The sequence below is a fragment of the Equus quagga genome, chromosome 10 (genome assembly GCF_021613505.1).
Source record: "Equus quagga isolate Etosha38 chromosome 10, UCLA_HA_Equagga_1.0, whole genome shotgun sequence".
Taxonomy (NCBI): domain Eukaryota; kingdom Metazoa; phylum Chordata; class Mammalia; order Perissodactyla; family Equidae; genus Equus; species Equus quagga.
This window is the reverse complement of record NC_060276.1, coordinates 37,475,792-37,619,192: the sequence shown is the minus strand read 5'-3', so window position 1 is coordinate 37,619,192 and position 143,401 is coordinate 37,475,792. Positions and strand designations below refer to the sequence as shown.

At 46.5% G+C, this 143,401-nt stretch overlaps 2 protein-coding genes and 1 long non-coding RNA gene across 7 annotated transcripts; 2 read left to right on the top strand and 1 right to left on the bottom strand.

Annotated features, from left to right (window-relative positions):
• Positions 1–7,508: 7,508 nt before the first annotated feature.
• LOC124245589 (uncharacterized) lies at positions 7,509–30,302 on the top strand. Of its 4 annotated transcripts, none has more exons than XR_006890283.1 (6): positions 7,509–7,783; positions 23,277–23,360; positions 25,584–25,643; positions 26,422–26,486; positions 28,823–28,904; positions 30,234–30,302. It is a non-coding gene; the product is annotated as an uncharacterized LOC124245589 (long non-coding RNA). The 4 variants fall into 4 exon arrangements; XR_006890282.1 differs by having other exon boundaries at positions 29,664–30,273; XR_006890281.1 differs by having other exon boundaries at positions 25,584–25,627; positions 28,823–30,273.
• Positions 30,303–39,309: 9,007 nt separating this feature from the next.
• On the bottom strand, positions 39,310–98,993 carry TSC22D3 (TSC22 domain family member 3). 2 transcript variants are annotated; one of them, XM_046673038.1, is made up of 4 exons: positions 98,829–98,993; positions 97,783–98,208; positions 41,950–42,001; positions 39,310–40,843 (listed from the first exon to the last, which is right to left on the bottom strand). In XM_046673038.1, exons 1-4 carry the CDS (start codon positions 98,918–98,920, stop codon positions 40,613–40,615), a joined length of 801 nt encoding a protein of 266 aa, XP_046528994.1. In that variant the 5' UTR covers positions 98,921–98,993; the 3' UTR covers positions 39,310–40,612. The 2 variants fall into 2 exon arrangements, with proteins under 2 accessions (XP_046528994.1, XP_046528995.1); XM_046673039.1 differs by lacking the exon at positions 98,829–98,993 and adding an exon at positions 98,464–98,707.
• Positions 98,994–101,766: 2,773 nt separating this feature from the next.
• On the top strand, positions 101,767–116,209 carry NCBP2L (nuclear cap binding protein subunit 2 like). Its single transcript, XM_046672846.1, has 3 exons — positions 101,767–101,868; positions 109,441–109,599; positions 115,635–116,209. Exons 1-3 carry the CDS (start codon positions 101,767–101,769, stop codon positions 116,196–116,198), a joined length of 825 nt encoding a protein of 274 aa, XP_046528802.1. The 3' UTR covers positions 116,199–116,209.
• The last annotated feature ends 27,192 nt before the right edge of the window (positions 116,210–143,401 follow it).

Genomic DNA, 143,401 nt, shown 5'->3' with positions numbered 1-143,401 from the left:
ACCTCCGATTCAACTAGGCTCAAATTGAACTTATTTCCACCCTGCTTTCTAAAATAAAACACAACTCTTGAAAGAATTGTCCACATACACGGTTTCAATGTCTCACTTCCCATTCACTCTTCAACTCATTCCCATCTAGCTTCCATCCCCACCACTTCACCAAAACTGTTCTTGTCAAGGTCCCTGGTTCCCTCCAAGTTACTAACTCCGATGGTCAATTGTCTGTCCTCAACTTACGAGGCCTCTCAGCACCAGCTGGCCCAGTATCACTCACTCCTTCTTAAAACTCTTCACTTCGTTTTTGGGACTCCTGCACACTTTTCTGGTTTTCCTACCTGCTGGGTTGCTGCTTCTCAGTCTGCTTTGCAAGGCCCTTCTCATCTTTGTGATCTCTAAACATTGGAGTGCTCAGGGCTTAGTCCTCAGAGCCCTCCTCTTCCCTACCTACACTCCGTGTGTAGGAGATCTCGTTCAGTCTCCTTGCTGATGAGTCCTGAAACTGCAGCCCCACTCCACAGCTCCTCTCTGAACTCCAGGCTCATATATCCAACCACTTCCACGCCATTTCCACTCGGATGTCTCACAGACAGCCCAGCCAATGTGGCCAAACTTGGGCTCAATCGTTGCCCACATCAGACTTCCCCACCTCAGGAAATGGCCCTAAGCAGAATCCTCGAAGTCATCCTTGACATCTTCTCCCCAATCTCCCACACTCTATCCATCGCCAAGTCCCGGCAATTCTACTTCCTAAATCTGGCCCTATTCCCACCCTGTCTCACTACCTCCACAGCTTTCAGCCAAGTTGAAGCCACCATATTCTCTTTCCTGGACTTCTAATTGGTTTCTCTGCTTCCACTCTTGCCCTTCTGCAATCCATTCTCCATACATATGGCAGATGTGTGTGTGCTTGTGTGTGTATACACACACACACACACATACAAATTTGCTATTTAAAAACTATTGCTGTGGACAATGGGTAGATATCAAGGGATTTGAAAAAGGGGAGGTGATAGATTTGATTTATCATATATACACATATATACACGTATATATGATAAATCAAACATATATGATATATCAAATCTGTCAACTCCTCAACTCCAGATCCTCTTATATCTGCCCATTGTCCACAGCAGTAGTTTTCAAACTTGTGTGTAGGTGGTGTTTTTTCTAAAAACAGAGAAACTTAAAAATAAAAGGTTTTCTGAAAGCAAAACAAACAAAACTTTTAAACACAGCTGGAAGTGGAGCTATTCCAGTGGGGGAGGGGCGGAGATCCTAAAGCTCCATCCGCGCCCACTGCCCTCCTTGCCCCTTCCTCCCCTCTCAGCCCCAGCAGGCACTGGGGGAGCTCCACGGAGGCTGCTCTGTGGAACTGTAGTACTCCAGGAAACGCAGTTGGAAAACCTGCAGGATGAAGTCCAAACTCTCACAAAACAGAGACAACACCAATAAGAAAGTGTTTCTCCATGCTCCGGCCCTGGCTCCCCTTCCCACCTCGTGTCTTGCCACCCTACTGCACTCCTTATGCTTCAGCCACAGCCAACCACTGGCGTGTTCCGGGGCACCCCCAGCAGTTTCAGCCCTCAGGGCACAAATGTCCCGTCCCCTGGGAGAACGCCCTGTCCTCCCTGCCATACCTCCATCCAACAAACTTCTCTTTCAAGAGTCAACACAAAAGTCAGCAGTGCCTCCACAGAGTCTCGCCCACCTCCTCGAGGAGGATTTAGGGGGCCTTCCTTCTTCAAACTGTCTCTGATGGCTCCGAGCATTGCGTTTTCTCGGCCTGGCCGCCTCGAGGGCAGGGACTTTATCTCCCTATGCCACATCTCCTGGTTTGTAGCAGGTGCCCAACCAACGTTTGGAGAAAGGCCGAGTAGACTGAAGCGATGGTTTTGACCCTATTAATAGACCCTATTAATACGTCACTTTAACTAACAGGACTAAGCAGATAGGGCTATCTTTACTGATAAGCATGAAATACACTGAGCCTGTTTTCTTCTCTCCCAGACTGGAGGCCGTAATCAATGTCTCCCCTCTGTTGCAAGTTTCTGAGAGGGGAGACAGGTTTCTTCAAGCCAGCTGCTGTTGGCAACTTTCCTGAGTGGGAGCCCCACAGGACCTCCAGGTTATGGAGCACATAATGGCTACAATGTGCTGGGCCGCAGGAGGGAAAAGAACAATCTCTATAGTCTCTGTACTGTTTACACTAACTTAACAAAAGCGTTTCACGTAAGTGGATGGGCGCCAGCCTGAGACGACTATCAACACAGGGAAAGGGATGGGGGATGGTGGAGAGGGAAGTCTATAAATTCGCCGCCAACCCTCGCCGGAAGTCACGCTGAGCTGGCTCCCACTATCTCCCTGATGTTTCTTTTTGTTGTTGTTGTTGTTGTTGTTGATGAGGCAGTGAAGAGGAAGAGGGGAACTTCAAATAACAGCTCCCATTTATTTAGCATCTACTACACACCAGGCATTGTACTGATGGCTTTGTGTATATTATATAGTTTAGTTCCTCATAACCCCTTGAGATCGATACTATTATTGTTCCAATTTTACAGATGGAGAAACTGAGGCACAGGGAGGCCAAGTAGCTTGCCTGAGGTTACACAAGGAGCAAGCCAGAATTTAAATTCTGACAGTCTGACTGCAGAGCCCATGCCCTTAACCAGTGCACCACACTGTCTCCCACTGGTGGTACAAAGGCCATTTCTACTGTGGTCCTAGTCCTTGGGGAGCTGACAAAGAGAGCAACCGGAGACCGACACGGGCCTCAAAGGGAGAGAATATGACCATAAGTACACAGGGGAGGAAGAGAAAATGAAGCCCCGAGAAGCTCCCTAGAGCTGGTGCTGGAGATCATTGGCAACGGGGTGGGGGTAGGATGGGCGGAAGCAGGAGCTTTTCCCACGGGTGCTGACAGGTGCACTGAGACAAAGCAGAGTCAGGGCAGAAAGCTGTGAAGGCAGTTTCCTCCGAGGAGAGCCAGGCCACCAGGCTGCCACAGGGAATGGGCAAACAGCCCCAACATCCACTCTTAGGTAGACACCCCAAAATAATGAAAGCAGAGACTCCAACAGATCCTTATACACCCATGCTCACGGCGTTATTCATAACAGCCAAAGGTGGAAACCCTAATGTCTATCAACAGATGAGTGGGTAGACAAAATGTGGTACATACCTACAGTGGGCTATTACCAAGCCTTAAAAAAGAATGAACTTCTGACGCATGCTACAGCATGGATGAACTCTGACGATATTATGCTAAGTGAAAGAAGACAGATACAAAAGGACAAATACTGCACAATTCCACTTATATGGGGCACCTAGAGTAGGCAAATTCATAGAGACAGAAAGTAGCATAGTAGTCACCAGGAGCAGGGGAAGGAGTGGGGAGTCAGTGTTTAATGGGTGTGGAGTTTCAGTTTGGGAAGATAACAAAGTTCTGGAGATGGTTGGTGGTGATGGTTGTACAACATTGTGAATGTACTTAATACCATTGAACTGTACACTTAAAAATAGTTAAAATGGTAAAAAAAAAAATAGAATAAAATCAAATAAAAACAGGCCCAGCAGCAGCCTGGGTCACTGAGCTTGCGGCCCACACGGAACGGTGGTGGGTTTTGAGGTCTTAGGGACGGAAATGGTCACCCAGAGAGAGGAGCGGCAGTGGGTGTGCATTGCCTGAAGAGGGTGCCAGAGAGCTCCGGATGGCGCGATTCCTCAGCCGCCCCACCGCCGCCCCCCCCCCCCCCCCCCCCCCCCGCGGCTGTACACACACACACACACACACACACACACACACACACGCACACACGCGCTCACTTACCCCACTCCAGAGCAGACACAGCCCGGCAGCCCAAGCAGAAGGAGCAGCAGGGTGTGGCCCGACTCCAGGGAGTCCTGGGGAATCCCTATAACCGAGCAAAGGTCGTGCCTGCCTCTCCCAGTGTCTCTAGGGAGCACCTCCTCCCCTCCGAGGCCCAAACCAGTTGATTCTCCAGTGAACAGATTGCTAAGAGGTGCTACCCGTCCAGTCCTCAGGACTGTCCTGGGTGGAAAGGAGGCAGTGCATTCCAAGTGGAAAGATCGTGCACGCTCCAGTGCAACAGACTTGGGTTCGAATCCTGATTTCTACTACTTGGGAACGTATGACCTCGGGCACAGCATTTAACCTCTCTGTGCCTCAGTTTCCTTGTCTGTAAAATGCAGTTGATAATAGCACAGGGACTTATCTTACAATTGTGGTGTGGATTAAAAGATATGTCAAGTGCTCACAACAGTGCCTGCACAGAGTGAGCGTGAAATAAGTACCCCGCAGCATTCCCTCACAAAGTGGCTGCGAGGACCAAATGGGACTGGCTAAAAGCAGCCGGTCCCATATGGACCCTCGAGCGGTGGTAGCTAATACTACTAATAATGTTAACACCACAGACCGGGGACCCTGAGCAGTCAGAGTAATGGCCAGAAGAACGTGGAGACGCCGAGTGCTGCTGGAAAAAGGAAAGACATGGTTCAGGGTCTGTGGGGAGGACAGTGATAGCAAGTCTCCAAAGAGCACTGCCTTGCTTCGCCCTAGGTGGTTGGGTGCTGGGTGGCTCTGGCGGCCGCTCCAGAAGGCTTGGGGAGGGAAGCGAAGCAGCAGCAGTGAAGAGCCAGAGACACTGTTGGCCTTCCCCGCGTGGGATGCCTTCAGGGAAGGGGAAGGGGGCGGAGCCACCCCAGAGTCTCCAGGGACCAGCTGTACAGTAACAGCCTCTGTTTCTATTCCTCCCCTCTTGGTGTCGAAGCTTGTTTTTGTGGCTGGAGAGGAAAGGCATGGGCGGGGCTCTACCGCACAGCACCAGGAACCACAAACCCGCCCCCAGACTGAGGGTACAGAATGTACCCAGACTACAAACCACACCCTTGTGGCTTGGGGAGGCCCTGGGGCGGGCTGGGGAGCTGTCACACTACATTGTTTGAGAGCCCTGTGCCTAGCAACCTGCCTGGGATTCCACAGCACTCAGACAATGGGATGCCCCAAGGGGGCAGGACTGAGTTGGAGGACCTCTTGCCAGAGGTCTGCCAGTGCCCAGGATCCCTCTGATCTAAAGAGAGGTCCATGGACCCTCCCGGGGCCAGATTAGGTCTGGAGCTGGTTTAGGAGAGCTTCCAGCTTAAGGCCACCATGAGGGGACACTCCCAACCACAGCCAGACCCTCCTCCAGCCCCAACCAATTTAGGGGGCAGATTCTGCCTCCCTCCACCTGTCTGCACCATCCCCCAGGAGGCCTCACTAGGGTTCTCAGAGCAGTGAAAGGAGGGAGCCAGATGGGCCATTTGGGGAGGGTGGTGACAGTTTCCTGAACCCTGAAGTGACTTGAAAATGAAAGAAGATTGGAAGGGGGCCAAACCTACAGGAGACAAGGGAAGGACTTCCAGTCGGAAGGGCTGGAGGAAAAAGGTCTTGTGAAACCGGGATGAAATCGAGCAGGGACAAGTGCAAGGAGTTGTTAGTGACAAAACCTAACAACATAATTTGGCTCAACACAAATAAACAAGAAAAACACGGAGTGAAGGAGGGAGTTGACCACAAGTCGAAGATGAATCAGCCTCAAAATAGAGCATAGCTCACTTCTGTTGGCCACATTTTCTAGACCAAAGATCAGGACACACATTTAACAGGGATGAATGCACTTATGGGGTAACAAGCCTGAGTGTGTGGGATTGAAATTCTCCCCAGCAAACCTCACTCCTAGGCTCGCTGAGACCACGCTCTGTGCCAGCCTATTCTTCATCAGAGAGCTAGGTCCAGCATCTGGGGAAAATGGAGAAGATTCTGAAGAGGAAGAAAGAGATGAAAATTGGGCTGTCTGGGCAAAGATTGGTAAAGTAGAGGCAGTGTGATGAGGTGGAAAGAGCTCAGGCACCAATGTCCAGCAGCTGGACACTTAGTGACTGTGCACCATCAGGAAAGTTGCTTAACCTCTCTGAGCTCTAATTTCCTTGTCTTTAAAACTGGGATAATAATATCTGCCATAAGGATTGTTGTGAAGATTTAATTGATTCAAAATATGTAAAGCACCAAACACACAGCAGGTTGTCAATAAATGCATAGCTGCCGGGTTCGGAGAAGGGAAGAATTAGATGTGAGAGGATTTTCTGAGGAGGCTACAAAGTAGTTGCTCCCCCACATCCGTGGAAACTGGACCAAGGAGAAATGAACTCTGGCTGAAGCAGGGAGGATTCCGGTGGGCGTGGACAAGAACCTGGTGACCATCAGAAGTTGCAAATTGGCAGCTGACAGGCTAATTCCAGTGCTCAGGCATGTTTTGTTTGGCCCAAAGAGTGTTTTCCATAAATTTGAATTAGTTGCCAACTTTTTAAAAAGTGGAAGATTTCACATAAAAATCCAGATTTCTGGTTTCTCATTTTTTAAAAATGGTAATATATATATTATATATATATATATATACTTTTGGTGATAGAGTTGCTTTATTTTTATATGCCGGGGGTCCCTAATTAGCAGAGACACTTGAAATATGTGCCTTTTTTTTTTTTGGTGAGGAAGATTGGCCTTGAGCTAACATCTGTTGCCCATCTTCCCTCTTTTTATTTGAGGAAGATTGTCGCTGAGCTAACATCTGTGCCAATTTACTCTATTTTGTACGTGGGTGGCCACCACAGCATGGCTTGATGAGCAATGTGTAGGTCTGTGCCCAGAATCCGGGCCATGAACCCAGGGCAGCCAAAGCGGAGCACGAACTTGACCACTATGCTACGAGGGTGGCCCCTGGCCTCTCTTGAAAAAGTAAAAAATCTAGCAACTCTGGACCCACATGTCCGCATCACAACGGTTGGGGGAGGGGAGCGAGGGCTGCTTCTTTTAGAAGGTCTCTCACACCAGTGCGTTTCCAACAGCAATGCACGGAGGAAACCTGGGAATTCTGTTAAAAAGTAGATGCTAATATCCAGAAGGGGCAAATCCATAGAGGCAGAAAATATAGTAGTGGATGCCCATGGCTGGAGGGAGGAAGGAATGGGGGCTGAGATTGCTAATGGGTCTGAGGTTTCTTTTTCGGGGTTATGAAAATGGAACCAGGTAGGGGTGACGGTTGCACGAAATTGTGAATATACTAAAAACCACTGAACTGTACACTTTAAAAGGGTGAATTTTATGGTATGTGAATTATATCAATAAAGTCGTTACTATAACAAGGCAGACGCCGATTTGGTAGGGCTGAGGTGGGGCTGAGGATTCCGCCTTTCTGACGAGCTCCCCGGTGCGCTAATCCCCAGGCCAGCTCTACGTAGCTCTTTCATCGCTAGTTTTCAACCTCTGCTGCTCACTGGAACCACCTGGGGAGTGTAAAAAGCTACTACTCACGCCCCGGCCCCACCCCCAGAGATTCTGATGACACTGGTGTGGGGTGACGCCCGGCCATCAGGATTTTTAAAGCTCCCCAGGTGATTTTACTTTGCAGCCAAATTTTGGAACCACTGTCTTACACCCTGGCCACTTTCCCCTTTCCCGTTGCCTCCCTTGGCGCGCCCTGAGCCATTTGACTCCTGCTCTTCTCCAGATCCCAAAGTTTGGCTTCCCAGGCTGTGCCAGGCCGGCTTGGCCCTGCCCACTGCTTTAATCCCACCCTAGTTCTGGGATTGTGAAGCCAAACATTTCCTCCTTCACTCCTCCCCAAGTCCCTTCTTAGTGTAGGTGGTTTTACTTTTTGGGGGCGTTTCGGGTGAGGACCTTTGTCCGAGACTTCTGAAAAAACGAAAGAACTCCGATCCTCCTCTGGTAAGTAACCCGGGACCCGCAGGGCCTGGCTCCGCCTCCGCCCGCCGCCCTCCCCGCCACGCCCCCGCCGGGCGGCCGCATGGCGGCCCACATGCCCTCCGCTTCCCCGGGCGGCGCTGCATGGCAAGACATGTGCTCACAGGGGAGGGTGAGCGAGACGCAAGTGATGCCGATCTTCCTGGGCTTGGAAGCCGCCTAAGAACCAACCACAGTGACCCTTCAAGTGGGACGAGGAGGCCGAGGGAGGGGAAGACAGTGGGCGGGGCCGGGGGCGGGGCCCTCCGCTAGGCGTACCCGGTAATTCCTCACTGCGTGAGAGCCGCGTAGAGAGGCAGCCTGAGCAAGGTCCAGACACGGGCAAGCCCTTCCAAGTGAAAAGAGGTTATAACCACAAAAAGACAGAACGTTTCGTTCTAACTGAGTGGGAGCAAGACAGCTGGGCAAGGCCAATGGAAAGGGCTCTCCCGCGGCCAGCCCTGCTTTTACAGGACTGATACCATTTTCCAGATGGTTTTAACATAACATCTCCATTTTTCCCCCCACTATTTATTTTCTCTGCAGTCGGCTTGAAGGCAGCTATTCGTGTCCTCTTCTTCTCAAGTCCTTGCGTGTCTCTTTTCCTAGAGATTAGAAAGGATTTAATAAGATTCTACCTAGAAGGTGCAGTAAAAGCTGGGAAAGAGCTGGTGTTAAAGTGAGGGCTTGATTGCTAAGGCGATCCTAATTGATTTAGCACCAGGGACATTTTGCACTTGATAACTCCTCTGAGGCGTGCGTGAGTGCCTTTGAGGGCCTGGTGTTCAGTTTGGAGGGCAGACAAATGCCTCCGGTGGCAAATCAAATCACTGCCTGGCCCTCCTGGATCCCCTTTCTTTTCAAAACTAGCTTTGCCCCTGGGGTTTTCCGTGTGGTGTGAATCGGGGCACTTGGCAAGAGAGCAATGGAGAATGACAGCGCCAGGCTGGGCTCAGGGGCCACTGGGAGAGATCTTTTGAGCTCTTTAATTTTCTTGTTCCTTCCTTCCACCCAAGAGATCAGAGAGCCTGCTGCAGATAGGACTGAGGTCCCGGGGCTGGCTGGCTTTGGACAGGAGCAGGGTTGGCTCTTCTCAGAAAGCCCAGTCTCTCAGTGGCGGCTGGCTCCCCACACTGAAAAAGCGCTGACAGGACAGACTCCCAGCATCTCCTCCGCCTCACTGGCCTAGCCAGCTTGATCCCTGCCATTGCGCTTTGCCCTCCATCTCTGGCTCCTTCTCCAACAATGGCACCAGCGATAAATGCAAAAAGGCTGAGTTGTAGAGGGCAAGTGGCTCTGAATTAGGATGAGAGGCCCCAGGAGAACCACCATCTGTGGAGCAAGGACTGAATTCCTCAGAGAAGCATCCTCGGGGAAGGCTCTGTGGCCAGGCAATGGTAGCCTGAAGGGGACGGTTCTGAGCCGTGACCCTGGGAAAAAGAATTTCATGAGGCGTGAGGGAGAACAGAGAGGGAATGGGCATAAAATCAAAGAGGGATAATTATACTAGCTAACATTTATTGAATGCTTACTAAGTGCCAGACCCAGGGTTAAATGCTTTACATGGATAATCTCATTTAATCCTCTCAACTACCCTAATTACCACCATTTTACACATTGGTAGTAGAAATCCAGGCTCAGAGAGGTTGAGTAACTTTGTGCAAGGTCCACAGTAAGGGGAGAGTGAGGCCTAGAACTCAGCTCCATCTGAGTTTAGAGCCACTGCTCTTAACTAGGCAGCCTCCCCACTGATGGTTTAACGGCCTCAGAGGTTACCGAGGAAGGTGCTGGCAATTCCATTCCAGGCCCTGTGGGACCACTGCCTCCCACAGATCCTGGGGAAAGACAGCAGGGATCGTGAGAAAATTCTCACCCCATTCTCGGTGCCCACATTTTCGGCCCATGAAGAGCCCTTTTCTGCTGTCATCCTTCAGTCCCTGCCCGAGCTATGTGCACATCCGTGTGCAGCCATGAGGATCATGGGATCCAGGGGGGGCTGGAGCAGAAAAAATCAACACAAAGAAGCAGGCTCTGCCCTCTTGGCTGTTGCATCCCCAAGGAGTGCTAGGCTTGAGCTAGGAGAGTGTTCTAAATGTTTCTGGCCAACAGGGCTAAGATGGGGCATCTCTTTCATCAGCTGTGCTAAAAATTGCCCCAGAAAAGGCCAGCATTGTTTAGACACCTGTTGTTTTCCCCTGTGTGAACCTTTCTGTAAGGGTTTGCACAGGGGGCCCTTTGGAATGTTTTGGGGGTTGCCTGGTCCTTGCCCCAGCAGGCAGGCCCTCCTGGCCAGGGACAGTGAATCACCCAGAGCAGAATGCGTGCATCTGCTTGGGAGAACACTGTGTGCTCTGGACTGGCGCCGGAGCCCAAGGGGAAAGGGAAATGTGCAGGACTGACCAGCCAGGGGAAAGCTGGGAGGGGTTCTGCGATGGCAGCTGCTCAGGCTCCTCCACCTAAGCTTCCCCAGTGCGTGCCCACCTCCTTCCCCTTGGGGGCAGGAGATAATGGGAGAAAGCACCTGATGATCAGCCCAGCCCCCACTTGAACGCTGCTCCCCCGCGGGCCCTGGGTGTCAAATTGGAACCTCCATGCCTTACTCCCCCGGCGTGTGGTTAGCATTAATGTAGCATCATCTGACTTGAGCTGGATTGCTCCTGGACTCCCCTCTCTTCTCTATGCCCACCACCTCTGCCATGACTCAGGCCTTGATCCTCTGTCCCCTGAATTACTGTCACAACCTCCTGTCACCACCACCAGCCTCAAATCATTTTCCTCGCCACTACCTGGGCCATTCTAAATGGCATATCTGATCATGTCAGTCCTATAGTTAACCCCTTTCAGTGGCTCCTCATTACCCTCAGGGCACAGGGTAAACATTTTGGCATGGCATTCAAGGCTTTCACAGTTTGACCCAATCTTGCTCTCCACCAGTGCAAGGATGCTCAGTTAAATGTGAATTTTGGATACACAACAAATAATTTTTTAGCTTAAGCATATCCGTTGCATTGTGTCCTGTATTTTTATTTGCTAAATCTGGAAACCCTACTCCAGCCGCATAACCATTCCTACAGATCGAGCTGCACTTCAGGCCCTTGCTGTCATTCTCTTAGATGAAGTTGCCGGCATCCGAACTGATTGCTTTGTCCCTGGGCTCTCCCTCTTCCAAACCGTCTTCCTCTCTGCCCCAAGCTGTTGTTCAGGCCATTCTCTCACCGCTATCAAAGAATGCTCATGACATTTCCCACTCCTGTCCAAATCTTTCCACACCCTCCAGTTCCTCCACCGTGACATTCTAAGAGTCCTGACAACAGTCACTCCCCTTTCTTATAGGCTCTTGACACACTGTCTCACCTAACATTTGGTTATGTCATATTTAGCATTGCAACCTGCTGTTCTGTGGAGAGTGTATCTTCTTGACTAGATTGTAAGCTCCACGAGGGCAGGCATCATGCCTCATCGTTTTATTCTCTCCATCCTCCCATCACCGCCTAGTGGGGCCTCAGATAATGTAGGTTGGTTGATCAGTGGTTTATTTGTCCTCTTGCAAGACTGTGAGCTCCTCGAGGGCCGTTTCTGGACTACGTCTCATACAGTTCTGCTTGGTTTCACAAACATTGATTGAGCACCCATTGTGAGTCAGGATCTGTCTCGATGTGAGGATACAGAGATGACTAGCAGAGTGCCCCTGCCCTCAAGGAACTCACAGGCTAGCTAGGGAGTTCCGATGTGTGTGGCTACTTACAAGGCAAGTGAGCTGTGCAATGAATAAAGCATATACAAGGTGCAAAGTGCTTACAGAGGTGGAAGTGATGGACAGAATTTGGGAAATGCGATGTTGCAGACATTATAGCAGAGGTTATGCCTCCTTAGGGGGAGGGTAAGGGCAGTCCAGGCAAGGGAACTGCAGGCACAAAGGCATGGAGACAGGAACAGGCCTGGTGTGTGTTAGGGAGCCATAGGAATACAAGAGCAGGGTCAGGCATGAAGGACCTTGAACAGTAACGTGAGCTGTTTGGTGGATGATGGGGAGCTGTTCAAGGTTTTTTTTTCTAGCTTAATTGACATATAATTGACATATAACATTGTGTCGATTTAAGGTGTACAAAGTGATGGTTTGGTACACAATATATTGTGAAATGATTTCCGCAATAAGGTTAGTTAACGCATCCATCACCTAGTTACTATTTTGTTCAAGGATTTTAACTGAGCAGACTTCTGTATTAAGAGAGGCAATCAAAGCCAAACATAAAAGACCACATATGGTACGATTCCATTTATATGAAATGCCCAGAAAAGGCAAATCCATAGAGACAGAAAGCAGATTAGTAGCTGTCTGAGGCTGGAGCTGGGAACAGAAAGTGACTGCTAATGGGTACAATGGGGCTTTTCGGGGTGATGGAAGAGTTCTAAAATTGGATTGTGGTGATGGTTACACAACTCTGAATATACAAAAATCATTGAAATGTACATGAAAAACAGGTGAATCTTATGGTATGTAAACTATACCTTGATAAAGCTGTTTAAAAATAAGAGACCATCAGTCTGGCCGCAGTGTGGGAAATAGATTGGATGAGGCAAGCCTGGGTGTGGCAAGGGCAGTGAAGAAACTTCCGCAGAGGTCCAGGCAACAGTTATTGAGCTCTGGTGCTAAGACAGCGGCAGAGGAGCTGGGGAAGAGGGTTGGAGTCAACAGACATTTAGGAGGTCATCAATGAGGTTTGGTAAACAGATTGCCTTGAGGGGATAAGTAAGAAAGACAGAAGAGTCTAGGATGACACTCTGGCTTCTGGCTTTGACAGGTGGGCAGATGGTGGCACCACCAAACTTCACAGCACTTAGTACGGTGCTTGCTGCTCAGCACACGTTTGTAGAATGAATAAATGATTGATTGAATGAATGAAATGCATTCACGTCCTCTATCCCGCTCTATTGCTCCGTCTCACCCGTAGGCTACGCCTTTGGATCCCAGTGTACTTCTTTCTAGCACTGCCCATTTGGAGGCATGGAGTGACCTGGAGAATCTGCTGTTCCCGGGTTCACCTCTAGGAAACCCTCATCTTTCTTCCCTTCTGGCCCAGAAACTACCTGGGCAGGCAAGAGATCCCTGGTCGGGGAGCATTCAGGAATGGATGGCCACGAAAGCCTTGAGGACTCTTGTCATGGACTCAGGAGTCCTCTCTTACACCATTAAACCTCACCCTCACCCGGACTCAGCCACTCACCCACAAACCCACTCCCTCCCCCCATCAATCAGTGATGCATCTCAAGTCCTCAGGACACACTGCAGTCCTAGGCTTCCACTTAAGTTCCACCGTCCATCAGTCACCTGCCAGTCCATGGGACCAGTGTTCCTCTGAATTTTCTCTTTAGACCACCTGCCTCAGAACAATGTGGGCATGTTTATGAAACCTGCAGATGCCCGGAGCCCATGCCTGACCCCCTCAATCATAATCTCCAGGGATGAATAGCAGGAAGGAGTTGGTTCTCCAGGTTTTAGAAGTTCCCTGGGTGTTTCCGAGACCCAATAATGTGAGAGCTGCTGTGGTGGAGAGTGTGAGCATGGATTAGGGGTGCTTGTGGGCCTGCCACCCCAGCATGCCAACCCTGGGGGCCGCTAGATGGACGGAGAGCCCTCCCCAAAATGCTCCCCCAACATGGGCGTCCTTCCCTGATGCTCATCTTTCTGTCAGGAAACGCACTCCTGCCCTGCTGCTAATCGGATTACTCTCTTGCACAATCTCCTGCCCCTCTCCTTCCCTGCTAAATTTCCACAGGACAATCAGTGCTCAATTGCTCTTTCCTCTGCCTTCCCAGGCACTTAGCACAAGCTGACTGCATGAGAATTGGTTGTTTACATGTGAGCTTTTGAAGAGCCCAGACCAAGTTTGGGAAGATGAATGCCTTTCGACCAGCAGCCTCTAGGACAGGGCCAGGCATCCAGCAGGTGCCCAATAGATACTTGGAGGATTGAGTCACCCATGAAAGGAGCAAGAGGCATGAATAACATAAACCAAAGTCTTTTGCGTTTGGCTTTAGGAGTGATCTCATTTGGAGTCTTCCAAGGACAGATTTGCCTCCCTGCCCCGCCCGACAGTGAGGTCAGTAGGACACCACTGCTGCGTTAGAGACCCAGAGAGGGTGGGAACGTAGTGTCCAGGCTGGCAGGGAGCTTCATTCATTTATTCATTAATTCAACCAATTTTTAGTGAGTTCCTCCTGTGTGCCAGGCGCTGTACAAGGTACCAAAGATACAATGGTGAACAGGACCTGACAAGGTTCCTGCCCTCACAGAGCTTACGGTTTAGTGGGGCAGACAGACCTTAAATAATTATAGAAAGAATGATAGTTTTAAGAGGTGCTATGAAGGAAAGAACAGTGTGCAGTGAAAATGTATATAACAGCAAGACCTGAATTAGCCTGGTGGGAGTGGCGGGGGACACTGTTCAAGGAGGGTTTACCCAAGGAATTGACCTTGAGCTGAGGCCATAAGCATGACCAGGAGTTAAACAGGCAAAGCAATGACGGAGAGCACCTCAGGCAGAGAGTACAGCCATGTGAGGACCTGAGGCAGATACGATCTGGGCACGTTCGTGGAACATGCCAAAAGCCTGGTGTGGCTGGAAGGGACGGATTGAAGGGGTGGCAGGCAGGCGATGAAACGAGGCAACCAGGGAGGGGCCTTGTGGATCACAGTAAGGAGTTTGCATTTTATTTAAAGTAGGATGAGAGGGTTTTAAGCCGGGGAGTAGTACGATCTAATGTGTGTTTTAAAGAGTCCACTGGCTGCTACATTCTTAATGGATTGGAGAGGGACAGGAGTGGAAGCAAAGGGACAAATTGGGGGGTTATGATGGTGACACGGCCTAGGGTGGTGGCTGTGGAGACCTCAGTGAAGGAGTTCAGCCCACATATTTTACAGAGGAGGAAACTGAGGCTTGGAGAAGTGGCATGACTTACCCCAGGTCACCCTGCCTCCTAGTCCTATTATTTCACAAGAGGGAAGTTAACAGAGAACCAAGCAGAGAAGGCTAAGTGGATTCTGGTAGGATAAATTCCTTGATGCCTCGTGGCACATCTGGGCTTCTGGAAATCGATGCAGATGCTCAGAGTGGGAAGGAAATGAAACCACACTGTTATCCATTATTTGGGGCGCTCTGTAGTTCCACTGCCTGGGGGTGCAGTGAAGCCAGCATCGGCCCTCAGTTGCATATCCCAGCCTTGTTTAGTCTGGCCCTTGCTCAGCCAGGAGCTAAGTACTTATTGGCCAGTTCCTTCCTGCTTCCATAGTATAACGAAGTGCTGAGCTGGGCAGAACTCCCAGTGCTCCCTGGTCTCAGAGCAAGCAAGCAAGCAGCAACCTCATGCGGGGCCACGTGAGGTCAGCGGGGAGGGGCCGCATGCCTGAGCTTGCATGGAATTGGCTGCTCTTTGACACACCACTTCTGTGGCCAGCCAATCACAAGAGCCACAGCATCCTTGCTCCTTTTTTTCCCCCCTCTGCACTTGTCCTTGTGAAAGCCACAGAACTTCCCACCACAAAATGAGCTGGGGAGAGAAATTCCTTCCCTTCCCTGCCCCACACCCAGCCCAAAAGGCCTTGGGGAGAGGCGCCTTGCTCACAGCTCGAGGAAGATGAATGCTCTGCTTCCCAAAGAGAAACGTCTGCTCTTTGGGGAGAGCTTAGTTAAGGACCAATTAGGGAGAAATGACACCGAGTGGATGGTCAACCAAGGCTTGGCTGCAATAGCCTTGCTTGTAGATAATCATGAAAATAATCCTAGACGGGAAAATTCTCACAAGGCCTCACTTGCTGGTCAGCACTGGTGCCCACTTCCATTGCACCAGCCAAAGTGGCATTTGCTGTCACTCCCATCTGAGCTCCAGCGGGTCAGGCCATGCTTCACTGCCTGCCTGCCTGCTTTGGGAGTGACTTTCGTTAGGCAAGAGGCGCCATGGTGGATTGAAAAGGGTCAGGAGAACTTTTCTAATCCTGGTTCTTTCATTAATGAGTTGGGTAACCTCCCTGTACGTCCATTTCCCCATCTAGAAAATGGAGGGGTCTGAGTAAATGCTCTCCAAGGTCACTTCTAGCTATGACATGCTTGGAGCCTCATAGCTGCTATGCACCAGATATCAGGCTAAGCATTTTATAGTCCTCATCACGTTTAATCCTCACAACAACTCCTGAGAGAGATATACTATTATGCCCCTCCACCCGCACTTTACAGATGAGGAAAATGAGGCTCAGAGAGGTTAAGTGACTTACCCAAAAACACACAGCAAAGGGCAGAGCCAGGATCTGAATTTAGATCTTTCTGATCCCACACCCCACCCTTGTAATTGTTTCCCTAAGCAGCGACTTCACAGGCTTTACACCATCCAAACTGCCCTCGAAGCCCTGACAAGCTGGCAATGCCCGAGAGAGAGAAAATGAACGTGCCTCCCCATTTTACACTTTGAGCGCCGGCCTGACAAGTTGGTAGACGCAGGTGGACACTTTGCTGCTGTAAGCCGAGTGGTCAAGCGAAGGCCTCTTTCAATTAGCTCCTGGTAATGGTGCCCTCGGGGCGGGGGGGGGGGGGGGGGAACCCTGGGCCTCTGGGGGGGGGACGGGGGGGCCGGCCCGCGGGGAAAGTTGGCAGGAGGAATGCCTGATGAAGGCATCGCCTGCTTTATAGCGTCAGATCCCTCCCTTGGGTTCTGGGATGTCTGACAAATGCTGGACAGGTTCTCAGGTCTGTACTCTAATGATATTAATGAGGGCAGGGGAGCCTAGTGAAAATTTAATAGACGAGTATAAAAAGTCTCACAGACTCCGTCTGCAGAAATTCTTTTGAAGGTCTGCACAAAGCCACAAGGGCTGCTTGGAACTCTCCATCCAAGGAAATTATTAACCTTCCTCATTTCTGCAGAATGATGCAATCTGTTTATTAAATGCCTAAATTAAAGGGAGAAGATACGGTGCAGTTGGGGGTTTTCCACCATAATTCATCTGAGGCTCTCAGTGAGGGAAATTCGAGCCTGGGGCTGACTCGGCTTCCTGACCACTTCCTGCTCCCAGGCTTCCTCCAACCTTGTGCCTCTAATAAGTTCAGGTTGTTCCCAGTTCAGCTCTCGTTAACCCTTTGAAGTCTGGGTGGATAAATCACAGAGAGAGTCCACGAGCCACTTAATGTACATCAAAGATTGGCCCAGGAAGCAGCTGTTCCAGGTATGCTTCTAGGTAAGGACCAAGTGAGATAACGTGTGCGTGAAAGCACTTCGTGATCCTTGAAGCACAGTCAATTACATTTATTATTATTTTTCTCAATAGGATGGTTTATTTATTTACAAAATGGATGTCTGTCCTCATTAGCGGCCTCTGAACACACCAAATTGGTACTTGTTGAGCCTGGAAGAGTACTAAACTTTCCTTGTCTTTCCTCCTGTGTTCCTCAAGCTAACTGACACTAGATTACCAACCTCCTGATAGGCCTGTAGCCTTGTGCACTTGAGCCAGTATAATTTGCTTATTTCTCCTCAGCAAAGAATGTGAAAGGCAGAAGGTGCAGGAGCATTTCCAGCAATGTAGGCTTGGGTTTGTCCATTGCTCTCCCCAGGGTGGGAATTCTCAAGGGGCAAGGTTGTGTGCTGAGCGGCCAAGGGGCCTTCGTGTGCATCAGGATGGATCAGTCACCGACAAGGACAAGTCAGTCAGGAAATGGAGCTAGTTAATGTCCCGAGAAAACCGTATTCTGAGAATGCCTCAGGTGACTCTCACACATTACTGCTGGAAAAGAAAGTTGATACAACACTTTGGAGAGGAATTTGACAATCTCTCACAAAATTATATACGCATTTACATTTTGACTCACCGATCCCATTTGTAGGGATTTACCTGATGATACACCTTATCTCCAACAATATGGAAATACACATGTACAAGGTTATTCATGACAGCATTGTTTGTAATTGCAAAATACTTGAAACTACCTAAATGTCCATACATAGGAGAGTGACTGAACAGACTTTGGTACAGCCACAGAATGCAGTACTATGCTGCTATAAAAAAGAATGAAGATGCTCTCTATGAACTGATAGGGAGCGATTTCCAGGATATGTAGGTAAGTAAAAAAAAACCGAAGTGCAAAAAGAAGTATTTGTAGTATGCTTCTTTCTGTGTAAAAAGAAGGGGAAGTCAAAAAATATAGATCCATCTGCTCCTTTGGACAGAAAGAAACACAAGAAGAATAAACCACAAACTAATAGAATTCATTACCTGCTTGACTGGGTGGGAATAGTGCATAATAGGTACTTAATCAGCATTTCCTGACAATGATTACAGGTGCTATAAAGCACACAGTAGAGGGAATGGTAGATTCAGCCTGGGCGTATCAGGGAAAGTTTCTGTTGTTATCTTGAAAGATGGCTTGGTGGTCGCCAAGTTGGCTGGCCACATGGGGAGATTATTTCAGGCAGAGGGAAGAGTTATGAGCAAAGATCCAGAAGGGGAAGATAGCCTGGTATAGAAAGTAGCTGGGGCATTAGGTGGGAGAGAAGGCTGGGTAGAGCGGGCAGGAACCAGAATGTGGACTTCCTTTTATGCAGTGGTTGGGTGCTTGACTTTTATTCTAAGTGAGATGAGAAGCTATTGGAATATTACGAGCAGAGGAGTGATATGGGCCAGTTTATGCTGCATCAGCCCCCCTGGCTGTAATGTGGGCTGTGGACCGAAGGGGGACAGAGTGGAGGCAGGGAGGCCAATTAGGAGGCTTGCAGCTATCGAAGGGAGAGGGGATGCTGGCTTAGGCAAGGAGGGTAATAGTAGAAGTGGAAAGGAGTGGTCATGTTCTGGATGTATTTTGAAGGTGCAGCTGGTGGGACAAATTGATGGATTGGATATGGGGGAGGGTGAAGGAGAAAGAGGAGTCTGGGATAATTCCCAGATCTCTGGCTCAAATGATTGGCTGTCTGATGGAGCCGTTCAGCAAGATGGGGAACACAGTAGAAAGAACAAAATTTATGGGGAAAAGTGATGAGTCATCTTGGATGTGTCCAGTGTGAAGCGTCAGTGGGACACTCAGCAGTTGGATGTATGGGTCTGGGTCTCAGGGGAGAGGTCTGGGATGGGGCCATAGATGTGGGACCATATAGATGGAGGTTGAAAAGATGAGGACGAAATGGGAGAGTGTATTTTTACAGTGAGAAGAGAAGAGGTCCAGGAACAGAGTCCTGGGGAACGCTAACATGAAAGAGGGGCAGAAGATGAAGACCACGTAAAGGTGGCTAAAAGGGAGTGGTAATAGGCACAGGAGGAGGACTAGGAGAGAATAGGGCCATGGAGGCCCAGGGGAAGAGAGTTGCAAGGGGAGTGTGCTCAGCAGTGCCCAGGGCTGCGGAGGGGGTGCCCTAAGATAGGAGCTGCAAAGTGTCCATTGGGTCTGGCGTTGGCTTGATCTTTGAGCAGATCCAAAGATGGGGATGAGGGAGAAGCCACACTCAAGGACTGAGGAGTGAGTAGGAAGCGAGGAAGTGCGTTCAGTGAGGGGGGCTCTTCTTCAAGGACCTTTGACTGTGAAGGGAAGGCATGAGGTGGGATGATAGCTGGGGGAGGGGAGGGTGAAGGATCAGGAGGACAGTCATTATTATAAGGATAAGAGACAATTTTAGCTCAATTTTGAACCCATTTTAGCTCCAGGGAGAGAGTCAGTAGACATGCAAGGTTGAAAACCCAGAAGAGAAAGGAATTAACCAGTGGAGTCAAGTCGGGGTGGGGGCCTAGACGGCGTGGAGAGCCCAGGGAGAGGGGTTAGGGTTGAGTAGGAGAGGCGAGACTTCTCTCTCTGAAGGGTTACTTCTCATGAAATGATTTTCAATGTGAAGGAGCCACAAAGATCAAATTATCCACGCATGAACTGGGCCTCTTTGCAGACTTGGAGAGTGCAGGCTTAATCATGTGTTAGTTCAAATAGAGCCCTGGGCCGTGGTCAGAGGCATCTGGAGAGGACCGTGCTGACAGAGGCACTGGTTGCTGGCCACGAACTGCAAACAGTGAGCACTTCAGATGTGTTTGTACAGACTCAAACACGGTTGAATGTACACATGGGAGCTTGTGATATTAATCAAGGTAAAAAGTCTCCCTTAAAAGAAATGATGTGACTTTACAGTGAATAAATAGGACATAATTAATGGGTTTGCCAATTGTTCTTTCCTGCTCTGGACTCTGGCCAGAAGCTGGAGGGCTGAGAACAGGACAGGGAGAAAGGCCCCAGACTTCTTCATGGTTCTCACCTCTGAGGCTGCCCCTAGCCCTGAAGGTTCAGCAGAATTTGGGGCCTGGGTGTGGCAACAGCACTGATCTTTTACAAAGCAGAGAGGCCCACCTGTCATGGAGTTTGTGCACCAAGGGCGAAGGACTTAGTGCTAAGACATTCTGTCCCTTTGCAGACAATGGAGCCTATAAGCTGTTACAGAAAAGCTCGTGCAAGTCATTGTCTAACTGAAAAAACAATGTGCTGACCCATGCTACATGGCGTGATATAGATTGTACAGAGAAGCAAAGTATTTGGTTTGGGCCCAGGCTCTGTTACAAGCTTGCTGTGTGACTTTAGGCAAGTATTTTCCTCTTGCTGGTCCTTAGCTGCTCCATCTGCCAAATAAGTAGAGTGGACAAATGATCTCTAAGGGAACTGCCACCCCAACATTCTATGCATTTTTTAAATTAATAGACGATTTTTTAGTGCAGTTTTAGGTTCACAGCAAAATTGAGCAGAAAGTACAGAGAGTTCCCATATACCCCCTGTCCACACACATGCACAGCCTCCCCCACTGTGGAATTGTAACTGAACTCAGTGCAGCCGTCTCTTGGTGAGTGCAGAGCCGAAAAGCACAATCAAGCTGAAGTGGGTGAAGAGAAAGTTTTATTGCTTGCTCAAACAATGGAGAACACTCGGGACAGCCCCCAAAGCAGTGCTTCCCCCACCCTCCAGCTTAGTGCAGGTGGAGGTCTTATGCACCAGAGTGCAGAGGCTATGTTACGACTGTGTAACAACAGGGCTTGGCCAGGGCGCATGTGCAGACCATTATATAACGAGCTCAATGCCATTACGTAACAGGTTCAATGCAACATGCCATTTAGAGCTGGAGCAATTTGCAGGGGTCCTGCTGCAACCATGTCAGTTTCACTGGAGGTTGGCAACATCTGCAAAAAACGAGGACATCATATTCTGAAAAACAGCACATTTAGTTTTCTCCTTGTCTGGAAAACATTTGACAGACTATGTTTAGTTACGGATCAGATTTTCAGTAACCCTTTCCTTGCCTGGCTTCTAATCACAGCGTCCTCCACCACAGTGGTACATTGGTTACAACTGATAAACCTACATTGAGGTATCGTTATCACCCAAAGTCCATAGTGGTGGTGGACATTTTATGAATTTTAACAAATATATAATGACATGTATCCACCATTGTAGTATCATATAGAATAGTTTCACTGCCCTAAAAAACCCCCTATACTCCTCTGATTCATCCGTCCCTCCCCTCAACCCCTGGCAACCACTGATCTTTTACTGTCTCCATGGTTTTGCCTTTTCCAGAATATCATATAGTTAGAATCATACAGTAGGTAGCCTTTTCAGATTGGTTTCTTTCGCTTAGTAATAGGTGTTTAAGTTTCCTCCATGTCTTTTCATAGCTTGATAGCTCATTTCCTTTTAGCACTGAATACTATTCCATTGTCTGGATGTACCACAGTTTATCCATTCACCTACTGAAGGACATCTTGGTTGCTTCCAAGTTTTGGCAATTCTGCATAAAGCTGTTATGAACATCAATGTGCAGGTTTTTGCATGGACATAAGTTTTCAACTCATTTGGGTAAATACCAATGAGCAAGATTGCTGGATCATAGGGTAAAAGTATGTTTAGATTTATAAGAAAGTGCCAAACTGTTCTCCACAGGGGCTGTACCATTTTGCATTCCCAACATCAATGAATGAGAGTTCCTGTTGCTCCACATCCTCTCCAGCATTTGGTGGTGTCAGTGTTTTGGATTTTGGCCATTCTAATAGGTGCATAGTGATATGTCATTGTTTTAATTTGCATTTTCCTAATGACATATGATGTTGAACATGTTTTCATATGCTTACTTGCCATCTATATGGTGTCTGTTCAAGTGAGATGTCTGTTAGGTCATTTGCCCATTTTTCAATTGGGTTTTTGATTTTCTGTTTGTTAAATTTTAAGATTTCTTTGTGTATTTTGGATAACAGTCCTTTATCAAGTGTGTCTTTTGCAGATATTTTCCCCCAGTATGGGGCTTGTCTTCTCATTCTCTTGATAGCGTCTTTCACAGAGCAGAAGTTTTTTAAGATTTTATTTTTTCCTTTTTCTGCCCAAAGCCCCCCAGTACATAGTTGTATATTCTTCGTTGTGGGTCCTTCTAGTTGTGGCATGTGGGACGCTGCCTCAGCGTGGTTTGATGAGCAGTCCCATGTCCGCGCCCAGGATTCGAACCAACGAAACACTGGGCCGCCTGCAGCGGAGCGCGCGAACTTAACCACTCGGCCACGGGGCCAGCCCCAGAAGTTTTTAATTTTAATGAAGTCCAGCACATCAATTATTTCTTTCATGGCTTGTGCCTTTGGTGTTGTATCTAAAAAGTCATTGCTACACCCAAGGTTATCTAGGTTCTCTCCTATGTTACCTTCTAGAACTCAACATTGTCATAGTATTACATTTAGATCTATGATCCATTTAGAGGAAAGGGTCTGTGGTCTGTGTCTAGATTTATTTTCTTTTGTACGTAGATGTCCAGTTGTTCCAGTACCATTTGTTGAAAAGACTATCTTTGCTCCATTGTATTGCCTTTGCTCCTTTGTCACGGATCAGTTGACTATATTTATGTGGGCCTATTTATGGGCTCTCTATTCTGCTCCATTGATCTCTTTTATTTTGTTCAGTATTTCATTTTTGGGGTGCTAATATAAATGATAATATGTTTTTAATTTCAAATACCACTTGTTCATTGCTGATATATTGGAAAGTGATTGACTTTTCTATATTAATGGTGTATCCTGTAACTTTCCTATAATGACGACTTAGTTCCAGGAGGCTTTTTTGTTAATTTCAGATTTTTGACATGGACAATCCTGTCATGTGTGAACAAAGACAGTTTTATTTCTTCCTTCCAAATCTGTATACCTTTTCTTGTCTTATCTTGTCTTATTACATTAGCTAGGACCTCCAACATGAGGTTAAAAAGGATTGGTGAGAGAGGATATCCTGGCCTTGTTCCTGATCTAATGGTAAAGCTTCTAGTTTCTCACCATTAAGTAGGCTATCAGCTGTAGGTTTTTTTGTAGATGTTCTTTATCAAGGTGAGGAAATCCCCTCTATTCCTAGTTTTCTGAGAGTTTTTAACATAAATGGGTATTGAATTTGTCACATACTTTTTCTTTGTCTATTGATATGGTCATGTGATTTTTCTTCTTTAGCCTGTAGATGTGATGGATTACATTAATTGATGTTTGGATGTTGAACCACCCTTGTGTACCTGGGATGAATTCTACTTGGTCAAGGTATATAATTCTTTTTGTACATTGTGTTGGATTCGATTTGCTAAATTTGAGGATTTTTGCATCTATGTTTGTGAGAGATATTGGGCTATAGTTTCCTTTTCTCATAAAGTCTTTGTCTGGTTTTGGTATTAGGATAATACTAGCCTCATAGAATGAGTTAGGAAATATTTTCTCTGCTTCTATCTTCTGAAAAAGATTGTAGAAAATTGGTATAATTTCTTCCTTAAGTGTTTGGTAGAATTCACCAGTGAACCCATCCGGGCCTGGTTCTTTCTGTTTTGGAAGGTTATTAATTATTGATTCAATAGGTATAGGCCTATTCAGGTTATCTATTTCATCTTGTGTGAGTTTTGGGAGATTGGGTCTTTCAAGAAATTAATCTATTTCATCTAGGTCATCAAACCTGGGGCACAGAATTGTTCATAATATTCCTTTAGTATCCTTTATTTTTGTTGAGGAAGATTGTTCCTGAGCTAACATCTGTCACCAATCCCCCTCTTTTTGCTGAGGAAGACTGGCCTGAGCTAACATCCATGCCCATCTTCCTCTACTTTATATGTGGGACACCTGCCACAGCATGGCTTGGTAAGCAGTATGGTAGATCCGCACCTGGGATCTGAACTGGCAAACCCCGGGCCACCAGGGTGGAATGTGTGAACTTAACCACTGCAAGCCCCCTTTAGTATCCTTTTAATGTCCATAGGATCTGTAATGATGGCCCCCTTTCTTTTCGGATGTTAGTAATTTGTGTCTTCTCTCTTTTTTTCTTACCTTGGCTAGAGACATTGATTTTAATGATCTTTTCAAAGAACCAGCTTTTGGTTTTGTTGATTTTCTCTAGTAACTTTTTGTTTTCAATTTCATTGATTTATACTCTATTTTTTATTATTTATTTTCTTCTGCATACTTTGGATTTAATTTGTTCTTCTTTTTCTGTTTTCCTAAGGTGGAAGCTTGGGTTTTTTATTTTAGATTTTTCTTCTTTTCTAATATATGCATTCAATGCTATAAATGTCCCTTTAAGCACTGCTTTTGCTGCATCCCACAAATATAAGTTCTATTTTTATTTTCATTTAGTTCAAAAAATTTTATTTTATTTTATTCTGCTTTATCTCCTCAAATCCTCCCGGTGCATTGTTGTATATCTTAGTTGCAGGTCCTTCTAGCTGTGGCATGTGGGACACCATGTCAACGTGGCCTGATGAGTGGTGCCATGTCTCTGCCCAGGATCCGAACCGGCAAAACCCTGGGCCACCACAGCGGAGTGTGCAAACTTAACCACTCAGCCACGGGGCTGGCGTCTAGTTCAAAATATTTTTAAATTCCTCTTGAGATTTTTTCTGTGACCTATGTGTTATTTAGAAGTTTAATGTCTATTTATTTGGGGTTTTCCAGCTATCTTTCTGTTATTGATTTCTAGTTTAATTTCATCATGGTCTAAGAGCAGACACTGTATGATTTCTATTCTTTTAAACTTATTAAGGTGTGTTTTATGGCCCAGAATGTGGTCTATCATGAATGTTCCATATGAACTTGAGAAAGATGTATAATCTGCTGTGGTTGGATGAAGAAGTCTATGGATGTCAATTATATCTAGTTGATTGATAATGTTGTTAAGTTCAACTATGTCCTTACTGATTTTCTGACAGCTGGATCTGTTAATTTCTGAGAGGGGTGTTAAAATTTCCAACTATAATGATAGCGAATCTGAAGTGAGTTCGCTCACCCGTTGCACAGCAAGCCAATCTCTGACACTGGGTGTGGTGGAAGAAAGTAGGAATTTTATTTTGCACAGCACTGAGCAAGGAGAGAGGGCAGCTAACGCTGAAATCCCAAACTCCCCAAAAAGCTAAAAGGAAGGGTTTTTATTTAGGGTTTTAGGTAGGGGAGGGGGAGCATATGGCCTTGCTGGTCGGACCTTTCCCACCAGCCTGTGTTTGGCCTTGAGACGACTTGCAGAGAGGAGGGAGCCTGTGACCTTGCTGGTCAGCAGATTTCCCACCAGCCTGTATCTCCTCGAAGGGAGGAGATAGTGAATCCAGGTGCTTGTCCTTTACCAGTGTCTGTCTCCATGGAGGATAGTGGATTCTGGAGCCAGGAAGCCAGGGAGTAAGCAGGGAAAGAGTGTTTTGGTTTTAACCCCATATATGCTGGGTTTAATGTAGGGAAACTGATATCAGGGTCCGTATCAATAATAGTGGATTCATCTGTTTCTCCTTGCAGTTCTGTCAGTTTTTGTCTCACACATTTTGCTGCTATGCTGTTGGGTACGTGTGAATTAAGGTTTGTTATATCTTCTTAGAGAACTGACCCCTTTATCACTATGTAATGTCTCTCTTTCTCTCTGATGATTTTCCTTCCTCTGAAATCTGCTCTGTCTGAAATTAATGTAGCTATCCTCACTTTCTGTTGATTAGTGTTAGCATGGTGTATCTCTCCCCTTCCCTTTACTTTTACTCTATATGTGTCTTTATATTTACAGTGGATTTCTTATAGACAACATATAGTTGGGTCTTGTTTTTTGACCCACTCTGATGATCTCTGTCTTTTAATCAGTGCATTTAAATCATTGATATTTAAAGTGAGTATTGATATAGCTGGATTAATATGTATGATGTTTGTTACTGTTTTCTATTTGTTGCCTTTGTTCTGATTTTTTGTCTTCCACACTTTTTCTGTCTTCTGTGGTTTTAATCGAGCATTTGATATGATTCAATTTTCTCTCCTTTCTTAGTATATCAATTATACTTCTTTTTTTCCCTTTTTTTAGCAGTTGCCTGAGAGTTTGCAATATACATTTACAACTAATCCAAGTCTACTTTCAAATAGCAGTATACCACTTCAGAGGTAGTGTAAGTGCCTTAGAATAAGAAAGTATTCCTAATCTTCCCCGCTGTCCCTTGTATCATTGCTATCATTCATTTCACTTATACATAATTAAACACATTATTGGTATTATTTTGAACAAACTATCTATTAGATCAATTAAGAATAAGAAAATAAAAGTATTTTCTTTACCTTCATTTATTCATTCTCTGATGCTCTTCCTTTCTTTATGTAGGTCTGAGTTTCTGCCCTGCATCATTTTCTTTGTCACAGAGGAACATCTTTTAACATTCTCGCAAGGTAGGTCTACCGGCAACAAATTCCCTCAATTTTTGTTTGTCCGAGTAAGTCTTCATTTCTCCTTCACTTCTGAAGGATAATTTGCAGGGTACAGAATTCTATGTTGGTGCCTTTTTTCTCTCAACACTTTAAATATTTCACTTCATTGAAGTCTTCTTGCCTGCATGGTTTCTGAGGAGAAGTCAGATGTAATTGTGATCTTTGCTCTCTATAAGTAAGGTGTTTTTCCTTCTGGCTTCTTTCAAGATTTTTTTCTTTATCTTTGATTTTCTAAAGTTTGCATATGATATGCCCATGTGTATTTTCTTTGGCATTTATCCTGCTTGGTGTTCTCTGAGCTTCCTGGATCTGTCATGTGGTGTCTGACATTAATTTGGGGAAATTCTTAATCATTATTGCTTCAACAATTTTTTCTTTTCTTTCCTTTCCTTCTGATATTTCCATTACACATATGTTACACCTTTTTTGGTTGTCCCACAGTTCTTGGATATTCTCTTCTCTTTTTTTTTTCTGTCTTTTTTCTCTTTGCATTTCAGTTTTGGAAGTTTCTATAGTCAGGTCCTCAAGCTCAGCGATTTTCCCCTCAGATGTGTCCAGCCTACTAATGAGCCCATTATAGGCATTCTTCATTTCTGTTAGAGTGTTTTTGATCTCTAGTATTTATTTTTGATTCTTTCTTAGACTTTCCTTCTCTCTGCTTTCATTATCCATCTGTTCTTGAATGTTGTCGATTTTATCCATTAAAGCCCTTAGCATATTAAGCATAGTTTAAAAAAAATTCCTGATCTGATAACTGCAAAATTCCTGCCATATCTGAGTCTGGTCCGATGCTTGTTCAATCTCTTCAAACTGTACTTTTTGACTTTTAATGTTTTTCATTTTTTACTGAAAGGTAGACATGAGGTATTGTGTGAAAGCAGCTGTGGTAAATAAACTTTTAGTAATACGGTGGTAGGGCATGGGGAAGGGAAGCCTTCTATAATCCTATAATTAAGTCTCAGTGTTTGAGTGATGCTGTGCCCCTGAAGTATGAACATCACCAGTGCTTCTCAGTTTTTCCCCCCTTAGGTGGGACAGGATACTTAGAGTGGGCTGGAGTTGAGTGTTTTCCTTCCTGCATATGGAAAACTAGAGCCCACTAGAATATTTGAATATTGAATATTTCCTTCCCCCAGGTCAGTCAGGCTCTGATAAAACCCAAGCAGATTAGGCTCTGGTGAATTGGTTTCTCCCAAGGGCAGGGCTTTTTAAGAACAGAGTGCTCTGGTGTATTTCAAAATGATTACTTTTCACTCCCCTGCCAGAAGCACAGGGAGTTTTTTCCAATATGCAATCTGAGGACTTGGTTGAGCTCCTAGAGATACAATTCACAAGAGTGTGGTGGCCTCCCTATGACTGCGTCCCCTGGAGTTTTTAAATCTCAGGCTTGTCCACATTGAGCCACCAACAATTCTTCAATTACAGTTCAGGTCTTCCTGCTCCAGTTCTGGTTCCCAGGGAGGTTTCTGCTCCTGGGTTTCTGGTCTAAGTTGTGATTCTTTGTATCTCCTTGTCTGTCTCTCCAGTTTCTGAGGACAGTAGTTGGCCCTGTGACCACACTTTTATCCATCTAAGAAGTTGTTGATTTTTCAGCTTTCTACTTGTTATTTGATAGAGCAGCAACTTCTAAGCTCCTTACTGCCAGAGTGGAAACCGGAAGTCTCTGGTTTTCTCTATGTGTTGTTTACAGTTTTCTCCCCAACTTTACTATAAGCTCTGTGAGGACAGGAACTTTGTCAGTCTTATTCATCTTTTGTCTTCAATGCTAGCACTGTGCCTGGCACATGGTGGGTGCTCCACACTCAATGTATGGTCTGTGAAAAAATGAGGTAATGGGAGTCAGAAGACCTGAACTGTGTGATCTTGGGCAAGTCCCTTCCTCTTTCCCAGCCTCAGCTTCCTCACTATCTGTTGTTGTTCTTGTTTGTTTCTCTGTTGTCTCTCTCCACTAGAATGTAAGCTCTGTGAGCTCATGAACCTCATCTGTCAGAGAGCCTGCAACACAATAGGTTCTCTACCAATATTTGTTGAGCAAACAAATGGATGACTGAAGGACTGAATCTCCAAAAGGAGGGGGTTGTCCTTGGTGATTTGATGGCAGGGATTTCTGAGAAATTTCCCTTTCCCATAGCCTAAAGGGGTGCGTGTCAGGGCTAGTTTTACCTACTCCTATGAGAGCTTACTGCCTTTCTAGGAGAGGAATGCAAATAGGTCACATGGGTTAAGATGATCAGAAGTGTCTGGAAAAACAACTTGCCAAACTTTGGAACTCAGCAGCTTCCCTTTGTGTCACTCAGGAGAACACAGACCGTGCTCCAACAAGTGTCTGACAACAATTTGAAGCTTGATGTTGAGCCCTTCAAAACCACACAGTCTTAGGTAATGTGACCCAGTTCCTTGGTTTTGCAAAGAAGGGACTGTGCAACTGGGAGAAGAGAATGCAGTTATTTACCAGTTTCTTCCTAAGGGCAAAAAACAGAATGTTCAGCATTCATGGGAGGGGCAGGAGTTGTGTTCTGCCTGAGGAATTCTTGCTCACTGGATGGTCTGGGTCAGGTGACAAACTTCCATAGCTTGGCCTGGCACCAGAATGGGCCCTGCCTAGAGGCAGGAAAAATGTTTTCTTTAAGTCCTACTTTCCCCAGCAGTTTGTAACAATGCCCTGGTGTCCCATTTCCACAGACTTGATGGGGGCTGGGGGGTGGAGACTACAGGTAATTAAGCTGTAGGACCTTCAAAGGAAACTCTTGTAGAAGAATTCAGTTGGGACGCTGGTCCCCAGGACCAAGGTTCTAAAGAGCCCCTTGCCTTTTGCTAAAGGCAGAACAAACCCATTCCTTGACCCTCTCCAAGGTAGAAGCTGCTGAGATGATATGGATGCTTCTGGAGTGAGAAGGAGAAGGGACTTACAGGGAGCAATCTGTCCTTTGGTGGCACTTAATTATCTGTATCATTCTTCATAAGGTTAGCAACTGCTCTTCAGCAAGTATGAAGACTGTTGAAACAGATCCTGTATTTCTAGGTTTGGGGAACTGGGTGTCATCAGGCAATTTTTATCCCCAAAAATCTTTTAGCTGTGCAAAAATCTACATTAACCATAGAAATTGATCCCCTCAAATTAACATCTTCTCTACGCAGCCCGTCTGTCCCAAGTGTGAGGTTGGAGGGTGGAAGACAGTGGTGACTGGGGGCATGAGCCTGGATGAGATGACTCACAAGGCCTCTTGCAGCCTGAAGATTTGAGGATTCTGTGCTGATGTACCTGTGACAGCCATCAGAAACCAACAGCATCTTCTCTAGAATTTGAGTTTGGATATTGGAGCCCCAGATTTTGACATGGGGCTGCCTATTTTAGGGATCACTATCCCTTTTGCCTCCATAAAGACATTTAAGATGGTAGTTTGGGCTGCCAGTTTCTAGAATCTCTCTGATGAGAGGTATCTTGGATCACCTCCCGAGGCTCCCTTGGCTAGGCAATGTTAGGAAAATAGTTCTGCAGCAGCAGAGACACCCCCTCCCCAAAGGGTCTGCTCTGCTCGCTCTGTTCCCAGGGCATATGGGCACACCTGCCAGCCAGCTCTGGCCCCCTGGAGTAGGCACGTCCCCTGATGTGGGAGTCAATGGTCACAGACCCTTTGATGGTGCACTTTTCTATACTTGTATATTGTCTTCCTTTTTTTCTTCTTCTCCCTCCTTCTCCTCTCTCAGTGTATCTAAACACCTGAAGAAGAAACTGCTGGTTGCTTACTCCAACATCTGTTCTTCTCTTCCTCAACAACAAAGACTTGAATTTGTTTTTTTTTAATATATTCTTTTTTTTTTTTGAGGAAGATTAGCCCTGAGCTGACATCTGCTGCCAATCCTCCTCTTTTTGCTGAGGAAGGCTGGCCCTAAGCTAACATCCGTGCCCATCTTCCTCTCCTTTATATGTGGGACGCCTACCACAGCATGGCTTGCCAAGCGGTGCCATATCCGCACCCAGGATCCGAACCGGTGAACCCCAGGCTGCCAAAGTGGAATGTGCGAACTTAACCGCTGAGCCACTGGGCCGGCCCCTTGAATTTGTTTGAGGATGGCAATGTACCCAGTTTAAGAAAGTCTCCATTAGAAGGAGTGGCCAGACGAAGTTATGGCCAATAAGTTGTAAGCAGAAGGGTTGTGCAGTATTTCTGGGAAGCTTCCTCAAAAGGAAGGAGTAATTTTTCTTCCCTTTCTTCCTTTTTGCTATCTGGATTGTGGATACAATGACTGGCACTTAAGCAGCCATTAAGGACACTGAGGCAACATGCTAAATATGGTGAAGTAGCAGCTTGGAAGAAATTGGGGTCTCTGGTGACTTTATAGAGTCACCCTAGCAACCCTGGCCTGCCTGCCCTCAGACTTCTCTTATGGGAGAGATAAATAAGCTTCTGTCTTTTGAAAGCAACTGTTATTGCAACCAGAGCTAATCCTAACTAATACTATATTCCCTCCCTAAACTCAGACTGTAGCTTGACAAGTAGCTCCAGATAATAGGGTGGAGTTTTATGGGTTAAAATATGGATATGGAGAAGAGCGAAAATTTAGAATATCTTAAGGGATAACAGTGGGGATTTCCCTAGGCAAGAGGCACAAGAATAGCACTAGGCTGTACGCAGTTTCCCTTCACAGTAAGGCCCATTTGGACCCCATTGCATCTCTCAGATTTGCCGCTATATCCCCAGTGCCTACCCCAGTGCCTGACACATAGAACCGGCTCAATTAAAAATTGTTGAAAGAGTAAACAGTTTGTTGCTTTTGTAAGTGCTCTGACCAACAGGCCAATTCACTTCGGAAAGCTCCTCCCTCATCCCCATGAGAAATCTCTTCTACAACCCACCATCACCTGTCACCACCTCTGAAACTTGCATACATTTATTAACTGGTCAGCAGGCATCAGGTACTGTGTTCAGCTTGGAGGATGAAGTGCTGAGCAAAACAGGTATGGATCCTGCCCTCTGGGAGCTTCCAGTGCAGTAAGACAGAAACAAACACCCAGAAATATGTGAACTAGTCATTACAGTCTGGGATCAGTGCAATGAAGGAAATAATAATGGAGGAAAAATAATAATAAAATAATAATAATGGAGGAAACTTGTTTTTTTTAGGAAGATTAGCTCTGAGCTAACATCTGCTGCCAATGCTCTTTTTTGCTGAGGAAGACTGACTCTGAGCCAAATCTGTGCCCACCTTCCTCTGTTTTATATGTAGCACGCCTGCCACAGCATGGCTTGACAAGTGGTGTGTAGGTCCGCACCAGGGATCCGAACTGGATCTGAGCCCCAGACCGTCGAAGCTGAGCATGTGAACTTAACCGCTATGCCACCAGGCCAGCCCCTGGAGGGGACATTTTTTTAGAGTTATGGGCAATATCCTCTCAGAGAGTGAGAAGCTGAAGGATAAGAGCAAACAGCCGTGCAAAGGGTGGGGTGGCAGTGCTGGTGGAAGCATTCCGGGCCCAGGGAACCACGTGCACAAAGGCTCTGAGGTGTGTTTAAGGAATGAAAGCAGCCCAGTGGGGCTGGAGCTTGGGAAGAGCTGGGGAGTGACTGGTGAAAAGGCTGCAGGGGTCAGCAGAAGCCAGGCCACACAGGCACTTGTAGGCCGCAGGAAGGAGTTTGGACTTTATTCTAAGTGCAATGATAAGCTATTGATAAGCTTAAAGCAAGGGACTGCCAGTATCTGGTTTTGCATTAAGAAAGTCACTCTGGCTGCTGTGTGGAATTGGACAAGGTCCAGTGTGCAAGCAGGGAGACAAATATGCGAGGTTTTTGCCTCCATGTGACAGATGAGGGTGACTTAGACCAGGTAGTGGCAATGGGGCTGGGGAGCAGTAGAGGGATTCAGAGTGTGCTTTGGGGGTCAAGTGATGGAAACATGACGTGACACTGGGTGATGGACTGAAGGTGGGAGCTGAGAGGGAGAGGGGAATCGGGGGTTCTGATTTGAGCAGCTGTGTAGATGGTGGTGCCTTACGTGGAGATGGGGTACACTGGAGGAGGTGGGGTACACTGGAGGAGGTTGGAGTTAAGACTTTGATTTTGGTCACATAGATATTGACGTACTTGTGAAACATACCAGTGGAGCTGTTGAGAAGACATTTGAATATTTGAGTCTGAAGCTCAGGAGAATGCTTAGGATGGGAGATACAAATTTGGGACTCATTAGTGTGGTGATGCTACTTAAGACCTTGGGAATAGATGCAGCTGACCCGAGAGAGTGTGTGTAGAGAAGGCAGAGCTGAGCCCCGAGACGCTCCAGCAGTTAGAGGAGGAGAAACCTGCAAAGGTGACTGAGAAGGGGCCATAGGATTATTTGTATACTGCCTGTCATCCCCAACAGAATGGTCTAGAGTTTGAGGAGGCTGATAAATAGCACCTCTTTTCTTCTGCCTGAAATCAGAAGCAATCAAGAGAGACACACATCAGTCAGACAGGAGATAAGAATATCACCTTTATTAATCATAGAACTGCTTAGAGAAAGAGAAGTAGAGTTGTCTCTGAACAGGCCTGGTAATATGAGCAGCCTGTCTCACCTGCTTTCTCCACATGGAAACATGACAGGAGCTCTAGGAGCACAGAGGCCCTGTCTGACCTGGTCTGTGCCTAGCACAGTGCCTGGCACACAGTAGGTGCCAATGTTTGTTGAATGATTGGATCCAGATGTCAAGATTGAAACAATCCTCACAGATGATCCAGGAATCGCCTGAAGAGCTTAAACATTCCAATGCCCAGGTTACAATCCCAGACCAATTTTCTCAACATTTATGGGGACAGGGTTCAGGCCTCAGTACTGCATTAAACTCTTGCCAGGTGATTCCAATGTGCAGCCAAGGTTAAGAACTGTTGCTCTGGTCTATTTCCTCATTTACAGTTGGGGACATGAGGCCTAGAGCAAGAGGGTCATCTCTAGCACTAGAGGGCTCGACCTGGCCCTGCTGCTGACTTTGAGTGGCTGGGATAAACCTATTTCTCTCTCTGGGCTTCAGTGTCCTTCTCTGGAAAGTGAAGAGGGTTGGGGCAGTTGATCTCTAGAGCCCCATCCAGCCCTAATGGCATATTACTCTATTCTCTGACCCTAGATGTGAATTAACTCACTGGGGCATCACTTGTGCCTCAGATGTCTCTGCACAGTGGTTAGGTTAGTTTTGCACTTGAAATGAGTAGATTATGGATTGCAATGGACAGCAAAGAGGAGATGCTTGGGACAGTACAGGACCTACCTTTCTCTAAAGAGTGGAGAATTTGTCTTGTTTTTTCCTAGGTGGTAGCAGCAGGAAGTTCACCAGTGGGACAGCAGAGAAATTGCGAGAAGCCCTACTGAGGAAGCCCCAGTGGGCTGGGGCCGTCTTGTTTTTTGCTGAGGAAGATTCACCCTGAGCTAACATCTGTGCCAATCTTCCTCTATATTGTATGTGGGTTGCCGCCACAGCATGGCCACTGATGAGTGGTGTAGGTCCGCACCCAGGAGCCAAACCCAAGCTGCAGAAGCGGAGAACACTGGACTTAATCACTAAGCCATGGGGCTGGTGGGGCCATCATTTTTGCTCACGTTCCTCCTCTTCTAGTTCTTGTCTTCCCCACCCACCCCCTCCTGGTCATCTCTTTTTCATTCTTTCCTGTCCTCTCCATTTATCTACATCAGTCACAAATCTTTCAAAGGTGAGCCTGTTCCCTCTGCCTACCCAAGACATCCTCCATGCAGCCCACCTCCTTCTCTCCCACTTGAGTTTGGTGACCCAGAGCTTGTAAGTGTGTTGTCACACCACAACCAGAAGTGGTTCATGAAATGAGACAAGCTGGGAAATAAGGCTGTAAGTGATTCCTTCCTCTACAGAATTACATGGAGTGCTGTGGTGCTGAGCCCTGTATTGGTCTTGAAAACTGGACATTTCCTCAGCAACTTGATAAGAATTCGCTATGAGGCTGACTAGAATCTGGGGGTTGGAGGGGAAACTGAGGCCTAGAGCAAAGAGGTAACTGTACAAGTTTCACTGCTAGAGGGCTCTGCCTGGCCCAGGGACTTACTAAGGCATGGCTCAGAAATGATCCTGGGTAACTGCTTTGTTTTGCAAATTGCAAAACTGAGGTCTGGAGACACCAATGACTTGCCCAGGGCATATGGCTTGTTCCCAAAGACTAGGACTACAGCCCAGGACTCCTGACTCTTCTTCCTAGAACACCTCAGCTGCCTCAGTCTTCTCCAGAGTGACCTTTAGAGACTAGTTTAATTTTATAAGCTGGTGGGGCTTGCAGTAAGAACTTTGAAGAAGAAATGTCAAAAGGAATCGACAAGAATAAAAATGGAGAGGAGATCACAAAGCTCAGTGTCCCTTGAGGCTTTTCCTATCTCTTTCCTTGACACCTCCCTAGCCAGCCCCTCCTCCTCCCTTGCACGGCCTCACTGTTTGCGGCGTCCAAAGGGTGGCTCTGGCCTCCTCTGCACCCACTTCCCAGGGCGCATGTCCACTCACATCACTTTAGCTCCTGTGACATGCAGACACTTCCACATCTGCTGCTCCTGCCCTGGACTTCACATTTCTTTCCACAGCTGGTTCTGGGATATTTCCATATGTAAATATGCTTAGCTCAGCTGGAAATCAAAATTGGAATTCATCTTCCCTCTGAAAATCTGCAGCCTTTTCCTACACCCCTGTTTCCTTCCGTGCTTCCATAGTCTCCCAGACTCAAAACTTTCGTGTCCCCAGAGGCTGGAGGAGTTGGGAATGGGAGTCAGTGTTTAATGGGGACAGAGCTTCAGTTTGGGAAGATGACAACGTTCTGGACAAGGATGGTGATGATGGTTGTCCAACAATGTGAATGTACTTAATGCCACTGAACTGCACACTTAATAATGGTTACAATGGAGAAAAATGGTTGCAGGGGTAAATTTTATATGTATTTAACACAATATAAAAAACATAAAACAAAAAACTTTCATGTTATCCTTGACTCATGGCTACTTTGCTCTCTCCTTCCCAGCTCACTTTGTCCCCAGGTCATGCTGAGTTTTCACTTAGTGGAAGTTCCTCAAACTTTCACAAACTCCAGCATCATCAGGGACGCTTGTTAGTTATCAATTCCCGAGCCCCATCCCCCTCTTTAGTCTAAGGGTGAGGCCTGGAATCTGCATTTTAAACGAACTTGCCAACAAACCTGACACAAGTGGACTGCAGACCACACTTGGAGAAACACTGCCTTCCAGTGTCTTTCGGCTTTGTCCCTTTGTCTCCTTTCCACGACCCCTCTCCCTCTCTGCCCCGGCTGGCCCTCATCACCTCGCACCTGGATTACAGCAACAGCTGGCCTGTCTTCCGCTAGCCTTTCCCTGCTCCAGCCTCTCCAGCTGCCAGGACCCATCTTCTGCAAATATCTTTGGCATCACATCACTTCCCCGCTCAGAAGCCCACCATGGCTCCCTCAGACTTAGTAGATCCTATCTCCATTCATTTGGCTGGGAGCCAGCCAAGTCGGCCTCCCATCATCCCTCCTTCCTCCTTCCCTGTTCACTCCCAACTCTGCAGGCTCATGGGACATTTTTAATCTTATGATAGCTCCTCTGCTGGTTTGGGGGGGGTCTCCTTTCTACCACCCCCCTCCCCACCTCCAGAACACTTCTGGTTATATGGGAGGAATTATGAAAGCTGTTGAGAGTCTCCATCCTGTTTCTCAATGTGTCTGTCCCCTCTCCCCTACACACCCGGCGGTGCCATTCACTAGCTAAATGGCTTTGGGCAAGTTGCTTCACCTCTCCGTACCTTGGTGTTCTCATTTTCTCATCTAAAATGGGGATCTGAGTCATATACCTTCACAGATTTGTGGAGAGGGTTAAAAGAGGCAATAGATGCCAAAGGGCTTAGAACAGTGTCTGGCACAAAGTAAGTGCCATGGAAATGTTAACTTTTATTATTAATTATGGTTGTTATGGCCCCTTCCGCCAGCTCTTTCCTGGAAACCACTTCTGCTCGGAATAGTTAACTGATGGAGTTTTCTGTCAGACCTTGCCGTGTCTAGCAGACGGAGTTAAGTATTAAGTATTTGGGTTCCATCAAGCTTCCCTGCATGAGACAACCTAAGGCGCTGGGCTGTCTACAAAGCTCTAATTATGTCCAATGATTTCTAACCAACTAGGAGGACAACAGGTGCGATCCGCAAAAGAGATTTTTCCAGGATAGGGAGGATGATGTTAGGTCAACTTCAAAATACCCTAAGGGACAGCAGGGTGTGCGCCTTCCTTGCTATGGTCTTTCTGGAATCCTTCTCCCTACACTCCAGGTCCCAGTGGCCCTGCTGCTTCATCTGCTTGGTCCCTGGGTTCCTTCTCAGAGCCCAACCAGGAGCGCCTTCCTCTGGTAGTTCCCGCCTGGGAGCCTTGCACCTTGCACCCCAGCAGTCCTTGTCTATAAATAATCTACTGCCCACATTTCTGTTCTACTTTTCAAATCTACCTCTCTGCTTCTATGGCAAATACAATACATTCCTTTAAAAGCCCCACTGAATTCACAGTCGCTGTTTGTCATCACATGCCCCCTTTCTCTCTCTCTCAGTGAGTACTAAAAGTTCAACTACTATTGGGTTGGGGGAGGGAGGTCTGAGAATATTTTTTGACATTGAAAAGGGACCCCTGTTGTCACAAAGGCTGGGAACCACTGCCCCATGGGATATGTGAGGACTGTGGGAGTAGCACCGAGCTCCCTGGCTCTCAGTTTTCTTGTCTGTCAAATGGAGGTAAAAATCATAACTGCCTGTGTTTCTGACAGCAGGAAACAGCGGGTTTGTTCCGCATTAATGAGGAGGGGCTCAGAGCGGAGCTCCTCTGATTCTTGTCGATGTTCAGGGAGGGGAGAGCTGCGTGGGCATCAGATGAGATAACAGATAGGAGGGCCCTGGGAGAGGGTGCGTGCCCAGGCAGAGGAGCATTAGTGCCGTTGTTCCTCTTGTTCTTTTCCTTGTTCTGGGTCCAGCTGGACTCACTGAGCCCAGAACCCCAAAGCCCGTGAGCGTCTTTCCAGGAGCAGTGTGTGCTTTGCCTTGCCCCACCCTTACTTGGTTTTCGGTGGAACAACAACAAAGAGCTGCTCCTATATGTGACTAACAAACAGCCACAAAGTTCCTCTTATCTAGTCTAGCAACCGCTGTGGCCTGAGAAGTGGCAGTGTTTGTCTCTGTTTAGTCGGGGTTGCCTAGGAAACGAAGTTCTTCTCTCTTTCCCACTATGTGACCGTGGGCAAGTTTTTCCCCTTTCTTGCAGGGAAGGGCTGGATGACCAGAGAGGGCTGTGAGTTTGCTGGGCCATCTTCTGAGTTTCTTTTTTCATCTGTTGACTCTTGTTGGGCTAGAAATCACGTGTGGGAAGTCTACAGACCAGCTGAAGTATTCAAAAGGCCCTCAGCTCATCTTGAAAGGGGGAGGGGATTGGGAGTAAGTGGGAACTGAGGAGAGCCAGTCTGGGTCAGGAGGTGGGGGTGGCTGCCTGGTCCAAAGTTTGTATCCATTCCAGCAGCCGTGAAATCTGCAAGCCAAGACCAAATTGGCAGGTTACACCGGGAACTTGGCATCATGAGTCAAAGGTTAGGAGCAGCTGGGGAAATTGGGATTTGACGGGCTGGCAAGCAGGAGTTCGTAACTTTCTGAAGAAGAGTTTTGGTGATTAGAAGAGAACAGGCCAACATGTATGACCTTTATAGTGAAGGAAGCATGACATTTTGAATATACTGGGCAGTGATTGGTGCAAGGGAGGGGGCCAAGACCTCTTGGGCCTTGGTTTGTGGCTCAAGGAAATCAAGGAGTTCTGTTAAATTTCAAGTGGCAAAGGGATGGGTATATATCTAGAGGAAGCTGAGATCATATGGAGTCACTCACATAGGGGTGATAACCTCCCTTGGGAACACAGGGGCCTTAGAAGACAGCTCAGGGTCCAGGGTGGGTCCAGGTTAGGGTGTGGTCCAGGAGACACTGAATGCTCATCAACAGAGAATCAGAGAAATGTCGGGACTTCAGATGCCAAGACATGGGGCCGGGGGAAGGGGGATGGGTGAGGATGAACCCCAAAGAAAGGTGGAGAAGGGAAGTAAAGTCAGGATCCTTGGACTTAGCCCTCCCACACGGCTGGTGGGTTTTGTGAGAGAATTTTCAACAGTGACAAGTGGAACAGCAAGGATTGAGAGCATCTTCCCTTGGGGGAGAGGGACGTGGTTTTGGCCATCACATACATTCTGAGTCCTTTTCTCACTAAGGCCTCCTTAGCTCCTTTGCCGAGGTCAAGCATCTCACGTGGACAGGTGTTAAGGAGAACAGGTGACCTGGATGCTGTTTTCAGAAGAGGGAAGTGGCCCACTTGTGTTTATTTGGTTCCTCTCTTCTTGCTCCCTCACGTGTGTACGCTGCCCTTTACTTTTAGGCCTTCTTGGGGTATCCTTCCTCCCAAATCACCCCCTCAAGCTGAGGTTGTATGTTAGTCGTCACCTCACCGCTCACTCTGAAGCTGTCATATGAAAGCAGGAGAACAGAGAAGGATGATGTAGGGTTGAATCCTGCTTCACCCTAATAGCCGTGTGACTTTGGGTAAGTCACGTAAACTGGCTGAGTCTCAACTTCCTCACCCGTACAATGGGGGATATTGTGATGGTTACACAAGATCATGGATGTAGCAGAGGCCTGCCACTTAGAAGGTGCTCATGCGTGTTCAATGAGTCAGAAAAACAGCACCCCCAACCACACGAGGGGCCCCTAATACCCACTCCACTTACACTCAGTCAGACACTAGGTTTATTTTTAGAAAAAAAAAAAGAGCAAAGTTTATTGAAATTTCAAGCTACATTTGAAAAATCAAAATCCAAATCCTGGAAACATACATCAGGATCAGGTGTCAGAAAGTGGAAAGTGTTCACTGAACCCGCTAGAGACAAGCTCCCTGAGCACGTCACCCAGGCACCGTCAGGTCAAAGCCGTTCCCTCGTCCATCCCTTGTCCACATGAGGACACCAGCAAGGCAATCATTCTGTTCACTTGAAAGTTTTCCACAAACATAAAAAAAAAAAGCGGAGTGTTTTGAATGGCAATGTGAAGTCCTAGCTGATCTTCTCTCAAACCCATTCTTTGTAGTCAGCACCAGTGAATGGTGGGTTTGGCTTTCAAAAGAGGACCTCACAAGTCTTCAGGGGACAGATGGGGCAAGGGTTGCAGCAGCAAGGCATCTGTGGCCACATTCAGAGGCTGGCCCCCTCCCTGTCTTTACGCTTTAGTCTTATTTAACCTAAAGGACAAACTGGATCAACTTGGTAAATGGACACAGTCAAAGAATTAGCCTTAAGAGATAAGGAACCAGTCAATATTCCCAAAGCTGGTTAGGCCCTTCGACACGTAGGTGTATGTGTATATGTATACATCGCTACACTAAGATACAGATCTAGCCCTATGGGTATATATGCGCATGTATGGCTATATAGAAAAACTATGCCAATACTAACCAAACAGAACTTTGTAAGCGGTCATCCCAAAGCCGTAATCCCACACTGGGCTGTGCACAAAGCCATGCATTAGACCATATTAACCAACAGAAGGCTGACTTGGCTCAATCTCTCCCATCTGTGGCCCTGCCTTGGCGAGGCGGGGGAAAAGAGAGAGGTTGCCTCTGCTTAAAACACAAGTGGCTTCTTCATAGGAACAGTCATTGTCAGGTGAAGCTGCTGAAGATGTCCATGGAAATGAAAAACAGACCCCTGATACTTTCTGGAACTAACTGGCGTCACATCTCAAACTACCTTTCTCCTTTGCCAGTCACAGCTAAGTTGCCCAGGCTCTGGGAGCCCCTAGGGCGCGGTGGCATTAGAGGCTCACTGGCTTGGGGTGACAAGACCCCATGCAACTCAGCCTCCAGGGACTTGCTCTTTGTCAGGGGTCTGTCACTGGAGTGGACCCAGGTGGCCATGTCCTTGGGACATCTCTTGGCACCAGCTATGCTAGGTGTAAAGTTCTCCACGTGAGATGACGCTTGGGGAGCCAAAACAAACTGGAAAGAACTAGGTAGAACAAGTTTAGTGGCTCTGTCCACCCTGAGGACAGAGCCACTTACACCGCAGAACCACCGGGGGCCTCAGGCGCTTGTGGGGTTTCAGGAGCTGGCTCTTCAGGGCTCAGACGGGACTGGAACTTCTCCAGCTGCTCCGGGCTCGCCAGGGTCTTCAAGAGGGTATTCTCACGCTCCAGCTGGGAGTTCTTCTCCACCAGCTCTCGGATCTGCTCCTTCAGGATCTCTACCTCCTCTCTCACAGCATACATCAGATGATTCTTCACCAGATCCTGTCACGGAGGAAATCACAACAGAGCCATTCATTAGCCATCATGGTCCCTCTGCAGCAGGTTCACCTTGCCACTGGGGAGACGGCGCTGTCTCTCATGCCACCAACCTCCAGCCTTCCCTCAGCAGCCCGTCAGCACGCTGGCCCTGCAGCGCTATTTGTCCTGCGCCTTTCTCTGAAGCACTGAAACCCTCTCTCAGGAGAGCTGCACGATCGGCCACGCGTGCACTGGGAGCCCGTCTTTGAGCTGCAAAGGATCCCCCTGCAAGTTTCTAATGACTTTCAAAGCTGGCCACTTAGGACCTTTCAGATGAGGCTTCTGCTGGTTGCTATATCCCCATTTCCACAGAAGGTCCTGCGGCTGGCCCAGATCCCAGGGAGCACCCGCAATGCACCCCAGACTGTTTGTCTGCTTTACAAGTCTTCACCAAGAGAATAAAATTGGCTATTTTGAAGTCTCCTCCTTTCTACGTGACCCAGCACACACAAATGCAGCTGTCCTGCAGCCTGGCCTGGCAGGACACTAGCCCTGGGGGAAGGTACTGGGATTGCTGCATCCTCTCTGAATTCCACGACTGCACTGGGGGCAGGGAACTGTCATTAAGCTCCAGGGCACAAATAAGTGCCAGGCGCCCTGACGCCCTGCAGCCATTTTGGCCTCTACCTGGTAAAGAGAGGGAGAAGGGGTGGGGTGCTTTGTTTCCTGTTTCCTCCCAACTCCTGACCCCAGCCCCTGCTCTGCAGAGGCACTGCAGTACGGGTGCATCCAATGAGCTCTGGCCCCTGCCAAATGCGGACACAGACAAATGCAAGTGTCTGAGCTCCCTGCCTGCCACAGGCCAGGAGGGAGCCAGAGGCTGTGGCAAAGTCCTGGGATGGAAGAGGGAGGAGGAAAGAAGGGGGCACAACAAGGATAGACTGGAAATGCCCTAAAAGGTGCCACTCTGATGAGACTCTACTTAAGGCCCCCAAGGGGATAGGAGGCAGGCTGGCGGCTTCCTCAGGCTCTTGGCTAACGGCTTTTGCACCCACCCCCACAGTCCTGCTCCGAGTTACATAAGCAGCAGCTCAGTCTGGGGATGGGAATGACGCAGTGATGCCACTCACCATGGCCTGCTCGATCTTGTTGTCTATGGCCACCACGCTGGCTCCAGAGGCACTGCCAAGACAAAAAGCAAAGCGACTGAATTACCCACTTGGTTTCACTCTGACGGCCTCGCAGCTGTGGCCCAAGTCCTCCATCTGCCCCAGCTCTTCCTCTCTCCTGCCTCCCTGGACCAGAGTTCCGGGCACTCTGCCCCCAGGTCCCTCCCTGGCCCCTGCAGGAAGCTGCACCTCCCCACCCAGGCTGGCTCCCCACCGCCACCACCCAGAGATCCGCGTGGAGCAGCGCGCGGGTCCTGGGCGCACGGGCTAGCGTGGCCTGCTCGGCCCGCCCAGGCGACATGCAAACAATAGGGGCGCGCGTCCCAGGGAGTCCCCTGCCGCCTGCCCATTCCGGCGCCGGCCCAGATCGTCCAGGCCAAACCTACCGGGGCTCCGAGGCTAGCTAGGAATTCCTTCCCGGCTCGGAAGCTTCCGGCCTGCTCCTCAGTGGCGCACGGCGCGCGGCCAGCCCCCTGCCCAGCCCTGCCCAGCCCTGCCCAGCCCGGCCCCGCCGCCCTCTGCCTCCAGCCGCCTCTGCCTCGGGCTGCAGCAGCTCGGGCGCGTAGCGGCCGCAGGGACGCTCCGACGGCGGATCCCAGCGCGGCGGTGATGCCCCCCTTCCTGCGTCCCCTACCCCCGCCCCTTCCCAGGATGCTGCACCGCGGGGAACGGGGACCGGCAGCGCACGGCTCGCTCTGAGATCCCGCTCGCAGCCCAGCCCCCGCGGGCGCCCCAGCTGGGGAGCTGGGGCCAGTGATTACCTGTTATCCAGCTTAACGGAAACCACATCTCCTCCAAGCAGGGAAGAGAAGAAGGAGATGTTGAAATTGTGCAGCTGATAGACCGCCACCTCCATGGGGGTCTGATACATTTCGGTGTTCATGGCTGGGCTGCCGGGGAGCTCTGGCCGGACTGGGCGGGCTGGGCGGCCGCGGCTGCTGGCGCACTGCACGGGGCTGGGCTCTGCGCGTCTGGCCCTGGGGCTAGGAGGGGGGCGAAGGCTGCCGAGCGGACCCAAAGCCAGGCAGGCACTCCAGAGTTGAAGGGAAGTGACTCGAGGGGTGTCACCTAATGTGTCACAAACTCCACAGCCGCCAGTCCAACCCAGACTCAGAGATATTTCGGCTCCTGCTTCTTTATATAGGAGGAGCCGGCTGCGTCACATGGCGTCAGGGGCCATGCAAATGAGTCCTGTACCGCTTTGTGGCCCAGTTAAACCACATCCCCTCCCTGAACCTTAGGCTGGGACTGTAAACAGTTCAGCGCTTTCTTGTGCCAACTGGCATCTACAAAGAGGGCTCTGGAGATTGGTAAAAACCAAACTGGAGCTGATTTCTTAAAGCAATAAGTACGAATGCCATAACAGGAGGTAGAAAGCGTTCAGTAGAGGGTGGGGCTGGTTTTAAAAGCGCTGCTTCAGGTGTCAGCCAGCGTACCCCCGTGGCTTGGCAATGCTATCGCCTACCACACCCCCTGGATACTCAGCATCACCATCAGGAGCCTCACCTTCTTCCCACCGGCTACCTTCTCATCCTCTGTCCTGCACACACCTGAATGTCCCCTCACTTAGACAGCTGGCCTCCTGGCCTGCCCCCAACCCCAGCACCTTATCCACTCACCTCCTCCTTTGGATGTATCTGTCTGTGTACTGACACATGCAGAGATCTGTAACATGCACAGGGTGCGTGCACAGGTCTGAGTTAATCTGCGTGCCACTGTGCATGTATAGAGGAGAGGGTCCAGGAACTCGGATGAGAGGGGGAACATGTACAAGGGAGCAGCTAGGGTCCAAGTGGGTGACAGAGGAAGTGGGGAGGAGACAGTAGGGGAGTGGGCACTAGAGTGACCACAAGATGCCCGCCCTTTTCTCTTTGGTCTCCACACCCTACTCTGCAAGGAAAATACATTCAACATTATCCAGGATCTCATGTCTCTCTCTTTTTTTTTTTTTGTGAGGAAGATGAGCCTGAGCTAACATCTGCTGCCAATCCTCCTCTTTTTGCTGAGGAAGACTGGCCCTGAGCTAACATCCGTTCCCATCTTCCTCTACTTTATATGTGGAACGCCTACCACAGCATGGCGTGCCAACCAGTGCCATGTCCGCACCCAGGATCCGAACTGGCAAACCCCGGGCTGCTGAAGTGGAACGTGCGCACTTAACCGCTGCACCACCGGGCCGGCCCCTCATGCCCCTATTTTTAAAAACAAGATTTTGTTACTTTCCTGTAAACAGCAAAAGGCAACAAAACTATCAACTGAGGCTATATATAAACCGTCCCAGGAAAACACCTGCCCTATGATAGGTCCAGCCATACACAGGGTTAGAGGGTATTTCAGGAACAGATTCCAAGTTCACAAGGAAAACGAGGTGATTGTTGCCTAGTAGGATTTACATATGCTTCCATCAAAATATATTTTCATTTTTTTCAGCCTCAGGCTTAAAAAAAAAGGCATCAGAGGCTTGAGGTCCTTTTCTCCTGCTCTATCCTAAGTGAGGCCACCTGGTGGACAGCAGCAGAATTGCAGCAAGAAGGAGCGGCCTAGACAGAACAAGGGACAGGTGATGCAACTCCGAATAGTATTTACACCAACTCAGGGCCATAAGGAGAACATCGGGTTCCACCACATATACAATAGTTTGGATGAAGTCGGGGCCAGTACCCACGAATCAGTATGTGATTCAGGCTGTGGTCCAAAGAAATACCCTAATGCAATCATGCTGTTGGAAAAGTACTAGGGCCTCTTATCAGCAAAGAAGGTAATTATTATTTGCTTCAGGATATATCTCCTAACCAGGTGCCTGGCACCGACACCCTTGCCAGGGCCCCGGTTAAGCCAAGTCTGAAGGCCTTGATTTTCTCTAGGCTGCCAGTGCAGTTATGCCACTGAATAGCCAACATTTTTCACTATGATGTGGGGTTCCCATGGGATCCCACCAGGGGCAATAGGTGTCTAAGGGCTATTCTATTTGCAAAGGGCTGACAAATCCAAGCAAACTTACTGCACTAGCCCAGGACGGTTTTTCTTCACCGCAGTGTGGGGGGAGACTATCCCAATGTCAAGATAATCTGTTACCTTTAGGTTACTGGCTCTCTGAACGTGGTGTTTGCACTAAGCTGTGTGTAGCAGACAGAGCAAAGAACAGACTGTATTTATAGGTCATCAAGAATATTAGCCGAGAGAAAAAAAAAAACTTCTTAAATCAGGAGCATAATTGATTTTGGAATTCCCTGCTATCTTAATCTACCTTCCATGCCACATAGAGCTTTCTTGGTCCAGGAAGCGTCTCTGAGTAGATCTTTCGTTGGGTTGTAAATTCTTCCTAAACTAACTCTTGCTACCTACCCCAAGATTCCAAGGGAGATGATGAAGAGAAAAAGGGAGAGATAAGCTGAGTTAGCAGGGAAAAACACCACCAGGAAAACAGGGCATGGAGCAGAAGAAAGAACAGCTCCTTCAATGGAAATTCCCTTATATGGAGAAGGAGGCAGAGAAATCAAGGTAGTTTGGGGAGGGAAAGGAAAAGAGGTTAAGTTTGTTAGCAAGGCTGCATTTAAATTGTATGTTAATTATACTTCAATTAAAAATAAGCTGAGTTTGAGACCCACTGACAATTAACAGCTACCATTAACTGAGCATTGGCTATGGGCCAGACCCTCTGCTGGCTGTGCCAAAAAGCCTGTGGTATAGGCGCTGTCACAATGATTTTACAGATGAAGAAACCGAGACTCCGAGAGGCTACCTTGCCCAAGGTGGCACAGCTAATAAATTGTAGAGCTAGGATTCCAGCCCACGTCTTCCAGACCTAGAGACCAAGTTTATTCCTACTACACTTACTAGTGGGACAGGGAGTAGGTTTGTTGAATGAGTGAGTCAAGGCACTTGGGGGTTGGGTTGGAGGTGCCAGAAGGGTGAGGAGGAGGAGGAAAGGGTGAGGGCCAGGAGAAGCGCTCCTAGGACTCCAGCAGCTCTACTATTAGAGAGCGGTCCAGAGACTGACTTTGAGCCCTGGGAGCGCAGCTGGCTCTTCTGACACTCCCGGCAGGGGAGAGCAGCATTGGGGGACGGGAAGAATATTCAAGGTGTCCCACTGAGGTTTCTAAGAGGTCTGTGCTCACCCAGAGCATTTCAAAAGGCAGCCACGCAGTCCTCGGAGAAAGCGCTGTCTAGGAAATAGGAAATATCGACTCAACTGGGTCGCTCCCAGAATGGACTATGTAGACCTGGGGTACACAATATACTGTATAAGGTATGGAGTCTTGAAATAATAATCAGAGTCCAGTCCAGTCAAACCTCCAGTTCCTAGGGCCCCACTAACTGGCATCCTTAATTAACTCTTTTTTACCCCCCATTCCTGCTGTCCTCAGCTTTTAGGAGAATGAAGCCAACAACAAGAAAACAAGCTCATGTCAGGGATTTAGTTTTAAAAAAACTTCGAAAAGATGGCCCAGGTTCAGCCCCCACTCAGCCAATCTCTCCTCTCCTCTGCACCTCTAGATGGCCCCGAGAAGTGATCGCCCCTGAACCTTGTGATCCTCCATCAGCAAAAAATGGCTGGATCTCAGCGCTCACTAAGGAAAGACACTGTAAATGTCCCTGTAGAGACAGTTTCAAATGGGCAGGTAGAAGGAGGAGGGGGAAGAAGTAGGAGGAACCCAAAAGATTTTCTGCTTAACCCTCGGTGCACCAGAAAATTCCTCAGCCCAGAAGAGCTGCATCAGGCCTTGCGGTGAGTGAAGCTTGCGCTGCACAACATAGCTCTACGACCTGATCCAGCTTTTCTGAGTAAAGCGCTGATCCATGAGGCTCTCAGAGCCCTTGTGTTCTGTGGGGGTGGGCCCCAGGCAGGAAACGGTGACCTAGAGATTCAGTAGCCCAGAAACCCCAACATGTGTAAATGTTTCCAAACTCCCTTTCTTCCATCCTATGATACAGCTGGACCCAGAGTCACTGCGGCCACAGTGCCCAGCTGATGAGCCAGGTCCTTCATCGGCTCTCAGCTGTAGCCCTGTAGCCATGGGATTCTGCAATCAAACTGACACAGCTAACCCTCCCTCTCTCAGGGACAAACTTCTAGACAGAGGATGGCATAATGAGGACAGGGCCAACTCCTTCCATTTCAGGAGACCCTGGAAGCCAACTTCTTCCCTTTGAGCTGGAAGAAGTGTCTCAGCGTTCCCACCGTTCTGTTCCACTTCAAAAGCCAGACTCTCTAGGACAAGAGCCCTTCCTACTTCCAGTTCCCACGGGACAGTGGGACGGAGACTGGGAAGTCTGGGCTGCAGAAGCCGTGGGCAGGATCTCAGCACGCTGATGAGGGGTGGGGAGCAGACTCAGGGTGGGTGCGGTAGGTTGGGGGCGGCGACGAGGGGGAACATCTCACTTCCCTTTTTGTCACACTTGAAGCATTGTGTGCCACGCAGCCCAAAGGAAACTATTTATAGGCAAGTCTTCCTTATTTTCTACAGGGAATGTTCCGCCCAAAGATTCGGCAATGTTGCCAGCAAAACACAGGGTCTTGTGTCAGAAGAAGCGGAAAAAGACACGATGCGAGAGGTGCAGGATAAGCCACAAAACAAACACTGGGTTAGGAGCTAGAAAAGGAAATCAAAAAGGATACTGAGCACTGAAGCGTTAGCACGCAGTTAATGGGATGGCTGAAAAGCAGCCCTCCCACCTACTCCTCCACTGTGGGCGGCCCCTTCCGGCTGCAGCTCGGTCTACTTCTAATTACTTACTTGTCCCTTTTTCTGAAGAGGCTGGGGGAATAAGGAGGCTGAAATGCCATCATTTAATTTGTCGTTGCTTCTCTCTTATCTTCTCTCTTCCCCTCTGGTTCCACTCTAGTGTGGAGGACTATAGACAGGAAGGCCGCTGCCACTTACAGCATTACTTTGGCTTCATGGAAAATCCCCAAAGTCCGGAAGGAGGAAAGCAAGAAGGAAAGAGAGTGATAGAGAAAGTGTCTTATCCTCTGTGGGTCATGTGAACTGCCCTGCATGGCCAAGGCCCACAACCTCGAATTTGAGGAGCAGGAAAACGGGAAGGAGGATGCCGATGCAGATGCAGAAGGCAACGGTGGGAGGGAGCCCAAGAAGAATCCTGGCGGAAATGGAAACTCTCTTGGAAAAGCAGTTCTAGCAACCGATTTGGGCCAAACTCTCGCACTGAATGATGGCAGGAGCAATGAATTGTGCCTTTCAGCTCCCTCCCGGACAGGGTCCCATGTGAGCTTCACAAACAATCTCTGAGTGACTCTACGGATGACAGGCAGAATCAAATCCCATTTTGACAAGGCATTCCACCCCACTCACCCTCATTCAGAAAAGTCAAAAAGTGCTCTTGTCAAATCACCTTTGTCGCCCCAACTTTGGTGGTTAACTATGGGAGGAGGCGGTTTGTCCTGGCATCTCAGCAAGACTGGAAGTGTTGGCAACGTTATCCAGGAATGCAGTTTAGCTCAGTGGATCTTAAATTTCATGAACCTTGTGTCAATATTTATGCCCGTCTCCCTTCCCCTCATGCCTTGCAGCTGGGAAAATTTACCTCCATAATTTGTCTAAGCCCTCTTCTCATTTTCCGCCCTCCCCATTACCCATCTACACGTTTGAAATAGATATTCCTGAAAAAGAGATTGTAAAATTAACCTCAGTAGGGGCCAGCCCTGTGGCCGAGGGGTTAAGTTTGTACGCTCTGCTTCAGCGGCCCAGGGTTTTGCCAGCCCAGGGTTTCACCAGTTCAGATCCTGGGCGCAGACATGGCACCACTCAACAAGGCACGCTGAGGTAGCACCTCTCACAGCAGAGACAGAAGGATCTGCAACTAGAACATATAGCTATGTACCAGGGGGCTTTGGGGAAAAGAAGAAGAAAAAGAAAAAGAAGATTGGCAACAGATGTTAGCTCAGGTGCCAGTCTTTAAAAAAAAATTAACCTTGGTAAATGGAGTCACCTCCTCCTCCCCATACTAGTTGCCATTATCATTCAGTTCAATTCAACGCATCTCAATTAAACTCAACGTTGATTGAATGCCTATTCAAAGCCAAGGCACATTTCAGGGAAATTTAAAAACAGACAGACAAACTGGTAGTACGAGTCAAAAACTGTGCTTCCTTCCTTCCTGGGCCTCTGGCAAATTCAGAAGTGTCCCTACTGGTTAGATCTCAGTGAAATGTTTGCTTCAGGAAAAAGCCTAGGGCTTGGGGTGCTCAGGAGGTACCCTGGGGTCCGGGAAGGCCATACCACTGCCATCTCTAGGCATCACTTCATTCCTCAGAATTGAGTGCTTTGTTCCCCCACCCTGCCCTTTGGCCAGTGCCCATCTAAATGGGGAAAACACCGCAGCCATGAAGCTTGGAGTTTCTGTGGGACCTAAGGCTCCTCTGCCATCGTGGCTGACAGTGCCAGGGTCCCTCACTCCAATTCTCTTCCTTAACCCCTGGGGTTTGTAAACCAAGGGAACAAGGCACATGTCTTTGCCCTCTGAGTTGCCAGTCCTTTCCTTCTGAGAACAGGGTCTATGTTTAGTGCGGGGGTCACTTCTGCCTGCCAACCTCTTGGCACTCCTTCTTTGGCCAGCTCCTTTTGGTTTTACCCTTTTTACATCTTGCCCTCCCAGACCAGTGAGCACCTTCAGGCAGGCAAACAGCCCCCCTCGTCATGGTCCACCTCCTGGGAATCCTGGCCCACTGCAGCCTTCTCAAGGGCTGAGTAAGAAAGCAGCAAGAAGATGGCCACTGTCCATGTTTGTCTGCACCAGCCCTCCACCAGCCTATCCAAGCCAGGGAGACACTGGCAGGGCCTCTCCCCATCCCTTCTGCTCTGTGGAGCAGACCCAAGAGCTGAAATTCCAAGCCATTTTTCCTGGCAGTTGCCAGGGTTACTTTGAGTGGTATGTGAAGGACTTGGGACTATTGGCAAGGCTTGGAAGATGAGAACCAAGATCTTGTTGGGGATGCAGAGCCAGCAGACAAGGGGCCTGTGAAGAGGCCAGGGGCTCCGAGGTGGAGCACCTGGCTGCACTGTGGGCCCCGCTATAGAAAGGGTGACCTCTGAAGTGGTACATGTTCCCTGGGGAACAAAACAACGGTAATAATGCTGGCCTTTTCAGGCGCTTGGGCTCCTGGGCCGTGATGGGTAAGGATTATGAGCCTCCCCAGGCCCTCACACAGTACACTCGAGGCCCTCGCTTACCTCACAGCCGAGCTATTCACCATAGGCTCATGTGAGGTAGCTCGTTGATCCTCTGTTGTGGGACTCTATGACTTGTGAAGAGGGGCTCTGCAGATCATAAAGGGCCTCTGGCTCTCCACCCATCCCCCCCACCTCAGGCTTCCTGGATGGAAAGAAGGCAGCCCAGCTCGGATGGGGGCAGTGGTGGGAGGGGGCAGGGGCCACACTACTCCCAGGACAGAAAGAAAGGAGAGAAACAAGGCAAGCTCCTCCCTGGGCAGGCCCCCCCCCCCCCCCCCCCAGCCACAGGAACAGCGCTAGGGAACTCAAAGGAGTGCTGGGAGGGGTTAAGGAAGGCCTCCCAGCCCAGCCCGATTTGAGAATTGCTGACAAGGAATACATACACCTTATCAGGAAGAAAGAGAAGCATGGAAGCACACACACATTTATGCAAATACTGTCTCAGCGTTTCATGAAGTCTAATTCACAGAGATAGGGAGGCAGAGGGCACCATTCTCTTTCTCTCTCTCTCGGCTGTTGCCAGCTTCCCCGTGACCACAAAGGGTAGGAAGGCCACAGGACACAGAAAGATGGCAAGGCAAGACTCTCTAGACTAGGTCAGAGTGCCAAAAGCCAAGGCCACTGCTCTCTCTGACGTCCAGAGCTGGCTGTGTGCTGTGCAGGGGTCATAGGTGACAGGATCTTGGGGGAAGCATGGAGTGGCAGTCAGGTGGCTACAGAGGGAATCAGCCTGCAGCCTCACACTGTACATCAGGTCCACAGTTTTCAAAGATGTCAATCACACATGAAAATGAAATAGAAATATAAACAAGCACTATTTGTGTACAATCAATCATATGAACGCCTAAGAAATGATTCCCACAGGCTCCGCATGAGGACAGTTCCAACTAGAGCCAGTCTTGGCGTAGATGCCGTATGTGACTGGCTACCTGAAGGGCACTGAGAAAACAGTTCCTCTCAGTCCAAGTTGTGTGCCCAACCCGACTACTGCAGTGCCTAGAAACGTCATCACCCCAGTCATACCTTTGGGTTCTAACGATCACTCCTGGAGTTCTTTACACTTTCAGGAATTAGGAAAGTTTTTTTTCCAATGCAAAAAGTCCTGGGAAAGTGCCAAATTCTGCCACTATCGGTTACGAGTACTTTGGTATGAACTAAATTTTCGTATTACTTTCAAGAGAGTAGTCAGTGGCTGGCCAGCGTTGGAACACAACTGGATACACAACAGGTAAATTGTCATGGTGGGCTGAGGGATAGAAATGGGTCCAGATGAGGTTCTTAAGATCAGGATCGCCTGGGGGAGCTTGTGGAGAATACAGATGTCCTGGGCTCGAGCCCTGGAAAATCCAGTGGAATAGGTCTGTTCCTCAGGAAGGGTATTTCAAGTGATGGGATGCAGCTCTTCTGGCCCCAGCCCATGGATCTGCTTTTGGGAACCACTGACCTAAAGGTGAGAGCCAATACAGGGTCTATCTAAAGAGAGCCCTTGTAGTGCCAGGGTCACCAAGACCCGCTCGTATGACACACTCTGATGGGGTTCAGCATATTCTGGCCTGCTGACTGTTCAGCCACCTCTCTTCCTCTCACTCCTGAAAGCTAGATCAGAACGTGAATGACAGCTGCTGTTAGAAGGATAACCCAAACCCGCTCTGATTTATGAATCAATCTGTGGCAAAGTTTGCCTCTCTGTTTTGACGAACAGATTGCTTCTAAGACACGTCACAGCTGTCGGTGGGAGCTCTTGGCCTGGGAGGTTGGGGCCTTGATGTGGAGGGCAGGCATCCCAGGGTGGGAAGGGAGGAGAACCTCGGAGAGGGAGAAAATGGGGAGGGGCTATTTTTTCTCCATCAGCACAGTTTGGTCAATTAACCAGTGCTACCTCCCTTCTACAGAAGCCAGCTCTCCTCCAGCCCTGTGGCGGTCACTGCCCGGTCAAACGTGGGTCCATTTCGAGGTTGGCTGGAGGAGTGTGACTCATTCCCCTCGCAGGAGCCTGCTGGGGCTGACTACAAAGACTTGCCAGGATCTCTGCAAACATGCCCATCCCCACCCTCATCCAAGCCTTGCGCACTCCCCTGCCCCTAACATTCTCACCACATCCCCATTGCTTGTGAGCCCCTCCCTGGCAAGGAGGCTGCCCCAGAGGCTGACCGGCTGACTGGCTCCCCTCTCCCAAGAGGAATTCACTGCTCTCTGTGGTACACATCCGGCCTGTGTTTTCGTATTTTATTTTATTTTTATGTTTAATTTACACTGCCTGCTAGGTTTGGGGCTTAAATAAACAAAGGCTATGTTTCCCCCAAGGCCTGGACTTCCTGGTTGCCTGTCAGCAACAGAGTGACCCTTTCAACCTTTTCTCTTGCTCCTTGAAACAGGCAGTGTTGGAGGTGGGGTGGGAAGAGAAAGCTATTTTGGGTCAAAAGCCTGGAAACTCTTAGTGCCAGCCTAAAATACCACCCCCAACCCTTCTTGACAACGTGAATGTTAAGTTCCGAAGCCACCTTACCAACTACAGATTTCTTTTAAAGGCCAGAGCAAGACTGTAAGGGTAAAGCACAAAAATGGAAAATTCAAAGTATTTGCATTGATTTTTTGAAAAGCCTACGTACCGACAAGACAGAGGGGCCCAGGTCTTTGCAGGCGGAGCTGCCTTAAAGGCCTATAGACTGAGCAGAGCACGGTGGGCCTGCCTGGGAAAGGCCTCCTGCCAAAGCTCGTACACCTTAAAAAATAAGAGGAACACTGGCCCCTATGTCCTGGGATAGAGCTCTGACAGCAAAGTAACAAATCCTGGTCAACAGTTCTGACATCCTGTTATTTGCTAAAACTAATAATACCATGGAGTTTGTTGACAGAGTTGCAGAAGAGCTAAAGTAAATATGGAAACCGAGGAATGGCCAAGTATAGACAGTTGCTAGCTCAGCAGTGGAGAAGAAGGGAGTTTCACAGATACTCGTTGAACATCTTGGGGCACTCGGGCCTGAGCACGGTTGGGAGATAATCCAGAAGCATCTGTCATGTCACCGGGTGATTTCTCTCCAACAATAGGCTGCTGCAATAATGGGCCTGGCCCATGGAGCTGGTCTTGAGCCCTCAGACAGAAAGTAATGGTAAGAAGAGTAGAGAGGGACTACCCTAGTGCATATGCCAGGGGAGGTGCTCCCTGAGAAATGCAGCTCTTGCACCCATTCTAAGTGAACTTGGTCAGGTGGGAAGACAATATGTCAGAAGGCCAGAGTTCTTTTTCCACTTTAGCCACTAGCCAGATGGGGGACTGCTTAAAAGGCTTCTAAATCCCCTATGCTTCCAGCTCCTCATTCATGAAATGGGATTGATGCTTCCCTCCCCAACATATACACCACACAAGTATATATATTTATGGCCATCCTATAGTCTGGAAAGAGAGATATTATTATATTTTTTTGCAGACTGATGATGTCCTTGACAACAATATATATATATATATATTTGCCTATGTTCCCAGACTTGGTGGACATCCTGTAGGCAGCATAGCCAGGTTCCTTGGAGAGTAAGAAGGGCCACATGAATGTGATACATGCTCCATGATGAGTAAGGGCCCTGGGCCCCAGACACTGCTGGCCAAATGGCTCGCCAAATGAGCAGCCCTATCAATGATGTTTCAAAGTCTAGAGCTTCTAACTTTCTGTCCAGTTCCAATTTTTGTTTCCATGGTTTCACAAGTTATTGATACTGCTTATGGGGAGGGGATAGTTTGAAGGATCAATGTTAAAGTGGACTCAGCATTTAAATTTAGTCTCTTGAAAGTCTTAACAATCCTTCCTTGTACATAGGACTTGTAACTTGCATAATGTTTTGGCCTTGAGGTCCTCTCCAGTGGCACAAGCAGTGAGTAATCAGCAGGACCTCTAGTCGTTCAAGCAGGACCGAAGGCACAGTCAGATAAGACCATGACCAGGAGTGGGCAGTGCACAAGGTCTCAAGTGAGCATTGATTGGCTTCCTAGACTAGAATGCAAGCTCTGCAAGGGCAGGGGCTGATCTGAGTCACCACTGAACCCCCAGGGTCTGGACCAGTGCCTGGCACACAGTCTCAAGGTGGTAAATATGTGCTTAATAAGTAAATAAAAGGTTTGGATAAGTGTTCGAACTTTGCTAATCGCCCCAGTGGGAAGAACTATAGGGAAATTCACAAATTTGCCTTCTGTTAACATTTTAACTTGGAACAATCATTGTCTGAGAGCAACTCTGCAGTTAAAAACACGACAGACCAGTGAAAATCAAACATACTTGGGAAACCCAACCCAAACACAATTTAATTGAGTAAGTGGCCACTAATGGCCTGGAACCAAGGACCAGCCTCTTCAATAAAAGGGATAATTCACTCATATGTGTGCTCCTGGTTCTCCACTAATGCTGGGACTTTGGGCAGTTTCCATCTTTAGCTGGAGGGGCTGGGTCGGTTGGGAACAAGGCACCCACAGGGAGCAGTGGAGGGTGATGAAGCCTGGGAGTAGGGCAGCCAAGTCTCAGCTGGCAGCAACATCAAAGAGGGATTTGGGGCTAGTAGGCCTGATTCTGAGCGAGTGACAGCCATATAACTGGAACCAAGGGGGGGGGGGAAAAAGCCCGTCCTGACTAAAAATATCCTGATGCTTGCCAAAATAAAGGAAATTCTCACCATTAATGTCACCCTTGGGTTTGAAGTCTTGAGGATCCTTGTTAAAATGAAGAGTCTTTCTCAGAAAGGGAACTGTTTAGTTTTTCTCAGAGAAGGAACATGATGACCTGCCCAGCGTGGTCCGAATAGTGGGGGGCTTCTGGGAGAAGTGACCTGGGCTGACTAATTAGAGACTGGTAGGGTGCTGCCTCACAATGGGTTCTGGCTAACTGGTGGCCTTGGGCTTTCAGGGGACAGGCAAATATGCCCAAATATTCCTGGACTCACTGTCAAGAAAGCAAACTGCATGAGTGGGCAGCTCAAAGAGTAGTAGAGTTTATGACCAAGGAGATTGCTTTCTCCTGCTCTTCTCGGTAAACACAAGCAAACTGTTTTGAAGACCCTGTGAGGAGCAACGATATGTCCAAACCTTATTGGGGACATTTATCATCAGTGCTCTCTGTCCACGGGCATCTCATTTGCTTGCTCATCAAAGCATCTTCCCTAGACATATCCTCCTCAAGTTCCACTTACTCATTTATAAGTTGGCAGAGGTGAGAAATTGACCTCCTGGAAGGCTCCGTGACTGATAAGAGGTTGACGTGTTCTCCTTCCCCGGGGTAATTTCTTTCTACCAAGAGACTCCTGCTAACTCAAAGGAATGAGCCTGGGGGTGGGAGTGGGGGGCGGGGAGGAAATGCCAGGCAGAAGGGCAGGTTGCTGGGGGAGCTTTCTTTGGCCATTTTCCGCCACTCTCTGTTGGCAGGTTCCTTCTCTGCCTGTGCACCAGGCGGCCCTGGCGGCAGACAGAATCTTCACACCAGAGCTGGACAGGGCAGCCCTTGCCCCTCAGCATCCCTCCTTCTTGCCCTCGTAAAATTCTGGCAAAACCTCATCCCTGGAGCCCCACTCTGGCTTGACCAGGTGAAGGCCAACTGCCTGACACCAGACAGAGCTGGGCTGATGGAGGGAGGCAGGGGAGGAGGGCTGGGCAGCCCCCCAACACCCCCGGGGTCCTGTCGTGAGGCGCTGACAGCTGGGAGAGGACCTGAAACCAGTTAGCCTGGGGCTCCCAGCCAGCAGTGTATTTTCATCTTGTTTTGACTGGGACTGTCCTCCCCTGTGTAAACAGTCCATGTCAGGGGGAAGAAAATGTAGAACAGCTTAAAATAGGTGGGTGGAATGCATCCCACCCATGAATCACCAGCACAGGGAATGCCCTGCAGGTGGGCCTTGCTTTAAGCAAACCTGACATATGAAAACCTCAATTTCACAACAGGGCAGGGATGGACAGCTGTTAGGTCTTGACCTATCACTGGGAGAACTCAGAGCCACATCTGGTCCAAATAACATCGGCAGCTCCCACATAGTGATTGCTTAGTGGGCACTGTGCTAAAAGCATTATATACGTTAGCCTTTTGAACCTTGTCAAGAGTTGGACAGTTGAAAGTAGGAGATGGGTATCATATTATCATTAGGCCCATTTTGCAGATGAGGAAACTGAAGCTCCGAGAGATTAAGTGACTTGTCTACGGTCACCCAGCTACTAAGCGGCAAAGGCCAGATGTGAACCCCTGGTGTGTAATTCTAACGCTCTGGGCTGTCTCTAGCTGGGCATTTCGCTTCGTTTTGAGGAGATTTCCATGCAGGGCTGCATTCTAGGCACGAATGTCCCTTCCCACTGAAGCCCCTTTGTCACAGCTGCAGGGGAAATGGAAACAGGCTCTTATCAGGGTCAGGGTGGGGAAGCCCTCCGGTGGGGGCTGGTTCTTTCCATTGACTAAAGGCTTTCTGTTCCAATTCCCTGGAAGAGGGGAGCGCCCCTGCATGCCAGCATGGGATGGATCTACACTTCACTTCAGGGGCTGGCAGACTGTTGAAGGATAACTGCTTGATCAGGCTCAGGGAAGGTTTCTCAGCAATCACTACTAAGTACAAACGACTCAGACACCAGGCTGGGGAAGGGACAAAAGACTCAGTATAATCCAGTATAAGGAAAGACCAAATGTAAACATGTATTTTGAAACAAAATGTCACCAATCACGGTGTTGGTGCAAGGTTGGCCCCCAGGCTAAACAGTGAAGCAGGAGTCTGTCTTCAGAACCTTCCTGCTTCCTTTTCAGGTACCTTCCTCTTGCTTGTCCCCTCAGGCGACCTGTGCCCTCCTGCTGCCTGGCGTTTCATGGGGCCCCTCACTCCCGTCGGGGGAGGGGGGTGCCCTGCCATCCGTAGCAATGCCCCCTTTACGGGAGACTCCCAGTCTCCCTCCCCCAAATCAAACGTACCTAGCCTTTGGGTCAATCCTAAAGGACAAACCGGAGAAGTGTGTTTGCATAAATGGCAGGTAATGGCTTAAAAGGTTCTCCTCCGGCAGATCACAGGGGCTTTAAGCCACAGATTTCAGTCAGTGGTCTCATTTTAGGCATGGGTGGGGAGTGGGGGTGGGGAGAGAACAAGCTGGAGAGGGCAAAAGTGGGAGGGGGAGACTGCTCCTCAGTGATCTTCAAATCTTGCCAGGTAGGCCACCTGCACCTCTGACTATAGGTGAGCCTGGCTCTACACAGAGGGATGAATCGTACTCCCTTATACTTGTGCTATATTCTTTCTAGAATGTGCTGCAAAGACCACTGGCATAGTAGTCAGGAGACCTAGGTGCTGGCCTGCTTTTGCCCCTGGCTACCAGAACAATCTTGGAAAAGTCCTGTAACTACTCTGAGCCCCAGTTTCCTTAAATGTAAAATGAAAGGATCAGGGGTACAAATTTATGTTTATCTGGGTGCTTAATTGATGAGCGATACCTCTTTTTAGAATAGGAGCTCCATGACACTATATACCAAGGGCCTGTAACAGTGTCTGGCACACAGTATGTGCTTTAAAAATGGAATAACTGACTGACTGAATGAATGAATGGTGAAAGTAACTTCTACGCTTGTTCTCAGTTCTCATAGCCCCAAGCCTTAATCCCCCATGCAGCTATTTACAGCCGTGCCTCTGTGTGGAGAGGCCCAGGCCAAAGGTTGGGTGAGGCCTTCAGGCCCTTGCCCTTAGGACCATCGGGTGCAGGGGCAGCCTGCACTGTGGAGGGGCAGCCTCTGGACCAAAGGCTGCAGGCAAGAGCTTCCATGAGGCCCAGGAGGCTTGCAGGATGCTGGATGGGGGGTGGTGAGGGTTGTAGGAAGGGCAGGGCCGGTCAGGAGGAGTCAGAAGAGTAACTTTTACACAGTTTTCTGTAAAACGGGAAGCCAAGATAACAGACCTGATGGATGTCTGGGCTGAGGTAGGAAAAGTGCCGGAGTTGCATGGTGACTCAAGGTCAGGAGCTGGAATGGGGCCCAGAGCTCTCAAGCCTCAGTTCACCCCCTTGGGACTGGCCCTTGGCTCCAGGCCAGCTCCCTGAATAGCTCCCCCACCCCCACCCACCCCTCCACAATTCCAGCTTCTTCGGCCAACCTGCTTCCTTGTACAGCGGCTGCCCCCCCCCCCCCCCCGACTCCCCCACGGCTACATGGAAGTCCTCCCCTCACCTCCCTCCAAGAATTCTGGTGCAGTCACCCATTAGAGCTCTCCCAGGCCCGCTGCTGGGCAGACTTGCCCCCTTCTCCGTGTAGCCCATTCGCCTTAGGCAAAAGGGAAAAGTTTGCCAGCACTGCCTGCCTCCCCTCCCCTCCCTTCCCCTCCCAACACATCCCCTGCCCTCCCCTCCCCTGCCCCACTCCATGGCCAGGGCCCTCTCCTAGGAACACTTGCAGGCATTACATATACTGAGGTACTGAGATCTTCTCCCATGCCCCAACTCTTTCCTCCAGCACCCTTTCACGTTTTAACAGGGGCCACAGTTTCAATCCAAAAGAATGAATCTTTAAGAGTGAAATTTCAGGTATTAGTGAACAGAGAGACAGATTTGGTTGCCTCCATACTCTGGATACTCATTAGGCCAATTCTGGCCTTTGCTGCCCTGGGAGTCAGGAGACCAAAGTTCTGGTCCCATCTTTTCCATTAAAACTGTCTGTGTGACTTTGGGCAAGTCACTTAATCTCTCTGAGCCTCAGTTTCTTCATCTGTCAAATGGGAGTAATTACCCCATGCCCACCGTGGCAGGCTGTTAGGAAAATTAAAGGAGACCGCGTGTGTGTGTGTGTGTGTGTGTGTGTGTGTGTGTGTGTGTGTGGCAGAGAGAGAGCGAGCGAGCGCGAGAGACAGCGACAGACAGACAGATGGACAGGAGGTGCTTTCTAAAGGGCAAGGTCCTGGACATATATCAGAGATTATTATGTCTCCCCTCTGCTGGCTTGATGGACTCATTCAGGTTATGTGGTAGAGCCCTCTTAATTTTTTTAAGATTGGTCCTGAGCTAACATCTGTTGCCAATCATTTTTTTTTCTTCTTCTCCCCAAAGCCCCCCAGTACATAGTTGTATATTTTAGTTGCAGGTCCTTCGGGCTCTGCTGTGTAGGACGCCGCATCAGCACAGCTTGATGAGCAGTGCTAGGTCCATGCCGAGGATCTGAACTGGCGAAACCCTGGGCTACTAAAGCGGAGTGTGCGAACTTAACCACTTAACCACAGGACTGGCCCAGATGGAGCCCTCTTTACAAAAAACGCCAGTATGCCTTGGGCCTGCCCCTTTCCTCTCTCCCATCCGCTGTCTCTCCTCCAGGGCTTGGCCCTTAGCCAGATTTAGTCTCTTGTGCACCTCCGCTCAGCTTTAAGAACATCTCCTGCCACCACCACCCCCGTCCCCCCTCCCAACCCCATCCTGTTGCCCTCGGGCCTTCCCTCACCATGCAAGGGCCTTTTACCACTCTGTCTCCGTCTCTGCCCAGGGCCATCGGTGTGCCAAATGACCCCGCTCTCCCAGTCCTGACTTCAGTCCGTTCCTATCAAAGATTTTAAGAGGAAGGACTAAGGGAGGGCGGTAATGACTGAACTTGACAATTTGCTACAGAGGCTGAACACAATGCAGAATACCCAGCATGCGCTCAAGAAACACACCACTGTTTGGTGACATATGCTGGGGGAGATTTGGGGGAGGAGCCTGCTTTGGGGCCCCTGAAAACATGCCAGATAGGCAATTGCCTGCTCTACCTCTAGATTGCCAGGCCCTGCCCGCCTGCTCTTTCCACCCATTTTCCCCTTTACCTCTCAACCCAGAGAATGGGCTGGGCTCTTTCAACTCTAGGACCTGCATGCTAGAATGTGATTTCAGGCTTCCCTGGCCTAGTGCCACCGAGTTTCTCTGGTGACCTCACCTTTCCCCCAGGGACGAGAGGCTGGGAGCAGTTTGGGGCACCCTCTGAATTTCCCAGCTTAAGCAATCAGCTCCCTCTGAAGGGCCGCACCCAAGAGTCCCTTCACCTGAAGAAACTTGGGTTTCCCTTCCCAGAATTAGGGGCCCCTGAGCATTTGCTAGGGGCTGGAAAATGACACCCACCACAGCTCAGCTCGGATCTAATAGCTCTGCTCCTATACTAGGTGATGGCAGTGCCCTTGGCTGGAATGTCTGTTGGTTTGGCAAATACTGGGGAGAGAGTTTCTCCCAAATTGTGGGGGCAAACCCCTTACTTTCATCTGAATGCTCCTTCAGGGCCTTCATTTCAACCCTCCTCTTCCCAAAGGAGGAAATTAGTAGCAAAAGGTGACCTTTCTAAGCCTTGCCAGGGAACTGGTGACAGGGTGGCAATTCATGGCCTCATTTTGTTGGCCCCTGCCACCTGTCTCCCTCCCTCCGCCTGCTTCTGGGGCCCCATGTTGGCAGGCAGGTCAAGAGGAGGTGGGATTCTCTGGAGAGGCCACCTGGGAAAGCTGGTCCTATAATGGAGGTGACAAAGGTGGTCTCAGAGACCCAAAGTTCAGCAGCTGAAGCAGTCACAAGATTCTGTACCAGGCACTGTGCCAAGTGCTTTTTGTGCATTATTTCATGTATTCCTCTCAACAACCCTATGTAAAAAAATTTTTTTTTTTGTAGAGGCTAGATGAGGAAATAGAAGCTCAGGGATGTTGTGACCAGCTCAAGGTCATACAGCTAGAGCTTGGATTTGAGGACCTAGTTGAGTCTAGAACACACATCTCTCCCCGGCCCTTACTGCCCCTGCCCCTGCCCCAAGCATAGGCCCTGCAGCTGAAGGGCCCAACAGGCACCCTCCAGCATGGTTCAGCCTCCCAAGGTCCAGAGAGCCTCAGTTACCTGGAATTGGTTTTTCTTCACTCTATTTTTTTCTCTAAGAGGCCAAGAATTCCAATCAGGGATTTGTTTAAGAGCATCCAACATATGGAGCAGGGTTCACACAAGAGTACTGGGCTCTGAATCAGGAGAGAGACCAACTTCCGCTCCTGGCCCTGCTGTGAAATCGTCGTGTGACCCTAGGCAGGTTGAATTCCCGTGCAGGGCCTCGGTTTCCACACCTGCCCAGACTCTATGTCCGTTCGTGGGCAGGGATCAGTGATGTCTGTAATCCAAGGGTATCAAACACTCAGTGATGGGCCCTTGACTCCCTTCTCCGTGGGAGAAGGCCTGCCAATTTGAAAGTGTTCCAGCTCCCCCCCTCCACTCGGGCCTTACCCTTTGGTGAGTCTGCTGTAGCACTTCCACCACCCTCAGCATCTGGTCCGGGCCCCACTTAAGACCTCCACGTCAGGAGGTGGCTCCTCCCCAGAAGGCCCTTCAACCAAGCCCTCTCTCACGGAACACGCATCAGTGCCCCTTCCAATCACTCCCTTGAGATGATGACCTTGCCTTGCCTTTTCCTCCTCCTTCTCCTTCCTCTCCTTTCCCCTCAGCCCGCTATTGCTCTGGGATTGCCATCTTTCTTTTCCTTTGGCAAATCTGTCTGACCCACACAAGCTGGCATCCTCCTTGAACATACAATTCTCCCCTTTGGCCTACTTAGCATCTTCTGGCCTCTTTTTGTTGTGTTTTGTGTTCCCATATCTTCTGAGAGATGGAAGGAACCTTGAAGATCAACCACTTCAATTCTCTCCTTTTATGGGTGAGGAAACTGAAATTTGGATAGAGCAAACGACTTGTCCAAGGTCACACAGCCAGGCAGGGGCAGAGCCAATACTCCATCCAGGTCTGTCTGGTTCTGGGGCTACTGCTCCTTTACTCTGCTCCTTTGCCCTTTAGGTAAGGTCTTTAGGTAGCCCACCAGCTGCCATTGCTTTCTCCTTTTCCAAATGCCACCTACTGTCCATGTCACACCACTGGGCATTAATTCTATTCCCTAATTGTTTCTCATGTGTATATCTAGGTTTCCCAACAAGAAAGTAATTTGGGGGGCAGGGAGCTAACCCATTTATCTCATTCAAATGAAGTACAAAGAGGGGAAGTGACCTGCCTAAGGTCATACAGCTCATTAGTGGTAGAACTGGGAAGAGGATCTAGGCCTTGGAGTCTCCACTGGGAGCCACTTCTGCTGCAGCACAATGCAGCGCACCTCTCTTGCTCTCCTGTTTTCCCCCTTCTGGACTGTACTGGACTGTTTCGTTCTTGCTCCTTCATTTCTTCTTTATATTCTTCTCCTTCCTAACTTCAGCATTTTTTACAAACCTGGATTTTCGAGCTGGAAGGGACCTCAGGGATCATTTAGTTCCATCTATATCATTTAACATATGAGAAAACTGAGACCAGGAGAGGGGAGGTCATTTGCTTGAAATCAGACAGCTAATTAGTGACCCAGTTGGGATGCAAGCCCAAGTCACCAACTCCTAGTTCAGTGCTCTTTCAGCCACCCTTTTCCTGTCTGAGATTTATGCCTAGAGTCCTTCTTGCTTGAAAATGCCCTCTTCCCTGACCTCCAGGTCCAGCAAGGTCTGAGAGCGCTTGGGCCTGGCGTCATACAGAGTCCCTGGGGAAAGGTGGAAGGAGCAGAGAGGCCTGTAACCACCCCCACCCTCCCACATCCCACCCCTGGAGGCCCCAGCCTGGCCTTGCGGGGAGTGGTAACTATCAAGTATGTGTTGAGATAAAGCCATAGCCTCTTGGATTCTCGGTTCATGGCCTAGACAGTGGCGTCAAAGCCCCAGCCGGCTGCGAAACGAGGTCAGTTCACTGTCCTCCCAATGGAAAAATCTTGTAAAATCAATAGCACTTATAATGTCAACAGACCCGGAGACCTTTCCTCTGTTTGTTTTTTCCTCCTGGGCTGCTCTTTCTCACCCACCCTGCTGTGAAGGCATAGACAACACGGGAATCTGGCAAGCGAAGCTGCAAAGGCCAGACCACAGCTCCCAGAGCCCCTGAACCAAAGGGGGAGAGGGGGCATGCTGAGGCATGAGTGACTTGTGAAGACCCCAGCCAAGGCCCTCCTGGCTCCCTCAGGCAATGTTAATGACATCCAAGGTCCTCCCTGGCAATTAGCACCTAGTTGGGAATAACCAGAAGCTGCCCAGAGCTCCAGTGGAGATTCTGGAAGCTCAGCCCTACCTCAGCTTGCCACACTGGGACTTCACTAAGGAAGAGAACAACTAGAAAGCCAATTAGACAACACCATGGGGCTTTCCTGCGCTGAAAAGTGTCTGAGGCCTGCAGACTACAGTAGATGTTGGCCCTTTTCCCAGACATCCTTCTCCTGCCCCCAGTGGGTGCAGCCTCCCTTCCCGCCATGCACACAGAGGGTGGCTGCCCCCATGTTGTTATTTGCATGGTCACAAACGAGCTTCTTCCTCCTTTCCTCAAACTAGTCCTACCGCAGAGCCTGAAATTTCCAGCATCAAATGTAGTCTTTTATATGAAAATATTGTGAATTTATTCCAGCCTGGATTCATTTGACAAATATTTATTGAATACCTACTCTGTGTCAGGCACTGGTAGCTTTTATCAATTGTGTTTTGTGCTACTGAAGACTACTGTACCTCATGAGTCCTCACTGAGCATGTAGGGCCAGATGAAATCGCAGATTTGTTGCTACCAGGCAGAGGAAGCTTGGAGAGGAGATATGAAGGTAGGTTTGGAGAATAAGCATGTGTCACGGTGTGGCTCTCTGGAGACTGGAGATATTGAGGCCTGGGCACCTAGGGTAGTGAGCTGGGAGACACCTCTTCCATACAAACTCTTAGGACCAGGGACAAACATCACACCCCAGAGAAGGCGTTCTAGGTGGCCGCAAGAGGCAGAAGTGAGGACAATCACAGAGCCTTCCACAGCTAAGGGACAACTGGGCCTTCTGCCCTCAGTCCTCACGGCAGGGATCCTTGCCTGTTGGCCTCCCAAGCAAGGCAAAGGACAGGACATTCTGGAAGAAGCAGTTCTCTCTTTTCTGATACGTCTCCTAGGCACCTGAGTTTGGGTCCTTTGCTGGCCAAGATGTATCTAAGGTATTTAAAGGCATCTAGGGATCTCTTCAGTGGAAAGATGCTCTGGTTAAACACCCCCCCCCCCCCCCACCTCCCAAATGCAGGAACTAGATTTTGTAGCTCATCTTCTCCTAGGCAAGGTCTTGGCCCTGTGCCTGCTCCCCCAACCCTGCCCTCTGGGTGATCTTGCTCAAGGACGCCAAGGGAGTTGGTGGCAGGGGCTGGGAGCAGAGCCCAGGTTTCCTGGATCCTGGCCTGGCACTCCTGCCACCAGACCCTGCTGCCTCGCCCTCTCCTCTCTTGCCCTTTGTGCTCTGTCTGCACCCTCTGGAGGCGCGTGCCCCACACCCACTAGCTTTCACTGGGCGAGATGTTTCTGTCCAACACCAGTCAGCACTTCAGCCATATGGGACATAGGGAGTCTGGCTGTCTGCTGCCCATGGGGCCAGACCCAGATAGGGAGAGGAAGGGCAGGCCACTTTGCTGGTCTGAGACCTGAAAAGCTGGCTCCCTAAGGAAGTCATTTTTTTTTTTTTTTAACCAGGGCCCTAAGTGCGGCCCCTAAGCTTGGCATCCCAAAGCTAGGTCCAGGTCACTGTGGGGCCCCTACTCCCAGGCTTGTTGCTATGACACATGGTTCTACAAGTGCTGAGCGGCATTGTCAGGGCCGGATGCAAACAGCACGCAGCAGGGTCTAGCTGTGAGCCAGTTGGCCAGCTGACATTTCAGGGTCCAAAGAGCTTGTGTGTACTGGACAAGCTGTTTATTGTGGTCTTGGCACTGCCCGACCCTTCAGACAGCAACAAATGCTCCCAAACTGGGAAAGAAGAGGAAATAAGGAATCAGCCGTAGCCAAAGAAGACCTGGAATCTCTTCCCTCACACCATTTGCTCCCTGCAGCTGACGTGCTGCTGGTGCCAACCATCGGAAGTGCCCCTGTGAGGGAACTGGAGGGGGCAAGCCCCACAAACCTCCATTCGTGAAGACCTAGATCACAAGTCATGAACATGCCCACATCAGCATCCTTCTGACTGCCCAGCTCTCAGAGGCCGCTGCTGATGGAAGGTCAAGCAGTCAGTATTTGGCTTAGGAATGAGAAATCTTGATGGCACAAAGTTTAAATGTGCAGAGGAACTGGTACCCCAAGGCTGCAGGCTCTAGACACACACACACGCACACACATCCTCAGGGAGACGGTCATCAACAGGCCATGATAGAAATGGTCCTTTCGAATCCTACTCTGGATCTTTCAGATACACTCAGGGTTGAGAAAATGTGGCAAGAACATGTGTATTAGAGCACAGAGTGGGGTGGACAGGACAAAGAAGACCTCAAATGAGGGAAGCCAGGAAGCCAGAGTCCAGAGAAGTTGTGGGGAAGGTGGAGCTTCCCAGAAGACATTTGGCCCCATCCATGCTGAGAAGCCAGTCTAGTCTGGCCTATGGCTTGAGGGGAAGCCCTGCTTGGGACGGACAGAATCAGGGATATGGGGTTGAACTCTGCCTCAGGCTCTTGACTTCCACACCTTGTTCAACCCAGGATTGTGGCTGCCAGGGCTGGACAAATGGAACTGCCCTGTGTCTTCTGAGTGTCCTGGTCAGGGCCTCCAGGTTGTCTATGGTTTAGCACATAGTCACTTCTATCAGCCCAGCTGTGTGCGAAAGACAGTCTCAATCCACACACATACACACACACACACCACACACACGACAGTAACAGTGAACACCAGCAGTTAACATTCGTTGAGTGGCTACTTTGCACCAAACGCAGTTCAAACCACTTCATATCCAGTATATCTATTACCTCAATTAACCCTCCTGTAGGACTGATATTATTTGTATCATTCTCAGTTTACAGCTGGGGAATCTGATGCTCAGACAGGCGAAATAACTTACTCAAAGTCCCACCAGGTAAGGTGAGTGGATGAATAGGGATTCATATCGAGGTCTGTCTGGCTCCAAAGCCTGTGCTCAGTACACCACGTGGTCCTTGTGACTAAGTGTACGAATGTGCCCATTTGTACAAAAAGTCTCAGGGAAAGAAGGAAGAGAAGGGTAAGAGGGAAGATCCAGGAGCGTAGCCTTGGAAGAAGAACCACAATGATGGGAGAGATGGTGGGCGATGGTGTGAAAGAGGGAGGATGGGCAGCAGAATGCCCACCAGATGTCAGAAGCTAAGACTATCTAAGTTTGCAGCCTCATTCCTCTTGGTATCCCCCATACCCCCAGCATGGTGTCTGCCATCACACTGGAACTCACCCAGTATAACTGCTAAAGAAAAAATAAGCTAACGTGGCAACCTTGGTGAATACACAGAGACCAAGTTGCTGCCTCCTACTTGGGAAGACCCAAGCTTTAAAGAGATTACTCCCAAGGCCAGGCCACCAGACATTACTTAAGCTCCTAGCACCTGGCAGGAGAACCCAACAGGGCCCCTGGCCTTGAGACATGGCCAGGCTGGCAGGGTAGATGTTAGATTTTCCTTGAGCCATCCCCAGAGGTCAACTGGGGTGAGAGGTGCAGGCTGTGCACAGTCAGGGAACAGAGTGAAGCCTCTAGGCTTCCCCAGGGACAGGGCTGCTGCCTTCAGCTCCGCTCACAGCGCTAGGCAGCCCCACTGGCATCTTTCTCTACTGGGCTGCTTCTACAAATACAGCTTGGAGCAGCCTTTCAGGGCTGTGCTGGCCACTTTAGCTGGCAAACTAGGAGCCTGAAATGGGTGAGGGCTGGGAGAAAGGGTGAAGCCACAGGAAGTTACCCTTGCCCTTTCTCTCTCCTTACAGTCTGCCAGTGGGCCCGCCTTAGGAAGGAGAGAACATCCTTCTTCAGAGATCTCCCCCACCAGCACATCGTTTCCTCCCTTCCTGGGAAGCCCAAGGCTTAGAGAAATGAATCCAAGTAATTAACTAATTAATGAATATGGATGGCAAAGTTGCTGAGCTTGCTGGAAAACACCCTGTTGCCGCCAACACACACAGCCCAGCCAGGCACTTGCCTCCCACTGTGGGCGAAAAGGAGGCTACAGGAGGAGTACACGACTGTATCTCCCCAAGGCTCCAGCTGCAGCAGAAGCGCTTGCTGCCCCGCAGCCCCTTGCCCAATGCCAGGAGACCTGCTTCTGAGCAGCACATCCCCTTGCAAGGACAGCCTCCCCCTCTCCAGCTGGGGCTTCGATCTGCTCAGTGACTCAGCGTGCAGGGTACTCTGTGTGGTCCAAGGAAGTCCATCTGTGGGCTCTCCCAATGCAAAGTGCAAGGCTGCAGGAGAAGAATGGATGAAGATAGGAGAAGGGGAGAGAAAAGGAGAAGGAGAGACCCAGAGGCACACACAGCTGGCAGGAGCCCATCTCCAGCTGTTGGGCGGGCTGTTTCCTTTGATAAAGCACTTGGCAGTACTCCCAGTTCTGTAGTTTCTGGCCTACGAAAGCACACCCGGAGCACGAGCCTGCCTGTGGGAGGACTTCAGCCTTGCTTTGTTTTCTTTCTTTCTTTCTTTCTTTTTTTATGATTTAGAAAATGCCCCCACCCCCCTCCAAGGACGCTTGTCCCTCCCCCTACCTGGGCAAAGTGAAGTTATACCAACAGGTGATGTGGGCTAGGCCACCAGTGTGTCTTCACAGAAAGTCAGAGCCACAGAGCTTCACTTGACGGCCTGGAATGAGTATGCAGTGAGGCCTTGGCATACGCATGTGTGTGTGTGTGTGTGTGAGAGAGAGGGGGGCGGGGCGGGGAGAGGAGAGAGAGAGAGAGAGACCATGCGTGTTTGTTTTTGTCTGAGAGGCTGTGCTTGTTTGTTGTGGCTGACTCTGCCTTCTGTGTGGCACATCATCACTGTTCTCCCCGCCTAGGCTCCTTCCAGCTCACCAATGTTTCCCTGGAAAGGACTGGGAAACAGGGGGAGTCCCAGGGTCACGTGATCACACGGGAAAACAAGCCCTCCCTCCAACCCCTGGCCCTCCATGGCTCCAAGGAAGCCTGCTTCCTCCCTCCCTCATAAAATGAGGAGTCAGGCTTGAAGGGCTCCAAGGTCCCTTGGAGGAAGCAGAGCGTGTAGCGTCACAGAGGCCCCTGCCTCCTCCTTTCCCCCAGGTTCATTTACAGCCTAATGACAAACCATCCCCGAGCCCACAGTTTGACCAACCCCCACAGGGCCTCCATCAGTCCAAGTTTCCCAGATTCCTGAGCAGAACTTGATCCGGCCCAGGGACCTGCATGGCTCTTCACATTGTCCCCGGAAGTCCCCGCTTCTTGGGAGCCCCAAGCACAGCGCCCACTCCCACACTCAGCCGGCCCCGTGGCGCCCAGCAGCTGGGGTCTGCAAGGGGGCCTCTCGGGGTCAGTTCCCAAGGCCACCACCGAGGGGAGGGGGCCCTGCCCAGCCCAGTCAGGCGAGGGATGGCGGCTCCAGCAGGAGCCACTGAACGTCCTCTGCAGCCTGAGGGGGAGGCGGTCGCTCCATGTGGAGCAGCTCAGGGTGGCCATGAGCAACTGACTCCCACCCCACATTCCTGCATTCACGGCCCAAACCAGAGTGGCCGTTGGCCCTTAGCGATGGGAGAAACCAGTTGGTAAGAAGCAAACGCAACACAAAAACAAACACAGCCTGGGAACTTTGGACCAGCTTCCAAACTCAAAGTCCTCAAATGTCCCTTGTCCCCCATCCCCCCCAAAAGGGTTAACCTCGTGAGAAAATGGAGGACACTTAGACTCCAGGATGGCACAGCCGGATGGTACCTCACGGATCTCTAGTCCCACTATTTCATCTTACATATGGGAAAACTGAGGTCTAGAGTGGGAAAGTGGTTAGAAGAAGAGCTGGCACTAGAAGTCAGGGAACTATCCCAAAGACAGCCTGGCCCTGGTTGGAAGAAGATATACCAACCTGAGGCCCAAGCAGGAACTTTTGGACTCAGAAGCTGTAGACCCAGCTCCGAGCTGAAGTGGGCAGTGCAGCCTGACGAACTGTAGAGTGGCCCTGAGGGTGGTGTGGGGCTGTGAGCACTCTAGACCCCTTTCACCTGTCATCAGACAGGCCTGTTGACACTGCTGGGCCAGGTGGGTATCACACCTGGTGCTCAGTGTCAAGCCTGAGTTGGGCTGGAGGTCTCTGCTCTTCCCTGCCTTCACCCTTTCTAGAGTGCTCTTCCTACTGAGAGCTCAAGCTTTGGAAGGGGGTAGAAGCCCAGCCCTAGCTTTTCCACTGGTTGGGGGAGCAGGGTGAGGACAAAGTCAGGTATGTGGACTCTACTGCTCCTTTGGGATTCGGAGCCCACCTTGCTCCTCCCCAGCCCAGATGCAATACTCCAGTTGTGAACATGAAAGAGGAAATGGGTGGGGGGGAATGTCCACCAGCTTCGAGGTGATAAGCCATGGATAGTTTTCTTAACTTTGAGCAAGCTCTGGGCCAGATTGTAGGCAGATGGCAAGGTCCACAAGGCTGACCCTGACATGTTCAGGCCAAAATTAAATCAATGGCGTCTGTGCGCAAGCCATGGGCTGGGGCTGAAGCTGAGTTGATCCCGCCCTCTCTGACATGGCCAACCCTCCACTACTAGAAGCCACCAACCCTTCACTACAGCCAGCGTGGAAATAGCACGTGCTGTTTTCTGAGACAGGGTGACCTGGATATCTGGGAGAAGCTCCATTAAAATAAAGAGGTCAGCATGGAAGACAGTCATGCCCACTACTTTCAATACTTAAACATATGCTTTGGAACCTACTCTAACCACTTCCATTCTCCTTGTTCTTGCTGAGGGTGAGACAGACAGAACTAGGTCCTTCTTGACCTTCTACTCATGAAGTTCTGCACCAAGATTCCAGACAGCTGCAACTGCCACTTAATTTCACCTATCATTTTATAGGATATTTTAGTATGTGTTATTTTGCATTTGTGAACACATATCTTTATAATTGTTCTTGAGTGATTTCTCTGCATGTATTCCATTTCCCCAACTTGACCCAAACCTCCTGAAGGGTGGGAAGCAGGCCTTTGGTAGTTTTTTCTCCCCTCCTCCCTCCTCCTGTGGCACTCAGGACAGTGGTGTGGCCAAGAGGACGGTTTCAATAGTGCTTGTTCAACTCAGTAACAACAATTGGGGAGGCCAGTATAATTTCTGAATTCATCTGCAACTGTATCCAGTGATGACGGAAATCTGCAGCTGGATGTATTTTTTGCAGCAAAGAAAGAGCTATTCTTGAAGGGAGGGCCACCCAAAGCCAGCATGTCAGTTGATTTAACTACCTCTTCCCTGTCCCATCTTGATGAAATAACGAATCAGCAGTTGTGACAAGGGTGGGGTGCCTCCCACCAAGCAGCCATTAAGCCCAAGAGCTGGACATTCCATTTCCCAGCATCCTCTACTCTGTTTCATCCATCTCTTTGGCAACAGGAGGTTAGGCTGCTTTCTAGGTTTGTTTCCAAGAAGTGGCAGTCTCCCTGAATCTACCTGTGTGACTACATCGGATCCAGAGTGAGTTATTACTAGAAAATTATTTGAAGTTAGGGACCATGTTTGTTCACTAATAGATATTAACATATACCTTGTTTATGGGTTTACTTAGAAGAAGATATAAGAGGACTGGTTTTGATGGTGGACACACATTTATGGATGGGAATCCTGAGTATTTAGAAATACTTTTCTTAAAACACTCATTCCAATCAGAACTGTCTCTAGGTTTTCCTTCTCTCCTGTTTCAAAAATGGCCTCACAGACTGAGCAGCTAGAACTCTTTCATTTCTAACAGGAAGAATTCAAAGGCAGCCTGGAGACATAGCTAAAACTGAGAATTTAGCTAATATCTCTAAAGAGTGAACTACTTACTATTAACCAAGTCATTAATTAGGGTCATATTTAGACTTTCTCAGCCTCAAACATCTGTTTGTTTAAACCTAGGTCACTTTAGTTTATTACAGTTCTAGCCACTGGTGAGATAATCTGCTTAGATTTCACAAGTATGTGTGAATTGCCTACCTCAGCCCTTATTTTCACAGAATAGGAGTTCTCTTGAAGGCACAGGGTCAGACTAAAGATAATAAATGATTTTCCTTCTCAATAGAACTAAAAACAAGGCTTTAATTAATTCAGCAACATTCTAGGATTGAATATCTCTATTACATTTCTTAATGATGTTAATCTGTCCAAGGGTGACCCACAGGATTCCCATAGATCCAAGAACAATCTTTAGGCAGACATTTCATTGGCTCGAAGATTGTTTCCCAATCATTGAGCACTGCCCTTCTCAACAGTGGAGTCACCCCCACTTGTTGGTAGAGACTGCAGGTGGCCTGGGAGAAGGGGCAGTGGTGGGGGGGAGCATAATAGAGATCATGAAACAGAGAAAGGCCGGTGGGGGGTGGGGTGGTGGGCGGGGGCGAAATGAGAGGCAGAAATAGTGGGAATAGTGGCTAAGATAGTTCCCCCAGGCAAGCCTAAGACTTGAGGATAGTCCAGACATATACACCCTCACAAACTCTCACCAGACACACACACACACACACACACACACAGAGGCACACATACCTCTTTCACATATACCTTCCTCACCCTGGCTCTCAAGTCCCATATACGGGAATAGACTCAGATGGAGTTATACACACAAGTCACACACACAAGAACACCAACCCTCCCAGACACCATGCTCCCAGTTGTCCTTTCACAAACACAGGTATCCCTCCCCCCACTATAAATATATTTACCATACATTTTCCATACCTTTTGTGCATATGATTTAAACATTTTTTATGTACACCCACATAGTAACCCAAACGCCATCCACACACCCAAGTCCTGACATATGTACACAGCTACACACATACACAAATTCATACACATCCTCCTTCCCAACAAAGGCAAAACAAGTTTGTGCTCAGTAACTTCCAGTGCTTTCTTCTTTGGTGGATGGGATTTGAAGGAGTGCCTGGAGAGCTAGGTGAATTGGAGAAGTGCTTTTTCTAGTGGTTCTTAGCATGGTGGAAAAGTCTATCAAGGACATTTGAAATCCCTCACAGAGTTCACTCCCTTGGCCTATAGACAAGACACCAGTGGTAACCTTTAGTGACTGCCAAAAGCTTCTAAGACTCTCTTAGTCCTGCTATGCTAGCTGACCTTTGCAAGGAATCCTGGGTATTTTGAACGAAGAACATTTAGTATAAGAAACAAAACAAAAACAAAAATCTTTCCCTGACATTTAAGAACAATACTAAAGTGTCTGTCTAAATTCACCCGGCAGGCCTGGCAAGATGGTGACGAAAAAGTTGATGTTAAAGTCTACCAGCCCTGGTTATCTTCTTGGAGCCTGTTCCCTTCCCCCTCCCCACATGTACCCTGGAACCTCATGTTGTCCCCCGCCAGGCTGACTCTGTTCTGGCCAAAGAAGACTAGAAGTGGGAAAAGGCTTTTGGATTTAACTAGAAGGAAGTCCTGGGTAAGCTAAGAGGGAGGAGTGAGTCTATTAGAGCTAAGATCCAAGTGGTGGGCACTGTGATCTATGCAGTGCTGTCTACATAGGAAATCTAGGGTCCAGTGAGTTTTTATCCAAGTCCTGCCAGCCTGCCCATTAAAAAGTTCAAATGTGGCTTGGCTGAAAGGCAATCAGATCTGTTATTGACACTGTTTCATTCTGAATAGCACAGAGGACTAAAGGCTTTCTTTACTTAGTTCATTAGTTAGCTAACAAGCATTTTCCAAGCACCTACTGTGCATGGAGCACTGTCCCAGACACTCGGCTCTTGCCGTTGCTGCTCCTGCTATTGAATTTCTGAATACAGGCTGTTGCCAGACATCCAATTTTCTGAGTGCTTGCTCTGACAGGGAACAATGACTAATGAACCAAACATCAGGGAGGGCCCTCTGATCTCCAGCACAGAACATGCCCATAAAGGCAGAGTCTAATTTGTTCAGCAAGCAGCTGCCAATTCTTCTGGGATCTTAATTACCTGGAGCAGTTTATATGGGTGAATCCCCTTGGGAGAGAAACCCTGAACCCTGTCTTTCTCACACCCTACCATACCCCAGGCCCTATAAATGGCTTTAACCCTCAGCCATTGTACATGGGTACAAAGTCCACGCCACAGCAGTTCACCAGACAGGCATCTGGGCACTGCACACCGCCCTCCTTCACAACTCTACACACACATGCACACACACACACAGAGGCAGCAGTGGGTTATAGTGGAAAGCACTCCGGACTGTAAGTCGAGAAACCTTGGGATCAACCCAGCTCTGCCTCTGCTTCTCTGTGTGACCTTGGGCAAGACTTTTTTGGACTCTGGGCTTCTGTTTCCTCTGCTATAAAATGAGGGGTGGGACTAGATGATCTCTATGGGCCTTTCCAGTTCTAGAACTTGACATTCTACTTTTTGAGCCTCAAGAGAGCTGTGTGACCAGGTCAAGTTTGTAAAATGGGAATGAGACAAGGTGGGGGCAGTGGCCAGCCGAGGAGCCCGAGCAGTCACCATCATGGAGAAGGGGAAATCTTTTCGCCTCCTTGGGTCAGCCCGTCCCAAAGTTCCACACTACTTCTGAAAACTTTCACAAACGAGGCTGGTGGATGCCGCGGCACTGTGGGCTCTGCTGTTCCCTTCTGCCTCATCTCCCTCCCCCATCATTCCTTTTATAACCCTTGTTCCAACTCTCTGTTCCTTTTAACCAGCCCTTCAGCTCATACTAACTAGTTACCTTTAGCAAGCTCTTCAGAGAGGCCAGTGATTAAATGGTCTCAAGAGTCAGTAAAATGTAAATGACAGCCATGCCCTGGCGGCCTTCACAGGCTTTCCAAAGGATCAAATAAGATAAAGTCTGTGAAAGTGCTTTGGAAATTGTCAAGTGGTATGCAAATGCGAGGGATTATTATTAATGATGGGTGGGGAGGCAGCCACATGATGCGAAGAGCAAAGTGCCAACTTGCCTGCTCTCCTCACCGTCTTCTCTGGGTGAAGGCACTGGCATTGCCAGCTGCCTGTAGGTAGCTAACATCAGTAGGGATGGTTATTTGGTTAGCGTTACTCTCCATTGTCCCCTAGCAGAGTTCAGAACCACAGGAAAAAGGACAAGGAAGATGTAGGTTAATTTGGGTACGGAAGAGAGAAAGGCCTAGAGCAGTGACTTAAAAAAAGTGGACCCTTTCTTTCAAACAGAGTCTCACATGGAAAACTCATTTTATAAAACAGATGAAAGGAGAGCTACTCTAGTTGAAGTTGGGGTGAGGAGCATGGAGCCCCACTGGCCAGGCTCTCTGCTTGCCCTTGAGATCACTCTGGTGGGGGCCTAGGGCTCAAAAGGAACTCACTGGAAAACCATGAATGTAGAGCAGGAGCTCTTTCTGGCACCTGGTGCTCTGGGCATCCAGGGGGCAGCCACAGCTGGGCCATTGGAGGGGTTTGGGTACAGGGCATCATGAGGAGGGATGAGAGGATGCTATAGAAAGGCAGATAGATTTGGGTGCAACACCTTTTATCTACTCAGCAGCTTTGTCTAGGGTCCCAGGTTTGCATTCCTGGCTGACCCTGGATTGGGGTTGCAGCTTTGGTAATCAGCACTGGAAGGCCTATGAAAAATGTGGTTCTAGAAATCGGTAAAGGAAAGGCCTGGAACAAATGAATGTGACCAGTGCTCCTGCTTTCTCACTTAGCTTTGAGGGGGGAGGAGTTGCTCCCCAGGGTGAGTCTGCTTAAGCAGCTCCTTCCAATCTGTGGCCCCACCATGAATGGGCATCCCCGGCATAGTGAGGAGGAAAAGGCCAGAAGGAATTGGCCAGACATCTTTAGGTGGGCTCAGTGGCCAGGCAGACAGAAACCTGCCACCAGCCCAGGGGCTGAGCGGACCAGAAGCTATGGAAGAGTGTGTAAGCACAATTTTGGACCCAGCATTACAGGCAGTCGGTATTGGGCCTGGCCAGGATTGGAACCCAGAAACAGGAGACACAGAACAAAGAGAGAGAGCTGGGGAGCTGGGAGGCAGGGAAACTGGGAACAGCTCCCTCCTGGAGCACTTGCTCCATTTTCCCACCCTCCCCACACAAACAGGCTCAGCAACAGGGCACAGCTGACTGACTAGGCAGAAACCAATCAGATACTACAGGTACAGGCTGAAGGATTCAGACCGGATAGGGCTATGTGTGTCCAGGACTTTCACACAGCCAGGACATGGGTGGTTGCTGACTCCCTGAGGCAGATGGAACAGCATCAGGGATTTCGCCAGAGTCCCTGAAACTGGGAAGATATAATAATAATAGAAAAAAATCACCTTAGAGTAAATGATGCTGGCATCCTAGAAACATCCGATGCTGGTACTTCTATACTATTCAGGCCCTTTGCAAAAGCCCAGCATCCCTCTCTAGGAGATTCTTATTCCACATGTGTCTTCCCCTGATTCCTTTTCCACATGTGGTGGCCTAGAGCTCCTTCTCAAATTACCCTGAGGTAGCTGCTACAGAGACACGTTCGCTGTGCCAGGGCTGCGCAGGAAATGGGTAACCCAGAGCAGAGGATCAACAGCAAAAGCCATTTGTGCTTGAAGGAAACGAGAGCATTTGGAATTCCGGTGTGCTTGGGCGGAGGGGAAGAGGTCGTTACATTGGCCCAGACAGTCTTTGTCCCTGCTTTTCTGGAAGGGAGCAGTGGGACATCTCGGAAAATGTGTTGGATGAGAGAATCACTTGGCTAGGGGTTACTTCCCCTGCATAAGCCTGTGTGAGCACAGACACGGGGAAGGAGGTGGAGACAGGGGCTCCTGAGGGGGCTGGAGAGGAACAGAACTCAAGGAGGAAAGAAGAGTAAATGAGCCAAAAATAGTTTGCAACAGACCCCTCAGAAGGACTGTAACCCTTGCTGGGTAAGTGGTTAGAGCTCCTTCCTTCAAGCGAGAATGGTTTTGCTATTACAAGTAATTGCCTCACTCTTGTTTTCTCAGATATTTAAAAAGTCAATGGACTCAGGTGGACACGAGGGAAGATTTCTAGTTTCTTGCCTGCATCTTCTAAAAGTGCCTGCCTGGCTGGCGGGGGCAGGGCCCAGAGGCCTAGGCTGAATTCAGCTACCCGCTCTGCAGGTTACACTGGAGCCTTCACCCTGACACCCACTCCATTATGTCTGGGCTTCTATGTGGGTGGGGAGAGGGCACAACCAGGACTTTCCCACTCCCTTCTGCTAAGTCAACCACATCCTCAGGGATGGACTTACATATAAATGCCTGCTTGGCATGATTTGAGGGGCTAAAGGTCAGAGGAACCTGGCCCCTAAAGGCCAGCTCCACTAGCCCACAGCTGGGCCTGCAGGTCTCACTTTGCTTGCTCCTTTCAAAGGTCCAGGTTTAAACAGAATTGTGACTGGGGAGGGGGAAGCACACTTGGCTACTACCAGCTGTTTACACCTTTGCTGGAGTCATTGTATCACAATAGCAGTAGCAGAAAGCAAGGCTCCTCCAAGGGGATGGCTAAGAGATCAGGAGCTCAGGAAAGTTCTGGAACATGAGCTATCACCCTGTAGTTGAGAGCCCTGAGCAGCTGGGGGTAGTTTGAGGGAGCTTGTGCTAGAAGGGAAAATTGGCAGAGAAAAGAGCGCGTCAAAACCAAATCCTACCCAGTTCACCATTTTCCGAAGGATGTTTCTGCTTCCTCTACCACAGATGAAAATGCTTTGGACAGTCTCCTCTCCAGACTGAGGCATTTCCCCAGAATTCCTACTCCTCTCCTCCCACTTAATGCAGGGACCATGTGCTGGTGATGAGGGACGAGGTCTGGAGCCGGGGTACCATTCAACTTCCCTACTGGGTTTTAAGGCCTGGCATGGCCCTCCCCTTGCTTCCTGAGAAGAGGAGCATGAATCTGTCATGGGGGTGGGAGTGGGAATTCTCTCCCTTGGCCAAGCCCCTGCCCTGGAGACAAAAATAGGGAAGGAACCCGCAAAGAGCTGCACCTGGAGGCCAGGAATCTGTCTCCACCAGGCACCGACCCGAGCAGGGCGGGTACTCCCAAAGACAGCTGGATCGGACTTTGAGCTGGGGTCCCTTTGCCCTGGAGAGGTTAGAAGCTGTCTGGACAACTACAGCCCTGAAGATGGAGCACTGCTGTCTAGCTTAGATTCACCAGAGACACCACAGGAGCCTAAGAGAGGGCCAAGGGAGCGGGTCTGGCAGCCTCATAAGCAGGAGAAGGGACGTGGAGCAAAGATGCAGCCCCAGGCTCAGCAGAGGGCCCAAAGCCAAGATATACACGGCAGGCAAAAATGCAAAAATCAATTCACAAAGACAGCAAGAATTAAGTCTAGATAGAGCCCAACTGAGTGAGCCTCCTGGCCCCTGGGGGCTGCAGGAACTGGAGGAACCCCAACCACTCAGGTTGCCACAGTGCCAGCCATGGTGACATGGCATCAGCTCCAAGCTGCTGTGGCTGGCTCAAAGGCCGGTCCTCTTGGCCTCTGCCAGGCAAAAAGCAGCACAAGCCTCTGCCCTTCTTCCTTCACCTACAGCCTGGCCCCTGGCAGGGTGCACCTGGCCAGCTCTGCTCTGTTTTCTTAAATGTGTGCTGAGGCAGAGAGGAGCAAGTGAGGGAGGGAGGAAGGGAGCAAGGAGGGCGGATGGACTCGAGGAAGGGAGGAGGGGCCAGGATGCCGGCCTCCCGAGGTAGCATAGGCTCCAAATGAATACACTACTGACTGTGAAAGGTAGCAGTGCTGCCTCTTCCAATTCTAGCACTTCTGGGAGTCATTTCTCAGCTCACACTTCCCTCCTGTGACAGATACATAAATCCTTGGCTGAAGAGGCGGCCGTGCCCCTTCCTGTCTCAGACGTGATTTTCCTCAGATGAATTGCACCACCTCCTTCAGACTTGCACAGGTCGGACGACCAGACCAGACATAGTGATACAGCCCTCAGGCTACAGTGAAGAGAGAGAAGGGAACTATGATTTCCTGTCAACTCCCTGGCCCTGTGTCTCCCGAAGTCAAACTGGGCACCAGTGGACAGGCCCCTTAGGCCTTGCTGGACAAATTCACAGCATAAACAACCATATGGCACATTCCAAAGACACACAGAAAAGACTTCTGCACGTCTGAAAGCCAACGGCTAAGTGTTTCTGGGTGGCTTTTCCACTTTTTGAAATGTCTGTGGCAATGCTTGTTCTCAGCTTAGCTTCTCTCTACGCCCAATTTCTCCGCCTAGTTTCTGGATACTCCAGGGATGCAAGGCCATTTTCAGATCAGCCCAAGTAATTAGAAAGGCAGAACTACTGGAAAAAATATTAGACCCGTATTGTAATTTCAAAGCTAGCCATACGAGATTTTTTTATATTATCTTTTATTTTGTATCATCCATGCCACACGTCCAGTGTTAACCCAGCCACATGAAATTCAACCATGCTCCCATTTGGAATCTGTTTGGGAGTGGATTATTTATTTTTGAAGAATCTTCTTTATTTATGCTCAACTTGGACAGGTGTCAAAGTGACCCTGCATGCCTGAGTACCCAGAGGCTGGCTAGAAGGGGGAGGGGGACAACCTGAGATTTAGTGACTGCTATGGATAATCCACAATGTGGACTATGAATATAGGAATAATCAAGATGTGACTCTACGCAGATACAAGAATGGGGCTGTGCGGGTAGAGCAGCTAAAGACAGAGGCTGCAATGAATTGTTAGCACACAATTTAGTATCATTAAGGAAGAAGCATGATCCTGGATGCTCTAAATAGGAAAGAAGCATGTAGGAACTGTGAGGTCATCTTCCTTCTCTATTCCATGGCCATCGGCCACTGACGAAACCCTACACTGCTCCAGTCTCCTACGGGACAACTAGCTCAGGGGGGTTAGGGCAGGTGATTGGGTCCTCTGCGGTCCACTTAATTTTGCTCCTTTCCTAACCTGCCGTCTTGCAAATGTGTGTCACCGGTCAGGGAAGAGACTGGGATGATTGGCTAAAGGCAAAGGTGAGCTTGCTACACTCCCAGGTGTCACAGAGGACAGAATGAAATCTCTGGGAGAGAATTTGGAGAGTGTCTAAAGGATAGAGAACTACAAGCAGGTTCAAAGTCTTTTTTAAAAAATAGATTTAGCGAATTTGGAAAAGAGGGCTGACAAGGGACATCATAAGACCACTGAAGCATATTAAGCGGTGTATAAGAAAGCTGGAGGACAGAATTTAGAAGGAACAGTCTTGGAGAGCAGAGGTTGTTAAACAGTGGAATGTACGACCAAAGGACATTGTGATATTTCCTTTCTTAAACGTGTTTGAAGCTCAGCTGTCTCTCCTTGAGCTCTTTGCTGAAGACAGTTTCAGGGACTGGACAACATAGGAAGACACACAAGGCTCCTGAGGTACAACCCAGCAGGAAGGCAGGAGACCAGACCCACAACCTTTATCACCTTGCCGCTTCCTTCCAGGGCTCACCTTATAATCGGCAAGGTGAGCCCTGAGAGAAAGCAGGACTAATAGTCGTGTTCTCTATCTCAGGGCAATGGGAGGAGGAAGCGGACTAAGCTTATTTACACAGAGCCCATCACAAACTCCTGGCAGAAGTGAGAACCCTTTTGTCCTGTTTGATTTTGTACAAATTTCCCACCAAATCTTGTCCGAATCTGTCCGGAAATCGGCACGAGTCCATGTGAAATTGCCGCAGTGACGTATTTCCTGTCCTTCTACTTGGGTTTTGTGAACTCAGAGAAAGATTGTACCTCTCTGACTTGCTTCCCGGAAATGTCTCCTTAGGTTTGAGTTGAATATGCCCGTGAACAATGCTGAGAAGAAATCAGTGGAAGCTGGTGAGGACAGCCCCACCAACTTTCCAGGGGCTGTTTCCCCGTGTGTGGCACAGCGTGGTAGAGGCAGCGCCCTGGAGCAAGGGAAAGGCCTGCTGTTAATCTGGAGTGTTGAGTGTCATGGGGCAGAGCAGGACACCAGGGATATAAAAATAGCAGGGTGTTCTTACACTTGGACTAGGGCTGTCAGAAGGGGCCTTCGAGCTGGGTGTACATAGACAAGATCATCTCAACCATACTGTACCGCTCCTATTATCCTCTGAATCCTCTAGCCCGCCCCTGCTAACATACTGTGGTAGTACAGCTCTGTACCCAGGGCTTCGCCTACCACGGGCAAGATTCTGGCTATATCTGAGTACTGCCAGTATTGGTATTTATTTAATATTTTCTCTAAAATATCTTTAAGCAGGTTCACTTTTAAAAATGCCTCCACCTTAGAAATATTTTTGAAATCATAATGTGTATGTGTTAGACACATTTCCTCTTCTAATACATGTTAAATAAATAAATAGCTATAAAAATAGAAAAACAAAGTTAGTCCACGTACCACCTAAACTCATCTTGCACCCCCCCCCCCCAGCGTCTGTTTACCACGCTTGGGGAAACAGTGCTCTCTGTATAGTGCACGCAGATGGTCCCCACTGCCAACAAGCACGGCTTTATTTCCTCCTCCAATGTAAAGCCGGCAGGGCTTCAGACTGGCCGAATGGCTGGGATACCGTCCTGAGCCTGCCACCCTCACGCCTTCCTCTCAGGGCTAGGGCCCCGGCCCTTATTATTTTCCTCCTTTCAGGTGCCAGCCCCAGCCAAGGCTGGAGTTTGCAACAGAACACAGAGCCCTTATTCTCAGTCAAGTGCTCCTTCCCTCGAGCTATTTCCCCTGCTGAGAATTCCACACTAGACCTCACTTAACTCTGACAGTGCCCTCTGTGGAGTGGACTTCCTCAGCCTTGGCCCCAGGGGCTGCATAGGCTGGAGTGCCCCAAGCCCACATCAGTGGCCCGCCTGTCCGCCCTGCTCACACAGGCCCAAGCGACCTCTGGCTGGGGAGTGGGGAGCACGTGGTGCCCCCAGCTGGGAACAAGGTCTTTCCTGGGAAGCCGGTGACACCTCCCCACCCCTCCACCCCCTCCCGGAGCCTGCTCCAGGGTGGTCAGGAGACAAAGGAGGCCCGCAGCAAGAACACAAGAGAAGGGGCCAAAGCACTCTGCAGGCCAGAAAGATGTGTGCTGATACTGGCTAAACCCAAGGACTCTTCAAGCCAAGGCAGCATGTCCGTGCCCTTGGGGATGCTTTAGAAGAGATTCCTGTTTCTGGTGAAGAGTTAAGGTCCTTCAGTGGCTCACAAATTTCTGTTGTTGTTAAACAGATCATTATCCGCCATTCCTGCCCCCCACTCCCAATCTAATCTGGACACTCTCAGGGTCTCTGGATACAAAGTCCGTAGAGGTGGACAGCTGCTCTGAAGGAGGCAAGGCTAAGGCTGGGAACTCTACCTACTCAGCTCCCAGGGCTCCCAGAGCCCCTAAACTACCCCCCCCCCGCCTCCCCCACCGAGGGATGCCTTCTAGTTCAGGGGAGCCCAGCTTGAAAACTCTCTGGTGAGGAAAAGCAAGCCAGGTGAGGATCCAAACTCTACAAGCTTTAAAAGACACATGTAGATTCTTATTTGCGACCTTGTTTGTTTGGAGCTATGACCTCTATTTGGTGAGGGCGGCACAATCTGCCTCCCCTCTTTCTTTTTGTCCTCCGAAGTCCCTCCTCCGCTGCTTCCCTCTCTCAAATTCACCTTCTCCCTGGCCTCTCCTCCTCTCCCCTCAACTCTCTCCTTCCTTTCTCCCTTCTTCTTTCCTTCTGGCAGCCCCTAAGGCGCCCAGGAGGACCATAAGGGCTCTCTATGGTGCAGCACTATTACCCGCGGGAATTCTAAGCTCCCTTCCAACCTTAGGAATCTATGATTGATTAACCAAGTGGTAAGAACTGGTTGTTGAATGAACTGAGCCAAGAAGGAGGGCTAGCTGGGAGGAAGCAGTGTGTGTGGTGGTGAGCATGAGGTCGCTAGGGCAGTGGGCAGGTGTCTGGACAGGTGGGAGTGGTTCCTCTTCTACTCATTCTCTCCACAGCGGTTTCCCCAGCAGTGGAGACACTGGTAGGTACAGGGCTGGCAGAGGACATTGGAGATGGTCTGCCATATGGGGAGCCATAAGTGGCTCCCAAGCTCTCATGCTCGGCCCTCAAGGAGCTCTCTGTTTAGTGAAATGTCACCTACTATGACTTACAGACTCTCATCATATAACCCAGGGAAAGATGACCAACTGAGAAGGAATCTGAATGCAGTGAAACGTACCAACATCAACACTCACCAAGCAGATTAGTTTCCGGTAGCTCATCTGTGCATTAGTTGGGGGAGAGTAGCTATAGAGAGCGGCCTTCAAATTCTCAAAGGGCCTCACACTAAGTCATGCAGCGGTGGGTCTGGTGAAAGTTGGGGTTTACCAAGAAAGCAGGTTTCTAAGACAGGCCAGTCTAGTCTCTCATCTTAGGCTCTCTTTTAGATCTGGATGTGAACATCCAAGACCTGAAAATCGCCCCTAATTCAATTGAGAATTTCCGCAAAGACACACACAAGGAACTCAAGAAAAGCATTCTGGGTTGAGTACCTGAGTCTCGGGCTGCAGGGGCCACTAGGAGATATTTGGTGCAGGGTATCATTAGCAACTGCGTTTTAATCACACCCCTGAACACTCTGGTTCTCATTACTTACTCACTCCAAGCCCATCATCCTTGAGTTTTAAAAATCGATCCTAATGTTCTGTTTAGCTTGGACCCCCTCTTGGAGTCACAACTCTTTACACAGTTACCACCTTCTCCTTCCCTTTTCTTGTTCATGTGAACCCCGCGCCCCTACTCCCATCATTCTAACATCCTGGGGTTCAATGACTTATTCGAGTGTCCATGCATCCCATCCACACACATCAAGATTTTAAAGGTGTAGTGTTTCAGAATATCTAAGTTGGAAGAGACCCTAGAGACTATCTTGTCTCTCCCCTCCCCCATTTTGTAAATAGGGAAAGCAGCCCACAGAAGGGCAGGAAGTTACTTACTCAAGCTCAAGCATCAGATTGGTGGCAAAGTCGGGACTTGAATCCAGATCTTCTGGATCCAAATCTGACCCACTTTCCACTACCTCGAGCTGTAGCTCCTCCAGGAATTGCGTCTCCTCCACGAGTTCAGGGTCCTCTCCAAGCTGGGGCTCCTCCACAAGCTGGGGCTCCTCCAGCCTTTCCCCCTTCATCTCACTGCTGCCTAGGGAAGCCCGGATTCTTGATTGCCTGGCTGGGGTTGGTTCCCTCCTCTCCCCCCCGCCACTTCTCTCTCTCTCTCCCTCCCTCCCTCCCTCTCTAGCTCTCTCTCTCTGTAGCTGCCGGGCTAGGGTGGGAGCAACTGGAAACTCTTTCCCAGGCTCAGAAGAAAAAGTGCTCAGGGAGCCTCGGGGCCAGCCTGGGCTGGCTCTATTGTGGAGGCGGGAGGAAGTTCCCGGCCCTGAGTGCCTTTGGGGGCTCCCAGGCTCTGAGGGAAGGCTGGAGCTCCTGGGGTGAGCGCTGCCCTCCGGATCTTCTGCCGAGGCCGGGCCAGCTTCCTAAACCAACTCCCAGACTGAAGGGGAGGGCCGGATCCTCCGGGGGAGCCCAGACGGCGGCTCTGCCAGCCAGCCCCTGTGGTTGGAACTTTCAAAAAGACCAATGTTTCAGCAACTGATTTCTTTTCCAACCCGAACAGCAGGCCTTTCTGTCCCCCTTGCATGACTGTGGCTGTGGCATGCAGCCCCAGCCTGAGCAGAAGCAAGATTCCAGGGCTGGGGCTCCATAACACCCAAACCACTGGTCAATTCATTAAATGAAATCAAATAAAAAAACACCTTTTTTGGCATCAGGTGAACCCAATGCTGGTCTCCTGGCATGGAGATGTTGTGTACCTACTGGGATGGGATGTGTATGGCTGTCTAGAGACTGAGAAGTTGGAAGACCATTGGATTAGAGAATCAGGAGACATGGTTTCTCTTTTCGGCTGGTCACTAATTGGCTGTTTGGTTTTGGGCAAATATCCGCCCACTCTGGACCTCAGTTTCCTTATCTGTAATGGGAGGGGTTTAGACCAAATGGCTGCAAAAGCCATACCAGATCTAGCCTCTGTGTCTCTATCTAAGATGCATGTAGAGGCAGAAGGTGCCGGCCGCTAACCCTGAGAAGGGGGAAGCTCAGGGTCTTGAAGAAGCAGTCCCCAGCTCCACTGCCCTCTGAAATCCTTCTTCATTCACCAGCAATGCCAGTAGGGTGAACCTTGTGCTTGTAGGTTTTGATTTCTGGTAAAAATTTCAAAGCTCCCAGCAGCGGTAGCTTGTGCTCCGCCCCCCCCCCCCGCGCGCCCCGATCCCCCCCCCCCCCCCCCCCCCCCCCCCGCCCACCCGCCCCTGCCTCCAGCAGGAGGAAAACCAGAGCCTTCTCAGTCATTTATACCTGAGTGTGAATGAAGAAGGTTCAGAGAGCAAGCCTTGACAGGGAAAAAGCTTCCACGCTGGGTTGCAGGTGTTAGCTGGCTCTGGGCAGGAGAGGGTGTGTGATGGACAGACAAAGGGGAAGGGTCAGTAAGGGGATTGGTGAGAGAGGGAGGCAAAGCAAGTCAGAGAAGGTTTTGTTCTGGTTCTATATATGACTTGTCTAATGATAATGAAGGCTTCCCTATACTGAGTCCTTCCTGGAAGTGTCCTCTCACTTAACCTTCCAAACCACACTTCCTCCATTTTGTGGATGAGGAAACTGACGTCCAGAGAAGTCACTTGCCAAGGTCACAGAGTCTGTCAATGGTAGTCTATCGGACATGAAGCCGCTGTGCTTCGTGAGCACACCACGGCTAATGTCCTTCTCTGCTCCTCGATGGCCCCTCCGTGGTCTTCTGAGGGTAGAGAAGCCCATTCCAGCTTCCCACAAGGGCCAGCAGCTCCCAGCCCTCTGGGAGAGGGACAGGCAAAAGCAGAGTGGGGCCCTGCTTCTCTGGGATCCTGGCTTCTGCTCAGCAGCCCTGGGCACACCTGCAGCTAATACTAGCCCAGACCTGACTAGGAGACTGAAGACACAGCATTTTGGAGATACGGTCTTTTCTGGGGGTCAGTTTCAAGTACAATTTTCAGCACTTTGGTTCTTTATTCTCTTCACTGGCCTGCATCCTGTTCATCTGGCAGGTGAGGAGCTCTTCAAAGTCTTTCTGATCCTGACTTTCAGCTGATAGGCCATTATGGCCCCTAGAGAATCACTCGCCTAAACCAAGGCTGCTTGATCTCAGCAATGAGAACATTTCCTTGGGGGTTTGCTACTATCCTAGGGCCTCAGTGAGCTGGAGGGACTTCAAAATGCATGTTGTGGGGCATTAGCAGTGACTGGGTTCCTTTTGCCTTTCTTTCCTACTGATTTGGGGCAAGAATCCCTCACAGAGGGGCACAAGTAGTGCCCAAGATTTTAATAAGGCAACTTTTGTGGATTTTCTAATCCCGGGGACGCCCCCTTAGCCTGTGTTCTCGTGGCTTCCTGCACCTTTCCTTCATTATGATCAATTGTAGTGATACAGCTATTTGTGTAATTATCATTTGACGTCTGTCTCCACCACTAGATTGTAAGTTTCCTGCTGCAAGGATCCTGCCTGGTTTGTTGGTTGCCACTGTATCCTCTGTGTCTAATCTTCACTGTGTGCGTGGAAGGAGAAAACATTCTCTCCAAGTACCTGGGGCGGGTAGTCTTATTCCACTGCCCCCAGCACAGGGGTGCTCCCCCAAATTATTAGCCTGTGGAGAATAGGGGCCCCAATGAGGCTAATTTGGCCAAGAGACGAGAAGATTGAAGGATGCAGACAGGGACCCTAACAGCTTCTTAGTCTATTCCCACACCATTCCAGTCCCAAGAGAGTATATGCTGGTTTTAATGACTGATCTCCAATGGAAATTTTACAGACATTTTTATTATGAAAGTATTTCCATGTAAACACTTTCATTTATCTCACACGCACTTTCCTTTTCCTTATAAGCACCTGCTTCTAACTCCTTTGCTTTCGCCACCTGTCTGTCCCCTTCTGTCCATGGTCCTTATAATAAGCCTCTCACACTTTTATTCAGTTCTTTATTGCTACTGTCACCACCTTCCCCATATTTATAAATTAATATAACATCCCCTGGTAATTTCTTTTAGCTTCTCTGAATGCTGGTAGTCAGGAAGTTCTTTCTGCTATCTAATCTCAATCCTTCATGCTACAGTAGAGGCCTGTTTCCTCTTGTTCTGTTCCTAGTGTGGTTTGGAAACAGCTAGTCACCATCTCTGAGTTGTGACTTTTCTTATATTTCAAGATCAACTTCTCTTCTCTTTCTCAACCACTCTCTGTCCCTCCCTTAAACTCTTAGATCAATCATCTTAGTTCCTTTAGCCTGGCCCCACAGCTCCCACAAGTCCCAAGTTTACCTCTTGTTGGCTAAACCAATCTTGTAGGCTTTATCTGCACCCTTCACAATCAGATTCCCTTGGATCATGCTGAGCTCTCAGCTGTCACATGCCTTGCCATTGTGGTGGGGCCACCTCTTTCAAATGGAAGCTCTTTGGAGCCCCTTGATCAATTTCTTTGCCCTTCTTAGAGGTGTAGCCTCCCTTCTCTTTCGCATCCAGGCTGTTTTTCAGCTTGGACAAATATCTGACATTTGCAGCCCAGAAAATTTACACCTCAGGCCTCAGAAAGGAGTGCAGCCTGAAGCTCTGTGCCCCACTGCCTCTATACAATGAGAAGCATTCACTACTCAGAAGGAGGCCCAGAAAAGGAAAAGAAAACCCAGACTACCCTCCCCTTTCTTTTTTCTTTACAGTAAATAATTTACAAAAACAATTTTTCCTCCCCACAGGCTACACCCGCTTTGTCATCGGTCCCGGGGCCAGCCTTTACACATTTCCATACTGTCATGGACTATTTTTAGCAAAGGATGACATTAGTACTAGTTGCCCCGTGGGCTTCAAACTCATCTCTTCCTCTTGTCAGAATGGTGTCAGTCCTCCCTTTTTGGACCTGCTGGCAGGGGTGTGAGAAGCTACCTAGGTGGTATGACTTCAGGAGTTCCTTAGAAAGTCCTCGGTCTTAAAAATGTCCTTTTTGGCCTGGGTCTGATGATTAGAATTTCAACATGAGAGATTCATTTCTTTAGCTCAAGTATCATTTCCTCAGGAAGCCTTGTCTGATCCTTCATTATACTCTCTGACAGAAGCTTATTCCTTTTCCCTCCTGGCACCTACTAAGTTTGTAATTACACATTCATTAGTGCAACTCTTTGGTTAATATCCATCCCCCGACTCCACTTATTATTCCACGATGGCTGTGACCATGCCTTTTGTGAGTTTCCCATTCTATTCCCAGTGCCTAACACTAAGCCTGGCACATGGAAAGTGTGCAAGAAATATTTGCTGTTGACTGAATCTGTTCATGAACTTAAATGTGAACTCTCCAGAGCACTGGTGGGAAAGGGTGTGGGCACGGGTGCCCAGGACACTAGCTGGGTGACAGGGCCCCAGAAAGCCAGGGTGGAGCACTGATCATAAGCAGCAGGTCTTTCCTTAGGTGACCTGAGGTTAGTTCCTTTTGCTGTGCTAGCTCCCTCTCCTTTCCTGTCAGCTTGAGGCTGCCCTGCTTCTTCAGCCCTACCCCAGGGCCTTCATTAATAGGGCATCTGGGAAAGAGGGGTTTGACCAAGGTGCAAACAAGGCTAAAATGACACCCTGCAGGGCCACCAGCAACTTTCTTCCAGACACACTTGGGTGACTGATATATATATTCTCATGGCAGCACCTGGACAACCCCCTAGTTCTGTTACCCGCCTCAGAAGGGGCCTGGTGGAGACCAAGGCCAGAGGTGCACAGATATGAAGCCACATCCCCAGGCTCCTCTGGGGCCCACCCTTGCCTGTACTCCAAAGCTCAACTCTCCTGGTTCCAATGAGCTTTCTCCAGGCATCAAGAGAGGTGCCTTCCTGCTCCGAGGATCTGAAGGCCTCCACCCCCCCAGGGCTAGCACAGGTCCCTGAGGAGAGTGTACTTGGGACCAGCCTGCCCTGAGTCAGAGAGGGGCAATGAGAGGAGAGCCGAGAGGGCCTTTCTCTCATTCTCAAAGCTTGGGGATTCTGGGTTCCAGCCCAGGAAAAATGGCAAGTGGTCCTCGTTGTCCCCACTCCAGGCCAGCCCCTTCCTACCCATGAGCCCCACTGAACTGGCAAAATTCCCCTCCCTCTCCCAACCAGAGAGCCCTGCAGCCACTTCCCACTATGGCAGAGCCAATCTATTCTTTAAGTCTCTGCTGGAAGCCGCCGCCATAAAGAGACTCTCTCTTCCTAGTTTGCTTTGGCACTGCCTACGCTCCAGACCTGCAGACCCAGGGCACAGCAAGCTTGAGGCCTTTCCCTCAAGAAGCAAGCACTCCGGCTCAGCCTGTGGTGGCTCTGGTGGAACTGTTTTGTTCTCCACCTGCCTTGGGTGCGGCTGCCCCACTCCCTCAGCTACACTCTCAGCTCCCCACGACCCGGTCCTAGCCTCTGCCGCCTCTCGTGTCCGCTACAGTGCTTAGCAGGGTAGGCATCCAATAAATCTGCAGTAGGCACTCGATAAATAGCAGGGCCTTGGTCAATAAATGATGGATTGATTAAATGAAGTGCTTGGTCGCTCAGTACAAGGCCGAATGAGGTGCTGCCATCATTCATTCTCTGTGCACCTGGGCAGGCAGAGTACATTGCTTTCAAACTGAGCAGGGTTTTTTTCTTATCCTTTCTTTGTTTCTTTTTTTTTTTTTTTAAGATTTTATTTTTTCCTTTTTCTCCCCAAAGCCCCCCGGTACATAGTTGTATGTTCTTCGTTGTGGGTCCTTCTAGTTGTGGTATGTGGGACGCTGCCTCAGCGTGGTTTGATGAGCAGTGCCATGTCCGCACCCAGGATTCGAACCAACTGGGCCGCCTGCAGCAGAGCGCGAGAACTTAACCACTCGGCCATGGGGCCAGCCCCTCTTTGTTTCTTTGTTTTACTACAACTATGAACTGAAAGGGCAGGGGGATAAGGAGAAGTGAGGGGCTGGAGGCCTAGGAGGGGTCTCAAGAAAGGGAACTTCTGCACCTCCACCTCAGGCCCCCCAATACTGACTGGATTCTGGCTGTGGCCCGGGAGACTTGGGCTGCCCAGATCTCCCGAGATGGTGGTCTTGAGCTTGTCTGAGGATTCATGAGTCTGAACTTTGGATACAACCATGCCTGCTGGTAATTCCCACTCCAACTTTTTTACTTTATTTCCCTGTTTCTCTTTTTCTCCAACTAGAGAGCAGTGTCCCCAACTACCCTCAGCCTGTGAGCCATTTACCTGCTGGCAACACAGTGGGACAGGCTGGGATAAAAACAAGGGAAGAGAAGAAGAGGACCTGTTAGTTTAGTCACAACCACTGAGCCAATGGAAGATTAGCTCGATGGGGCTATTCTATGTTATAAATAGTCAAATGAGCTTATTAGAGAAATACGCCATAGAACTCAGTCAGCCCGACTTCGCTGAGGACTTGGTTACACCAAGCCAGCCATGTCATTTTCTGAATAGGCCGGGAAGGGGGCTAAGAACCACTGTGAACTCAGGCCAGCCTAAAGTCACCGTGAGACTTCATAGAGAATGGACTGGAAATTGGCTCTTTTAGAGCGTTCCTTTTCTTTTTTTCTTTTTCTTTTTCCGGTGAGGAAGATCAGCCCTGAGCTAACATCCATTGCCAATCTTCCTCTTTTTGCTTGAGGAAGATTTCCCTGAGCTAACGTCTGTGCCAATCTTTCTGTATTTTCTATGTGGGATGCCACCACAGCATGGCTTGGTAAGCGGTGGGTAGGTCTGTACCTGGGATCCGAACCTGTGAACCCCAGGCCACTGAAGCAGGGCGCGCAAACTTAACCACTACGCCACCAGGCCGGGCCTAGAGCCTTCCTTTAAACAGCTCCTCCAGCTTCCAGTAAACACTTCTGCCTGGGGTCCCTAAAACAGTGCCTGAACCAACAAGCAGATACAAAAGAAAGAGGGACTTCTGAGACCTATTCTGGGGCCCCTCCAGATGCACTAGGCTGTCTCTTTAGCAGTGTACTATCAGGCGATAGCAGGAGCCTCCCACCCCCCTAAAATGTCCTAAACCACACTAAGCCCACAGCAGCTCACGTGCCCGCTTGCATTTGCTTCTGAGTGGGAGGGCTCAGGGGGGATCACCTTGGCAGTCTGGCACTTGCCTCTGAGCAGACTGCTTGCCTACCACTAGGGAAAGCAGGCTTTTCCTTTGGAATTCTGATGAGTTTACTTAGACCCCCAGCAGGCTTCTGAATGCCTGGCCCCAGGGAAGCCTGCCACTGAGCAAGCAGAAGCTTGATGCCTCAGTAACCTGGCTCTGTTACATAAGGCACTATGCAAGATATGAGTCAGGGCCCTTAGGCTGTGGGGGGGGGGGGGGGGGGCGGGGCGGGAAGTAAGCCAGGAAGGAGCCACTGGAACCACTGGAACCACTTCCCTTCCTCTCACTTCTCACCCCCTTCTTCCTCAGGAATAGCCAGAGCCAATCACCGGCCTAGACAGCTCCAGCGAGCAGGGAATCCCGGCCAGACCCCCGGCAGCTGCTGCCCATCTCCCCTGAAGAGAAGACAAGAGGAAGTGGGTTGAATACCCAAGGCTATTTCGTGAGTAAATTCTTCCTTCGAGGAAGGATGGGGAAGGTCCCTGTGGGGCTTTATCCACAGGCGGGGCCTAATTTCAGGCTGGGCCTATTTGAGGAAAGTGTCTCCCAGGGGAGAAAGGCTGATAGCGTGCCTGGGGCATCACTGACCAAACAGGCTTCCAGCTCCTGTTTCCCCTTAGGCTAGTGTCCGCACAATGGAAGCTTCCCATTCAGTCTCCGTGCTGGCTGGGGTCTCACACCTCTTAGACTATCTTCAAAAGAGCAATAGCTACTTTGAGGCTGGGGTTTCCAGCCAGAAGATACAGGTGAATTTGCCTTGCCTGCTGACGGGATTCCCTCCTGCGTGGATTAGCATTTGGAAAAACTTGCTTTCTACTCTCACAGACCTTCATCTTATCCCCACTCTGACTCCTTAGCTAAGCTGGATTTTGGCATGATAGACAGTGGCCTCCATAAGCCATTCTCCCTGCCCTGACTCATCTAACCTGCTTTCAGGCTGGGATCTAGCCTTCTGGCCTTCATGGGGCTCCCATTAGCCCACGGGGTTCTATGGAGGGCCTGCTCTGACAAAGCTGTGGCCCTGTAGTGAAGCCCTAACTCTTGTCGCATTATTGCAGGTATTGGGACAGCACAACCTGTCCTGGGCCATTATTGCTCTCTTCATCTAAAAGGGAAATTTTGTCTTTTTGACCCCTGTGGTCATGGAATGCTCTCCCTTGAGTGCACTGAGCACACAGAGTACCCCACCAAATGGGCCCAAGCTTCAGTCCCACTCAGCACGTTACTTCTCCAGGGCTTGAGAGGCTATTGCACGACATCAACCAACTTGTTATGTAAAGCCAGCCAGCCATGGCAGATTATAGCTTTGCAGTTATCTTGAGGGATGCCTTACATAAGAGGAGAAAGTTCAGGTAGGAGCAGAACCACAATGAGGAAGCACAGTGCAATGGCCACCATCAGGTGCAGACACAGCCGTCCTCATTCCTCCCAACCAGCCCACAAAGTGGGGGCAAGTGCACTGCTGGCTCTATCACTCAACGGACCGGAGACCCTGGCAGCCTTGGCCAGACACATCCATCTCCATTTACCCAGCCTCCCTGGCCTTCAGGACCTGTACTGGAAAGGAGCCAACACTCTACCTGGAATTGGGAGCTTGTTAGTTTATCTGGAAGTGCAAATATAAGCAGGAGTGTTAACCTTCTCTTCAAGCAGGGAGGGAAATTAAGGTCACCCTGGAAAGAGCTATTTTCTGAGGCGTGGGCTCACATGGGTCCACTCTTGGCAAACTTGAGGAGTGGGTGAAGTTCGTGCTCTGTTCTTCCCACCCTGCTTTAAGAGCACAAACCTTCCATGCAGACCTCTCGAGCCCTCATGCTGCCGAGAGCCCCATGCCGCGGCAGGCTTTCCACAGACTCCCGCCTCGTCTCTCTACCTCTCTTCTTGGCTTTCTCATGTCCCATTCCCCTAGAACCTTACTCACAGTGGGCTGTCACAGTGAAAGAAGTTCTGATAAAGAAATCCACACAAAGGAGTCAATGAGAAGTAATGATGTTACATGTTACTCTTTAAAAAGGTATGGTAGACCCTGGCCCTTCATGAGAGAGACACACTAAAACTTTTGACAGTCCTTAATTCATAAGCATCCCCAAAGCCCAAAGCATATCATTTTCCCCATAAAACTTCTACTTCCATCACTTCGTTAAACTTCTCAGCTTTCTTTTCATTGTAATCACCAGCACTAGCGGCTGACTGCGGGAGGGGTATTCTCCTCAAAGAAACAGATGTTTGCTCATTTCATGAGAGTTACTACATTTGTACGGACTGACTATGAGTAGAGAACCACAAAATTGGGTTGAAAAGTAGGTACTGGGCAACTTCACTCCTAGGTATATATCCAAAAGAATGAAAGCAGGGACTGAAAAAGTTACTTGTACACTAACGTTCATGCCAGCATTTTTCACCATAGCCGACAGGTGGAAACAACCTAAGTGTCCATGGATACTTGAATGGATAAACAAAATGTGGTATACATATACAACGGAATATTATTCAGTCATAAAAAGGAATGAAGTCCTTTACATGTGACAATATGGATAAACTGTGAAAACAGTATGCTAAGTGAAGAAGTCAGACACAACAGACCAAATATTGTATGATTCCACTTATACGAAATAATTAGAGTAGGCAAATTCACAGAGACAGAAAGTAGATTAGAGGTTACCAGGGGCTGGGGGAGGGGAGAATGGGGAGTTAGTGTTTAATAGGTACAGAGTTTCTGTTTGGGATGATGACAAAGTCCTGGAAATGGATAGTGGTAATGGTTGCACAACATTGTGAATGTATCTAATGCCACTGAACTGTACAGTGAAAAATGGCTAAAATGGCAAATTTTATGTCATCTACATTCTACTGCAATATATGTAAATATGTAATATATACATATAAACATATTATTTTATATACGTAAATAGAACACACACATATATCATATATATGATACATATATATAGTAGGTGCTGGTAGAGTACTAGAGTCACTCAGCAGCGAAAGCCTCTTAGCACACAGAATTTACATCTGTGTCTCAGCAAAAAGACAATTTCTTACACGTTGAGATTCTCAGGAGGAGGTATCCAAAGCGTGAATGTTCAGTTTGCAAATGCATTTGTGTTTTTAACAGGGAATGTGCCTTAATCCAAGAGCGCCTATTCTTTGTCAGACCACTAGGCACTCAGGAAATGGTTATTTTCAATTACCTTGGGCTAGGGAAGAACTTTCGAAGCTTGATACCAAAAGCAAAAATCACAAAGGCAAAGAATGACAGGCTTAACCACATGGAAATCCAAAACCTCTCTACAGCAAAGAACTCCATCCTCAAAATCAAATGGCAAATTAGTTGACAAAGGGTTGCAATCCCTAATTCAGGGTTTCTCACGGTGTGGTCCACATACCACTGGTGCTATGGGAGAGGAGTTTTAGTTGGTACACGGACAGAGAAGTGAATCTTAGAGCATGAATTCAGGCACTACAGCAGGCAGGCAGGAGAATAGTTTTGCCCCTCAAATCACACCATATAAGTGGCTAAGTCCTCAGAAGTCAAGACCAGGAATAAGCGTTTATGAAATCATTAGTTCTAAGACTCAGAAAAGCACAAATAATTTGTTATGCAATTTTTTCTTGGAAACCTGATCCCTGAATCTATATTTTTTCCCTTACTCTATATGTCAACTCAATAGGGAAGGTTAAATGAATTAGCACACATAAAGTAATTAGAAATCTTTGCTATTATTTTCTGAGCATCTAAGTGTGGGAACCAGTTGCTGCCAGCTCAGAAGCTTAAAGGTACTCTTCCAGGGCTTTCAGAGCTGGAGGGGACTCTGATTCAGATTATCTCAGACCACCCTGGGCAGGTGCGCTCAGGGGCTGAAGGCGAATACACAATAGAGCTGATTAAGAAGTTTTGGATAAGTCTTATAAATAAATTTGACGTGACAACAATAGAATATGGCAAAAGTTCCCATTTCAGCTTGCTATACCTTACTGATCAGAGAATTAAGGTCCCTCAAATTTCAACTTTGGAAGTTTTTTCATAGGCTACATTTAAATTGGAAATTTTCGCTGTTTGCCCAGCTTATTCTATCCGCCTCCTTAGTTTTCCAGTTTTAGAAGTATATTCAAATGATAAGATAGAGTCCCCTAATAACTGGGTGACCAACTACCCCAGTTTCCCTGGGACTGTCCCAGTCTGAGCATTGAAGGAACTGTGGCCCTGAAATGGGAGGGTTGGTCACTCTACCTAGTAAAGACATTTTAACCATTTGGTTAGTTTCTGGGCTAATATTTGCCTCTGCTTAACAATTCTTTCTTCAGAGACAATTCTTTAGTGCCTGACTGATCTTAGGTGGAGTTTCGGCTCTGCTCTTCATTGTGAGGCATGGGGCAAGTTACTTAATTTTCCCCAGTCTCAATTTCCTTCATTATAAAATGTAGAAGGATGATAACAGTACCCATTTGATGGGGTTGCTGTAAATATTAAATCAGATTATGTGGCTGTAATACACATATTGTAAATGCTCAATAAATATGAGCTATTAATCTGTTATAGTTATTAGTTCTAACACAAGCTTGAAGGGATGGTATTTAAAACACATTCTCTCCCCTCTCAATAGTCTAGAGGCACCATTTACATACCAACAACCTGCATGCCCATTACCATGATTCATATGTATACACACAGCACTGTCCATCAGGAGTTCTACCAGGCTATTAGTTACTGCAGGTGGTTCAAACCGGAAAAAAAAAAATCACCTTTAAACTTTAATAAGGATTTTCGAAGACTAAGTTAAAGTTGTAAAATCTTTACATATGACCACACCAATAATTAAGCAGTCATCTAACTGAAAAACCTTTATTGACTACTGGCTGTATAACTAGAAGCCAAGGAAAAACCAAGCGAGGGTACAACACAGCCCAGCCTCACATTGCTTACACTCTTGTGTTCCAAGGAGACCAAGAGCTAAGCTGGGAGCCAGGGACAGGTCAAAGCAGACACACCAGTTAGAAATAAGGATGTGCCCCGTTCTTAGTCTCAAGAATATAGGAGCCCTTTCAGCAGAGGAGTGGGCTGCAGGAGGTGGCGCAGGGAGAGTTGCTTCCCTGGAAGAGGCAGTTTTGAAAGTAGGCAAATTAAAGGAAAAAGACACCCAAGTGGGAATTTGAAATATCAAATCATTAAAAGGAATAGAGGTAAAAATGATGGCATTTGAAATATCAAACCATTAAGTGGAACAGAAGTAGAAATGATGGCTAAGTTATGAAGATAAAAACCTAGGGAATAAACAAAGTAAGAAAGTGGGAATTTTCACTTTGGAGAAAACCGTCCAGCTCAGATGTTGGCGAAGTCCCAGGACTAGTAATACTGGTCTCTTACTTGGCTAATGAGCATGTCATACTGGGCAAAACCTAAAGCAAATTCAGAACCCCCAATCTCTAAGGTCCCAGTTGTCCAGGAAAATGGGAGAATGCTTTGTCCTGCTAGAACTATAAGCCTATTACCACAGGACCCCGTCGCTCCCTAGCCGCACTGAAGCCTGAGGGCTTGCTGGTTCGCTGCTCAGCTGTTTGGGACGCGGAGTTGCTCTAATTCCAGGAGGCAGGGTGCTCAGGTACACAATTTCAACAATCCCAACAATTCGCCCTGCTCCCCCCACCAATGCCCTCAGCACCCTGTGCCTCCACCACACAGCATTTCCAGGGTTTGCCAAGAACCAAGCGTCAACAGACTGGTGTCAATGGAGCAGGTGACAAAGGAGGTTTCTCCGTTTAAGAAACCCGGACAACCAGAAAACCTCCCAAGGTGTGGCACAAGCAACATTTTGATCTCAGGCTCTCAGCCTCACACTCACTACCTAGGTCTGATGGTCCTAGGCCCCGCACCTAGGAACCAGAGCTGAGGAAGCATCCCCTCTTACACCTCATCACGGCCATTTTGGGACAGTTTCTCTCCCAGTTGAAAGAGTGCAAACCCTACAGGCACTCTTTCCAAGTGTCTCTGCTACCCCTCCTCCCGCCGCCACTCTCCTCCTGAGAGCAGAGCTGGATTGTTAAGAGCCTGTTAGGCTTTTAGCTCCGCAGGGTTACAGCACCTGTGGTCTGATAAACTTGTAGTAATCTTTCACCAGAAATGAAGATTCCCTCAAAACCTGTTCCATAAGCGGCCTGGTTTCTTTGAGACAATGAGATAAACTGATACCTAAAGTGAAATAACAGGTGAGAAAGGGCTTTGATGGCGTGGAAAATGCCTGAGAAATACAACTTGTTATAATAATAGTAACGAAGTCAGCAGCCCCGCTTGTTCCCTCCAGGAACTTCTGGGGCTGAGAAAACAAATCTAGTCTTAGCACTAAGTGAGGGTAGTTCTTGCCTATCTCAATTGCTTTCAAAACTTTTTACTTGTGCCTCACCAAAAAGCCATCTAATTATTCAAATATTCTGTGGATGCTCAAAATTTCTTATTACCTTGTCTGAGCACACCATCTGCCCATGACCTGGAATGTCAGAACTAGAAAGAACCTTAGAGACCAGAAAAGGTCAGGCGACTTGCTTAGGCTCACACAGGAGGTAAAGCCATAACTTGTACTACAACCGAGGTCTCCCACAACGGGGTTCTCTTTTTCTTACACAACCTGCGTCATTGAGAAAGAATAAAATCCACCCCCTTACACACACACACACACACACACACACACACACACACACAGTGCCCTGTCCCGACGCTCTAAGAACACCAAACCCACAACTGGATTTCCTGAAGTTGCCTCCCTCGCCTTGAAATTGCCTCAGCTGACCCCTCCAGGACTGGCTTTCACCAGAGTGTCTCAGACTGGAGGGCAGCAGCCACCTTGTGTCTTCCCATTGTGTGTCACCCCTCCCCTCTCCTTTCCTTGCCCTTCAGCAGGATTTCTAGAAAGTCTGACCAGCACTCGAACACACGCCTGTGAGACATGGATTCATCCACTCTCCTGTCCTAGGATGCTCTCTGGGGCTGCTTTTAGCCGTCATTTGAAATTGAAGGCTGGGATCCATGGAGGAGGTGGGGGTCCCCCCATCTAGACTCTAAACAAATTCTCAAAGGTCTCCAATATTTCTTATTCCCACCCTCCCCCACACCAGCAGCAGCTTAATTTGGACATTTTGCTTGCCCTCAATGTCCGTCAGGGCCGCTCAGTAATTTAAAAGCCCTTGCAGTTTCAATCCGAGTTTGCACATTTAAAAATGAGCTTTGGAGAAGGGTGGAACTCAGATCCCAAGAGCATCCCAGAGCAGAATCTCCAAAGTGACTGTGGAAATACATGCATTTGAGAAGGGGGTGCCGCCAGCTACCCCCAAACCATCTAGAGCTCTGTCCACCGTCTGAACTCCATCATCTTCCCAGAAAAGCCTCTGCAGCCACCGTTCAAAATAGAGCTCCCACCTGCGGGCCTCCCCCCAGTCGCCCTAGGACTCCAGGTAGCCTCAGGGTCGGGTCATGGCAGCGGAGGAGCCTGACCCCCCTAGGGCTCCCCATGAACTTCTTGGTTGCCCCTTTTGTCAGAGGCGAGGGTCCAGCAGAGGCTGGTGCGAGTTGGGATCGCGTGCCTCCCCCTCCCCCCCCCCCCGCCGCGTGCCCGGCCCCCCACCTGTGGAAAAAGAGCAGGATGGAGAGCATGGTCTGGTCGATGTTGCGGTTGCAGATGCCCTCGTTGATCAGGTAGCAGGGGTCCCGCAGCACGGGCTCTAGCGAATCCTGCCGCATTATGCTGTTGAGCTTATCGGTGTTGAGGTTCTCGAAGATCAGCTTCTCCTGCAGCTGCCGAAAGTTGCTCACGGTAGGGCTGCCCGGGTTGTTGTTGTCCCCGCCGCTGTCTCCCTGGAGCCCGCTGCGGTGGGCCAGGTCCAGACAGCAATTGCAGCAGTCGAGGCCGACAGGTGAGCGGCAGTCGGTCTCGGGCTTGGCCATCTTCTCAGGCTCGGGGGCCGCCTGGCCTTCGAGGTCAGGGGCGGCTGGCAGGTGCGCGCCCTCTGGGCTGGTCTGAAGGGACTCCAGGGTGTCTGGAACAGACAAGCTGTGAGGAGAAGAGTTGGAAATTAGCGCCTAAAGCCAGCCACCCCCGGCTTGGTCCCCTTCTGGCTGCGCTGCTCCGGGTGCGAATACAAACAGCTGGACAAACAGCTCTGAGCGGATCCTTCGGGCTCACTTCCTTCTCTTCCTCCTCCTCCTCCTCCCCCTCCTCTAGAGGCTGGGGCCGCCCCCTGAGGTGCCACACGAGGCCCCAGCGCAGTCCCAAGTTTCCCAAGTGTGAGCGGGGATCGGGGCGGACCTGTAGCAGCAGGAAGGGCGGGCAGCAGGGCAGAGGGAGAACCCGGGCGCGCCCTCGCTCCTTCCCTTCTCTGCTCCCTCCCTCCCCGGCTCGCGGGCTCTGCCGCTCTCGGGCTCCCCTGGGCTGTGCCGGCGGAGCGGTGGCAGGAGCCGAGAGCGAGTGAGCGAGTGAGCGAGCTGCACGCCCAGGAGTCAGCACCGGGCTGTGACAGCATGTAAATTATCCCAGAGGGGCCGGCGGAGAACGCTCCTCAGCCGCTTCCCCCGGCGAGCGCCAGCCCCGGAGCCGGCTTCGTCCTGCCCCCAATCCTCCGCCTCTGCCCCGCCCGCACCCTCGCGCCCTTGCACCCACACAGCCGCTCGCACCCTCGCCCGCGCTCGCGGGAGCCGGACCCGGCTCTCCCTCCCTCAGCGCGCCCGGCGCCTCGGCTCCGACTCTCTCGCTGCTCACGGCGCATCCTCGGCTAGAAATGTACGAGCGGCCGGGGCCGGCGCGCCACCCTGATCTCGAGCTCGGCGGGAGGGCACGTGTCTCTTGTCCCACCGCGGACGAATCTCTCTACAGGAGAGACGCCTCTCGAGAGCCGGTCTTGTCAGAGCCTTGTACACTGCCGCCCTCCACAAGCCTGTTTTCGGGGGCGGAGTGCAAAGAGAGAGGTTGCCCCCGCAGAGAGTCTGAGAATGTCAGGCACACATCAAGAGAACCCAATAAATGCCTTGAACAAAACTCGCAGAAGCACGCTCAGACTCTCCTCGGTTTTTGTCCCTCACTTCACTTATCTCCCCCTTCCCGCACTTGCTCTCGCCTCTCTTCCCTGAACCCCATCTGAGGCCATCTCTGTCCTGGCTTCCGCGAATGCTACGCCGGATCCCCAGGAGGCTTCTCGCTGCCCAGCCCCTCTCAATCTCTTTTCCCTTTGCGCCCCTTCACCCCGAAACCCCCTTCCCCCGCCTTCCTTTCTCTCAGCATTATTCTCCCACTCTTTTCATTTTCTCTCATTTTTTCTTTTCCTTATTTCTATTTCTTTACCCATTTCCGCTCTCTTCCCTTTCTTTCTTGCCCTCTTTCTTTCCTTATTTCTTTTTCTCTCATACTGTATTTCCTTATTTACCCCCTTTCTCCTCTATTCCTCTTTTTCTCTCCCCGGTGCCCCTTTATTTCTCCCATTTTATTTTCCCCTCGCTTCTCTCGCTTCAGCACCGCATTTTTCTCCTCACCTCACTTATCTTCCCCTATTTTTCCAAACTCACTCCCTCCTCTTTTTTCTGATCCCCCTCTGGCACCATCGGTGATCTCTGTCTTACTCTTTTAAGAGATGTGGTGATTGGATGTTCACGGGCACTAGGGTGTCGTCGTAAAACTGCCGCCAGGTCGGTTCTTGGCTCTGAAGGGAAGGAGACCCTGGAGTTGAGGAAAGGTGAAAGGGCAGATTTGTGGAGAACAAGGCGAGCTGGTGCCCTGGGTCGTACCCCAGCTCTGTGAAATTAGGGATGTGATGAGCGGGCAAGCGGTAGACCCAGGGTGTCTCAGGACTTGGAGACTTGGAACACTTTAGATGTATAAGATTCGATAATTATTGGTTCCTGAAAAAGATTCAAAATACTCAGGATGTTCGGTTTTCGCATAAAACTCAAATGGATTTCAGTTTGTCAGTACTCCCCACCCCACCCTTCGGTTCGTTTCATTCACAAGCCCATGGCCCTTGCAATAGAGCAGTGTATACCGCCATCTTGTGTTTAAGACATGAATGTGCCCTGGGTGGATCACAGAGTGAGATCTTTGGGAGACACCAGAGGTGCCCCCTAGTGGAACCCACGCTGCATTGGTTGTGAGAGTAGGAAGCAAGATGAGGCAGATCCTTTACACTAAGAGGGTGCCTAGCCAAGCTGCGTGCCTGGACACCAGTCAGGGCAGAGGCACCCTCTTTCTAGTTGAGCGCCACTTGCCTGAGTCGCTGTGTATTGGGCTTCCATAGATCTGAAGTTTCCTCCAGATACCACAAGCATCAGCCCTGTGATTAGGAGGAAAAGGCAACCAACAGACACCTGTTCCTAAGGCTCTGGGGGTCTTACATGGGGCCTGGCAATTTTCAGAAATGGAGGGAAGGCTGTACTCTCTCTGCTGTAGGGGCCAGAAAACCAAAACCAAGCTGTATCCCCGGCTCCTGACAGGATCCCAAGATGAGAGATGAGAGAGGTGCTTGGAGGTCATTGACAAGACCAGCAGAGCTGAGAATGTGGTTCCTGTATTCACACAGACTGCTGAGAATTCCGTTTGTTCTCTCAAAACGCAATCCTTCAGAGGGGCTAATTTCCCCTTTTCTTCTTCGTTGTTGTTTTTGTTTTTTTTAATGTTCTTGGGTAAAAGCCAGAGGAGGTAATAGAATATGAAATTTCATGCACATTGTGTAGACTTATAGCCTACTGAATTGTTTTTTAATTACAGTGTTTATGATTTTCCCTCTTGTTTATAATTATTTTATGTTAAATGTTATAATAAAATATATTAGTTCCATAAATGTTTATTTGAATTGTATTTTGAGAACTACTGGGGCCTTTTGCTTCTTTGCTTGCCTGAGTCCTCTTATCTTTGTGCGTAACCTTGGGATGAGGCCCCGGTGGAAGTATTTCCTTCTTGGCATTTGACACCATTAAACTCAAGATTTTGTCCCCTTGACATTTCCCTTGTTGTAGTCCTTGCTCTCAAGCAGTATTGTTAATAATTCAGCACAGCGTTGCATACTATATCCAGGCTGATCAAGAGCAAATATAACTTAGATATAGAACAATTTAGATAGTTCAGAGATAGAGTTCAGAAACGTGCTGCATGTTTGCATACAAGTCCGGCTTGTATTGGCATATAGCATACCTCTGTGTGAAGGCTGACTGGGCAGGACCTCCCTGGCTCTTCTCTGTGAAGCCGTGCTTTGCTCGCATATATTGGGTTGGATGGAGAGACTCCAAGCAGCAAACCATTCTTGTATAAACCCAGCCAGCAGAGGGGGCCTCACTTCCAGACAGAGCTGGTGGATTTCTGGGTGGAGCAGAAAGGGAATATACCAGGCACCTCCTTCTCAGATGGAGTCATTCAACAGTCACGTACTCGGCACCTGCCCTGTGCCAGGTACTGTGTTAGTGGGAATCAGAGGGAAATAAGACACAGCCCAAGCCCCCAAGGAACTCAGGGCCTAGCTGGTAAACAGATATGTAAAGAGACAAAAACAGTACAAATGGGAATTCAGGATGGAGGCCTTGTGTGTGTGGCGGGGAGCAGTGCTGTGGGAGTGTGGAAGAGGGGTCGGCTATGGAAGGACGGAAGGGCAATCTAGGTGGAGAGAGTAGAGAACAGAGGCCTAGAGGTAAGAACAGTGTGTATGCTGGCGGCCGGGTGCGGGTTGCGAAGCAGGTCAGTGTTACTGGAGAATAAGATGCGAGAGATGGAACAGTGAGAGTCGAGGCTGGAAAGGGATTTGAGAGCCAGGTTTTGGGGGAACTTGTGTGAAACATTAAGGAAATCCTCCCACTTCACAAGTTTGCAGTGCTTTTAGCAATTATTAAGAAAAAGAATAGATATTTATTGAGCCCCTGCTATGTGCCGGGCACTTTACATATATTATGTCATTTAATTCTCACAACAACCTTACGAAGTAGGTATGATTCCAGTGATGCTATCTGCTTGGGAACATTAAAGAAACTCTCAGGTCACATAAGTAGTAACTAGTGGCGTTTGGATTTGAGCCCACGGCTTTCTGATTTCAAAGCTTGTGCCTTTAACCATTAGGTGGTTTTTTTAATGATGAGTTTATCAAACATTTGTAAAGCTTAACATCTGTTTTAGGAAGATTGCATACTCAAAGAAAAAGTGCAATCAATGATTTACTGACTAATATATTTAAAGACATTTATTTGTACTCTGGAGAGCCAAGAAAGAAATTGAGGTATCTGGTATAATGATTAATATTATAATAGTTGATTTTTGATTACCTACCATGTGCCAAGTGCTTTACATGGCATCATCCAATTTAATTATCACAACAATATTGTGAGTTAGATATTACCATCATCCCCACTGAAAAGACAAGGAGGGGCTGGCCCAGTGGCGCAGCAGTTAAATGCGCACGTCCCGCTTCGGCGGCCTGGGGTTCGCCAGTTCGGATCCCAGGTGCGGACATGGCATCACTTGGCAAAAGCCATGCTGTGGTAGGCGTCCCCCATATAAAGCAGAGGAAGATGGGCACGGATCTTAGCTCAGCGCCAGTCTTCCACAGCAAAAAGAGGAGGATTGGAGGCAGATGTTAGCTCAGGGCTAATCTTCCTCCAACAAAAAGAAAAAAGAAGAGGAAACTGAGGAACAGAGAGGTTAGATAGCATAGCTAGAGGATAGGTACCTGCCCTCTAAGTACTTACAATCTAGTTAGCTTCAAGTTAAGGCACACAACAGTGATTTTTAGGCAAGCCCATTTCCCTACTGTCGATATTCAATTTTGTTAACCTTTCTTAAGTGGGGAAAGCAGATTATCTTTCCTGAAACTTTTCACAATCGTTCATCACAGATTTGTAGACTGTTATAGCTGGTAAGGGTTAAAACCTTCTAGATCAGGCGTTCTCAACCTTTTTTGTGCCGAAGACCCCTTTGACAGTATAGTGAGCCTATCAACCCCTTCTCAAAACAATGTCTTTAGATATATAAAATAAAATACATAGGATTATGAAGGAAATAAATTATATTGAAATATGGTTATCTAAATATTAAAAGTAGAAAATTATGATATAGTTATGTAAGTGCTTGTTATTAATGTAGTAAATAACAAGATCTAAATGCAGTTCTGATAACCACGGTAACTTCAAACTAATGATGAGTGTAAAAATATTTAAAGAGGCCTGTAATAACAGTAATGTGACATAAAACTGTTTGAGATTTCTACCGGTGACAAAGTCACAGGTACTGCTAATAGTACCGTGATCTGTTCTCTGCATTTGTAATTGAAGGAAATCTAAATTTCAGCTGGAGGTTGGTGAAAATAAAGATGTAACATTTTTCCATTGAAGTTTTTATCTTCTGAATTTTTCAGAATCCTTGTTCTAGGCCAGCCACCTTATAATGTTAATAATAGCTAACATGAAGGAACCTTTACTATATGCAAGGCACTATGCTATGACTTTACAACCATTTTCCATTTATCCCTCATAGCAAGCCCATGAGGTAGGCTTGTTTTACAGCTCTCAGAAAGATGCAATTAATTTTCCAAGGTTACACAGCTGGCAAGTGGAAGAGAATGACAGAAATTTATTGTCTCACACTTCTGGAGGCTAGAAGGTGTCAGCAGGGTTGGTTTCTACTGAGGCCACTCTCCTTTCCTTGTAGATGGCTGTCTTCCCCTGTGTCCTCACACGGTCTTCCCTCTGTATGTGTCTGTGTCCAAATGTCTTCCTCTTATAAGGACATCAGACAATGGGATATTATTCAATGTTAAAGAGAAATGAGATGGCAAGCCTTGAAAAGCGATGGAGGAACCTTCGATGTATATTAATAGGTGAAAGTAGCCAATCATATTGGATCAGGGCTCACCATAATGACTTCGTTTTAACTTAATTACCTCTTTAAAAATCACATTTCCAGATATAGTCACATTCTGAGGTACTGGAGGTAGGACTTCAACGTATGGATTTTGCAGGGGAACATGATATAGCCCATAACAGATCCCAACCACAAGGATTCCGATTGAGTAGGTCTGGGGTGGGGACGAGGGATCTATAATTTTAAGAGGTCCCTGGGTGATTCTTATAGACAATCACATTTAGGAGCTATTATGTTCTCAATCATGAACTTTTTTTAGCACAGTACTTGGACATGGAAGATGCTCAATAAATATTTGTTGATGGGTTGACCAAGGAGAAATAAAATATGGAGATGTTTATATGTAAATAAGATATGGGGAAATTTTAAAGTGTCCTTAGGGATCATCATGTAGAAAGTAGACAGATAGAGGTCTCAAATAGTATAGACACCTCTGTTTGAGGATAGGGAGCTGGACCAGATGATCTCAATGGCCATCCATTCTTACTTTCAGTTTTTTATATGCAAAAATAACAAGGCGCAAATTTATATGCACGTATTAAGGGAAAATTATGAACTGATTTGAATGGGATAGAGTTAATAAGAAAACAAAAGCAAGATCCTATATATGTAGGATATTTGAGTCTTTGTGATTGTGAATGTATTTCTATATGGAGCTTTGCCTATGTGTGGATATTGTGTGTGTGTATGTGGGGACGATGTTTGAATATGGTTGTGTATGAGTGAGAGGGACTTGTATAGAAGAGTGCATGAATGGGCACTTGTATCATGTTTATTCATCTCAGCTGAGGGCCACTTTACTCTTCCCTCTTAGAGCTCAATAGATGGTTACCACTATAATAATTTTAAAGATAGTAATACTAGCGGTAGTAGTATAAGCACCTGGTACTCAAGAATCTCTAGTTTTTCTAGATCTTCTTTAAATATTGATTTATTTTACTACAGTTTGGTTTTCCATCCTTCTATTACAACTGGGATTTACTCTATTCAGAATTGATGCATTTTTCTCTTGCTTAAATTAAAATATATCCTCTTGTGGAAGAATTCCAACTAAATTGTTGACAGCAGTTACCTCTAAGGAGGGTGCAGGATTAGGCACTTGGGGAAAGGAGTGAAGGAAAGGGACATTTTAGTTTTATCTCTTGCCAAAAAGTTAGTATGTTTTATTTATATAAATTAAAGATTTTTATTGTAAAAGTAACACAAGATTACTTTTTGAGGGGCCGGCCCTGTGGCCGAGTGGTTAAGTTCACCCACTCGGCTTCAGCGGCCTAGAGTTTCACCAGTTTGGATCCTGGGAGCAGACGTAGCACTGCTCATCAAGCCATGCTGAGGCAATGACCCACATAGCAGAAGGACCTACAACTAGTATATACAACTGTGTACTGGGGGCGGGGGGGGGGCCTTTGGGGAGAAGAAAAGAAAAAGAGCAAGATTGGTAACAGATGTTAGCTCAGGGCCGATCTTAAAACAAATATATACTATTTTTTGAAATTGCTAGTACAGGATGTTATAAAGAAGCTTCAAAATTCACCCACAAATCTAACAACCAAGAGCAACTTTTATCTCAGCCTCTCTTTTTTAGAACTATTTCATGGAGGTTATATATTATTACATCCTCATATCTACAGTGTTTTCTTTTGGAGTTGATAGTCTGGTATTTGAGTGAGTATGTGTGTGTCATGAGATGAAAGTTGTGATAGAAGGAAGCATAGGGTGGTGATGGAAGGAATGCAGACTGAGTGTACCTAACCCAGATTGGAAGGGTCAAGGAAGGCTTCCTGGAAGAAGAGGTGGTGCCTGGACTGAGCTTTGAAGGATGAATTGGGAAGGCCAAACCCATTTTCTTGTGCCTACCAGGCATTCATCTAATGAAATAGTGGATATAAAACACTTAGTGCCTAGCACATAGTAAGAGCTCAATAAATGGTAGATATCATTACTATTACCTGACCCTTTCTAGCAGACTTGAATGACAACTTGTGTTTGCTTTAAGGAATCAATGAGATAATGCATGTAGAGTACTTAAGATAGTGCCTGGCACATAAAAAGTGCACAGTACATGGTGGTGATTGACAGTGCCGGTGGTGGTGGTTTTATTTTTAGGTTCTACTGGACTGAGATGGAATCTGCTGTCTGTGATCTTCTGGGTTGTCTGATTCTACAGTTTGTTCTGTTACATTGTTTCAGATGTAATGTCTCTGATACCTAACCTCTTAATTTCAAGTTCATGTGCCCCATGTGCGGTAAGCCAAACACTGAGACATCAGTGCTTGGAGATCAAGAAAGTTTTATTCAAATTGGCCAAAATGAGAAGGTGGGAGCACAGGCTCTTTCAAATCCACCTTAACAAGAGCAGAAAGCAGGGAGGGCTTATGGAGCTAAGGGGCTTGGCGAGAGGAACTTCGGAGAAACAAAGGGGGCAACCTGACTTCTGGGCATCAACTGCTGCTGGGGGCTGGCGATCAGGTGATTGCAACCTCCCGAAGGCGTTTTCTTTCTTCTGCAAAACAGGCTCACAAATCCTCTTGAGCCCTGAGTCACCCCCAAGTTAAACAGGAAAACAGCAAATTGAACAAGGTTGAAAGGCAATCATGTTCTTATTGAATATCTACAGTAACCCTCAGGTACCCGACTTCATCTCCAAGCATGCTTTGGTTTGGAGCTATTCCTTATAACAACAGCTGGCCCAACCAACCACCACTACCACCATCACTGGCCACGTGGTGTGCTCAAGTTGTAGTCTCCAAAAGCACATAGAAAATACAGGAGCTGATGGTGAGAGAAGTGGAGCAGAACCTTGGCTGCCTCAGAAGATATTTTATGTGTAGTCAAGGGGATAGTCTCTGGTTTTCTGATCAGCACAGTCCCTGTACTGCTAAGACAATATAGAAGACACCTATAGGAATATAGGAAGACACTTATATAGGAATATAAGAAGAACCTATAGGAGATTCTTCCTATAGGAAAACACCTATAGGAGAGACAATGTAGGAAGACACCTGGTAGAAGTGAATCAAAAGCTTTCCCCATCTTTCTTGGGTACTTTCATTGTCTGCATCAGAGGGCAGAGTGTACGTGGGCCACAAGTATGTTCCTCAGTCCAACCCCATCTCCCCAGAAGAGCCAGCAGTAACTCCTTCCCCACTAGCAACAGGAAGTCACTTTCCCCCCCAGTTTCCCTCGCTAGTGCAGCTCTTAGTGTTTTTTCAGAGCTTCACGGAGATTTTAATGGGCATTTTTAAATGGTGAGTATCAGACATTGCTAGCTTGCTGCCTTATTAACCCAGAGTTCCCCCAGATATAATTGATCTTCTTGCTAAAGACCTCAGTGAGAAGGCACAAATGTCCGCTGCTTTTTCATGGTCTTTTGTTTCTAGCTTTCCATTCCTATCTATCCTGGGGACCCTGTCATCTCATTAGTCATCTCATATTACCCAATATAGGAGTCCTCTTCCTTTTTGTAAGGGAAAATTGTGTTGTACTTTCCTGAAGCTTTGATCTCCTGCAGAAAGAAGGAGGTTAAGGGCAGAGGGAAACTGACTGAACCCGGGGGCTACCTGCCAGGGAGTGAGGAGGATTGGGGGCCAGGGGCACTCTTCTTATCTTCTTCTCTGAGCTGTGAATCCAGGAAAATTGCAGAGAGCATGGTAGGTGGAGGGTAACCATCTTGTGGAGATAGCTTGTAAGGCCTTGGTATTGTTTGTAGATCCCTAGCTACTGATTAGGGGCCCCTGACCTAATAGAGTGGAAAAATGGTTTGTGTTGTTGTTGTGGCTGCTTTTTAATATCCTTCCTGAGGTGTATCTCCCTTCCTGTATTAGCTTTCTAAATCTTGATACTCTGCACTCAGCTTGATCTATTTGCCCTACTTTCCACTCTTTGGAGCATTCTTATTTACCTTTCAGCCACTTCTGGAATTCTGGACTTGGTTTATCTAGCCCTTTGTCACCACTCCATATGTAGACACACAGGCAGCCTCCAACTTGTACACAGGCTGAGATCTCAAAGTTCATTCTGAAGTCAATTGTTTGGAAGGTTACATGCATTTTTTTGATAGGAGAAAAAAATTGTTTCCAGGCCAGCCCACAAAAGATTTTTTTTTTAGCTTTAATGTACTAGAACTGTAGGCCATTTGTAAAGAAAAAGTAGAAAATATTACCAATTCAGCAAAAACAGGAAGACAGTCCAATGGAATAAGAAATGCTTTAGCTTGACTGCTGGCTGGTGCTGGAATCAAGGAGGTTGAATTGGATGAGGTGAATGGGGCTTTCATGTGGCCCTTATGGCGACTTTCAGGGACTTTAGAAGTCTGCAGAGGGTCGTAACACTAGTTCTTTATAATTTCTAACCTCACTTCAAGATGAATGGCTTTCCATAATAATGACTATTATATACTGAGCACCTACTGTGTGCCCGGCTCTGTGCTAGGTAGTCTACATAGCTTCTCCTCGTTTCATCCTCACAACAGCATTAATAGGTAAATACTATAATGACCTGTATTTTACAGATGAGGATACTGAGGGTCAGAAAGGTCAATGAGCTTGATGAAGCTTGCTCAGACAGTACAATTGGAAACCAAGTCAGTGGTTTCCCACTCCCCAAACCCATGACTTACTGTATGTTCTCAGCCCCCTTTTTCTTTTCCTTGTCTGGATATACCCTGAGCACCACTTCTAGGGCTATTAGCCGTGATTAGAGTTCTCCATTAGTTCACAAAGAAAACAAAGATGAGAGAAATCAAGAGAGGTGGAAGGAGGGAGAAAAGGAAGGAGGATGGGAGAAAGTTTTGCTATGCAAAAGTTCGACTAAGAAACCTGGTACAGTCGTGCATGGCTTAACAATAAGGATATGTTCTGAGAAATGTGTCGTTGGGTGCTTTAATGGTTGTGTGAACATCCTAGAGTGTACTTACACAAACCTAGATGGCATAGCCTGCCACACACCCAGGCTATATGGAATTAATCTTATGGGACCACTGTCATATATGCGGTCCATCATTGACCAAAACGTCGTTATGCAGTACATGGCTGTACCGCAGTGCTTCTCAAACTGCACTGTGCATACAAATAACCTGACGCTTGTTAAAATGCAGATTATTATTCAGCAGGTCTGGGGAGGGGCCTGAAATCCTGCATTCCTAACAAGCTCCCAGGTGATGTTGCTCCTGTTGGTCCACAGGTAAAACTTTTAATAGCAAGGCCTTATAGTGCTAATGATAAACAAACAAAAAAATGTGAGCATCATTAATACACCACTCCTAATTTAATTGGGATCAGCTTCTACACTACACAGTCACTTATTATTCTCCTTTCTCCTGTAGGCTGTCCCAGGCCATTGTCTCTGTTTTGGCTCTGCCTGTCTGTTTCAGCATACGCTCAATTGTTCTTGTAAATACAGGTGTTAAAGACGTATGAGCATCTTCCACCACTTCGAGCTCTAAGCAGCCTCACTCAGGCATTAGCTTCTCTTGTACAAGCTAGATTCCTGACCATGGGGTTCCAGGCCTCAACAGCCACTCTCATCTCTTTCTCTACCAGTAGAAACAGTCTTATAAAGGTAAGGCATATACCACTGCTGTCCCTGCTCTTTCTAATCTCCTTTCTCAGGGCTATTGCCTTCATCTGGAACAAGAAACAGCCTGGCTTTTTAAAGAATCTGAATCCTTATTTCTTCAGCAGAGTTTAAATAATACCAAGCATTAGTTTAAGGCAGCCATTGAAAAGGTTCTTTGCAGAGTCCTCCTGCCAATTCCAGAAGACCAGTAAAATTTGTTTCCTGGAAGCTTGTTTGCTCTGTCTTGCCACCTTCTCTTCTCCCTCCCTTAGGATTTTGATTGTGATCATTTTGTGCCATTCTTCAAGTTTTTCTTCTATTTTTAGATTCTCTGACTCATTCTTCCCCAATAGCAAGAGCCAGAGAGGGCCTTCTATCCTAGCCAAGTTCTACTCTTTTAAGTAGGAAATAGTCTCTCACAGTGTCTACAAATCAACTTGATCTGTGGCCCATAATGACTCGATTGCTTTTCCATCTTCTCTCTCTCTAACTGTGGCCTTTCTAACTCCCTTCATCTAGCCTCCACTTGAATACACTAGGTAGGTTCACATTTTATCATTGGATAAGTGAAAAACTGTGCTGAAAAAGACTTGCAATCTTCTCTTTGTAACTTCCATCCATTAATCTTACTTTTACCATATGGAGCAGAAATAACCCTTCAAATGTTTCATGATGGCTGTCATATCTTCCTTTAACCATCACTTTGCTATACTAAACATGTCCAATTCCTAATCAGTCCTCAGTGATTTCTTGACCTTATCTAGCATTATAGTTTGTAAATGTTGACTTTAAAATAAGGCACCTGGAAATGGACACATTGCTCCATGTGTGGTTTGACCAGCACTGAGTACGTTAGGACTGTTCCTTCCTGTGATGTTCTAATGCAATTTTATAATTGTGTTGGCTTAAAAAACAGTAAGTCACCTCTTCACATTTATTGAGCAACTACTTTGGGTTAGATACTTAACATCTACTAAACCACCTCTCCAAAGGTTCAGTGGTATAGGTTCTCTGTTCTCTCTTACCCCGTGGAGCCAGGAGATGATATAGCTACCCTCTTCCAATCTTTCCTACTGTTATCTACTCTCCTCCAGCTTTCTCACTTTTGAGGATCTCGGCACCTCACTTATAGTCTCGCCAATTCTGGCCACCATCCTGAGTGATTTTAACGTCCTTGTAAATGACCCATCTCCAAGCTTCATCCTTTCAATCATTTTTACCTCCACTCCACTTCACCAACCTATTCCCATGATCCACTTTATTCTCAGCAGATGACCTCACCTCTTATTCCATTATGCAAATCTAAGCCATCAGATGCTAACTTTCATTTTCCTGCCCTCACCCTGCCCTGCCGCATAGCCACATCCTAACCTCCTTTCTTTTTGTCTTGCAGGAATAGATATAGGTTCTCCAGTACAAAGCTAATCCATCTACTTACGCTTTGGAGCCCATTCTCTCCACCTTCTTGGGGCCTTCCTTCATTGGTTAATCCCTCACTCATCCGTTTCTTCAATCACTCTTTCTCTTTTCACCGGCTGCCTCACATCAGCATTTAGATATGCTCAACTTTCTCCCATTAAAAAAAAGAGACAAATAAAACCTTCCTTAGACTCTATCCCCAACTGGTGCTCACCCTATTTCTTTCCTTCTGTTGTCATGGAAGCTTTTCAGAATAGTTTACACTCACTGTCTCCATTTCCTCAGCTCCCATTGAAAACTCAGCCCTGACCCTCCCTCCAGTCTGCCTTTTCTGACCCCAGAATACCCCTGTCACTGCTCTTCTTAAGGAAAGCAGTGACATCCTGATTGCCAAATATAACGAACAGTTTGTGTTTTACTGGACCTCTCTCTGCTGCATTTAATAATTGATGACTCTCGCTCCACTTCTGTCCTCATGCCTCTCTTGAAAGTGCCTACTCCTAGGCTGTGGTGATGCTGCTTCTCTCCTGACTCTCCTCATTCCTCTCTGGTTACTGCTTTGTGGCCTCTTCCTCTGCCACCCCTTAAATGCTCGTCTTTCCCAGGATTTTTCTTATTCTCTACCTTTCCCTTGGATCATCTCATCTATCTCCGTGCTTTTATCTGTTGTTGTGTAGACTCCCTCATCTAGAGCTGTAACCCCAGACCTCTCCTATGAGCTCCAAAGCTGAATACTCAATTGCAACTAAACACGTGGGACATGGTATATCCCACAGGTACCTCAAAACCAATCTCAGTATGTCACAAATTCATCTTCCTTACTCGCATCTACTCCTCCTCCTCTATCCACCCCACTACCATCATTTTGATGACTTAGACCTCTATCTGCACAGCTGTCCAGGCCTGAAACTTGGGAGTCTTCCTAGACTTTTCATTCAACCAGTCACCAAGACTTAAGTCTCTTCTAAGTATCTATCTGTTATGTCTTTTCTTTATGTTATTACAGCATATAGTCCAGGCTCTCCATCACCTCTTTTTTTAACTACTTAAATAGCTTATCAACTGCCTCTTGGCCTACTCCTCTTTAATCTGTTCTCCACATTGGTGCTAGAATGAGTTTTCTGTAATGCAAATCAGATCACATCACTCCTCTGCTTCAAGCCCTATCATGGCTTCCCTCTTCTTACTGGTTGAGTCTAAGCTGCTCCACATGCCTTACAAGGCCTTTCACAGCCTGGCCCTGCTTACCCTTCCAGTCTCCATTCCTATAATCCTCTCCTATAATATCAAACTGAACACCCCATCCTGCCTCTATGCCTTTGTACACACTGTTCTCTCTGTCTAGAATGACCTCTTGCCTTCCAGCCAAACCTTTCTTCAGCTTTCAAAATTGGACTTGGAGTATGTCTGGATAAATATACAAGAAACTAGTGACAGTAATTTGCCTCTGCAGGGAACTGGGTGGCTGGGGCACAGGGGTAAGAGGCAGACTTACTTTGGCCATCCTTTCGTACTTAAATCTGAATAGATTATTCAAAAAATAAATACGATGTGATCACTTTTTTAAAAGACTCATGGATCATGTCCCCTATAAAGTTGTCTCCCCTTTCCTCTCCTTCTGTAGTTTTCCCTCCCTTTTCTGTGCTATCTCTGGGCCTAGTATGTGCTCCTGTAAGTAGAATAATCACATTGTGGTGTAATTTATCTTTTAAGCTGAATATCTCCTCAGATTGTGAGCTCCTTGAGGGCAGGAGCTACATCTTATTATTAGTTATTTCCCCAGAATCTAGCACAGTGCTCCATAAATGTTGATTGAATGAATGAAGAAATGAATGAAGTATGGGATGCCCCAATTATAAAACAAGGTTCCCAAGCATATGCTCTTTCCAGATCTCCCTCACTCTGTCCTTCGCTATGTGTTGAATCTAAAAGTAATACTTTACATTTATTCCTAACTATGATCCATCACCTTTTCACTGTGGGTTCAGCATCATCCAAGGCTGCCTAGATTCTTTCAAAGTCCTGCCTACCTTTGTGTCATCAGCAGATTTGATATGTATTTATATGTCCTATTCTGAGTCCCTGGATCACAGAACTGGAATAATTTATTTAATACCTACTGCTTATTGAACACCTACAGTGTGTTAAGCACTGTGTCAGGTGCTTTTACATATGACATTGTCACTGCATTTGCTTCAAGGTAGATATTTTGATCCCCAGTTTATAGATAAGGACATTGAAATCAATATGGTTAAGTACTTTGCCCAGGGTCACATTGCGAGTAAGTGGTGAAGCTGAGATTTGAACTGAGGTTTTTTGATTATAACACTACACTGATTAAAAGGGGCCTCTCCACTGCTTGACTACCAGGCAAGGGGTTTTCCAAATTTGGCCTGAACTCCTCGGTGCCTAGTGCTTATCGTGACCCAAGGCAGCCCATTCCATCTTTGGGCTGCTCTGATCATTTTGAAAGCTCTTGTTTGTAGTAACACAAAATTGTAAATGAGCCCAAACAAGACGAAGCCAAGAACAGAGTCTTTCTGTTCAGTGCGAGAACTTCCCTTCTAGTCTGACACCAAACCATTCATTTGTTCAACTAGTTACAGACTCATCTCAACAAACAGCTGGAGCATCTAGCCTATATTTTGCCGTCTCATCTACAGGGAAATTATAGGAAACTTTGTCCAATGCCTGGATGAAATGAAATCCTCTATAGCTATCACATTCTCTGATCTGCCAATCTACTAACAAAATAAAAAAAAAAAAAAAAGGAAATGAAGTCTTGGAGGGAAATTTGTTTTTTAACCAGGCAATTTGTCAATGACTCAAAATAATGAGTTTCCAGTGGCAGACTTTCAGGCATCATTGACAGGCTGTCAGGAACACGATTTTTGGGCAGTGGGCTTCTTACTGCTCTTCAAATGGCATCTAAATAGGCAGTCCCCCATTTTCTTTTTTTTTTTTTTTTGAGTTGTATAACACTGTCATTTGCACCTGGTTTTATTTAGGCTTTCATTTCAATTTTCTATGCTTTTATTTTTCTTTGACTGTGTTCTGCCATCGCACATATTTTCTCTGTCTGGTTCATTCCCTACATTTCTACATCCTCCTCCCACATACACACACACACATACCTCTTTCTTGTCCTTTGAGAGTCAGTGCCTACAGCCCCTCCTCTGGAAGTCTTCTCTAATGTCCCCAGTCCGGGTAACTGCTTCTCCTCCTGTGTGATGTAATAGAAAGTGCATGCGGTGCCCACCTTGAAGTAGATCTCCAGTAAGTGTCAGTTTCCTTCTCCCTTTCCCCCATGTATATCTCTAAAGAAGTATTAATAATACATCTTATATTTTCTTGTTTACTTATCTGGCTTCATCACTCAATTCTGAACTCATGCGTTCGTTTGTTCAACAGATGTTTATTGCTTGTCTACTGTGTGTGCAAGTCATTGTTCATGTTAGGTGCTGAGGATATAAGGATTTCTGGAAATCATACTTTCACTGTGCCTTTTTCAGTATTGTATTCACAGCACCTAGCATAGTGCTAGACAAGTAAAGAGTGTTCATTAAATGTTCATTAAGAAAATGCATTTTCTCAGCAGAGTTTCTCCAAGCGTAGTCCTTGGACCACTTGCGTCTGGACCACTAAGAGATGTAGGTTAAATGTTAAATGTCACTTCCTGAATCTCATGCTAGATCTACTGAATCTCTTCAGGGTGGGCTGCAAGAATCTGCATTTCAATGTAGTTCTGCAGGTATTTCTTTCACACGAATTTTGGAACCATTGCAAAATAAGAGAGAGAGGGAGGGAAGTAATGCCTGTCTTTGAAAAGTGTAGCTAAAATCAATTGAACCATTTTTAATGCCTCTGACTGCTGTAGGAAATTTTAGTAAAGGAGGAAAAGAGCATTAGTTAAAATTCTCTGGGAAGGCTTTTTAAACAGACTTGGAATATTCGAGTAATTAAATAAAAGTCCTTCTAAAGTCTAAAATGACAAGTGAAATTATTGCTAATAAAATCAAATCTTAATTTAGGTCAAATTTATGATGCCAGAGACTTTTCAGTTTTATAGAGCTACTTGTATACTTGGTAATATATATAGGGATTCTTTGTTTAACCTAACGATACGTTATATTGATTCCCATATTATAGACTTGAATTGCAAATTCATTACTTTAAATTATGAGCGAGTATGTCTCAACCGTATTTGTGCTTTGATCGAATTATATATGCGATTTATCTGATGCCTAGCCCTTGATCAGGAATGATAGTATTGCTTGCTCCATGAAGATTTGATCCATTTTACTGTTTTATGCCATACTTTCTAAGAGCATAGTGTTATTAAACGTGTTCTTTGGTAATCAATTAGGCATGTAAGAGCTGCGTTAAGCAAATACAGTGTAACTTCCCTTTCAGGAAGACTTACAAAGCTGGATTTTATGACCATGTTCTTTGTTCTTGGGGCCTGGACTTTTCCATTTTGGGTTTACCTTGACGTGATTCTCATGGTCAAGAGCTGAGATATCTATGCATCTGGGCACAAACCTCTTAAATATCCACAGTTTTTTATTTCTGTTTCCCCCCTGGTAACTTTGCTTTTTTTTTTTTAATTTAATTTACAGTTTGTTGGTAGTGTCACTGCTGCCGAGCTGGATCGCGAACTGCTGCCCTCACGGCGCCCGCTGGGCACCGTGTCCAATGACCTGAGAATTCTGTGCAGCAGCTCCTCCCAGGAGCTGAGCGAGCATGGGGACCAGCAGTTTGGTGGCGGCAACGAAGAGCATGAAAGATTACTGAAGGAAAGCTCGACACTGTATGTGGGAAATCTATCTTTTTATACAACTGAAGAGCATGTACTTGAACTCTTCAGTAGATGCGGTGATGTCAAGAATGTATTTATGGGCCTGGGTAAAGTCAAGAAAGCGGCATGTAATTTCTGTTTTGTAGAATACCATAAGAGAGCTGATGCCGAAAATGCCATGTGGTTCCTAAATGGGACCCGCCTAGATGACCGTATCATCCGCGTAGATTGGGATATAGGCTTTAGAGAGCGCAGACGGTATGGCCGGTATGGCCGTGGCCGATTTCGAGGCCAGGTAAGAGAGGGGCTTCGTTTTGACTTTGATGCTGGTAGAGGAGGCTTTGGAAAGCAGACTCAGGCCCGTGACAGGAGAGGAATCCACTAGTGAAAAACCTGCCACTCTAGCCCCTCAAAAAGCCTATTAAAGAACAACACCAGGTCAGCAAATAGCCTATTTCATAACAAGTTCAAATTACTTTATTTGCTGAGCAGAAACTCTTTCAATGTATTTTTCTCTCTGAAACATTATTAAATGGCACAAATAAAAACATTCTTTCGTTCTTGTCTTAATTTTGAAACTGAATGTCAGATTACCAATTTGACCATCAAGTGGTCCAAAGTGAAGTGTCTTCAGGAATAAATTAGGTATGTAAGGTCTGAATCAGTCAACGCACAACTTCCCTTTCAGGAAGACTTCAGCTGGATTTTATGATCATGTTCCCAGGTTGCAAAGTGATCATTTTCTAGAGCTTGCATAAAATAAAGTCGAATAACTGGAAATTTAAAAAAATTATCGAAGGAATACAAGCACGTTATTTTAAAACATAAAAAAAAAATCCAGAAGAGTTTATAATGAAAGCAAAAATCCTCCTGCCCCACCGCTTCCTACCCTAGGCCTCTTCCCTGGGCAATAACTTTTAATTTTTTAAGCAGTTTTTTTCTTGTTTCTTTCCTGATGGTTTCCTCCATATTTCTAAATAACATGGCTGCTTATACTATTTATTTTCATTTTAAACACCGTCTACTGGCTTCTTGCTTTCATAGGTAAGGATGTAGTTCACTTTCAGCCCCATTTGCACTTCTCTCTCGCCTCTCAATTTAGTTTACAACACTTTACTTATTTTTTCTATCATTACATAACATAGGTTAGGTTATGCCGAGTAAAAAACAACCCAAAAAGCTTTAGTGGCTTAAAATCACTAAAATCTGTTCCTCATACTACATTTCTATTGCCGATGGCCTGGAGGCTCTGCTCCATGCCGTGATCATCCTCCTTCTGGGGCCCAGAAGGCATAGCCACTGTCATTAGTGTAAATCAGTTATGGTAATTGCCTCCCTCTTGCTGGTCATTGGTCTAGGAATCCAGGCTTAAGCCAACCAGAGGTTGACAATCCCATGATGATAGTTATTAATAAGTTCAGGGATGGGCAATGACCAATGGGGACCCCAGTAAGACTAGACTTTTAGTTTATGTTTGAAAGAGAAGTTGTCTCTCTCCTTCCCACTGGATGTGAATAAGGATGTATATAGCTTTTGCTACAAACGGCTTTCTTACAACCACAGGAGAAACCAGTCCTAGGATGAATTGGCCATTTTAGATGGTAGAGGGAGGGACCAAAGAAACTGTGTCCTTCATTACATTATTCAGCTGCCAAATCAACTGAGCTTGCAGCACACACTATGTCTGGATGTCCTATCATGTGAAATTACATATTATTTTAACAAGTAAGCCAGCTTGTTAACATGCAGCTGAAAGAACTCTGATACCAAATACTTTTTCTTAATTTCATTCTTGTGTAAAGGATTTAAATTGCTCCCTCATGAAACCAAGCATACATCTCCAGGGTTCCTGACCTTTCATCTGGAAAGTTAGATAGAATCACCATCTTAGTCCTGCCTCCTTCACCCTGTGACGTGAGATCGTTCACTTTGGTCAGTAACATTCTTTCCTGAGTAGGGGAGGAAAGGGAATGTCAGCTTTTATGGAGTGGCTATTACGTACCTGGTGCTTTGCTAAGGCTGTAAAACACAATCTCATTTACACTTAACAACAGCTCTGTGCCCATTGCAGAGGTGAGGAAACTGAGGATCAGAGAGGTAAAGTCGCCAACTGGTAAGTGGCAGAGCTGGAGTTCAAACCAAGGGAGTGTATGTTAAAGCTGGGGCCCTTAATTATGGTACTCTATTGTCTCTCTCCCTTACCTTCACTCAGACCACAAAGTCCAAACCTCTCTTTGAGGTTCCTTTTTCTCAGGAAATTATCCCACTGACTGAAGCGTATCTGCGCCTCTCTCCCCCAAGCAAGCTTCTCAAATGTGTTCTCCTAGCTGTCCTGACATCCAGGATCATTCAGGCTCCACATCTAATGTCATCCAGCCATATTTATCTTTACTCTCTGGGAGAAACAGGAGCATCTGACATGCGTTTCTGACCAGTTTAGCTTGCTCTGCATATAACAATGGAGTTTACTAACTTTCTAACGTCTCCTCTTTGCAACTTTCCTAAAATAGAAAAAAGAGATCTTTTCAAAGTCATGGGATTACAATTTTGTTTTCATCACAGGATGTTTCTGGAGGAGTGCCTTGGCATATCTCTCAACCACTCCTAGTGGCTGCCCACTTGGACTGCTCCCAAGGATGTCTTTTCCTAGGCTCAGAAAAAGCATTTAACAATGTCTTGTGAAGCATACTTTTGGTTAAGTAAAGGATCTTTCATACTACATGGCTAGAAGACTCTTCCACTAGTTCTTACACGTTCTTCAAAATCATGCTGAATATATCAATAGAATAAAGGATAAAAATCATGTGATCATCTCAATAGACACAGAAAAAGCGTTTGAAAAAATCCAATACCCTTTTCATAATCAAAGTGCTTAACAAACTAGGAATAGAATCGAACTTCCTCACACTGACAAAGGGCAACCATGAAAACTCCACAGCTAACATCACACTCAATGGCAAAAGATTGAAAACTTTTCTTCTAAGATCTGGAGCAAGACACCTTCATTCACTGTTGTACTGGAGGTTTTCAGCTAGGACAATTAGGCAAGAAAATGAAATAAAAGATACGCAGATTGGAGAAGAATAAGTAAAAATATCTTTATTTGCAGGTGGCATGATCTTGCTCAAAAAAATCCTAAGGAAGCAAAATCAATATACAAATATCAAGTGCACTTCTATGAGCTAGCAATAAGAAATCCAAAATGAAATTAAGAAAGCAACTCCACTTACAATAGCATCAAAAAGAATAAAACACTTAGGAAAAAATATTACAAATGAAGTGCCAAATTTATGCTCTGAAAACTATAAAACGTTGTTGAAAAATTAAAGGAGACAAATAAATGGAAAGATATCCAGTGTTGATGGATTGGAAGACTTATTAATACAGTAGTCCCCCCTTATCCTTGGGGATGTGTTCCAAGACCCTCCAGTGGATGCCTGAAACTGCGGATAGTCCTGAACCCTATATGTACTATGTTTTTCCATACGTACATACCTATGATAAAGTTTAACTTATAAATTAGGCACAGTAAGAGATTAACAACAAGGAATAATAATGAAACAGAACAATTATAACAATATACTGTAGTAAAAGTTACCATAGATTTTAGCAACCTCAGCATACGATTTTTTTTCTTTCTGTATTAGATCAAGAACTTTCACCTTTTAACTTAAAGGAAGCACTTTACAAATTCTTTTTGGCATATCCAAATTGCCAGCATCACTACACTACTCTTGCACTTTGGGGGCATTATTAAGTAAAACAACGGTTACTTGAACGCAAGCGCTGCAATACTGTGACAGTATACAAGCATTACAATACCGTGACAGTCGATCTTATAACCAAGATGGCTTGAGTGACTAAGGGTGGGTAGCATATACAATGCGGATACATAAGACAAGGGGATGATAGGCTGGCCCCGTGGCCAAGTGGTTGAGTTCGTGCTCTCCGCTGCGTGGCCCAGTGTTTCGTTGGTTTGAATCTTGGGCACGGTCATGGCACCACTCATCAAGCCATACTGAGGTGGCATGCCACATACCACAACTAGAAGGACCCACAACTAAGAATGTACAACTATGTACTGGGGGGCTTTGAGGAGAAAAAGGACAAAAATAAAATCTTAAAAAAAAAAAAAAGACAAGGGGATGATTCACATTCCAGGCAGGACAGAGACGGATGGCCGAAAGATGTCATCACGCTACTCAGAATGGTGGTGCACCATTTAAATCTTATGAATTGTTTGTTTCTGAAATTTTCCATTTAATATCTTTGGATCACAGGTAACTGAAACCATGGAAAGTGAAACCACAGATAAGGGGGGACTATTGTATTATTAAGAGGGCAATACCCTCCAAATTGATCTATAGATTCAATACAATGCCTATCAAAATCCAAGCTGGCTTTTTTTGGTAGAAATTAATAAGCCGATCCAAAAATTCATATGGAAATGTAATAGAATAGCCAAAATGGCCTTGAAAGAGAAGAACAAAGTTGGAAGACTCACATTTCCTGTTTTCAAAATTTAGTACAAAGCTATAGTAAATAAGACAATGTTATATTGGTGTTAGGATAGACATACAGATAAATGGAACAGAACTGAGAGTCCGGAAGTAAACCCTCACATTTATAATCAAATTATTTTTGACCAAGTTACCAAGACAGTTCAGTGGGGAAAGAATAGCCTTTAAGCAAATTGTGCTGGGACAACTGGATATCCACAGGCAAAAGAATGAAGTCGGACCCCTACCCCACACCATATACAAAAATTAACTCAAAATGTATCAAAAACCTAAAGATAAGAGCTAAAACTATAAAACTCTGAGAAAACAACATAGACATAAATCTTCAAGACCTCGGGTTGGGCAATGGTTTCTTAGATATGACACCAAAAGCACAAACAACTATAGAAAAAATAGATAACTCGAATATCATCAAAATTAAAAACTTTTGTGCTTCAAAGGACATCATCAAGAAAGTAGAAAGACAATCCAAAGAATGAGAGAAACATTTTGCAAATCATATATCTGTTAAGTGCCTCATATCTAGAATATATAAAGAATTCTTACAATACAACAATAAAAAGACAGCCCAATTTAAAAATGGGCAAAGGAGCTGAATAGATATTCTTCCAAACAAGAAATACACATAGTCAATAAGCACATGAAAAGATGCTCAGCATCATTAGCCATCAGGGAAATGCAAATCAAAATCACAATGAGATACTGCTTCACAAACACTAGGATGGCTATTACCAAAAAGTCAGATAGTAACAAGCATTGCTGAGGGTGTAGAGAAATTGGAACCCTTATACATTGCTGATGAGCATATAAAGTGGTGCGGCTGCTTCGGAAGTAGGTTAGCAGTTCCTTGAAATGTTGAACACGGAGTAGCCATATGACGTAGCAATTCTACTTCTAGGGATATACCCATGAGAAATGAAGACACATGTCCACACAAAAACTTGTACGTGAATGCTCATAACACAATAATTCATATAACCAAAAAGTGGAGACAACTGAAATGTCCATCTACTGAAGAATGGATAAAGAAAATGTGGTATATTCCTATAATGGGATATTATTTGGCTATAAAAAGGAATCAAGTACTGATACATGCTAAAACATGGATGAACTTTGAAAACATTATGCTAAAGGAAAGAAACCAGTCAAAGAAGACCACAGAGTGTGATTCCACTTATATGAAATGTTCACAGTAGGTAAATCCATAGAGACAGAAAGTAGAATAATAGTCGCCAGAATCCAGGGAGGTGGGGAGGAGCGATCACTAATGGGTATGAGGTTTCTTTTTGTGGTGGTGAAAATATTCTAAAATTGATTGTAGTGATGGTTGCACAAATCTGAATATACTAAAAGCTTTAAATGGATGAATTGTATGGTATGTGACATATTTCAATAAAGCCGTTAAAAAATCACTCTGAATAAAAAGCTTGTTGGAGGTGGGGAGAGACAAGGGGAGGCAGGCTATTTTATCTGTGTCTTTCCTGGTAATATGGAAGGCTTCCCTCAGTTAAAAATTTCTTACATAAGACTTGCCTTCACTACAACCCCACTTTCATCTCCAACCCATCTTCTTTCAATTTGTGTTCCTTGAGGGTTTGTCCACGTTGCTAGCACCACCAACACTTTTCTTTGTGGGGACCGGGGAATCTATATTTAGTCGGATATTTGGATTCTTTACTGTATTCTGTCCTAGAGGAGCAGTCTCTTTGTCCAGGCAGAGATAGGGCACTGACCAATTTCTGATCTCAATTCAGGGATCACCGGAATGGATATATAATGCTACGTTTAAATCACCTTCTCTCTGTCCTCTTTGTGCCTTTGGATTCCTTTTTGCATCCGGTCAGTGAATTTCCCATCTTCACAGATTATTCAGATCATAAAAAAATCCCCCTGGAACTTTAACTTGCTGTCCTCAGTGGGTGTGAATTGGGCACAAGGTATAAAATAATGAGCTGAAAATGGCCTTGCATCTCATCTCATAAGATCTTGTTTCTCATCTTATACGATTCTCCCAAAACTCCCTTAATGAGATAACCCCTGCTTTCCTATAATACAGCTCACTGCTTTATTGTACATGTTCATTTGCCGTTGGGCAGATAGGATCTACAGCGAACAGCGAACTCAAGGCTTACCAAGAAATCAGAGAAATTAAAAGGAGGGAAAACTAGTGAGTTAGAAATCCTTTAATATGCTCATAGTAGGTATCTAAGTATTTTGAAATAAAGTGATTTCACTATGGTTTTTTTTTTTGGTTTCACTATTTTTGAACTTGTATTCATTAAATAAATAATTATTGAGTGCCTACTACGTGCCAGCTACTCTGTAGATTCCGGGAATGTATTAACAAACAAAATGGACAAAAATTCCTGCCTTCAAGGTACTTGTATTCTAGAAGGAGGAGGCAGACAATAAATAAGATATATATTTGGATGGTGATAAGTTCTATAGTGTTAAAATAAAACAAGGATGGGATAGGGAATGTGCAGGGTGGAATTGCAATTTAATGTAGAGTGGTCAGGAAAGGCCTCACTGAGAAGGTTGTTACTTGAGCAAAAAATTTTAAGAGGTAAAGGAGTGAGCCATTTGGATATCTGAGTGTGATAGATTGTATGACTGTAACAATTCCTCCTGTCCGGCATGCCCTTTTTTGTAATGTGACTTTGCTACTCTTCCTATCAAGAGGTAGAGTTTTCCCTCCTCCTCGAATCGGGGCTGGCCCTGAGACTTGCTTTGAATAATAGAATTGGACAGGAATGATTTGCAAACTGCCAAGGCTTAGGGCCCACTAAGAGGTCTTGCAACTTCTATTTCCACCCTCTTAGAACATGGCTGCTATACGGAAAAGGCCAAGTTCTCCTGCTGCAGAAGACGCCATGAGGAAAAGAATTATGGTGTCCCAATTGATGGCCAACACCAAGGCTCCAGTCATGTGAGCCATCTTGCATCCTCCAGACCCAATCAAGCTGCCCTATCAGACATCGTGTGGACCAGAGATGAGCCATCCCGCTGAACTCTGCCCAAAGAAGAGACAGAGAAAAAAAGTAAATAAACAGAATAATTATAAATTATAGTAAGTTCTACAAATGAAATAAACAAGAGGCTAAAAGGGAGAATAACATAAGGGTCCTACTTTAGGTGGACTGGGCAGGGAAGGCATCTCTAAGGAGCTGACATTTGAGTTCAGACTTAAATGATATAAATGAATGGCGGTAAGAGTGTACAAGGCAGAGGGAATAGCAAGTGTAAAGATCCTGACTTGAGAGCTTAGTGTGTTTCAAGCACTTAAGGAAGACCATGGAGGCTAAAACAAGGGAGATGAGGCTAGAGAGAGACAGAGACTATATCATACAAGGGCTAGCCAGCTGGTAAAGAATTTGTATTCTCTTCCTAGGTGCACCAAAGGGTTTTTAGCAGTGTAGTGACATGATTTTTCATTTTAAAGGGGTCATTTTGCTGCTGTGGGAGAATGGATTCAAGAGTGAAAGAACACAAGTGGAGAAGTCAGGTCATATTACAATCTTGGCTAGAGTTGAAAGTAGCCAGGTTAGAGTGATGACAATGAAGATGGAGAAGGGTGGCTAGCTTTAAGATATGTTGCGAAGATACAGCCTGCTGATGAGTGAGATATGGAAGACAGGATAAGGGAAAAGGAAGAATCAAAGGTGACACATAGATTTCCGGCTTAAGCAACAGGATTGATGGTAGTGCTCTCTACTGAAAGCAAGGAGATCTTGAGGGGAATCCAGATTTCAATTTTGGATAAAGTGTGATATGTTTGTGAAATATCTCTATATAGGTGTTAAGTAGACAACTAGAACTCGGAGGATGACTCTGGAAGATTTACATTTGGGGGTCATCAGAATGAAAATAGTATTTAAATCTATGGGAATGGCTGAGATCACTGAGTTAGAGAATATAGAGTGAAAGAGAGAGGGTATAGGGCAGATCATTGAAGAATATCTATATTTTAAAATTAGCTAAAGGAGGAGCAGATAGCAAAGCAGAATTAGTAGTGGATAAGAATTTGGGAGAAAAACCACAGGACTGTGGTGTTAAGAAAGGCAAGTGAGAAGTGTATTTCAAAATGGAAGGAGTGGTCAACAGTGCTGAGTGTTGTTGAGAGTGTGAGCAAAATGAGGACAGATAAGTGCTCATTTTATTTGGCAATATCTAGGTCATTGGTGACAAGAACTGTTTCAATAGAATGGTAGACGTGGAGGTCTGATTGCAATGGATTGAAGATTGAATAGGAAGGCAAGAAATGGAAGCAGTATATGTAGAGAGCTCTATATATGAAAAGCTGGCAATTAAAGGGGAATAGATAAATGGGATGGAAGTTGGAGGTGGATATATGGTCAAAGGAAAGTGCTTTTTAAAAAAAATATCAACAGTACTAGAGCATGCTTGAACTCTGATGGAAATGATGCAAAGGAGAGGGAGACATTGATGTTGCAGAAGAGAAAGGAGATAACTGAAGGAGAAGATTCCTTGAGGAAAAGAAAAGGGATGGGATTCAGAGCACAATGGAGATACTGAGTGCCCTTTTGAGGTTTAAGTTCATGAACTTTGAGTGAAACCAATCAGCTTGTTTGTATGATACTCTCCTGTACTATTCAGCTGTTTGGATGCAGGTTCCAAGAAGGCAGATGGCAGAGTTCATTCGGGGTTGGAGTTTTGCCAGTAGAGACAACAAGAGGGAGAGATGGCCAAGGGAATTGAATGTATTTGCAAGGATGAAACACGGATTCAGGATTGGTTAAAGAATGAAATGAAGTTAAGAGGGAGGCTGATGGATAGTGAGAAGAGTGAGGGCCAAGGGATTAGAGGTCTTCAAGAGACTCTGTGTGTGTGCGTGTGTGTGTGTGTGTGTGTGTGTGTGTATTGGCAGTGAGGGTGGGTGGCAGAGGAGCGGGATGTTTCAAATAAAATTGGCAGAGGTGATAGAATTTTTGTGATGATAAGGTCCAGGGTGTAAGCATGAGAGTAGTAGGTGGCTGAGTTGGAGTGGAGGAAAAAAATCATGGGAGATGAACAGGTCAAGTACTTGAAAATCCGGGGTCATCCATGTGAATGCTGGAGCACTAACTTTGCGGAGCAGGAGGCCAAGTCATCCACAGAGTGTGATTCAACCACTGTGTTTGCTCTTTTGCAAAGAAACCAATTTTTTTGTTTGGATTTTAACCCCTCCGAACCTCAGCTGAGCCCTCAACAATACTAGGTAACTCAACATTTCCCTGATTAGCTCCCCTCCCCATTCCTTAGAATAGCTATTTTGACTATACACTAGTTCCCAAATTAGGTACCTCTCTCCTCACACTTTGTAGATGACTTCGCCTCCCTCTCACAAGGAAAATAGGCCATCAGGAGGGGAATCTCTCTCCTCAACTCTTTACATACAAACTTACCTATATAGGCACAGTTCCGTGTTTTCTTTCTTCTTAAGGGGGAATCTATCCATTCTCCTAAGGCTAATGCTCCATCAATGGGGAGCTCTGCCAATGTGCCCCATGCCACCAATATCCCCTCTTTCCTATATCTTTGCCCTATCTTTACTCGATGTCTCCCCCGAAGTTATAAACTGCAACAAATCTGTGCCATCTGTACAACAGCAGCAGCTGCAACCACTGCCACCACTGTCCTTCCTCTGGACTTGCCTTCAGAGGCAAACTTGTTGAAAGAAATTGAAAGTAAAGTAAAATTAGTTGAGAAGAAGTTGCTGTCTCCACTTTTTCATCTCAGAATCACTTCTTTTTTACTCTTTTAACTTTTTATTTTGACATAATTTCAGACTTACAGAAAAGTTGCAAAAAGAGTAAGAAATAATCCCATTTTGCCCTTCACCCAGATTCCCCAAATGTTACCATTTTACCACATTTGCTTCCTCCTCTCTTTCTCTCTCTCTTTCTTTCTCTCTCCCTGTCTCTCACACACCCTCCCACACCCACACCCACACACACCCTCATTTGTTCTGAATGATTTGAGAGCAAATTGCAGACGTGATGCCATTTACCCTTAAATACTTGAGTGTATTTCCTAGTAATAAGGACATTGTCTTACATAACCCAAGCACAATGACCGAAATTAGGAAATTAACACTGATGCAGTATTAACTAATCTACAGACCTAATTCCTAATTCAGATTTCATTGAATGCATTGTCCCAATCATATCCTCTACGTAGCAGAAGACAGTCTCGGTTCATGAGTAGCACTCAGCTTTCGTGTCTCCTTTAATCTGGAACAGTTCTACAGTCCTTGTGTTTCATGACGTTGACAATTTTGAAGAATACAGGCCAGCAATTTTGTAGACTGTTCTTCAGGTTGAGTGTATCTGCGTTTTCCTCATGATTAGGTTCAGATTATGCACTTTCGGAAGGAACATCACAGAAGTACAGGGTCCTCAGTAGGGACGTGATGTTGATTTGTCCCATTACTGGCCATGTTAACTTTGAACATTTGGTTAAAACTGTGTGCTAGGTTTCTCCACTGTCAAGTTACTATTTTTTTCCTCTTGTATTAATAGATATCTAGTAGGGAGACACTTTGAGACCTTAGAAATACATTTTTACTGCTCAAACTTTCATCCACTAGTTTTAGCATCCACTTATGATTCTTACCTCATTCAATTGTTATTATAATGGTGGCCAACTGTTTTTTTCTAATTTCACCAGTTCTCATACATTTATTATTACTATAAAGATAAGCTTTCCTTTCTCTTCCATTTGTTTATTTCTGTCAGTGTGGACTCATAGGTTCCTATATTATTCAAAGGGTTGTCATATTTTATTATGAGACTTTATTTTATTGCTCAAATTTTCCAGATTTGGCCAGTGGAAGTCTTTTCATACTGGCTCTTGTGTCCATTTTACATGCCCTCATCATTCTTTGAGTACTTTGTTACTTTCTTGCACAAATAAGATATTCCAGGCTCATCTTACACTTTCCTTGCCCTAGCCCTGGAATCTGCCATTTCTCCAAGGAGCTCTGTTCCTTTTAGTGGAAAATGTCATTGAGAAACCAAGATCTGGGTGCTTATTGTGCTCATTGCCTGTAGAAGCTCTCAGTGGACAGAGATAAGAAATAGATGTATGTATATACACCTACACATGTATGTATATATGGGTAAATGAACATCTGCATACCTCTATGTCTATTTCTGTATCTGTCTCTCTCTCTATCTATATTAAACACAACAAATTCACACTGATCCTCCATGCCAATTCAATTCCACAGGATTCACTCTGTCCTTCTCCTTTTCCATATTTTAACTCTCTTTGCCATTACCCAGAGTATGTTATATTCACTTCTTAACCTATTATACTCTGACTTTGGTTCTACCAATTCACCAAAATTATTCTTTCCAAAGACACAGTTTTTTGTACTTGCTAAAGCCAAAAGTCACTTTCATCCTGATCTTCCTTGAACTCTCCTCTGTGTATGATTCTATTGCAACTCCTCCTTCTTGAAATTCTCCACTTCCTTAGTGCAATAGGCAGAAAAATGGTCCCCCAAAGTTCTAATTCCTGGAATTTATGAATGTGTTGCCTTATATGGAAAAAGGGACTTTGCAGATGTGATTGAGTTAAGGATCTTGAGATGGGGAGAGTACCCTGAATTATTCAGGTGGACTCAATGTAATCACAAAGGTCTATATAAGAGGGAGGTAGGAGAGCAGTTAGAGAAGGTGATGTGGCAACAGAAGCAGAGACAGTGAAGGAGATGTGACAACACTATAATGCTGGCTTTGAAGATGGAGAAAGGGGCAATGAGCCAAGGAATGAAGATGGTCTCTAAAAGCTGGCAGAGGCAAGCAAATGGATTATTCCCTAGAGCCTCCAGAAAGAACCAGTTCTGTTGACACCTTAACTTTAGCTCAATAAGGCTGATTTTAGATTTCTGACTTCCAGGAGTATAAAATACTAAATGTGTGTCGGATTAAGCCACTAAGTTTGTGGCAATTTAATACAGCAGCAATAAAAACTAATACACTTAGCTCCATGATATTACACTGTTCTGCTTTTCCTACCTCTCTGGCTGCTCTTCTTCCTTCCTTTCAGGATTCCTTTCAGAACTCCTCTTCCTCTGTCACTCTTTAAATGTTGACGTTCCCCAGGGCTCTGTCCTCAGCCCATCTCTTGCCTCGCTCTGCAGTCTCCTCCTAGGTGAACTTACTTGCTCTAATATTTCCAGTGTGCATGCTTATGGTTTCCACACCTCTGTCTTCAGTTTTTATCTCTCTTCTGAGCTCCTCATCCACATATCCATTTAGATAAATGGATTTCATCCATTTATCTCAACAATTCCACCTTGTTATTCCATAGACTCCTTAAACTCAACATGTCCCAGACTGATCTCATTGTTCTTCCCTCACTTTTCCCTACCTCCATTTCTCCATTTCTGCTCCTCCTTCTATATTCCCTACCCCAGAGAGGGACACCTCCATCCCCAAGTACCCAAACAGAAACCTCACTCTTCTCCTTCACTTCTTTGGTCGCAAATTCCTATTCAACATTCTAAATCTCAAATATACGTGCTCTCCTTTTTATCTCTTGCTTAACGTATTGCAATTGTTTCCCAACAGCTCTTCTGCCTCAGTCTCAACCCCTTCAAACCCATCCTTCGCACAGCTACCTACAATACAAATTTCATCATGCCATTCCCCTATTTAAAACCATTCAAAGATTGCTCATCTCATAGCTTCTGGACAATGTCCATACTCCTTGGAAAGTCATATGGAATCCTTTGTGATCTATCCTCGGAATATCTCATCAGCCTCTTCTCTTCATTCTACTCCACAGTTAACCTATGTGCCTACAATATTATCTATTTGCTGAGGTTACCATATTCCCTTTGGCCCCTGTGCTGTTGTACATGCTGTGCCATATCTCTGAAATACCCTTCTTCCCCTGAATAACTTCTACTCTGCTTTTAAGACTCATCTTTTCCTGACTATTCTCCTTCCACTTCCATTGCCTTTTGGCATCCCATTCTATATGCTCTATAGCAGTGTTCATTTATCATATCTCAGTACTTTATCGTAATTATCTATTCACTTGTGTTTCCCCTATGAGACTGTGGACTCCTTGAGGACAGGGACTTAGTATACATTTAAAAAGTAAACTCTAGTATAATGAGTTTGATTTACATAAGACACTAATGAAAACCAATCAAACTGCTTTGTGGTCACAGGATTGTATCTTATTTTATTGTATATGTACACATTGACAATTCCTTGAAATAAAATATGAGAGAGAGATATATAATAATTGTCATGTATTTTGATATATTTGCTAATCTTCTCATTCTGTTCATCTGGACTCCATTTTCACTCCTCAAGGCTTGTATTTCCTTAGAAGAAAACTTAAAGTCCCTTCTAAATGATTATCTTCAGTGAAGGGGTAAATAATATTCCACAGTTGCACATAACCGAGTTCTTCATCCTCTCGTGAAAATTTATCAGGAATTAGAAAAGCTAAGAGTTGAAAAAGATCTTTAAGGTTTCACTTTCCAGTGCTTCTCAACCCTGATAGCTCATCTGAGGGAGCCTGTAAATACACAGATTCTCAGGTCCCGCTCCAGAGGAACCATACAGTATAAACTGAGATCAGTATTTCCAAAGTAGTCCTCACTTAGTTCAGATGAACAACCAGGGTTTAGAACCCTTGATCAGGTTTAATCATCCTGCCAGTACTTAAATACCCTGGATAATGCTATAGCGTATGCAATTCTTCTGAAACTTTAATGTGGAATTTCACTTGGTAGGTCTGGATAGGGAGCCTGAGATTTTGCATTTCTAGGAAACTCTCCTATGGTACAATGCTGCTGATCCCTGGACCACACTTTGAACAGCAAGGGCATTAAAAACACACAACAGTGGAGTCAGAGAAATCTGTGTTCAGATCTTACTTCTCCTATGTGGTAGTTGTGCAACCTTGAGCAATTTACTTCACTTTTCTGCTCCTCAGTTTCCTCAGTTATAAAATTGATATGATAGTGCCCCATGGGCAGCTGTGGAGACTTTTTTAAGTATACAAATTGACACAGATATATTCTTTTGAAAATTCAAGCAATCCAAACAAACTGAACTTTCTTTTCATCTTGATTAGGCAGACTAATTTGAAGAAAACATCTTTACAGTACTGTGTCTTTCTGTACAGGAATATGTCACTCTTTGTCTTTTTTTATGTGCTGTGATTAAATTAAGTGAGATAATGCTTTAAAAGCACTTAGCATGTTTCCTGGACATCATAAGTGCTCAGTACATGGCAGCCAGTAGCTTTTTTTTAAAAAATATTTGGTTATGGAAAATTTTAAACACAAACAAAGTAGAGAGGCTAGTATAAGTGAATCTCTAGGTATCAATCACTCAGTTTCAACAATTATCAACACATGGCCAATCACGTTTCATCTGTATGCCAACTCATCTCTCCTGCCTCTGGATCATTTTAAAGCAAATCCTAGATGTTCGTATCATTTCCTCCGTAAACACTTCAATGTGTATCTCTAAAAGATAAGAGCTCTCTCTTTCTCTCTCATTATAATCATTATGCCATTATTTTCACCTAAAAATTTAAAACAAAATTCTTTTTTTTTAAAGATTGGCACCTGAGCTAACTGTGGCCAATCTTTCTTTCTTTCTTTCTTTTTATGCTTTTTCTCCTCAAATCCCCCCGGTACATAGTTGTATATCTTAGTTGCAGGTCCTTCTAGTTGTGGCATATGGGACGCCGCCTCAACGTGACCTGATGAGCGGTGCCATGTCAGTGCCCAGGATCTGAACCAGCGAAACCCTGGGCCGCTGCAGCGGAGCGTGCAAACTTAACCACTCACCATGGGCCGGCCCCCCAAAATTCTTAATATAATGAAATGTACAATCAACATTCAAATATCTCCAATTGTCTATAAAGATGTTTTGAAGTTGGCTTGTTCAAATCAGGATAAGATGGAAGTTGTATTATTATTATCATCATTATAATTTCTGTCACAAAAATCTCCAGCCTGGACCTCCAATGATGAGGGGCTTGCCAGCTCCCAGGGCAGTTCATTTTATCTTTGAATAGTGTGACTGTGAGGTTTCCATTCAATATAAAGAAACATTTACGTATCTTCTATCCATTGGGTTGTACATGGAACAAATTTGCTCCCTCTGCTCCATGACAGCCTGTTATTAGTTTCCTAAGGTTGCTATACCAAAGTACTACAAACTGGCTAGCTTAAAACAACAGAAATGTATAGTTCTGGAGGCTAGAAGTCTGAAATCAAGGTGTTGGTAGGGTCATGTTTCCTTTGAAGGCTCTAGGGGAGAAAACCTTCTTGCCCTTTCCAGCTTCTGGGGGCTCCTGGCAACACAATTCAAATTTCTGCCTCTGTCTTCACATGGCCGTATTCTCTCTGTGTCTATGACCAAATTTCCCTTTTCTTATAAGGATACTAGTCACATTCAATTAAGGGCCCACCCTATGCCAATATGACATCATCTAAACTATCTGCATCTGCAAAGACTCCATTCAAAAATAAGGTCACATTCTGATGTTCCAAGGGTTAGGACTTCAAGACACCTTTTGGGGGGACACAGTTCAACTCATAACACAGCCCTTCAAATATTTGAAGAAAGCCATCAAATCCGTTATAGTCTTCCCTTATCCTTGTTAAACCTTCCTTGTTCCTTCAACCATTCCTGAGATTTGGCTATATTTTTTCCAAACCACTGGCATTTATTGAATAATCCAACTTAGCTCACTGATTGAAATGTTTTCGGGCATGGTTTGACGATGCAGAATAAACCCAAACTATCTCCTCCTCAGTTCCACTACTCTGTTTTTATCACTGCAGCCTAAGTTTGAACTAGTACCTTTGCTCTATCTTCCCTCATCTCAGTTCCAGTTAGGTGTTCCTCTTCTGTTCTTCTGTTTCACTTCTATCATTGCACTTGCCACACTACCTTACAATTATTTGTGTGAAAAAGAATTAAGGGTGTTATAACTCAACTCAATGAGCCAACAGTGTGTTATGGCCATAAAACAGCTGATTCATCAAACATTATTGAATTCTTACCATGTACCAGGTACTGTACATGGAGTGATGGATATAACTTTGAATAAAGCATATTTCTTGCCCTCAGGAAGCTCATAGTCTAATGAGGGGTACAGGCATGTGAGCAGATAAGAAAAATACAGTGGGACAAATGTTGTATTTTAGAAGAAGTTCAGAATGCTTTGAAAGCACGGAAGAGGGACATCTAACGCAGCCCAGGATGGAGTACATTTAGGGAAGGCTTCCTTGAGAAGATGTTACCTGGTTGAGCCTGAGAGGATGATAAGAAGCTGGCCAGGCAAAGGGGGAGTGAGCAGCAAGGAAGCATGGGCATCAAAGAGAGGCTGCCACATGAGCAAAGGCATAGGAGTGTTTGGATAATTGTAACATTGAAAGCAATTTGGTATCACTGAAACGTTAGCTGCAAGTGAGACAGTAGTGGGAGATGAAGCTGGCAAGTTTGAGGAGATTTGTATGGCCCTGACATAACTTGGACTCCATCTTGTAGGCAATGGGGTGTTATGTGATCACATTTGCACTTTAAAAAGCTAATTCTGGTAGCTGTGTAGAGAGTTGGATAGGGTCAAAACTGGAGGCAAGGAAACCAGCTAAGAGTTGGTTGTAGTTACTAGGTGTGTGATGAGTTGAGAAATATTTCAGAAGTAAAATTATCAAGATGGGGTCAGGGTCTAGCTATGGGGGCAGTGAGAGAGCGTGAGAAGGCAAAAATGACTTTCAGGTTTCTGGTGTGGGGGTGACTGGGTGATGCCACCAGTTGAGACAGGGAATATAAGAAAAGAAATGGGTTTGGAGAGGAGATACTGAGATTGGTTTTGAACATGTTAACCTTGAGGTATCTTGGGATTTTTCAGGCATAGGGTAAAGTTCTGACCTGGAGATGTAGACTTGGGTGTCATCAGAATGAAGGTAAAAACGGAAACAATGAGAATTGATGGGACCATCTGGGAGAATTTGGAAAGTGGGAAGAAGGACCAAGGAGCAAAGATGAAACTCTGTTTACCATCCATATATTGATGGAGGAAGGATCATGTGAAGGGAACTAGGAAACTGTAGTGTCATGGAAACCAAAAAAAGAAAGAAAAGAGCAGCAGTGTTAAATGACACTGAAAAGTCTAGTAAAATAACGGTTCCAGGAAAGACTTTGTTTAATGCTTTGCTAAAATCCAAAGAAAACCAAAATTCTACTCCCATTTCCTTGTTCTCCCTATAGATTAGCCTTATCAAAGAAGGAAATCAGGTTAATCTGCTTTATCCTTAGGGAAAACTATCTCCCTTTAATAATCTGAGTGTCCTAGAATTTTTATTAAATAGACAAATTTTTGTTGAGTACTTACCATATACCATGCATTGTTCTAAGCTCTGTTCTGGGTTCATCATTAACAAACAAGAAAAGATCCCTGCTCTCCTGGAGCTTGCAGTCGAGATGGAGTATAGCTATGATTCTGGCTCCAATTCTGATGTGTGGCGGGGAGTTTTCGCACACCACCAAGAAATTCTCCGACACCAGCTGGATGTCCTACAATTCAACTCTATCCTGAAACTATCTACCTAGACATAGTGTCAGATCCCACAGGTTAAGGGCTTAGTCCTATAAGACTGCCCCCCTACTTCAGATGCCAATCACAAATCCAGGTTGTCACCTGTGCTTCTGACAGACCAGCTATAGACTGGAGGTTCCGATGACCCCGTTCTTAGGTTCAATTAATTTGCTAGTGTGGCTCACAGAACTCAGAGGTAACATTTTGCTTTACTACATTACCAGTTTATTATAAAAGGATATAACTTAGGAACAGCTATATGGAAGAGATGCATAGGGCAAGGTATGTGGGAAGGGGCACAGAGCGTCTATGTCCTCTCCGAGTGCCCAATCTCCTGGCATTAACATGTATTCACCAATACGAACGCTCTCCAAACTCTGTCCCTTTGGATTTTTGTGGAAGCTTCATTACATAGGCATGATTGATTAAATCATTGCCATTGGGGATTGATTCAACCTCCGGCCTCTCTCCCCTCCCTGGAGGTCAGAGGTGAGGGGAGGGCAGGACTGAAAGTTCCAACCCTCTAATCACATAGTTGATTCTCCTGGCAACCAGGCCCCATCCTTAGGTGGGGTCCACAAGTCACTTCATTAACATAACAAGAGGCACATTTTTCCATTCTTATCACTTAGGAAATCCCAAGGGTTTTAGGAGCTTTGTTCCAGAAATGGAGACAAAGACTAAATATGTATTTCTTACCATAAATCACAATATCACAATAGCATAATGCTTAGGAACCTGGGTCTAAATCCTGGAATTAGCACCTGCTAAACTATGTGACCATGGATAAATTACTTAATCTTGCAGCCTTAGTTTTTCTCATTTATAAAATGGGGAGACCAAGGATTATTCTAGGAGGTTATTATTAAGATGAAAAGAGCTAATACATGTAAAGTGCTTTGAACAGTGTCAACACATAGTAAGAACAAAACAAATGTTAGTTATTATTTTGGTGTGAGGGAGCGAGGACAAGTCAATAAACGAGAAAATATGAGTTAGTGATAGGTGCAATGATGGAAATAATTAAAACTTGGAGATTTGAAAGCATGTAAATTTGTAGTTACTTTAGATTGGATGGTATACTCTGAGACAAGGACGTTTGAGCTGAATTCTGAACAAAAAGAAATTAGCTATGTAACAATCCTGGCAAAGCACACTCTAGGTTGACCAACTATGGCCCTTGAGCCAAATCCAGTGCATGATCTGTTTTTGTAAATAAAGTTTTATTGTTTATGCATTGTCTATGGCTGTTTTTGCACAAAGTTGAGTAGTTGTGACAGGCCATATGGTCCACAAAGCCTAAAATATTTACTGTTTGGCTCCTTACGGAGCCACTTACAAAGTTTGCCCACTTTTGCTCTAGGCAGAGGGAACAGCAAATGCAAAGGCAGGGATGAGCTTGGAGAGTTCAAGGAACAGAAAGAAGTAATAAACTGGGTGGCGGTATGAAATGGGTGAAGACTGGTCTGAATCTTGCCTCAGATCAACATTAAGCCTACTGGTTTGTAGTTTGCAGAATCTACCTTCTTTCCCTTTTGAAAGCCTTTTATCTCTAGCCTTTGAGGATCTGATACTTGTACTTCTCCCACATGTACGGTTTCCAAAGGATCATTGACATTAGTTTATTGACCTTATTTGTATGTTCTCAGTAATCTAGGGAGTAATTCATTCAGGCCAGAAGATCTGAACTAACTTAGAGCAGCATTCTTAACCCATCAAAGGCCAGTATCCTCCTAACAGGTTGATATTAACAGAAAGCACCATCTCCAATCATTGCTTTATTTTAAATTTGAATTCCACTCAACCTCATTTCACTGATACCTTTGAGTTGGATTTTTTTTTTTTTTTTTGGTGTGGAAGATTGGCTCTGAGCTAACATCTGGTGCCAATCTTCCTCTATTTTTCATGTGGGATACTGTCACAGCATGGGTTGATGAGCAGTGTGGTGCGTCCACTCCCGGGATCTGAACCTGTGAATGCCGGGCTGCCAAAGTGGAGCGCACAAACCCAACCACTATGCTCCTGGTTGGCCCCATCCTTTGAGTGGGAATTTATTGTCATGGATCTTATGTTAACTCTGATTAATATCCATTATATATATCTATAGACACACATATCTATAGATGCACATATCTATTTCTACCGATGATAGTGTTTCCAAAGCTATATTTTGAGAAATGCTAGTGTCCTGTGACATATTAATAAATGAGTAGAACATGAAAGTTCCATAATCAAATATATTTGAGGAATGTTAAACAAAGCTAAAATAGCTTTTATGTCTGGCAGGACTTAGTCTTAATATGATAATGTGTGTCCAATAAAATTGCAGGTTACAAAATCAATATACAGAAATCTGTTGCATTTCTCCACATTAACACTAAACTACCAGAAAAAGAAATTCAGAAAAAAATCCCACTTACAATTGCATCAAAAAGAATAAAATACACAGGAATAAATTTAACCAAGGCTGTGAAAGAGCTGTACTCTGAAAACTGTAAGAGAATGATGAAAGAAATTGAAGATGACATAAATAAATGGAGCGATATTCCATGCTCATGAACTTGAAGAATTAATATTGCTAAAATGTCCATACTACCCAAAGCAACCTACAGACTCAATGCAATCCCTACCAAAACTCCAAGAGCATTTTTCACAGAATTAGAACAAGCAATCTTAAAGTGTGTTAGGACCCACAAAAGACTCAGAATAGCCAAAGCAATCTTGAAAAGGAAGAATAAAGCTGGAGGCATCACGTTCTCTGATTTCAAACTATACTAGAAAGCTGCAGCAATTAAAACAGTATGGTATTGGCATAAAAACAGACACGTAGATCGATGCAACAGAATAGAGAGCCCAGCAATGAACACATGTGTATATGGTCAGTTGATTTACAACAAAGGAGTCAAGAATATACAAGGACAGTCTCTTCAATAAATGGTGCTGGGCAAACTGGACAGCCACACGCAAAAGAATGAAACCAGACTGCTATCTTAGACCATACACGGAGATTAACTCCTGAAAATTAAAAAAACAAGACCTGAAACTATAAAACTCCTAGAAGAAAACATAGGTGGTAAGCTCCTTGACCTTGGCGTTAGTGATGATTTTTTGGATTTGACACCAAAAGCAAAGGCAACAAAAGCAAAAATAAACAAGTGGGACTACATCAAACTAAAAATCTTCTGCACAGCAAAGGAAGCCATCAACAAAATTAAAAGACAACCTACTGAATGGGAGAAAATATTTGTAAATCATATATATGATAAGGGGTTAATATCCAAAATATGTAAAGAACTCATACAACTCGATAGCAAAAGGCAAATAATCTAATTAAAAAATGAGCAGAGGATCTGAATAGAGACTTTTCCAAAGAAGACATACAGAATGCCCACAGGCACATGAAAAGATGCTTAATGTCACTAATCATCAAGCAAATACAAATCAAAACCATAATGAGATATCACCTCACACCTGTAAGAATGGCTGTTATCAAAAAAACCCCAAGAAATAACAAGTGTTGGCAAGAATATGGAGAAAAGGGAACCCTTGTGCACTGTTGGTGGGAATGTAAATTGGTGCTGCTACTATGGAAAACCATATGGAGGTTCCTCAAAAAATTAAAAATAGAACTCCCACATGATCCAGCAATTCCACTTCTGAGAATTCACCTGAAGAAAATGAAAATGCTAACTTGAAAAGTATATGCACGCCCATGTTCATTGCATTGTTATTTATAATAGCCAAGATATGGAAACAACCTAATGTCCATCGACAGATGAATGTGTAAAGAAAATGTGGTGTGTATATACATATATAATGGAATATGTATATAATGAAATATATTATATATATATAATGGAATATTATTCAGCCATAAAAAAGAATGAAATCTTGCCATTTATGACAACATGGATACACCTTGAGGGCATTATGCTAAGTGAAATAAGTCAGACAAAAAGACGAGTATGGTATGATCTCACTTATATGTGGAATCTAAAAAAAAAAAAAACCAAACAAGCTCGTAGATACAGAGAACAGATTAGTGGTTGCCAGAGATTGGGGGTAGGGGATGGGTGAAATGGGTGAAAAAATATGCTAATGTGCGCTGTGAGTCTCTGAGAAGGAGATTCAGTGTGCAGCATTTCCTAAACTTATTTGATCAAATTCTTTTTTCTCAGAACACTAGTGAATACCTTGAGAGACACTAGTGTTTCCTGAGTTAGTTTGAGAATTGCTGGTTTATAGGCAGTTGAGGACCTGCATAATGTGTCTGATTTCCCAACAGGAATCTGCTACAAATGTACGAGTTCTGCCAAAAGGTCTTTTCCACGTGTGATAGCCTCATCGCAGATTGAAGATTGGGATAAATATGTATCAGCATGGTGAAAATCATCTCTGGACCACACTCTTTCCTGTTTATTACCATTCATCCAGCACATATTAGCACCTACTATGAGCCAGGTACTGTTCTAGGTGTTGGAGACACACCAGTGATGGAGACAGACAAGGTTCTTGTTTTCAGGAAATGTATATGCTAGTGTGTGGTGCATGGGGAGGACATATAATAAACACATCTGGTAATTTTAGCTAGTGACAAGTGCCCTGAAGGAGATGAATAGGGTGTTATATTAGAGAATAATGTGAAGGGGTTCCTTTAGCTAGGATAGTTAGGGAAGGCTTCTCCGAGTGATGCATAATCTGAGAGAAGGAACTAGACAGCCATGTGAAGAGTGGAGGGAAGAGCACTCCTGCAGAGGGAAGAGAACATGCAAAGTTTCTGGGGTGGCCAAGAACTTGTAGTTCAGGAGATGTCAGAACGCCCGTGTGTTTGGACTGTCATGAGCAAGGAACAAGTGAGAAAGTGTAGCAAGTGTGGAACAGGATGAGGTTGGAGAGGTAGGCAGGAACCAGCTAATGCTAAGTCTTACAGAACACGTTAAGTAATTTGAATTTTACTCTCATAGCAGTCAGAGGAGGGAGGAAAATGATCAGATTTCCATTTTGAAAAGATCACTTTGGCTGCAGTACTGATTGCAAGGGGGCAAAAGTGGAAGTGAGGAGACCAAACTAAGACTTGACGGTGAATAGAACGTAGGATGTTGGGGAGAAGGAAGTGTCAAGGATGACATCTCAGTGTCTGGTTTAAGCAGTTTGGGTGGTGCTATTTACTGAGATGGGGAGGCGTAGAAACCAAGAGTTTTCTTTTGGTCACATTATGTTAGCGCTGTCTGGGAGGCAGCCAGGTGGAGATGTGAAATAGGTAGATTCGCAAGTCTGGGCTCAGGAGAGAGGTCTGAGCTGGAGAGATAAAACAGAGGTTGTACTTAAAAGCATGGGATTAGAGGCGGTCACCTAGGGAGTGAGTGTGGATGGAGAAGAAAGCCAAGGACCCAGCCTGGACACTTCTACTTGGGAGGCAGAAGAGCAGGAGGAGCAAACAACAGAGCCTGAGCAGCAGGCAGTGAGATGGGAGAAAACAGGAGGATATGGCATCACGGAAGCCAGACTCTCAGTGACCTACTGCGCTGGGTAGGAAGACATGGCCAGCAGGAAGATTTAGGATTGGGCCTGAAGATTAATGAAAACTCCAGGAAAATATTTTCCAATGTAATGTAGATATCAAAAATACATGTTTATTGTAACAAAGACAAGTCAAAGAAATTACGAAATTAATACAACAATACCAAAATATAGATCAAAGGAGAACGAAAAGTACCAGGAGCATGCTGTTTCTCCATACTGGGAACATATTTATTTTGAACCACTCTCTTAAGCAGCCGCCATGGCCTGTTCACAACTAGTTTTAGAACAATGTCCTATTGATGAGCCTGTGCCAAAAGGACTTTTCTTCTCGCCATCCTGTTAAGAGCCCCCCTGGTTAGAAAAGTCTTTGGTCAACCTCTGGATTTCAGACAACTAGTTTCTTCTTTTGAGAGCAGTATGAAGGTTTCCTTCTGCAGAAGCAACAATTCTGCACTGCAACAGAATCCCCCTTCTGTGATTTTTTTCTTCTGAAACAGACTGGGCTCTGTGCTTCTCTCTGGGAGCCGTTCCCCCAACTCCCCCCATTCTTAGCTGGGAAAAAGAGCCCATGAGCTGTCCCTTTCATACTCTAGGACTGTGGTGCGGTGAGCCTGCCTCAGACTAATTCAATTAAACACCTCAAGTTGAATCTGTCAAACATCTTTTTTTTTTTCCCATGGGCCTGATTTATTTTAATAGGATCAACACATGTTATATACAAAGGTAACCATTAAATAATTATAAACAAATAATTTCATCACATACTCCCAGCCTATTTTGCATCTCCTGCCAGATATAAAACATTTACAGTGATAATTTGCGTAAAACCACTGAAAGTGGGGATATTTTCAAAGCAGCTGCTTATGTAATGTGATTAGCAAAATCTCCCCACCCCGCCATCCCCACCCACACACACTATTAGTCACTCTTTTGAGTTAATACATTGAAGGCCTCTGTTAAAATTAAAATATTATCTACTAATAGAGAGACAAATGAAGCTATTAACATTTAGCTCAAATTAGCCGATTGAAATCCTTAGTCAGTAAGGTCCTTTGTGAAAAGGACTCAGAAGTGGTTAAGTTCTGAGGAGGGAAAGGAAAGGTCCAGAATGTGGGCTGCTGCCTGGGGAGCAAAGATGGGGTCTGAGTACTTTGTAGAGTGCTCTGGTAAACAGGGACAAGCTTGAAAGCACTGGAAGCTCAGGTGGAGGGGAGACTGCTAAAAAGTGAAGGAAAGGATGGTTTCTAAAGGATGATAAAAGCCACTAACAGCCACTCTCCTCTAAGTGCCAGTTCTGCTAAGAGCTAGCTAGCTTGGTTTAGGTGTGTCCGAGATAAAAGTGGTCACTTCACATTTTAGAAAATTCTCCAGCTCCCTGTGGGGATCATAGCAAGTGAGGTTAAAGAATTCTCATGGATCAACTGACTTCTGACTTGATTCTGGGTTTTTTTTGAGACATACTTAAAAAAATTTTTTTAACTACAGAAGAAATTCTCATTGTAGAATATTCAAACAGTTATAAAATATATAGAATCAAACCTGAAAGATCTCCTCAATACTCACTGAAATTCTAGGCTCACACTATTTACAGTGTGCTCCCAAGTTCTTTTCTACGCATTTCCCGGCATATACATTTATCTGTTTTCTTACACAAATACAATAATCTCTTTCTGTTCTGTACACTTTGTTTTTATTTTAATTTTTTATTGTGGTAAAATATACATAACTAAAATTTACGATTGGAACTATTTTTGAGTGTACAATTCAGTGGCATTCAGTACATTCACAATGCTCTGTAACCCTCACCACTATCTGTTTCCAGAACTTTTCCATCCTTCCAAATAGAAACTTTATAACCATTAAACAATAACTCCCCATTCTCCTCTCACTTCAGTCCATGGTAACCTCTATTCTATTTTCTGTCTCTATGTTCCTCCTTCTTTTAAAGTTGTTTTTGAAAAGGTAATAGAGGGACATTATAAAAAATTCAAACAATACAGAAGGTCATGTACAATGTTGAATACGTCTATGCCTGACCCCCAGGCAACAGTATAATCAGTTTCTCAGGTATCTTTACTCAAGAGTCTATGCATATACGAGCACATGTGGATATATACCCCTCCTCTTTTTTCTACACAAAATAATAGCAAACCATACACAGCTTGCTTTTTTCATTTAACGATATCTGATATACATATATCTCAGATATATATATATGTGTGTGTGTGTGTGTCTCTCTGTATAAATTTTATTTATCCACTCCTCTGTTACTCTAGGATCAGTTTACTTCTGACTCATTAACTTTCTAAAAAATTACGTTTTTATTGTGGCAAAAAATACATAACATAAAATTCACCCTCCCAACAATTTCTGAGTGTACAGTACAATATTGTCAACCACATACACATTGTTGTGCAACAGATTCCCCACAACTGCCGCAGCCCAGTCCTGTATGTCTGAAACTCTACACCCACAGAACAACTGCCCCCTCTCCCCTCCCCCAGCCCCTGGCAGACACTATTCTACTTTATGTTTCTATGAGTTTGGCTACTTTAGACACCTCATGTAAGTGGAATCATGCAGTATTTGTCCTTCTGTAACTGGCTTATTTCACTTAGCATATTATCCTCAAGGTTCATCCATGTTGTAGCGTATGGCAGGATTTCCTTCTTTTTTAAGGCTAAATGTATGTACCACATTCTATTGTATGCATACGTCACATTTTCTTTATCCATTCATCCATCGTTTGCCATTTAGGTTGCTTCTACCTTTTGGCTACTGTGAATAATGCTGCAATGAACCTGGGGGTGCGAATAACTCTTTGGGATTCTGCTTTCAATTCTTTTGGATATATTTCTAGAAGTGGGATTGCTGAATCAAATGGTAGTTTTATTTTTAATTTTTTGAGGAACCTCCGTACTGTTTTCCACAGCAGTTGCACCATTTTACATGCCCATCAACAGTGTACAAGGGTTCCAATTTTTCTACATCCTTGCCAACACTTATTAATTTCTGTTTTTTTTTTAAATAATGGTCATCCTAACGGATGTGAGGAAATATCACATTGTGGTTGTGATTTGTATTTCCCTGATGATTAGTGGTGTTGAGCATCTTTTCATATGCTTATTGGCCATTCGTCTATCTTCTTTAGAAGAAAAGTCTATCCAAGTTCTTTGCCCATTTTTTAACTGGGTTACTGTTTTGTTATTGGGTTGTAAGAGTTCTTTATATATTCTGGATATTAGCTCCTTATCAGATACATGGTTTGCAAATATTTTCTCTCTATTCTTGCCTTTTCACTGTTGACTCTATTGCTGTGCAGAAGGTTTTAGTTTGATGTAGACCCACTTATCTGTTTTTGCTTTCGTAGCCTGTGTTTTCTAACTTTTACTTCTCTTAGGGCCAGACTTTCATCAGGACAGCCTGGTTGGGATTTTTGCCTTCATTTCCACCTCAGGGCTCTCCAGCACATTGTTTAAAAGGGGTGTTGGCTAATTACTATTGGCTTTCTGATGGGATACACCCAGAGCTACCTTAATTATTCTGGACTCGTTCCCACACACAGTAATGGGAGGCCTATGTGACGAGGGGTGTGTTTCCTCTCATTTTCTCACTTTTTTCCCCTTCAGCTCCCCTTTTACCCCATGGTAGGTACAGAATCTCCTCTGGGGCCTCCTCCTCCTTCCCTTTCGGGTACCCCATGTGAGTGGGGCAGTGGTCTCTGAGCCAATGACATGTCAGCCACAGGCTGACTCCAGACCAATGAGCAGTTCTCCATTCCAGATGAACCAATTAGCTTATTAGGGACGTTGAATACCTGGAGAGCTGGCATCTGTCCCATTGTCCTCTTAGTAACCACTCTCTTGTCTTGCCTATCAAGGATTTGAATGTGCACTTTGCATACTCTGTAGAGGTTTTGTTTATTTGTTTTGTTTTTTAAAATTTTGGTGGCTGT

What these genes read in the sequence shown, in the direction of transcription:
- NCBP2L (XM_046672846.1), top strand. Translation starts at nt 101,767, where the DNA reads ATGGAAGGACGGAAGGGCAATCTAGGTGGAGAGAGTAGAGAACAGAGG. An exon ending in GGGTGCGGGTTGCGAAGCAG is followed by an intron (nt 101,869 to 109,440) that starts GTCAGTGTTACT and finishes TTGTAAATACAG; the next exon opens with GTGTTAAAGACGTATGAGCA. An exon ending in GTAGAAACAGTCTTATAAAG is followed by an intron (nt 109,600 to 115,634) that starts GTAAGGCATATA and finishes TTTAATTTACAG; the next exon opens with TTTGTTGGTAGTGTCACTGC.
- TSC22D3 (XM_046673038.1), bottom strand. Translation starts at nt 98,920, where the DNA reads ATGCGCCGTGAGCAGCGAGAGAGTCGGAGCCGAGGCGCCGGGCGCGCT. An exon ending in ATCCTGCTCTTTTTCCACAG is followed by an intron (nt 42,002 to 97,782) that starts GTGGGGGGCCGG and finishes TTGTCTTGGCAG; the next exon opens with TGCCTCTGGAGCCAGCGTGG. An exon ending in ACAAGATCGAGCAGGCCATG is followed by an intron (nt 40,844 to 41,949) that starts GTGAGTGGCATC and finishes CCTCCGTGACAG; the next exon opens with GATCTGGTGAAGAATCATCT.